The sequence below is a fragment of the Salvelinus alpinus genome, chromosome 15, assembly GCF_045679555.1.
Source record: "Salvelinus alpinus chromosome 15, SLU_Salpinus.1, whole genome shotgun sequence".
In the NCBI taxonomy this organism is placed as follows: Eukaryota; Metazoa; Chordata; class Actinopteri; order Salmoniformes; family Salmonidae; genus Salvelinus; species Salvelinus alpinus.
The window spans coordinates 16,969,690-17,113,868 of NC_092100.1; the positions used below are offsets into that span (position 1 = coordinate 16,969,690).

The following is a 144,179-nucleotide window of genomic DNA, read 5'->3' on the forward strand; positions in this document are numbered from 1 at the left end:
TTCTTCTGAAAGAACAGCATGGTTTTTTTGGTATTAGCCATAATAAGTCTGAGTAAAAATGATTGAAAATAGATTGCATTTCATTGGTCACTTATTTGGATAGATATTTCACACTAATGGAGTTAAGAATTATTTCATCGTTAACTCAACTTTGACTATAACAAATCTGTTCCATCATGTCCATGTAAAGATATGTCCATTTAACATGTGCCATTTATGTCACAGATTTTGGACTCTGAATGCATTGGCTTGGATATTGTGTGGCTCTTACGCCCTCTGCTGTCCATAACATTTCTTGGCTAGCTGTTCTTAAAGCTGTATTCATAGATAATTACAGTTCTCTTGTGGCCAAAAGGATAGCATGGGCAGGGCCATTGAGGGATTCCACCATTTTAATGTAGTCAACTGGATGGGATTTCCAACTTCATTGGTTGATCCCTCTTGGTGACCCTGTTGAAGTCATGTCCAATTGGGTCATCAGGAGGGATCTGTCAATTGTGAAGAAGAAGAAGATTGTCAGACTCTATAATGGCAAAGATACAAAGATGAGTCCTCCATCTCTGTAGATGTGTGTATTTTGAAAGCAATGTTCAGTGGTATATTTGGCTCATTGGAATAGTTCTAAACATTGGCCCTGTATTTCTGTGCCTCTGTTTCATCCCTGCTCCATTATAATAAAAGAATTCGAATGAGATACCTCTGTCATAATACAAGTGACCGTAGCACATAAATGTTCCAATCTGTAAATCAGGCCCCAAAATAAATAAACACATTTTAAATTAATATGCTCTTGCTCTTTGGACATTTTGGGAGTTAGTACATAATTTCTTTAATGCTATATGTTTTTTTTGTGCTATATTTTTCATAGTTATATACACCTCTTTTCCCCTGCACTTATAAATGTGTGTTTGTCTATGTCCATACCCTGTTGGTGGTTCACACACCACACTTGCAAGTTTCGGGACTTCACCCAGTAAATGTTATGAATGTTGGTCAAATTTTCCAAAGACTGCTAGTTTCCCCAGTGTCAAGTGGGTGGGGAGGTTAGGTGGATAATGACAGTGGATAGATAGATAATTCAGTATAGAAACACTAATTTTAGTTTTTTGCTTTTTCAATAAATATACCCCTTTTTATAAATCTGTGCGCTTTGTAATTGGTGTTATTTCCCTGACTTTCAACCAGTGGGGCCTCCTCAGAAGAGGAAGGGGAGGACAATCCTCAGTGAATTTCATACAAATTGTGAAACATGTAAAAAGTTAACCTTTTTAGATAAAACTGTACTAAATATAATCTTGTCACCAAATTATTGATTAAAACACTTGCAATGAAGGTCTACAGTAGCCTCAACAGCACTCACTAGGGTAGTACCATGGTGTAGCTGGAAGATCGCTAGCTTCCGTCCTCCTCTGGGTAAATTGATTTCAATACCTAACCTAGGAGGCTCATGGTTCTCACCCCCTTCCATAGACTTGCACAGTAATTATGACAACTTCCTGGGGACGTCCTCCAACCTATCAGGGCTCTTGCAGCATGAACTGACATGGTATCCACCCAATCAAAGTATCCGAGAATTAATCTAGGACTGAAAGCATAAGCTACAGCTAGCTAGCACTGCAGTGGATGAAATGTGGCAAGTTGTTGACTCAAAGAGACACAATAGTTTAATAGTTTAGAACAAATACATTTATTCCAATATGAAGGAGAAGCGAGAGAGATTTCATCATTCTGTTTCACTTTCAGTTTAACTTACTTAGCTAGCAAATGTTACTTTAGCTAATATTGTGACAATGATGTAGGCTGTGTGTAGCGGTTATGATATGGTTTGGCTTGGAAAGGATTTTTGGCCTGGTCACTTAAAGCTGATGTGTTGTGCATTGAAGTCCACAAGGGAAGGGACACAATGTGGCTGCAATGAAAGTTAACTGTGTTTACGCGTTATCGTTACACCGATTCTGTTGAAAAAAGTTTCTTAAATGGAACAAAACTGGAATACATATACCTGAATTTCTCCAATATAAATTCTAGTTTACAACTGTTGGATTAACGATTACACCCTAGTTCAGCTAGATGCAGGCAAGAGTGTAAGGCTGTCCATGTGTCAGTCCGTCACCTAAAAAAGATGTCTCTCGACCTGTCTGCAACTACGTTGTGAACTTTAATTCATAGGCTAGGTTGTAGCAACCTTATGTGTATAGGGAACATTTAGAGTATTTTTTGTATTTTTTATTTCACCTTTATTTAACCAGGTAGGCAAGTTGAGAACAAGTTCTCATTTACAACTGCGACCTGGCCAAGATAAAGCAAAGCAGTTCGACACATGTAACAACACAGAGTTACACATGGAGTAAAACAAACATACAGTCAATAATACAGTAGAAAAATAAGGCTATATACAATGTGAGCAAATTAGGTGAGATAAGGGAGGTAAAGGCAATAAACAGGCTATGGTGGCGAAGTAAATACAATATAGCAATTAAAACACTGGAATGGTAGATTTGATAGTAGATGAGTGTGCAATGTATAAATACTGGGGTGCAAAGGAGCAAAATAAATAAATACAGTAGGGGAAGATGTTGTTGTTTGGGCTATTTATAGATGGGCTATGTACAGGTGCAGTGATCTGTGAGCTGCTCTGACAGCTGGTGCTTAAAGCTAGTGAGGGAGATAAGTGTTTCCAGTTTCAGAGATTTTTGTAGTTCGTTCCAGTCATTGGCAGCAGAGAAGTGGAAGGAGAGGTGGCCAAAGGAGGAATTGGCTTTGGGGGTGACAAGTGAGATATACCTGCTGGAACGTGTGCTACGGGTGGGTGCAGCTATGGTGACCAGCGAGCAGAGATAAGGCGGGACTTTACCTAGCAGGGTCTTGTAGATGACCTGGAGCCAGTGAGTTTGGCGACGAGTATGAAGCGAGGGCCAGCCAATGAGAGCGTACAGGTTGCAGTGGTGGGTAGTATATGGGGCTTTGGTGACAAAACGGATGGCACTGTGATAGACTACATCCAATTTGTTGAGTAGGGTGTTGGAGGCTATTTTGTAAATGACATCGCCAAAGTCGAGGATCGGTAAGATGGTCAGTTTTACGAGGGTTTACGAGGGTATGTTTGGCAGCATGAGTGAAGGATGCTTTGTTGCGAAATAGGAAGCCAATTCTAGATTTAACTAGGATTGGAGATGTTTTATGTGGAAGGAGAACTCTCTGGAAGGAGAGTTTACAGTCTAACCAGACACCTAGGTATTTGTAGTCCACAAGTCAGAACCGTTCAGAACCGAGTAGTGATGCTGGACGGGCGGGCAGGTGCAGGCAGTGATCGGTTGAAGAGCATGCATTTAGTTTTACTTGTATTTAAGAGCAGTTGGAGGCCACGGAAGGAGAGTTGTATCGCATTGAAGCTCGTCTGGAGGGTTGTTAACACAGTGTCCAAAGAAGGGCCAGAAGTATACAGAATGGTGTCGTCTGCGTAGAGGTGGAACAGAGACTCACCAGCAGCAAGAGCGACATCATTGATATATACAGAGAAGAGAGTCGGCCCAATAATTTAACCCTGTGGTGCCCCCATAGAGACTACCAGGGGCCCGGACAACAGGCCCTCAGATTTGACACACTGATCTCGGTCGGAGAAGTAGTTGGTGAACCAGGCGAGGCAATCATTTGAGAAACCAAGGCTGTTGAGTCTGCCGATGAGGATGTGGTGATTGACAGAGTCGAAAGCCTTGGCCAGGTCAATGAATACAGCTGCACAGTATTGTTTCTTATCGATGGCGGTTAAGATATCATTTAGAACCTTGAGCGTGGCTGAGGTGCACCCATGACCAGCTCTGAAACCAGATTGCATAGCGGAGAAGGTACGGTGAGATTCGAAATGGTCGGTGATCTGTTTGTCAACTTGGCTTTCGAAGACCTTAGAAAGGCAGGGTAGGATAGATATAGGTCTGTAGCAGTTTGGGTCAAGAGTGTCCCCCCCCTTTGAAGAGGGGGATGACCACAGCTGCTTTCCAATCTTTGGGAATCTCAGACGACATGAGATGTTGAACAGGCTAGTAATAGGGGATGCAACAATTTCGGCAGATACTTTTAGAAAGAAAGGGTCCAGATTGTCTAGCCTGGCTGATTTGTGGCGGTCCAGATTTTGCAGCTCTTTCAGAACATCAGCGGACTGGATTTGGGAGAAGGAGAAATGGGGAGGGCTTGGGCAAGTTGCTGTGGGGGGTGCAGTGCTGTTGACCGGGGTAGGCATGGCCAGCCGTAGAAAAATGCTTATTGAAATTCTCAATTATAGTGGATTTATCGTGGTGACAGAGTTTCCTATCCTCAGTGCAGTGGGCAGGAGGTGCTCTTATTCTCCATATACTTTACAATGTCCCAGAACTTTTTTGAGTTTGTGTTGCAGGACGCAAATTTCTGCTTGAAATAGCTAGCCTTGGCTTTTCTAACTGCCTGTGTATATTGGTTTCTAACAGCCCTAAAAAGTTGCATTTCACGGGGGCTGTTCGATGCTAATGCAGAACGCCACAGGATGTTTTTGTGTTGGTTAAGGGCAGTCATGTATCATGTAGTAGCCTAAATCTATCGCTGTTACATTGAACTGGGTGAATGGAATAGGAATGACAGTCATCCAAAATGCTGTAATAGAAATAAGGACATGCTCACTAATTTTTTAAATAATAATTATCCTCCGTCATCTTCAACAGCACTGACCGCCACTGCTTTCAACTGAGTAAAGAACTCTTGCATTTTATTTGATCTATGAAAGCGAGGCAAGATTAGGACCTGTGACCTTCTGGTCCCTTTCCCAGTGCCTGTCCACTTCGCCAGCATGGGGATGGGTGCCACTTTCTTTTCACATATGAAGCTGTCAAGTCATTTAGAATATCAGCAGATTAGAAATGTGATTAGTTAAGTATGTTTAAGGTTGGGAAACAAAAGCCACAATGGTATTCAAACTGGCGACCTTGTGCCCTCAAACCTCCCTCCCTGAGAGCCTTTTCTTTATTTTACTCTTACCTGTAAACTCCATCTACTGACCTGTCACTCTTAGCTCTGCACACTGAGCTTTCATCCAACCAATCACATTCGTTCCGCCAGTGCCCTGGAGGCAGGGCTGCCCTCAAACATTTGAGGTCGGGATTCTATCCAATCGTGGGTTCTAGGCATTGCAGCTTTTAAAGGCAATGTTCCTGTGTTCGTGGAGATAATATTCACGGGCAAAGCTGCAATGATTCAATCGGCATCTACCTTTTAAAGCTGCATTGTCCATCGACCATATACGGTCGGATTGAATCCCGGCTGGAATGAGAAACTAAATTATTGGCCGTGTTCAAGAGCATCAAAACCGTGATTTATCATAGCTAAATTATGACTGACTGATAATAAAAAAAAAATTGACTACGTAGTTACTTATGATGCAAGGTGATATGTAGATCCGTTAGACTTGACTCGCTTTTAAAATCGACTGTATTCTTTCCTCAATTCCTTGTGTCCTCTCTCCTCTTTCTTAAACAAATTAGAGGGGAAGGTCATGCCCCCCCCATGACCTTTGGTTTGTGTGGTTTGTGTGGGGCCTAGCAGTTGCCTATACTGCAACAGCTTTAGGGTACAGGCACACTGATGCATGAATGCGGGTGAAATCCGGATACATCATTGTACTTCAAACCCATGAAGTACAACTCATCTCTACTTTTTTCAGATGAGATGTATTCCTACAATTGGACTATCATGTTAATGCAAGGTGTAAATGGGGATTAAATATGTTTTAACTTTACAGCTACACTCTCAAATCCCTTACAAGCAGTTCAATTGTCTACCCAGCAGATGGTGACGTTTTACTCCATTTGATAGTTTGAGATTCACTATCATTTGATCAACTTCTTCTACAACTTCTTCTACATTGCATCTGATTTGACATCACCGCTTGTATAAGTAGTGGATCCCACCATTGCCACCAAATGTAGCAGAGTTGAATCTCTTAGATCTACATTACCTGGGCTATTTTCAACAGTATCTTTACAATAGTCTATATAAAAAGCATATCTTGTCATGTTGCAAACAGTCAGGTTTAGCGTGTGATCAAACTTGTTTGTCATTTACAGTAGCCGACTGGTAAGCAAGGAATCTTTCTAACTGTACATATCTCACAAGGGCTCAATTCAATCCATGTCACGGAAGATGGCACAATTCAAATGTAAAGGTAGCGTCATTTCCGATTGAGCCGACATATGCAGCATTTACTGTGAATGCAGTTGACTGCGTTAACATTGCCTTTTCAATTTCAATCACGCTATACTGCAGCTTTTCCGTGATACGGATTGAAACGAGCCCTAAGAAAGGCAATAAGGACCTGACCGGTTTAGGTAAGAAGTTTTACACTCATTTCTGCTGTCAAAGCACATTCAAGTCAAATTAAGAACACGAACATACTGCTATCTGCTGTAGCTCTTTATTATATTAATTATCAGACAAATGTCAACATTTCTAGAAGACGGTACTGCAAGTGCTTCATTGGATTGGATATTGGTTTGGAAATTTTAACCATTCTAAATACATCATGGATATCTGAGGATGGTTTCTTGCTTGTTTTTGCTTTGCAAAGCACAACTGACAAGACAAAAATAGCTCCGTCATTTATTTTCTATGCAGTCATTTGAAGGCGGATAAGCCTAATCAAATTACCTAGCAGCCAGAGACTGCCAGACTTAAAAATAACTAATACGCTAATGATTCGGGACTGCAACCTGACCGTAGCCGTTTCATCCCAAAACAACGCAGTGCATTCTTAGCAGGCACAGAACTCCTCTTAAATTCCCTTCCGTTTGCAATCCACCTCCGATGGTATTTAAAACTTGTCCTGTCTTTATTGAATATTTTTTTTCAGTTCACTTGTCTTTTTTCTTTTAAATCGTGGAAGGTCACCTGCTCTAGTAGGTGGCTGATGTTGATGGATGAGGAGTTTATCACAAAGTGGACCAATCATTATGTTCAGCAGGTTTGGTAGTGTGTAGTCAGAGAGTATATTCATATGTGCTGAGATGGGACAATAACTTCCCTAAGAGGACTGTGTTTTCATCTCTTCTCCTTTCTGCCCTCTCTCACCATGCCCTCCAGGGGAGAGGACTGGTGGACTCATTGGCAGTCCTCGTTGGTGTAGTCACCAGCCTCCCAGCGCAGTGCCCGCTTGTTTTTGTGCCTGGTGATCCGGGTGGCCTCCAAGACCTGAAATTGAAGAAATAGCAGCAATGTCATATTGGACCTGTGCTAAAGATCCTTCTCTGAGACAAATGACCAATGATTAAACGCACATCAACAGAGAGAGGAGCAATCACTTACCTCATTATTCACATCATCAATGCACTGAATTCTTGCATACTGCAGGAAACACAAAATACATTTTTCAAATTAGCAACCAGCTATCATTGTGGTATATAAAACCTGTGAGATTTCTCAACTCATAAGATGTACTCGGTTTCTCCATCACTATCTGTATGCTTTTTTTTGTAGGCGTATTGCATTGCTGTAGTTTTTTCTAAACTGTGTGCCTAAATGTTTGTCTTATGTGTGTCTATAATGAATGTTCAATGTGTCTAAAGATACCAACAACACCCTCTGTGTCCAACTACAGTCTTTTCTCACTTACAGCTTTCTCTTCCAGCTTCAGTTTGACTCTCCTCTCCTCAAAATCCTCTAGCAGTGTCTCGGTCAGGCCCTTTTGCGTGGGTGTCCCAGGGGAGCCACCTGTCTCTGCCCATGGGCTGGCAGGCAACATGGGGGAAACCCTGCTAACCATGGGGGAGGTGGGCCTTGGACAGCCCCATGGCTGGGCGGTCACTATGGAAAAGGAGGGAAGTCGGGCAGTGGGACGAATGGAAGGGGAAAAAGGAGCTGCGCTGTCTGTTTTATCTGGAAGGGAGGGGATAATGAAAGAAACAGAGTTAACACATGTTTGTAATTGTGTTATTAATGATAGAGTACATTTGAAATGTAAATTGAATGCAACATGAAACTCAGGGGCGCAACTTTGGTCCCCAGAGAAAGTTGCTCCCCTGATGAAACTACATAATGATAATTGTATTCTTACCATTGTACACCTGTCTGACTCCCTATGAAAATGGACACTGGTAGGCTAAACATTTTAGATTATCTTGCTATAATGTGAGTGACTGTACAGTGATCTTAACCACTAAATGTCAGTGCATTAACTCTAAAGAAAAGCACCAAAAACCCAACTGGAGAAACTATTCAACAACCTCACAGCAATCTGTTTTGCGCCGTGTTAATGGTTAATCATGGCTGGTAACACAGCTTTGCTTCCTCTCCCCATATATGACCAAAGATCAGGTTCTAATTAAGCTTGTCGTTTCCTCCAGTCTAAGAAAGCCATCAGTAAACAAGACTTTGTAATGCAACATCCACTCTGCATGCATCAACGTCACAGAGAGTTACTTAAATCAAGCCAAAAACATGTATAAGATATTGCCATCATGAATTATTCCTGTGTTACATTGTCTTGTAACTTTATGTAATTGTATAGATTTGTCTATGGATTAATATACCATCCTACCTAGCATTGATACTGGAGTGATAAAGGAATAGGGCCGTCTGGTCAAGCTTGTCTGCTCTACAAGAAGTGAAGGGCTCTCATAGAAGACAGAGTCTTCCTGTTCCACGATGACCCTTTGCAGGCTTTGCGATTGATATGTGTCTTTAGCGTCTCGTCCTACACAGTCCAGGTTTCCTTCCATAGAGGCGGACAGGCCACAGGATTCCCGGAGTTCCCGGTGCTCCTGCTCGCGTTTTAGATCCTGCTCAATCTCCTTCTGGATAACATCTGGAGCGTTTGGTCTTTGAGGTCGCATGCCACCAGAATTCAGGTGTGCCCTCCAGGTTTGAAAAAGCTTATCATTTGGCTCAGACCCCTGAACTGCAGAAGCAGTGGGTGTAGGGGAGGACGGAGAGTACGAAAAGGAGGCTTCTTTAGCTGAGGAGCTTTTGGCTAGAACTGGCTCCTTTCTTCTCACTAACCACGATGGGTCATTTACTATTTCGCTAGTGCTTGTCGTCTTCACCACTATTGTGACTTTAGAGCTTGCCGCCAATGTAACACTCTCCTCTGGGAGGCTACTTGGCAGTACTCTGGTGAGGTCTTGGGAATCTGAACCCCAGCCTTTGCTGGTGGTATTGATGCTTGGAGCGGTGTTCATGTGGCTGATGTACAACTCCGTCTCTTCTGAGTGCCGGTGAGGGAAGCAAGTGGAAGGGAAGCATTCACTATCTGAGCTGCTACTCCTCACAATGACCCCGGGTGAAGACCAAGCCCTTTTCCTCTTCTCCTTGGCTCCAGGTTGGTCTGGCAGCTCAAAGATCTTCTTCCTATCCTCCAGTTCCTGCGGAGTTCCCCTGTCATACAGACTTGGGACTCTCCCCTGGTGCATCAGGTCCACTTCCCTCTGGCTGTCCTTTTCGATCTCGCGCTGGATGAAGAAGCTCACCCGATTCTTCTCTTTGGCCTTGACATGTGTCAGTGGTGCTGCAGGCTGGGAGAGCAGAGACTTGGTCTTGATCTCCACCATCTCCTGGACATCGGTGTGCTTAATGCCCCGCAATTTCCGAAGGCTCTCCTCTCTCTCCTGAGTGATACGAATCTCCCTCTCAATGGGCGTCTCTCTGTGACCACTTACCGATTGGGTGACCTTGCTTTCTGGTTGAGAGTTGTCATTGGATATGCTTACATCACTTGTGTAGCCAACAGTGGGGTTCCCCGATAGATCCTCCAGTCCAGAGTCAAGGTCGTAAAGCAGACTACCCTGGCTCTTGGTTACCTTCTCCTCTGTGCGGTACACTGTCACCTTTCCGCCAGTGACGACTTCCCCTTCATCCTGCTGTTTCACTGGGGTCGGACTTTGGTTCAACAATACTGTAGAGTGGTCTTCTTTTTTCACACTCTTTGGTGATAGCAAGCTGTCTTCTGACTGCCATCGTCTTCCTTGTGGTTTTAGAGAGCTGGGACTCTGCAGAAAGGGGTTGAGCCTGGACTGTTCCATCTTTAGGAACTGCTCCCGCGCTGCGCTGAAGTTGATCTGCTCATTGTCGATGGTATCAGCCTCGGCTGCTGGTGTGGGCTCAGATTTACTGCTGGTTGGACCATAGCACAAGCTGAACCCTTCCAGCAGCTTGTTGGGTGACAAGCTCAGCGCACTCCACTGCTCCCTGTAGGTGGCAGTTTTTTGGGGGGCATGACCATGCATGATCTCCTTCCTAAGTTTCTTCTCCTCTTCCTCTGCCTTCAATTGGGCACCGTTGTCTGTGTCCACCTGGTAGCGGGAGTCCTTGTCCTCCTTGAACAGACTCCCTGGCTTCTTCCCACCAACATACGTCTGCAATTTGAAGCTGCGCTCCTCTTTCAGGGTGGCTTGCCTTTCCGGGGACACCATCCAGGCTTCATTCAGCTCTGCCTCTGGGCTTGCAGGATTGTCCACGAACGAGTAGAAGCCGCAGTAGGAGCCCGTGCTGCTGGGACTGCTAGGGCTGCTGGTTTGCCAGTCTTCGCTGGTGATGCCACAGTTTTCCTCCGACACCGCCACCTGCCTGGCCTGCACCACCACGTCCCGGGACGACACCTCTTTTTGCTGGGAAGATACAACGACTGTGGACCGGGTGTGGTTTACGGAGATGCTGTCGAAACTGAAAGCAGAAGAGTTGCCATTCCTGTTGTAGGTCCAGCTCCGGTCCAGGCTGAAGGGCTCGTCCGTGGTGGGGCTGAGCATGGTGTGAAGATCTGTTGCCTGCTCCAATTTGAGTGACATGGGCTGCCGCAGCCACTTTCTGGGTATGCTGTCCGTGGTTCCTTGGGTTGTGGTGTCTTCCTGTGTAGACAGTGAGATTTCTGAGGCAATAAGCAGGAGAGAGTGGCACCCTATCAGGTCTCCCTCATTCTCGGTCAACACATCCTGGTAATCATCAGATGCAGCAACTGAGAGTCTCTGAAACCAATAGAAGAAATAAGGAAATGGATCAAAACAGTTGAATAGTCAACAGGAAACTGTATCCTGTCAGTATCAACCAATTAAACAAGGCTACCTCTGTCCTGATAGTTCTAACAATTAAACATAAAGACATTTTTTGAATAGCTATCTTTTTGCATACAGCGACAATGGCTGTCATTCCCACTTCCCAGATATCTACAGAATACAGATTGTGCCACCAAAATGAAATGACTTGCATAGCACTTTTCAGAGTTTTATGGTTCACAGGAATCTGTTTAAAGGGTCAATAAAAACTTGTGTAAGAGAGGATGGCGTGAGATTTGCTGTGGAATGCCATTGTCAACATTTACAGCTTAAATGCAATGCCTACTACCTCATGATAGTGAGACACCGCCTTTACAGTAAACCTAGCTGATAAGGAGAGAGGTCATGAAATGAGAACTCCTTATGTTCAAACTGGTACAATTTAGAGCAATCTAATGTGTGAGATGGTCTCAAATATACAGATTTTTGTGTTTGTCAAGAAGGTAAGAAATATTAAGTTGGTAACAAAAGACTGCAGTCAGGTCAGATTTAAGTTAATTTAAATTGATCAATGAAACCAGAGTCAGGTAATGAATCTGTATTAACCTCAGGGGTTTTCAGTGTGAATCGAGAAGTCAATGCCGAAATTTCCCATGCATTTTACAGCATACCTGCAAAACATGTGACATCCTCCAATACCAATTTTTTTCCCAGCATGGCAACCCTCAAAGAATGCATGGGAATTTCATATGAGGTTGAATCATCTCAGTCAAACCTCTTATCTATTTTTGTGAACTTTGGCGTTTCTGTATGGAAGATTACCAGATCTATTGCTGTGATGTGAAGATCTATAAAACCATTCTGCTACAGTCTTTGCCTAAACTTAATCAGATATTTATACTTTTGACGTTACAGTTGAGATTTTAAATTACTTTTAACTTATGGAGAATTTCAGGAAACCACAGTCAAGTCATATATGCACTCAATGGTGATGCAAATTGTGATTAAAGTTAAACTAAAAAAGTTTTTCGTTTTTAATTTCTTCAAGCAATGGAATCCTACTCCAATGCAAATAGAATCCTACTCTCTTGCACAGTTAGTTTTGCATACTAAGTCTCTTGCGTAGTTAATTTTGTTTCGGTATGTTACATTGGCTAATATTGTGTTGATTCGAGCACAGTAGAGCAAAACATTGATAGTGTTAATTAAAGGGGAAAACTCTAGAAAGTTGAGTGAAGTTCAATCTCTTGCTTCTCTGCGTGGGCTGATATTTCTTCTGCACAGCAGTCTGAGGGGAGCTGCAGGCCAGTGCATGTGCGCAGCTTAGAGTGAACATTGGTTATTGGTATTTTTGTAATCGTTAAGGACAGAGGAGTTTTTTGGGGATAAAAAATAAACAGAATGGAGCTAAGCACAGGCTAAACCCTACATGAAGACCTGGTTCAGTCTGCTTTCCACCAGACACTGGGAGATTAATTCACCTTTCAGCAGGACAATAACCTAAAACACAAGGCCAAATATACACTTGAGTTGCTACCAAAATGACACCTGAGTGGTCTAGTTACAGTTTTGTCTTAAATCGGCTTGAAAATCTATGGCAAGACTTGAAAATGGTTGTCTTGCATTAACCAATCTGACAGAGCTTGAAGAATTGTTAATCGAATAATGTGCAAATATTGTACAACCCAGGTGTGCAAAACTCTTTGAGACTTACACAGAAAGACTCACAGCTGTAATCGCTGCCAAAGGTGATTCTAATGTATTGACTCAGGGATGTGAATACTTATGTAAATTAGATATTTCTGTATTTCATTTTCAATAAATTGTTTACATGTTTTCACTTTGTCATTGTGGGGTATTGTTTGTAGATTGGTGAGAAAATCTATTTAATACATTTTGAATTCAGACTGTAATACAACAAATGTGGAATAAATCAAGGGGTATGAATACTTTCTGAAGGCACTGTAGCTGTGTGTGTGTGTGTGTGTGTGTGTGTGTGTGTGTGTGTGTGTGTGTGTGTGTGTGTGTGTGTGTGTGTGTGCACACAAACTTACATTAGTCCCTGTCAACAAATTACCCTATTGTGACATGGATTAGCTAAGGCCAAAGTCAAGTTGTAAAGACTCAAGATAATACAAGTAGAAAATAGGGCAATGAAGATTTCGCCACAGATTCGTCCCTATTATAACCTTTAGACTTATTCAATTCTAATACATTTACTCATTGACTGTCCAAAAGAAATACCGAAATAAATGTTGTCATACCCTGCAGCTTTCCAGTGGTGTGTATTCATGGATGCCAAGGGAAGTCAGGCTTCCCCCCAAAAAAGGACAAAAAAAGTAGATATATTTTAGAATTTTCCTTCAATTCGCAAGAGGCTGAATGTATCTCACAGGAGATAGCATCAGAGCGAGCGAAACAGCGCCCCTCTGTCTCTCTACGTGTTGGCCATCTATCTGATGCTGTCTGGTCCAAACGAGTATGACAGGCAAGGGAAGCCCGCAAGCATCTGGTCTTCCTTAAACAAAAAAAGTATAAAAATGTGAGCAAGCTCAACTGTGAATGGTCCTGGCTCACCAAAAAAAAAACTGTCAAGGAAACGCAGTGATGGAAAAAGTACTCAATTGTCATACTTGAATAAAGGTAAAGATACCTTAATAGAAAATGACTAAAGTAAAAGTGAAAGTCACCCAGTAAAATGCTATTTGAGTAAAAGTCTAAAAGTATTTGGTTTTAAATATACTTAAGTATCAAAAGTAAATGTAATTTCTAAAATATACTTAAGTATCAAAAGTAAAAGTTTAAATCATTTCACATTCCTTATATTAAGCAAACCAGACGGCACGATTTTCTTGTTTTTTAAATTTATGGATAGCCAGGGGCACACAACAACACGCAGACATAATTTACAAACTAAGCATTTGTGTTTAGTGAGTCTGCCAGATCAGGTAGTACTGTAGGGATGAACAGGGATGTTCTCTTGATAAGTGTGCGAAACGAAGCTGGGAAACTGTATGGAGTAAAAAGTACATTATTCTTTTTGGAAATGTAGTGAAGTAAAAATATAAATAGTAAAGTACAGATACCAAAAAAAACTACTTAAGTAGTACTTGAAAGTACTTTTACTTAAGTACTTTACACCACTGAAGGGAAGCCAGCCTGGATTTGACGTCACTCCTATCAAATTCCATTGAGAGCATACATCATTGACAGAAAAACTTAAATTGTTGCATCTCGCTGTGTTGTTGTCCTCCGCTGGCTAGCTAGCCAGTTAGCTAAAATAGGCCCTTTCCTAAATTAGCCATGGATGGAGATAGGGATTTGCACTTGTGCTTTTACTTAATTCTCTGATCCAACCATTAATTCATACATTGTTGTGCCTCTGCCCTGAGAGGATGGAAGTTAAATATGTAGCTAGATGTAGAAGGCTAATGTTAACTAGCTAACTTTGCCAATGAATGGAAGTTAGGCTAGCAAGCAAGCATTTTAGCCAGGTAGCCTAGGACAGCAAAAAATAAAAGCGCTTACTGTATGACAGAGTGATAGACTGCTTCGTCAACATGAAATAAAGGAGGATGGTATTGGCGTTTCTCTACAAGTAGGGTGAGTCAACATGTTTTTGTACTTGCACGAATGCGCACACACACACACACACAAGCGCACAGAAATCAGAACCATGGACAGCCACATCATATTAGCTTACGTTGACTACGTTGGACTACATTTTGTGGGGTAGTTGTCACTGTATCTTTTAGTTGTCACTGTATTAGACTAAGCAGAGGTGATTTGATGATGTTAAAATATTGACGTTGAAATGGTGCTGGAATAGTGGAGGCAGCTCCCGTTTTCTTTGTGACTTGCGGTAACTCTCCGTGGTTCTAAATCAAGAGTTGTTTAGTGGTCCGAAAATGTCGGAAACATTAACTTGCTTGACCCTGCTGTAGGTCATGTAACTGTCTGTTACTGTACATACAATATGCTTTCTGGACTTCACTGGACAGAGGGTACTGTTCGGTTTTGTGATAAAACGAAGGTGTGGTTGAATTTATTCTGCCACTGTCTTCTTGTTGTCTCGGCCTTTAGGCCTATATATCACGGTCGGAAGGCATATGAATTAGCAGGTTATAGAGCAAACAAAACAATTATCACAGCGCATAGGTAATTTTACCCACTCACTGCTACTGCAGCTTATGTCTATTGACCATGCAGATGTCAAACCAGTTAATATGTCGTTGAAGGACATCCATGCTAACTTCTCATTAAAGCTCTAGTATTCAAAAAACATTTTGTAAAGGAACAACGTGCTGGAGTGCTCCAATGGGTATAGGTTGTGTCGCTACAGAGACGGGGGCATACAAGGTGCCACCACAATAAAAGTGTATAGAAAAATACAAATATAGGATCTTAATTTGAGCCAGTTTGCTACAGCAGGAAAATAATCCTGCAACAACAGGAAATGTGAATAATCATGTGGATTATAATTAATGGACATTTTTAGTAGGGGTTGATACATTTTTCATAAGGGAAAATCAAGTCTGAAAACTTCAGAAGCCTTTTAAAACATCAGATACACTAAGTTTAAAATGTCATGTATTGAAGGCAAGTTCTCCTGCAACAGGGTGATCAAATTAACATCCTACATCTGTAATGTAAGTAGCGATAATGCTGTTGAAATACATTGAATTTGACCTGAAAACTGTACAGTACATAATTTTAGAAAAATAAGTAATGAATCCTACCTTAAGCGGTATACAGCGAACAAGACAAACAGTTTTTCTTCTCTGTCTGATGTCTTGTCTCCCACTTTCTATCTCTCTCTCTCCCTCTCTCTCTCGCTATATATATATATATATATATATATATATATTACGGTCTCTTGAGCACCTTACAGCACAGGCAAAGTTCAGCCAATGTCATGTAAACTACTGGAGTCCCACCCTCTTACAGAAGAGGGAAAAGTACATGAGACTGACAGACCGCTACATCAACATCTGGAGGTAGGAGAGAAACCTTTAAACCTCTCCAAGGCCAATCATCAATCAAGATAACCGAGATCCCTCTTATTATAAACAATTGGGCCATAAAGAACTTAGACTATTTCAATGTGTACTGAAACAAAGTAACGTAGGGGCTCCATTCAATCTCTATCGCTGAAGCGTTACAGATAGCGCGCTAGATATGTAAAGGTCATTTCCTACTGATCAGGCATCTGCAGCATTTACCATAACTGCAGTCTCCGCTAACGCATAAGGATGGAATAGAGCCCCTAGAGTGGTTTTGTTGTGAGAGAAAACAGAATATTCTGGTAAGGTCTCTGAGTCCTTCCTCCCACCTCAGACAACCTCTTTAGGAGAAGCAACCCTAACCTCCTGTAGTCTCCGTAACTCCTGGAGAGCTGCTGGGTGTGCAGGCTTTTGTTCCATCCCAGCATCAACACATCTGAATAAATGACCTGTGGTCCAAACTGAAGACCATGATTAGTTGATCATTTGAAACAGGTGAATTAGTGCTGGACTGAAACAAAAGCCTGCTCACCCAGCAACTCTCCAGGACTGGAGTTGGAGAACCCTGACCAGAGGGAATGAGTAAGGTCATTTCCTGTTGAGTGCTTTCAAGTGCTTTCAACAGAAGCTTCTCCTTCCCTTCATGACCACTGGCATGACTTGATATGCGGTGTTATGGAAACGTATCCATTCCCTTTAACTATCACCAGTCTCACAAGGAACCAAGAACAGAAAAGAACACAGTTTACAAATACTGAGGCATCATCATTATCAGTCTTGCCTGTGAACTGTTACAGAAGAATCTTCCTTTTGGGGTTGAAGTTCACCTAAGAGGATGTCCCAGCCTTAGCTTCAGTCCAGTGAAGAGCTTGAGTCATAGTGGCCTACGTGTTCTAAATGTTCATTACCTTTTTCAATCATTACCTGGGTAGAGGTGGAGCGCCTCTCTCACCAGTCTGCTTCATTTATGTTTTACAAGACATTTTAGCAATCAAGATAAAACTCTTGTCAAGAGACACTAACACTTCAACAGGTGCTGGACATGACATCAGGCAGGGCCAGGTCTGCAGTAGTTCAGAAAGCTTAAGGGAAAGGGAAAACTTGTAAGACAAATAAAACATACACCTTTTCAAATGTACCTTTCTATACCTCCATTCCACTTCTGATTGCTATAGTTTTTTCACCACTTAAAGAAAATGTATTTAATGGTTCATGTGATTAAACCCAGCTAGTACAATAGATACTGATCAATTGTTTCTTATAATCACCTTCATTCAGCCATTGATCTGAACAACCAGAGAGGTGGGAGACATCCGCTAAATAATTCAGTCACCTGACCAGTTCAGATAAATCAGTGATAAATCAGTGTTTATTGAGGAAATTAAACTACTTAAAAGTTTTAAGACACGGCCAGAATAAGATAACATTTTTGGGCCCAAGCCAAAGTAGGTTTTAGAGGACTTTCCATTTAGAATCAGATTCAGAGCAGTTTGGAGAAATGGGGATGTTCACAATGAGAATAGGTTTACTGCTCTCTAGTGGCTAGCATGTGCATGTACACTAATCATTACAGTATTTCAATCAACTTTATCACTCTGAATGAAGACCTTTAATATGGATCTCATTTTAGCTTACTAATAAAAATACATTTTTGTGATTGTAGAGGTATATCTACTTTATATCCCTATGGCTGGACTTCTAGGAATCAAATGCGTGACATATGTAACATGTGACAGATATTAAAGTGGGCACTATTGAGATGTATTTGTCCAAAATTGCTTTTAAATCAATAAAGATCGGCATAGTTTTTGCACAAGAGCATGGAAAACATGAGAAGAATCTAGGCTGTAATGGCGGTGGTACAAAAACTCAAACAATGAAGATCCAAAACTGTTGATTGTTGGTAAATGAGGCAACATCTAGAATGATGTCAAGGCAAAACAAATGAGTAGCCTACAATCAGGATTTTTTTTGTTTCAACCACAACAGTCATTTTGTCTTTTGTGTTTGTGGTAAGGGTTGTCTTACCTTGGTCTCATGCTCCATGCTGTTACACAGCACCTGCCAAGGAGGGGTGTACTTGAACATCCTGCAGAGTGTATGTTACAGCATGTTGGTAAATGTGTTTGGCAGCTCTCTATGTAAAAGGATCCAAGGCTAGGTGCAGGGGGCAATCAATTTCAACTTAGGCCCTCTGAGAAGAGAGAGAGAGAGGAGACAGAACATTACATTTGAGGAGATTGAGGACCTTCTTTTTTTTGTTTTTACTATAAAACATTCTTGATTAAACAACATTTTGGTGAAACTGATGGTTACCTATTTTGGTTATTTATTGTCTTGAATATTTTATTATTTCTTCATTTGGCAATAAAAAAATGTACACGCTTGAAATCAAATCAAATCAAATGTATTTATAAAGCCCTTCTTACATCAGTATATTGAAAGGTTTCAATATCTTTGTACACTTGGTATGTTTCTTCAACCAAACCTGTATTGCAGGCTAATATTTTTCAGCCACGATAACTGCAAACATTCACTGAACACACCTCACAACACTTATAGCGAAGGACATTTAACAAGCATATGACTGATGATTGGCTGAGAGAAATTGATGATAAAAAGATTGTGGTTGCTGTTTTGTCAGACTTCAGTGCAGATTTTGACATTATCGATCATAGACTTTTGCTGGAAGAACGTATGTGTTTTGGCTTTACACCCCCTGCTATATTGTGGATAAAGAGTTACTTGTCTAACAAAATACAGAGGGTGTTCTTAAATGGATGTGTCCAACATAATCCAGGTAGAATCAGGAATACCCCAGGGCAGCTATCTAGGCCCCTTACTTTATTCAATCGTTACTAACGACATGCCACAGGCTTTGAGTAAAGCCAGTGTGTCTATGTATGTGGATGACTCAACACAATACATGTCAGATACTAAAGCGACTGCAATGACTGCAACACTTCACAAAGAGCTGCAGTTAGTTTCAGAATGGGTGGCAAAGAATAAGTTTGTCCTTAATATTTCCAAAACTAAGAGCATTGTATTTGGGAATAATCATTCACTAAACCCTAAACCTCGTAATGAATAATGTGGAAATTGAGCAAGTTGAGGTGACTTAACTGCTTGGAGTAACCCTGGATTGTAAACTGTCAACAGTAGCTAAGATGGGGGAGAAATCTGTCCATAATAAGCACTGCTCTGCCTTCTTAACAACACTATCAACATGGCAGATCCTACAGGCCCTAGCTTTGTTTCACCTGGACTACTGTCCGGTCGTGTGGTCAGGGGAAAAAAAAGAGGGACTAAGGAAAATTCCAAATGGCTCAGAACAGCACAGTTGGCCCTTAAAAGTACACAGGGAGGTAATATGAATGATATGCATGTCAATATCTCATGGCTCAAAGTGGAAGAGAGATTGACTTAATCACTACTTGTTTTTGTCAAAAGTGTTGACAAGCTGAATGTACCGAGCTGTCTGTTTGAACTACTGGCACACAGCTCAGACACCCATGCATACCCCACAAGACATGCCACCAGAGGTCTCTTCAGAATCAGAACAGACTATGGGAGGCGCCCAGTACTACATGGAACTCTATTTCACATCAGGTAAGTGATGCAAGCAATAGAATTAGATTTTTTAAAACAGGTAACAATACACCTTATGGAACAGCAGGGACAGTGAAGAGACACACACAAAGGTACAGACACACTCATACGCACACAAGTGCTAACACACACTCTACATACACGTTAATTGTAATATTGTTGTATGGTGGTATTGTACATTTTATATTGTAGATATGTAGTGGTGTAATAATTTTATATGATGTACTGTTTTATCTTTTGTTTTATGTGTGATGTAAGTCCATTAATGTGTTTTCACCTCAGGAAGAGTAGCTGCTGCTTTGGTAGCAGCCAATGGGGAACCCTAATTAATACAAATACAAAAAGTCCCCAATATTCTAAATGAAAATTCAATAAAGAATTCTAAATAGACAGAGAATAATTCTCTCCTTACATTATATAGAGAGTAGTTCCATTCCATACCTCAGTAATCCCCCCCATTCTGTAACTCACCTCCCGGTTCTAGACCTCCCCTCCTAGACCTCTGGGTTCTCCAACAGGTGTTCTTCATTCGAACCCCCGGCTCCTCTCAGGCAGATAATCTATCACCGTCTGGATCTGTGCCCCCTCGTAGCCTCCAGTGTGTCAGGCCTAAGAGCTGGGTCTTCCGGGCTCCACTGGTATTTTGGTCCTGGGTTTGGCTCTGACCAAACCCCTCCTTGTAACCCCCCTCACCCCCCAAGGTCCTCCCCCCCACACAGTATCTGTCACTCGCCCCCCTCCTTCAACCCCCCTCAACCCCTGTCCATCAAAGCTGCTAGTGCAGAATAATTGACCAGTTGTGGTGGGGGAGGGGTGGCGAGACTGCTCCGTTGTTTTTTCCAGCAGCTGCCATGTGTGTGTTGCTGATAATTGCGTTGGAATGTTGCTGACCATCAAAAAGCGCCAAACAAAAGAGGAGCATTCCGTGCACGCACGCACGCACGCACGCACGCACGCACGCACACACACACACACACACACACACACACACACACACACACACACACACACACACACACACACACACACACACACACACACACACACACACACACACACACACACACACACACACACACACACACACACAATCCTACTTCTGCCAACAGTGACTGTGTAGCCAGGTCACTGTGTCAATGATAATGTCTGTAACAATGTTGCAGCAGGTCCGAGATTAGCAGTGTAACAACATTTCATTTTGGTGGATAGGTGGACAGGACCTTTGTTCATAGGAAAGAACTGTGAGGATTCCACAATGCAGGCCTTCGAGAGCCTTACAACTTTAGACTAAGAACTGAGGCTAAAGACACACACATGAACACACACACAAACACACATTCACACCAGCACCCACCTTCATCTGTATTGACTAAGGAGACAACACATTTCAAGGTGGAGGGAGAAAACACATTTCAAGATGAAGGGAGAAAACGCAGAAACAAAACAGAGAGACCGAGAGAGACCATTGAAGCACGTCACATTTTTATTTGTAATTTCCTCTACAGCACTTTCCAGTTTGTGAGAAAGCAGACCTTCGCAACTACAAAGCATAAGAAGAGCAGCAGTGTGTTGACACCCACTCTATTACCTGGGCCCTTCACTGACTGACTGCCATGAGCACAGAGATCTAGGAGTCTACACAAGAGGACGAGAGAGCGACAGACATTTATATGTAGATGTTTATATATACATTTACAAAAAAGATGCCTGACCAGGGGCAAGACTACAAGGCATTGGGGGTGTGTAGAGAGAGAGAAGTCAGAAATGGAATGTAAATATTGATAAGAACCAACAGGGGGCGCTGTTGCAGAGCAAGAGTCATAAGGTAACCATGACCCTGGCAGTGCAGACAGTGGGAGGGGCTGGGGTTGCCAGGGGCGACAAGCCTCACTGCTGCTACACCAAGCTCAGCAAGAGGGAGGGACCGAGGAAGGAGAAGTATTGGGTATTCAAAATGAGCTTGAGGCAGAAGTCACCCTTCACCACAGATCTAGGATCAGATTACCTAGCTCCCAATCCTAACCTTAGCCATTAGGGATCAAATCAAATCTGACCCTGCATCAGTGGTTAAGAGTAAATTCCACCCACTGCTCAGTAGGTTAGGATGGATCAGCACTTTAGTGGAGATGTCCATGCAATCATTACCCTTCATAAGAACATAATTGGCATTCATTATCCTTCATTGACATTGATGTTCGTTAACCTTGAAGTTCAAAGTTGTTGAAGGCAGCAAAATGAACGGTGTGAATAGAACAGACAAAATGAACACTGTGTCGTTGCTTTCCAAGTCACTCTCAAAGTGCCCAGTAATTCTTTCCTCTAAAGAAATGTTATGAAGGTGTTATGCAAGTCCTTTTTTAACTTAAGTGTCATCATATTTCATTGTGGATGGACAAATTTGATTAGGTTATGGTCACCAATGTTCAAATCAAATCAAATATATTTATATAGCCCTTCTTACATCAGCTGATATCTCAAAGTGCTGTACAGAAACCCAGCCCAAAACCCCAAACAGCAAGCAATGCAGGTGTAGAAGCACGGTGGCTAGGAAAAACTCCCTAGAAAGGCCAAAACCTAGGAAGAAACCTAGAGAGGAACCAGGCTATGAGGGGTGGCCAGTCCTCTTTTGGCTGTGCCGGGTGGAGATTATAACAGAACATGGCCAAGATGTTCAAATGTTCATAAATTACCAGCATGGTCAAATAATAATAATCACAGTAGTTGTCGAGGGTGCAACAAGTCAGCACCTCAGGAGTGAATGTCAGTTGGCTTTTCATAGCCAATCATTGAGAGTATCTCTACCGCTCCTGCTGTTTCTAGAGAGTTGAAAACAGCAGGTCTGGGACAGGTAGCACGTCCGGTGAACAGGTCAGGGTTCCATAGCCGCAGGCAGAACAGTTGAAACTGGAGCAGCAGTGGACTGGGGACAGCAAGGAGTCATCATGCCAGGTAGTCCTGAGGCATGGTCCTAGGGCTCAGGTCCTCCGAGAGAGAGAAAGAAAGAAAGAATTAGAGAGAGCATACTTAAATCCACACAGGACACCGGATAAGACAGGAGAAATACTCCAGATATAAGAGACTGAGCCTAGCCCCCCGACACATAAACTACTGCAGCATAAATACTGGAGGCTGAGACAGTAGGGGTCAGGAGACACTGTGGCCCCATCCGATGATACCCCCGGACAGGGCCAAACAGGCAGGATATAACCCCACCCACTTTGCCAAAGCACAGCCCCCACACCACTAGAGGGATATCTTCAACCACCAACTTACCATCCTGAGACAAGGCTGAGTATAGCCCACAAAGATTTCCGCCACGGCACAACCCAAGGGGGGGGCGCCAACCCAGACAGGAAGACCACGTCGGCGACTCAACCCACTGGAGGAGCACCAGTAAGCCAGTGACTCAGCCCCTGTAATAGGGTTAGAGGCAGAGAATTCCAGTGGAGAGAGGGGAACCGGCCAGGCAGAGACAGCAAGGGCGGTTCGTTGCTCCATAGCCTTTCCGTTCACCTTCACACTCCTGGGCCAGACTACACTCAATCATATGACCTACTGAAGAGATGAGTCTTCAGTAAAGACTTAAAGGTTGAGACCCAGTCTGCGTCTCTCACATGGGTAGGCAGACCATTTCATAAAAATGGAGCTCTATAGGAGAAAGCCCTGCCTCCAGCTGTTTGTTTCGAAATTCTAGGGACAATTAGGAGGCCTGCGTCTTGTGACCATAGCGTACGTGTAGGTATGTACGGCAGGACCAAATCGGAAAGATAGATAGGAGCAAACCCATGTAATGCTTTGTAGGTTAGCAGTAAAACCTTGAAATCAGCCCTTGCCTTAACAGGAAGCCAGTGTAGGGAGGCTAGCACTGGAGTAATATGATCACATTTTTTGGTTCTAGTCAGGATTCTAGCAGCCATATTTAGCACTAACTGAAGTTTATTTTGTGCTTTATCCGGGTAGGCAGAAAGTAGAGCATTGCAGTAGTCTAACCTAGAAGTAACAAAAGCATGGATACATTTTTCTGCATCATTTTTGGACAGAAAGTTTCTGATTTTTGCAATGTTACGTAGATGGAAAAAAGCTGTCCTTGAAACAGTCTTGATATGTTCGTCAAAAGAGAGATCAGGGTCCAGAGTAACGCCGAGGTCCTTCACAGTTTTATTTGAGACGACTGTACAACCATCAAGATTAATTGTCAGATTCAACAGAAGATCTCTTTGTTTCTTGGGACCTAGAACAAGCATCTCTGTTTTGTCCGAGTTTAAAAGTAGAAAGTTTGCAGCCATCCACTTCCTTATGTCTGAAACACAGGCTTCTAGGGAGGGCAATTTTGGGGCTTCACCATGTTTCATTGAAATGTACAGCTGTGTGTCATCTGCATAGCAGTGAATGTTAACATTATGTTTTCGAATGACATCCCCAAGAGGTAAAATATATATGTTCTCTCTGACTCTAATGGCATGGACGATTTCTTCCACCAAGAACACTATGGGTTTCAGTTTGACCACCCTACAGTAAGTGCATTTGTACAGTATGTTTGTGTTAGAACAAAGAGATGTATGACTGTTCGTGTTTTTCAGTTTTGAGATGAATGTTGCATGTTATCCTAAAAGAAAAACTTTGAAAACAGAACACCTAGTTGTTGCTTCAAATAAGCTTGGAATTTAACTGATTAAACACTTCCTTGTTGAGGTGTGTCTAGAAAATGACTCTTGCTTACACTATTTCCTATTGCAAATAGAAATATCTGTGATTTTCTTGAAACACAAGCTGCAGAAAATTCTATCTAAAATAATATCTAAACTTTGGCTGTCAGATATAACAGTATCAATGATTTAGCACCACAAAAACCCACATGTATCCATCCCAACATGTGATGTGCTGCCATGTTGGCAGTGACAACATATGAAATCTTCTTTCCACCTTTCATATTGAAATTGACAAACCAAATCTATGCTAACAGCTACTGAGGCTGAGCCACACACACACATATATATATATGTCGTAAACTGTTAGCAAGCAGATATTTAGGAAATAAAAAGGTATAATCTTATGCAAAGGAAAGGATGGGCCATGGTTCAACGCTTGGCCTTTGTGATATACTGATGAACTCTTATCAGTGCTGCTGCTAGTCCTTAATGCTATAGCTGTATGAGGATTTTGCTGATGCTAATGTTGGCAGCTTTCATGAATGGGAGTTCTTGCATAGATTTGGATCCAGCAGTGTGGGAATATTATTCGACGAGGACTGGTCTTCAGCAATGCCTAAGCGAATTGGAAGTCAGTGTTTTTTTATCGAACGTATTCTAGACGAACACTACAGATAGTGACTGTCCTATAGAGCAGGGATTCCCAACCAGAGGTACTAGGACCCTTGGAGGTACTTGGCCTATCCACAGAGGATACTTGAGAAGACTCATGAGACCATAGGCCTACTGGTAAAATGCACATGAGGGGGTACTGCAGGGGTACTCTGGGCAGAACAAAATGTAGTTGGTGGTACAGTAACCGAGAAAGGTTGGGACCACTCCTATAGAGTAACGCACATTTCACTGTGTCAGCTTTTTATGCTCCTTGCTGGATGCTGAGCAGCATATTGGAGGATGTGTCGGCCTATCAATGATTGCCCTGCCCCTTTGACTGCGCATGAGGAAGTGGGATTGAAGGGGATTGGCAAAGAATATTATTTCATAATATATTTTACATGATCAAATTGAAATGAATAGATGTTCCATTTAGTTTCTTTCTGCAGTGCAATGGATTCTCCAGCATCATTTTGACAAGGCTTATCAGACCTGGTTATTTTTAATCTATTCTCCATCATGTTCATCGCATTCCACTCTCGCTCCCCAGGTAGTATTACCATTTCATTTTCATTACATTTTCATTACACTTTCAATACAGTACAACGGTTTCATTTGTTTGATCTTAGCTAGCTACATAGCCGTCTTTGTATCAAAGATAATTGTGTAGTTATTGAGGTTCGCTAGCCAGCTATTTTCGTCGTAACGTAACGTAACGTAGTCAACACTGCTAGCTAGCCAGCTAGCCAGCTAGCCACCGAATAGCAGCACTGCAGAAACGATTACATTACAACGGAACGACTTGATTAGTGTAGTGTTAGCTAGCTACATAGTTGTCTTTGCTATCTTTGTATCTAAGATAATTGTGTAGCTTAGAGTAGTTTAGAGTAATTATTCGGTTAGCTAGCCAGCTATTTTCGTCCGCCGCGCTGCCGTTCTCCTACCTAGTCAACACTGCTAGCTAACACTGCTAGCTAGCCAACTTCTACCGAATAGCAGCACTGTAGAAACTCACATTACAACTTACATTACAACGGAACGACTTGATTAGCGTAGTGTTAGCTAGCTACATAGTTGTCTTTGCTGTCCTTGTATCCAAGATAATTGTGTAGTTTTTGAGAAATTGTCGAGGTTACCTAGCCAGTTAGAGGTTACCTAGCCAGCTACACTTTCAAACAAAGTCAACAACGCAGCCACTGCTAGCCAGCCTACTTCACCGCCAGCAGTACTATATCATTTTAGTCAATAAGATTTTATTTTATTTTTGCAACGTAAGCTTAACTTTCTGAACATTCGAGACGTGTAGTCCACTTGTCATTCTAATCTCCTTTGCATTAGCGTAGCCTCTTCTGTAGCCTGTCAACTATGTGTCTGTCTATCCCTCTTCTCTCCTCTCTGCACAGACCATACAAACGCTTCACACCGCGTGGCCGCCGCTACCCTAACCTGGTGGTTCCAGCACGCACGACCCACGTGGAGTTCCAGGTCTCCGGCAGCCTCTGGAACTGCCGATCTGCGGCCAACAAGGCAGAGTTCATCTCAGCCTATGCGTCCCTCCAGTCCCTCGACTTCTTGGCACTGACGGAAACATGGATTACCACTGATAACACTGCTAATCCTACTGCTCTCTCCTCATCTGCCCACGTGTTCTCGCACACCCCGAGAGCTTCTGGTCAGCGGGGTGGTGGCACTGGGATCCTCATCTCTCCCAAGTGGACATTCTCTCTTTCTCCCCTGACCCATCTGTCTATCGCCTCCTTTGAATTCCATGCTGTCACAGTTACCAGCCCTTTCAAGCTTAACATCCTTATCATTTATCGCCCTCCAGGTTCCCTTGGAGAGTTCATCAATGAGCTTGACGCCCTGATAAGTTCCTTTCCTGAGGATGGCTCACCTCTCACAGTTCTGGGTGACTTTAACCTCCCCACGTCTACCTTTGACTCATTCCTCTCTGCCTCCTTCTTTCCACTCCTCTCCTCTTTTGACCTCACCCTCTCACCTTCCCCCCCTACTCACAAGGCAGGCAATACGCTTGACCTCATCTTTACTAGATGCTGTTCTTCCACTAATCTCATTGCAACTCCCCTCCAAGTCTCCGACCACTACCTTGTATCCTTTTCCCTCTCGCTCTCATCCAACACTTCCCACACTGCCCCTACTCGGATGGTATCGCGCCGTCCCAACCTTCGCTCTCTCTCCCCCGCTACTCTCTCCTCTTCCATCCTATCATCTCTTCCCTCTGCTCAAACCTTCTCCAACCTATCTCCTGATTCTGCCTCCTCAACCCTCCTCTCCTCCCTCTCTGCATCCTTTGACTCTCTATGTCCCCTATCCTCCAGGCCGGCTCGGTCCTCCCCTCCTGCTCCGTGGCTCGACGACTCATTGCGAGCTCACAGAACAGGGCTCCGGGCAGCCGAGCGGAAATGGAGGAAAACTCGCCTCCCTGCGGACCTGGCATCCTTTCACTCCCTCCTCTCTACATTCTCCTCTTCTGTCTCTGCTGCTAAAGCCACTTTCTACCACTCTAAATTCCAAGCATCTGCCTCTAACCCTAGGAAGCTCTTTGCCACCTTCTCCTCCCTCCTGAATCCTCCTCCCCCTCCTCCCCCCTCCTCCCTCTCTGCGGATGACTTCGTCAACCATTTTGAAAAGAAGGTCGACGACATCCGATCCTCGTTTGCTAAGTCAAACGACACCGCTGGTTCTGCTCACACTGCCCTACCCTGTGCTTTGACCTCTTTCTCCCCTCTCTCTCCAGATGAAATCTCGCGTCTTGTGACGGCCGGCCGCCCAACAACCTGCCCGCTTGACCCTATCCCCTCCTCTCTTCTCCAGACCATTTCCGGAGACCTTCTCCCTTACCTCACCTCGCTCATCAACTCATCCTTGACCGCTGGCTACGTCCCTTCCGTCTTCAAGAGAGCGAGAGTTGCACCCCTTCTGAAAAAACCTACACTCGATCCCTCCGATGTCAACAACTACAGACCAGTATCCCTTCTTTCTTTTCTCTCCAAAACTCTTGAACGTGCCGTCCTTGGCCAGCTCTCCTGCTATCTCTCTCAGAATGACCTTCTTGATCCAAATCAGTCAGGTTTCAAGACTAGTCATTCAACTGAGACTGCTCTTCTCTGTGTCACGGAGGCGCTCCGCACTGCTAAAGCTAACTCTCTCTCCTCTGCTCTCATCCTTCTAGACCTATCGGCTGCCTTTGATACTGTGAACCATCAGATCCTCCTCTCCACCCTCTCCGAGCTGGGCATCTCCGGCGCGGCCCACGCTTGGATTGCGTCCTACCTGACAGGTCGCTCCTACCAGGTGGCGTGGCGAGAATCTGTCTCCGCACCACGTGCTCTCACCACTGGTGTCCCCCAGGGCTCTGTTCTAGGTCCTCTCCTATTCTCGCTATACACCAAGTCACTTGGCTCTGTCATATCCTCACATGGTCTCTCCTATCATTGCTATGCAGACGACACACAATTAATCTTCTCCTTTCCCCCCTCTGATAACCAGGTGGCGAATCGCATCTCTGCATGTCTGGCAGACATATCAGTGTGGATGACGGATCACCACCTCAAGCTGAACCTCGGCAAGACGGAGCTGCTCTTCCTCCCGGGGAAGGACTGCCCGTTCCATGATCTCGCCATCACGGTTGACAACTCCATTGTGTCCTCCTCCCAGAGTGCTAAGAACCTTGGCGCGATCCTGGACAACACCCTGTCGTTCTCAACTCACATCAAGGCGGTGACCCGTTCCTGTAGGTTCATGCTCTACAACATTCGCAGAGTACGACCCTGCCTCACACAGGAAGCAGCGCAGGTCCTAATCCAGGCACTTGTCATCTCCCGTCTGGACTACTGCAACTCGCTGTTGGCTGGGCTCCCTGCCTGTGCTATTAAACCCCTACAACTCATCCAGAACGCCGCAGCCCGTCTGGTGTTCAACCTTCCCAAGTTCTCTCACGTCACCCCGCTCCTCCGCTCTCTCCACTGGCTTCCAGTTGAAGCTCGCATCCGCTACAAGACCATGGTGCTTGCCTACGGAGCTGTGAGGGGAACGGCACCTCCGTACCTTCAGGCTCTGATCAGGCCCTACACCCAAACAAGGGCACTGCGTTCATCCACCTCTGGCCTGCTCGCCTCCCTACCACTGAGGAAGTACAGTTCCCGCTCAGCCCAGTCAAAACTGTTCGCTGCTCTGGCACCCCAATGGTGGAACAAACTCCCTCACGACGCCAGGTCAGCGGAGTCAATCACCACCTTCCGGAGACACCTGAAACCCCACCTCTTTAAGGAATACCTAGGATAGGATAAAGTAATCCTTCTAACCCCCCCCCCCCCCCCTTAAAAGAGTTAGATGCACTATTGTAAAGTGGCTGTTCCACTGGATATCATAAGGTGAATGCACCAATTTGTAAGTCGCTCTGGATAAGAGCGTCTGCTAAATGACTTAAATGTAAATGAACCCTCACAAAGACATTAACCCTTTAAATAACATATAGAGCTCTATAAATATAAATGGAAAGGTATAAATACACATGGAACAATATTAAAAGAGGAATAGGCAAACATGATGCAAAGCTGGCCAACCTCTGGCTAAAGAGAGCTCACTTCTTGGACTCACTTCAAGATAATGCAGACCATCTTTGAAAACAAAATGTTTGTTTTATTTCGGATGCGAATAATAACACATGGACCACGGTTACATATGAGCGTGTCAGTGAGTTGGTTGAAAAGATCTGACTCCTAGTTTACCTAATCCAACTCAACTGACTCAACTCACCACTGGGAAAAATACACTGGACAATGATAACATGACCCTCAGCTCAGCTGGAAATTTGGCTCCAAAATGGCAGAAATAAGTAAGATGTAAAGAATGCTGCAGCTAACAAACACACACAAGCCAAGGGAAAGTAAAACACAGCTGTTCAAATGTAGCCACACTGCAAAAACATCTATTGTTCTCTGAAAATAAATAGAAAATTGGCAAATGCTTTTGCAATACCAAATTTGGAGCAAAATTGACCACTCAGAGGAGAGTAGGAAAGGATTCTGAAAACTTCTTGGAATGTTGACGTTGAAATTCCCTGCTTTTTGCCTCACGTGTCGATAGATAGATACCAGTGAGGTTGCAGAGGGGAGGACGGCTCATAATAATGTCTGGAATGGAGCAAATGGAATGGTATCAAACACATGGAAATCACGTGTGTGGTGTATTTGATACCATTCCACTCATTCCGCTCCAGGCATTACCACAAGCCCATCCTCTCCAACTAAGGAACTAAGGTGCCACCAACCTCCTGTGATAGATACACAATGAAAAGTAGGCCTACTTGAACTGTTTTCTTTGGTTTCGTTGACAAATGACAAAACCAAGGCCTGACAGTAGAGTTCAAACAGGAAAACAGAAAACCAAGTACTCTTATAATGAATCTCCTCCCACACAGACTCTGAGGGAAATATATGACCCCCGACCCCCATTCAAATGGCACTCTTCCTCAATGTCTGAATGGAGCAAATTCTTGCAGTATTTGCAACACAGTTTGGTAGGATATGCGCTGCCGTTTAAAACAACAGATTATGCTCCATGCACCAATTCCACAGTAGTTAATATCCAGCCGAAAATCTTCGGGACATTGGAAGGGCCTGTCCACGCCGACCATTATTTCAAAACCCAGTTAGTTGCTAGGTCATAACATCAGGAGCCAGGATTATGTCAATGAGTTAATGAAAAGTAGTTAGTGTTATCACAAAGGCAGCTGTAAGCAACATTATTTATATTAAAGGGGCAGTGGTATTCTGGGTAATGTAGTTAAGTGGGGGTGAATCACACAAACATCAAGCCTTACAGAGGGGCATTCATTTCATCAGTCTCAAGCTTCGGTATGAATGACCTTCACACATGTTATTCAATTCAATACTAGTGTTGTCGAACTAGTGTAGCTGATTTGGTTGCAGGGAAATCACCAAAAAATTGCATGGATAGTTTTTTCTTCCAGAAAGAAAATAGGTGATGGGGATTGTGGGTAGTGTAGTGTCGGATGATATAAGGACCAATGAGGTCATTTTATTCCAACACACACACACTCATGCATGCTCATACACACACCCACACAGTACTTCGATGTCATCAATATTACTGACATCTGATTGCATGTCACTTCTAAATATCAGCGTTGTGTCTGTCTCAGACATCCCATATATCAGTGTTGTGTTTGTCACAGACATCCCATATATCAGTGTTGTGTCTGCCTCAGACATTCCAAAGTAAGTTTTTTTTTCTTTTTTTCTGGAAATCAAAATCCAAGAGAATTGTGTTGAGAAAATCATGTCCCCGTTTTTAATCTAAAATGCACTAGCACAGGACAGAAAAAAACAATGAATACCATGCTTCTGTCAAAAATACTTTCCAGAGGGCATTTTCAAAAAATAAAAAGTCAAATAAATATATCTTTAAAATAAACAATGTATATATAGAGATATATAGAGAGATATATCTGTCCTTCATACAGAAAGTTAAGATTACACAATTCATGGTGGTGTATAAGAGATGTCATTTAAAAAAAATGCTTGTTGGACAATGCTGGGTGAGTAAACGAACCCCTTCCTCTTTCTTTCTCTCCTTCTATCCTTCCTTTTCTATCTCCTCTCTCCCTCAGAAATCTCAAAGTGTGAGAAGGTAGGGATTGCTCCCCTTTGGCACAACCAAACCTGAAATAATAAAAAAGGTCAAAAGAAGGAAAGGAGATGATGAGATGATAATGAAATACTTCAAACGAAGTCGGAAAACAACAGCAGGCTATCAGAAGATAAAGAACATGTATGCCTTTTTATTCAGGGCAGGGGGGAGGGGTTTGTTGGTTTTCATGACGTTATGGTTGTTGTTGGTTTGTCATTTCTCCTTGAAAAGTCAAGTTCAGCCACACAACAGTTGCTCACATGATGGTGCAGCACTTGCAAGGCTGCTTCTCCTTGTTGTTGAGCTCAGTGGCGCCCCCCTCTGGCTCACCTCCTTTCTCCTTTGCGGAGGATGTCTCCTGAGGGGTCTTGGCGGGGTCAGCGGCGCTGCCGTTGGGTGGGGGCGACTGCTCTTTCTTGGCGCCTCCCTCGGTGACGGTCACGGTGGCTGGGGTGGACCCCACCGTCACATTCTTGCCCTTGCCGTCCTCGATGACCACCAGCTGGGCCTTGACGGTACCCTCCAGGCCCAGCACCTTGTTGGTCTCCGTCTCGTCCTCCACACTCTGGTAGCCCATGAACACCATAGTGACGGGGTTCTCGGCGCTGGCCTCCATCTCGCCTCCACCTGGCTGGGGACTAGCGCCACCTGCCTTGGCCTCCATGCCTGTGATCTCCTTCTTGGGTGTCGTCTGCTGTTCTGCAGCCAACTCAGCATTGGTGGGGAAGACAGGGGCGGTGAAGGTGGCGGCGGCGGTGGTGGCGGCGCTCATCATGGACTCATCAGCTTTGTGGATGAGCTCGTCCACCTCGTTGGCGCTGAGCTGGTGGACCCCGTTCTCCCCGTTCACCTCGTGTACCACTACGAGAGAGAGAGAGATGGAGAGAGAGAAAGGAGAGCGACAGACGTGTCACTAACAGAAGAGACTCATGAGAGCATGGAGAACTAGACCCTGTTAAAAAATTTTTTAAATGCATCCTTCCGTGAAGCAATCATCACTGATCTGATATGACTGGACAGACCAAAGCCATGTCAGTCATGTTAGATCATTGCGAAACAAAGAGGGAGACTATTTAAGGCTATACCTTTTCCCCACAAACCTCCACTCACAGGACAGTGAAGTGCACTGAAGCTGACCAGTAATGGCAATCACAGTTAAATCACAGAGAAACAGGGGAGGGAGAAAAGCAGATGAGGAGGAGAGGAGAGGAGGGGAGGAGAGCAGCTGAAAGAGTGCAGGGGGAAACAAAGCCAATGCCACAGCTGCTGCATCATGAGCCCAGTGCTTGTTGTCTGTGTCTGGGAGGCAGAATCAATAATATGAGGTGGATGGATATGACTACGAGAGAGAGAGTAGATCTACAATCTCCATACGGGAGGAGGTGGATGGATATGACTAGGAGAGAAAGTAGAGCTGGAGTCTGGATACAGGAGGAGACCAGACTGATCCGTGGAAAACGGACACCGAATTAAAACAGATAAATTTTGGTCTGTGGTCCGTGGGTGGGTGTGTGGAGTGTTCGACTTAAAAAGCCTCATCTTTTCTAATTGGCTAAACGGATGGTTATGTATCCATCGAACCATCAAAAGTTCAACTCATCTGAACTTTTGGTCTGTGAAAATGGATGGAAATTGTATAGACATCTCTGCTGACCATCAACTCCCATTGAGAAAGCAGTGGAAATCACAGCTATGGATAAAATCAACGAGCCAGTCTGGCCTCGCCTTACACCAACACTAACTTTTGGCTATACAGCAGAGGGTTCATTCTTCGGATATTCAGGGCACTATCACCAACCTAAAACATTATGGGCTGGTTTCCCAGACCAAGATTGAAGCCTATTCCTGAACTACAAGTATACTCAATAGAGAATCTCCATTGAGAGTGCTTTTTAGTACACGAATAGGCTTAATCTGGGTCTGGGAAACTGGCTTTAGAGGTCCAACCCTGACACTGCATCCCACAGAAGTGTGACGACCAGTGTGGATGTGTTTGGGGGGTGGGGGGGTGGGGGGGGAGTAGCGAAGGGTCATGCCCAATACCAACAGGCGAACCAAAACAGCTACAGGGAGACCAACAGGACCATTTGAAATGGGTTTTGAATGTATTGACGTTTTTTTAACCAATACATAATAGCCCAAGTTCACATTCACAAATATAACTATTGAAGTAGAGTTATTGGCTTAAAACCAGGTCTATAAGTAGTTATGGATTTATTGGTCACCCTGCAACACTTTGTCATACTATGCTGAACTACAGATGTAGAATCTTAATTTGAGCCAGTTTGCTACAGCAGGAAAATAATAATGCATCAACAGGAAATGTCAATTGTTATGTGGATTATAATGAATAGACATTTTTGAAGGGGTAAATACATTTTCATAAGGGAAAATCAAGTCTGAAATTTCAAAGTGGAAATGACAAACTTCAGAAGCCTCAAATACACTAAAATTTAAACATTTCCTGCATTGCTGGAAAGGTCTCCTGCAACAGGGTGATCAAATTAACATCCTACATCTGTATGTAGTTCTTTTGCTTCACGAGAAGTAAAATTAAGTTAAAAAAATATCTACTGTCAATGAGTGGTTTCACACCAATCATTATATGAGACAGAGTATACGGAAGCTTTTATATAAAATGAAAATACATTATGAAGTTTATTGAACCACAAGATGTAGCCTATGTCTTTAATTGGCTACGATCAAACAAACAATGTCTGTAATAACTATAATTTTAGGTAGACTTATCCAAGACAATATCTTCCTCTTCAGAGAAAACGTTTACCATCTTGTGATATTACTGTTATCAATTTGTTCTTGTACATCAAATATTTAGTGATAGAGTCATAGCTGTTAACACTTCTCGTAAAGGCATTCACTGTGCATGTCTTAGCTGAGTGTCTCCTTTTGCTGTTGAAACACATTGGGAAATCACCTTTCTGGTAATCCTCATACACCTTGACCCCTTGCCCAGAGAGGTTAATGGGCAGTAGGGTGTTGGTGGACAACACCTTAGTCTCGCCCGTGACATTGTCCCTCTCAACGGTGATCTCTACTGAGTACATCGCTGGGTGCATTGGGTGTCAACAAGAGGAGATGTTAGGGCCCTGCAGAGTTGTCCTCTCTCTCTCACACACACACACTCACAGTCATCCCACACATCTATATGTTACACACTACATAGCCTCTCTCTCTCTCTCTCTCTCTCTTTCTCTCTATCGTTTATACTGTTCTTTTTTTTAAAGACAACCACTCTATACAACAATGCTACAATGTTCCACTAAAAGCCATACTAAATCAGTCTACACTAATGAGAACTTGTTCTCAACTAGCCTACCGGGTTAAATAAAGGTGAAATAAATAAATAAACACTAGCCACCAATCAGTATGTCCGTGTAACACCAACACACACGAAGTAAACATAACTACAATTCATGATACTCCTTTGACTGGGGTAGCTACTGGATGGGAAAGGTGAGCCATATGTTTGCAGAATTACGTGCACACCAGGTTGTAAAGAAAGCATGTACTTCAAAAGTCAAAAGGCACTCGCACTTCTGAGCAATCTTTTTTACAGGTGCATGGTAACAGTTGAACAAGATGAAGGAAAAAGGCAACCGCACACTGCTCTTAATAGTACGTCTCCTTATTAAAGATCAGTGGTACTATCAAGAGCAGTGTGCGGTTTCCTTTTTCCTTCAAAGAAAGCATGTACAAAATTACATTTGGATAATTATGCTATTAGGCCACAGCTGACACTGTGAAACTACTTTGTCGTGATGTGCACACTGTGTGTGAATCTAACGCTGCCATGACGACGGCGGAGCTGCGTTGCCTAGGCAACATCGCATCGTCTGATGATAACTACATATAGGGTATCTCCACTGTGAGAACTGAATACTCAGTATACCATCTCTTTACAAGCACTACTCTACTTGTTTAAACCCCTTTAGTCACAAATCACATTGAATGTCCGCAGGAATGAATAAGAACAGACCAACACGCAGGCAAAGAGACAATCTCACACAAACTCATACACACACCCAAACAGATAGACAAACACAGAGACAGACAGTTGATCACTGTGAAGATTAGGACAGAAGACAAATGTTAGGGGAAAATACAGTACAGAAACACGACTGAGAGTGACAACAAATAGAGTACATGAAATACAGTATACCAAATCACTTCAGAGAATGCAACATGTTGTATGGCATTCTCATTGATTTTGTCTTCTCCTAAGTACTTAGCTATGAGTACTTAATGGTGATCAAATACCCAAGTGGTCCGTCATTAAAATAGTTCCTCCCACGTGACTATGTACCTTACCACCCACACATTCAAATTCACATAGTGAATTCAGGCACTACAGCACATGCAGGCACCACAGCACATGCAGGCACCACAGCACATGCAGGCACCACAGCACATGCAGGCACCACAGCACATGCAGGCACCACAGCACATGCAGGCACCACAGCACATGCAGGCACCACAGCACATTCAGGCACCACAGCACATGCAGGCACCACAGCACATGCAGGCACCACAGCACATGCAGGCACCACAGCACATGCAGGCACCACAGCACATTCAGGCACCACAGCACATGCAGGCACCACAGCACATGCAGGCACCACAGCACATGCAGGCACCACAGCACATGCAGGCACCACAGCACATTCAGGCACCACAGTACATTCAGGCACCACAGCACATGCAGGCACCACAGCACATGCAGGCACCACAGCACATGCAGGCACCACAGCACATGCAGGCACCACAGCACATTCAGGCACCACAGCACATGCAGGCACCACAGCACATGCAGGCACCACAGCACATTCAGGCACCACAGTACATTCAGGCACCACAGCACATGCAGGCACCACAGCACATGCAGGCACCACAGCACATGCAGGCACCACAGCACATGCAGGCACCACAGCACATGCAGGCACCACAGCACATTCAGGCACTACAGTACATTCAGGTACTACAGTACATTCAGGTACTACAGTACATTCAGGTACTACAGTACACCCTTTTCACATCATGGAACTGGTAGATGTGTCATGTATCATGGGGTGGCAGGTAGCCGAGCAGTTAAGAGTGCTGGGCCAGTAAGCAAAAGGTCGCTGGTTCCAGTCCCTGAGCTGACTAGGTGAAAAATCTGTCGATGTGCCTTTTAACCGTATTGTTCCTGTAAGTTGCTCTAGATAAGAGAGTCTGCTAAATTACTCAAATGTAAATGTATACCCCATAACAGTCCCTCTATATTGATCCCCCATAACGGTCCCTCTATATTGATCCCCCATAACGGTCCCTCTATATTGATCACACATTGCAGTCCCCTTGTATTGTATTGTTCATTATCAACGTTTCTAGCTGCTAGATATCTACAGTATATCTATTATTTGTTTATAATAATCATAATGTGGGTGGTGTTCATATGTGTCTTGTTACACACTGTGGATGGGCACTTGTACAAGAGTGTAACGGAAATGTGTTTCATGCATATCCCCACTCCCCCTGAGACCCTGCAGGGGGGTATGTACAGGGTATGGTGATCATGCTATGTTCCTTTTTTAGTTTATAGTTATTTAGCTGTTATATGATGGCCGTATTACACTAAAATGTTACCAAAACAAACCAATCCAGGAAAGCGTCGGCAATTTGCATTTAATCCCAGCAGGTGTTGATGAAACAATAAGTAGCCCCATTCCACCCCCCATTCCACCCCCCTGCTCAGAAAGGGTTCTTTAGGTGGGAGATGTATGGTGACCTGGGCTCAAGAAGTAAAATAACGCATTAGTCACTCCCTCACTGTGGAGTATAGCCCTTCAGTGGAATCCCTCTCTCTCCTTTCAGGGCTACTGTGAGGCTGATGAAAGTCAATGTTTAATTGAGGGGGACAGAGGCCCACATGTAAGGAGAAGGAGGAGGAGGAAGGAGGGCCAAGGGCCCCAGTGTGATACTGCTGAAAAGCCCCCTAGAGAGGAGATGAAGCTGTCCCCAGCCATTTGTAACTGTGATTACAATATCCTGAGCTATACTGAGGTGTTGTGTATGACAGTGGGGTAAATTGCCAAGCATTCAGCTATTTTGCTGTCATTCAATGAAACTGTCATCAAAATGACGATTTGATGACGTGTTAGATTAAATGTGATACTGCCGAGAGCACTATTAAGGAGCTACTGCCTGGCCATTCAAACTGGTTGTGTTGATAATAATGAGATCCACTGAGGAGTTACATATTGATGTAGCAGGTAGCCTAGTGGTTAAAAGCATTGGTCCAATAATCAAAAGGGTGCTGGTTTGAATCCCCGAGCTGACTAGGTGAAAAAATCTGTTGATGTCCCCTTTAGCAAGGCACTTAACCCTAATTGCTCATCTAAGTCGCTCTGGATAAGAGCGTCTGCTAAATTACTAAAAATGTAAAAATTATAGATTGTTGAATTGTTATGTGCCCAATCCATTTGGCATTTGCCATTTTGTGCTAAATTAAGATTTAGGTTATGGGTTAATGTGAGATTCTTTAACACTGTAATAGCTATCAATGTCAATGATTATTTGGTATTCACTGTTTTTTATTAGAAAAATCATGAATGTAACTAAATTATATGAAGCTGACATCAGATGTTGTACTCAGATCTATGTTAAGAGGCATCTACGGTACCAGTCAAGGGTTTTTCTTTATTTTTACTATTTTCTACATTGTAGATTAATAGTGAAAATATCAAAACTATGAAATAACACATATGGAATCATGTAGTAACCAAACATTTGTGTATATTTGAGATTCTTCAAAGTAGCCAACCTTTGCCTTGATGACAGCTTTGCACACTCTTGGCATTCTCTCAATCAGCTTCATGAGGTAGTCACCTGGAATGCATTTCAATTAATAGGTGTGCCTTGTTAAAAGTTAAGTTGTAGAATTTCTTTCCTTTGTGTTGTGACAAGGTAGGGTGGTATACAGAAGATAGCCTTATTTGGTAAAAGACCAAGTCCATATTATGGCAAGAACAGCTCAAATAAGCAAAGAGAAATGACAGTCCATCATTACTTTAAGACATTAAGGTCAGTCAATCAGGAAAATGTCAAGAACTTTTAAAGTTTCTTCAAGTGCGGTCGCAAAAACCATTAAGCGCTATGATGAAACTGGCTCTCATGAGGACCGCCACAGGAAAGGAAGACCCAGAGTTACCTCTGCTGCAGAGGATAAGTTCATTAGAGTTAACTGCACCTCAGATTGCACCCCAAATAAATGCTTCACAGAGTTCAAGTAACAGACACATCTCAACATCAACTGTTCAGAGGAGACTGCGTTATTCAGGCCTTCATGGTCGTATTGCTGCAAAGAAACCACTACTAAAGGACACCAATAATAAGAAGAGACTTGCTTGGGCCAAGAAACACGAGCAATGGACATTAGGCCGGTAGAAATCTGTCCTTTGTTCTGATGAGTCCAAATCTGAGATTTTTGGTTCCAACCGCTGTGTCTTTGTGAGACGCAGAGTAGGTGAACGGATGATCTCCGCATGTGTGGTTCACACCATGAAGCATGGAGGAGGAGGTGTGATGGTGTGGGGGTGCTATTCTTGTGACACTGTCTGTGATTTATATAGAATTCAAAGCACACTTAACCAGCATGGCTACAGTACCACAGCATTCTGCAGAGATATGCCACTCCATCTGGTTTGCGCTTAGGGGGACAATGACCCAAAACCCACCTCCAGGCTGTGTAAGGGCTATTTGAACAAGAAGGAGAGTGATGGAGTGCTGCATCAGATGACCTGGCCTCAACAATCACTTGACCTCAACCCAATTGAGATGGACCCGAAAAGCAGCCAACAAGTGCTCAGCATATGTGGGAACTCCTTCAAGACTGTTGGAAAAGCATTCCTCATGAAACTGGTTGAGAGAATGCCAAGAGAGTGCAAAGCTGTGATCAAGGCAAAGGGTGGCTACTTCGAAGAATCTCAAATATAAAATATATTTAGATTTCTTTAACACTTTTTTGGTTACTACATGATTCCCTATGTGTTATTTCATAGGTTTGGTATCTTCACAATTTTCTTTACAATGTAGAAAATAGTAAAAATAAATGAACACCCTTGCATAAGTAGGTGTGTCCAAACTTTTGACTGGTACTGTATGTTCAAGACTGGAAAAAAAGGAAAAAGAGAGTGAAAAAGCAGCATTTCTCTAAGATGTCGCTCTACAGTGTGTCTCAGTATGTGATCTACAGGGTACCGAGACTCACCTGTTCTCATTATATCTGATGCACCTCCGGACATGTCCAGACGAGGGCTGTTGTGCACTTTGAGCACTTCCTTGACCTCTATAAGCAGTCAAGGAAGTGGGGTGAGAAATAGAGATGGAGATAGAGGGGGAGAGAGAAAGAGACAAACACAGAGGAGGTGCCCAGGTTTGGGACAAAGACAGATAAAGCAGACTCCAATGGAATCGTATTGAGATGTCTTCCATTTATGACAAAAATGGGCTCTATTGCATGTAAGATTGCACAGATGCAATTTACAGTACATGATTCATATAATCAGTCAATAATGTCTCAATTGACTATGAATCAGTTAGTATATTCCTGAATGAAACAGGAATATATTCCCCCCCAAAAATGTTACATTGAAAGGAATAACATCACCTTAATATACTAGCATGACATTATAATCTAGAGTGAATCTAGAGGCAAAGCATTTCTCTAAGATGTCGCTCTACAGTGTGTCTCAGTATGTGATCTACAGGGTACCGAGACTCACCTGTTCTCATTATATCTGATGCACCTCCGGACATGTTCAGACGAGGGCTGTTGCTTCCTTTGAACACTTCCTTAGCCTCTATAAGTGGTCACCGAACAAGGAGGTGGGGTGAGAATGAGAGAGGGAGGGAGAAAGAGAGACAAACACAACAGACTTGTAAAAGAGGAGAAAGAGGTGAGGAATAAGATGTGAATGAAGATGTGTTACCTTGAACAGTGCCTGCAGGAGCCTGAGAGAGAGAAGGAGAGAGAGAGAAAACAGTATTTTAATCCATTCATCATAGAGCATCAAACCCAGAAAACGAATGATCAAACCCAGAAAAGACACAATCAAACCCAAAAAAACAAATGATAAAACCCAAAAAACGAATGATCAAACCCAGAAAACGAATGATCAAACCCAGAAAAGACATGATCAAACCCAGAAAAGACATGATCAAACACAGAATATACCGCATCAAATCATGCTTATATGCTAGTGAACATGTAAACATTTGTAGGGCGTATAGAATGAGAGAGGGTGACCCTTGTGTCGGTGACTTGCTGGTGCCAAGGCACAGCATGATGATTCAATCACAATTTATTGTCACGATCATCGTATTGTGGAAGAGAGGAGGACCAAGGCGCAGTGTGATAACTATACATCTTCTTTTATTTGAAGATGAAAACGAAACGAAGAACACTGACAAACTATACAAAAACAACAAACGACCGTGAAGCTATATAAACAAATAGTGCTGACACTAAACACTACACATAGACAATCACCCACGAACTACCTAATGAATATGGCTGCCTAAATATGGTTCCCAATCAGAGACAACGATAGACAGCTGTCTCTAATTGAGAACCAATCTAGGCAACCATAGACATACATACACCTAGACTGAACACTGCCCCATAAACATACAAAAAACCCTAGACAATACAAAACACATACATCCCCCATGTCACACCCTGACCTAACTAAAATAATACAGAAAACAAAGAAAACTAAGGCCAGGGTGTGACATTTATGGCATTCTCCGGATGGATGGCCATATGTTTACACATCATAGGAGTGAAGCACACCTACGCCGTGGCTTTATCCAGGCAGGGATGTTCCCCCGGTAATGTGTGTGAAGCTGTATGCCTTTAGTTTCTATTGTTTCTGGACACTAGGGTGACGCTAATTAAACGCTGGGGGTTATTGAAATCGGGTTCCGCCCTAGGTCGGATATCATGAAGTTGAGTTGCTCCGTTTGTCGTTGCAATCTCCTGGCTATACTTTGTATCGCCATAGTTGCAGTGTATGCTATGTTACAGACTTTGATAAAATAAAATAACCTTACATTGAAGGCTTATGGTATGCACTTTTTTGATAATTGTATTCTTATTGCAGTACTTTTAAATTGGATGCATACTGTAGTAATATTCATATTTTAGGGTAATATACTTTGATTGACGTAAAGGTCTAATGGTAAACCTCTTAAGGATCGTCCCCTTTTTTTCAATTTTCGCCTAAAATGACATACCCAAATCTAACTGCCTGTAGCTCAGGCCCTGAAGCAAGGATATGCATATTCTTGGTTCAATTTGAAAGGAAACGCATTGAAGTTTGTGGAAATGTGAAAGGAATATAGGAGAATATACCATCCTCTTTGAAATGCAAGAGAAAGGCCATAATGTATTATTCCAGTCCAGATGCAATTTAGATTTTGGCCACTAGATGGCAGCAGTGTACGTGCAAAGGTTTAGACTGATCCAATGAACCATTGCATTTCTGGTCAAACTTTTGTAGCAAGACCGCCCAAATGTGCCTAATTTGTTTATTAATAACTTTTCATGTTCAAAACTATACACTCTCCTCAAACAATAGCATGGTATTCTTCCACTGTAATAGCTATTGTAAATTGGACAGTGCAGTTAGATTAACAAGAATTTAAGCCAATATCAGATCAGATAATTGTACTACACATATGCTTGGGATTCCACCTCTACTCTAAACTTGACTCAATTAATTTAATTCTAGAGCTCAGTTCACTAGCGCTTTTCCATCCCGAAAATGTATTTCAATTTCAGGAAGAATTTCAATAGCATAAAAAACCCTGAAATAATTTATATAAAAATGTCTCTTTGCGTCTGACAGTTCTAGCAAGGTATCATCACCTGACCCAGAAAACTATAATGTGTCTAGAAATGTCTAGATACTTTGAGCTAATTGCTTTCAGTGTAAACTTAAATGACTAAAACCAGATATACAGTATGTAGAAAAGATAATGAACCTACAGAATATATTTTATCATATAATCTTTGAGAACTATTACCAAAAAAAAAGCTTGACAGTCAGGGAGAATTGGCAATTCCAAAAACAATGAATTTAGCAGTATAGATTTTGTTATTATGTTTGAGCAAGTTAAGAACAAATTCTTATTTACAATGACAGCCTACCCCAGCCAAACCCGGACAACACTGGGCAAATTGTACGCCGCCCTATGGGACTCCTAATCACAGCCGGTTGTGATACAGCCTGGAATCAAACCAGGATCTGTAGTGACACCTCTAGCACTTCAGATGCAGTGCCTTAGACCGCTGCGCCACTCGAGTTCTCCTGACAACCCACAGTTTTGAGGTATTGGATTTGCTTCTTGAAGAGACACTCTTATTCAAAACCATAGCTACATAATGAATGAACATTGTGTCACATATTTAACATATTTCTTTGAAAACCTAGTTTGAGGGAAGGAATATATTTTCCATTGAGGTATGCCATAAAAACAATGTCCGACAAGGAAGCAAGAAAAACGACTGAGGTAGAAAGAGATGCCACGTTATATAAGAACTTTCCCTTTGAGGAAAGCGGTGCCAGCATGGATGGTTTGAGGAAGTGGATATTGACTCGTGAAGGAAAGAGCCAACGAGTTCAAGAAGGAGACAGAAGAGACAGAGCATCTTTTCTAGCCGTTGCTATGAAACCCCCATGCTAAAAGCTGCCCAGTGTGTGCTGTCAATATGAACTTCCCCTTTGGACAAGAGCCCCCCTCCCGTCATCAACTCTTCCCCATACACTGCTTGTCAGACACAGTGTCTGACTCTCCAGGCCCATCCGGACTGTCACTAATGATATTACTGATGGCATAATATCGAGATGGCATTTGCTCAAGTGGACATGTCACTGTCAGTCCATCACAAGGGCAGTTACTGTACACACAGAGCTTTTTGCTTTCATTTATGACCCAAGGCTTGCTCTGGCAGTCCGCTCCCCCCTTCCCTCGATTCCCACTCCCCTACTTCAAACATGCCCCCCAACTCTCTCTCTCACTCACACACACGTCCGTCCCCCCCCTTACCCTTCACACACACACCCTAGGCAAATACTTGTGTCTCTAATAGTGTGTCAGTGTCCGGTGGACCTGCGATGTCCAGCTGCCCTCAGGGGTGGGGGTGGGGGGGCTCACTTTGTTGTCGGCAGTCTTGGCTTGCTCCACCTTGGCTGCATCTGTCAGACTCTCTTTGGTGGAGGTCACCGACACGCCCGTTTCCAGCTCCTCCAGTTCCTGCTCCAGTCTGCAGAAAAGGGATAAACGTGATCATTCACACACAGACATGGTCAGTGATGCACACAAACAGTTTGACAATGTGTTCCAAGCCAGATGTAGTATTCCAAATGCAGTTTAGGATTTATGTCTAGTCTATCTAAAATGTTTGTTATTTTGGGAAACTATGCACACAATGAGGGCTTTACAGAGTCAGAAGGTACAGCCCATCACACCCAACTACAGAGCTCATCCCCTGGGAAGGTGATACACTGATATTTTTATTTAAAATGAATTGCTCAAAGCCAAAGAGAAATACCCATGAACTATCCCTTTAAATGCCCTCATATTGTTAAATACCAAAACAACCTCACTGGGGCCTTCCTGGCTACGGTCTATCTAACAGAATTAAGCGCTTATTTGAGATAGGGACAATAGCTTCTCCTTAGCATTATCCCATTCTGTATTCTGCCTAGCGCCGGCCTTGACAGCGGCCATTGTTAGCTGCCGTTGCTCATTGGGAGTTGTGACAGTTTAGTGCCAGTGTTGCCCCAGTCTGAGCCCCAATACAGCCAGCCAGCGCCAGCGTTCTGCCAGGGCTGGGCTGCAGCAGCCAAGAGGAATTTAATCAGCGAAATGGACTGCCAGAGAAGAAGATTGATGACACGGTTTTGCTATGAGTGAGAAAGAAAATGGTTGGATGGATGAGGGAGGGGGTGCGAGTGGAAAGGGGGGAGGGGGGCTTGGCTACTGGGTCTCCTTTTTGTACTGGAGAGATTGATGAGTGCTGTTCCAGACGCTGTCTGCGTTCGTCTCTCCACCAGTGAGCACCCTCATTACTGCCTCCACCATTACCCCTACCCACTCTCTTAAGTCTGGCTAGTTTTGTCAAAAAGGTATTGAGTGCTTTGCAGCATCTGATAGGCCTATCCTCCTTTCCAGCTAAGAGTACAACTTATGTCTTATTAAAATGTTTCAAAGAAACGTTGCAGAAGGGTCTCAATCATAGCAAATGTGCTGCGCCACATTGCCAGAGAGCCGGCATGCAAAAATTAAATAGAGAGAACAGGATATTAGGATTTGACCACGTTAAGAGCAGGTTTTGCCTGGTTAAAGACTGGTGAACTAAAGATATAGAGTGAATCCAGAAACATATAAAGGTAGTAGGTACACCAGTGTTCCTGGGTTGTAGACGTACCTATTGATGTTCTCCTCAATCCCCTTGAGCTTGGCCTCGTCCTCCGCCAGCTGTTTCTTGGCCTCGTCCTGCTCCGACCCAGCAGCTCCGTCTAGCAACCATTTTTCCCTCAGGGACTTTTGCTGGACAGGACAGAAGAACATAGGAACATCAATCACAGACTAATGTCTGATATCAAATTACTTTTTGTTGAAATGTTGTGCTTCGTGGTAAAATGTGTGAAAGAGATAACACATTGTAAACTGTAAGTCAGGAGTGTCAAACATTTCTGGCCCCATCAGCAAAATTACATTGACAAGAGTGCCTTTTCTAGAGGACAGAGAGCTTGCAAAATAACACTATGAGACAGTATTGTCCCCCCAGATGTTTTTAAAGATATCCTGATCTCTGGCTCATGAACTACAAGGTGTAGGAGCATTAGCTATAACATTAGCAACTGTTTCTTGATCAGCTTATAATGCTTAATTTTAGGACTGTTTTGTGGAGAGCGGACCCTTTATCAGTCTATATACTCACAGAAACAAGGGTATAGGGTACAGTATTGTTTCCCTCGGGTTCAAAAAGATCAAAACACACAATGTACCTGTCAATACCTTTTAGGGTACATAACCGAATATAACGGAACATTTTTGTAACCAATATTTTGAATATGAATGTACAATCATCACACACTCTCAAGAAAAAGGGGTATGGTGAAGATACATTTCTGTTTCCCAGGGTGGAGGTGTAGATTAGTGGGGGCATGGCTTTCAGTTAGTTATTTTTGGCCAGCCGCGAGTGGAAGTGTTGTACAAGTTTAAGTGGTCTATGGTTATGTAAATTACATTTTGAGCATGTCCTCTGCCTGTTCTGAAGTCTTTATAAAGGATTACATAAGAGCATGTGACAATAATTAATAAGTCATTTGATTAGGATCTCTTTTAATCCTCATTTGGACTAATCTTCCAAGAGTCCTTAAACATTCAAATAAATGTATAATACGATCACATTTTCACAAATAACACGCTGTTTCAAACATACATAATACACTAACATATTGACCAGATAAATACTCTAACAGTCAATTTTTTTTTATTGATTCTTCATCTACCATAGTCCAGCACAACTTTCCTATGTATTATATTTAAATGGTTTTAAAGTATTGTTGGAATTTATATATTGAAAGGTTTCTGGTTTGCTCAGTTAAATTATTTAATTTCTTTATTGCTCTAAATCGAAATGTTCTCTTGCCTATTTCTCTTTTCTGTCTGGATAACACATACTGTAGATGGTGGACAATCTATTCCTAGTATTTACTGAATGTCTGTCTCTTACCAACTGAATACTATTGTGAATAGAGTTTGGCTGTTTTAAATGGTGTATATTATGAAATAAAATAAGCATGTTATATTCAATTATCTTGTTGATTGATGACCAACCAAGAGCATTGCGCATGACTACAACAGAAGAACCATATATCCACCTTAAAACAATCCTTGCTGCTTAGTTCTGTACTATCTGCATCCTCCTAATTTCACTTGCTGATGCATTTCCCCAGACCACAGAACAGTAGTTCACCCGACTCTCAATTAATACTTGTGTTATTTGCTTAAGAATCTTTCCTGGTAAATATTTAGCTATCCTTCTGATCATGCATGCAGTTTAAATGTTATTATTTTTACATTGATGAGTTATTTGAGATGACCATGATAAGCAGTTGTCTAGCTGCACTCCCAGTAGTTTGATTTCTGCCACTTCCTCAATGTGTACTCCTCCCATACTTAATTGTATCCCATGATGTTTTGGCCTTTTCCTGGTGGAACTTGGTGTTTAAACAAGTTTGTTCCGGCAAACTCACTCCCTGATATATTCCAAATCTACTTGTGGAGCTTGCTGTACCTGTTGAACCGATTGACTTGCTGTAGTATCATCTGCAAATATAGTAGCTTGAGTTTCCGATAAGGATAAGGCATAAGGAAAGTCGTTGGTATATATTAAGTAAAGAAGTGGCCCAAGGCAACTGCCCTGCGGTATTCCACAGTTTAAAGCATGAAGGGAAGAAAATGAACCATTGATATAGGTGGACTGTTTCCTGTCAGTTAGATATGACTGTACCCTATTTAATGCTACCTCCTTAAAACATAATGCAATCATTTTGTCAAAATTATTTAATGATCCACTAAATCAAATGCTGCACTAAAATAAAAAAAATAGTACACCCACAAACCTACCATTACCCATAGCATTGAGCCACTGGTCAGTCATGTCAACCAATGCAGTGGTAGTGGAATGTTTTTTGTGATAAGCATGTTGATTGGCTGTAATCAGATCCTTCTTTTCCATGTACTCCCATATTTGTCTACTCACAATACCCACCGATATTTTACTGAGTGAAGGGAGTAGACTAATTGGTCGACTATTGTCAGGAGTAATGGGTTCTTTGCTGTCTTTCGGAATAGGACACGGTTTAGCATGCTTCCATACATTTGCAAACATCCCCTTTTCCAGTGACCAATTAAATATGTATTTCAGTGGAGCTGCAATCTGCAAAGTAAAAAAATTGTCCATAAGATCATAACCTGTAGATTTACCATTGGGTAATGACTTCAATAGGTTTAACACCTCCTCTACTGACACCATTTGTAGACTAAAAGAGCAGGTTTTGTTGCTCATAATATGATCATCAATCTATTGGACAATAGCTTGTTCGGAAGAATGGGTGTTTACATTAGTGCTCAGTAAATTAATTTTCTTTGTAAAAGAATTTGCAAAATTATTGGCAATATCAGCTGGTTTTGATATTGTTCTCCCGTCAACCTCCACACTAGATGGGCATGATGAGATAGATGTACCAAGTAAGCCCTTAACTGTATTCCATAACTTTTTACAATCATTTTTACAATCAATAAAAGCATTTTTGTAAAATAATGTTTTTTTCTGACGATTCAATTTAACTGCATAATTACATAGTGTTCTATAATTCTGTTAATACATTTCTAGTTTAGATTTGGCTGCTAAGACTTTTGCAATATTTCAATGAGAAAAAGCCTCACCGAGTTCATCATCAATCCATGGAGATGGACGAGCCCCAACAGTACTCTTTCTTACTGGGGCATGATGGTCCATTACCTCAGTGAGCAAATCAATAAAACCTTCTGTAGCGTGATTTAAATCAACCTCTAGATAAATCAGCTCCCAGGGTACAGCAAATCACTTTGAAATAGCTCATGATTAAATCTTTTAAAATGTCCCTTGACCACAATCCTTGGGGGTTTCTTTGGAACCTTGGTGTTCATGGTTATGGTCACAATATTATGGTTTGTCCAGCCCACTGGCATTGATCTGGCTTTTAAGCATTGCAATGGTATATTACAGAAGATCAGATCAATGCATGTGTCTGAACGGTGACCCAACTTAGTTGATGATCTAGTAGTGTCATTAACCATTTCTTTCAAACCACAGTTCTCAGCATATCTCATCAATTTAGTTATATTTGAATTATTATGATCCTTCCAATTTATATTAAAATCACCCAAGATTAATACATCTCTGTTACTATCTGTGGCCTGATCAAACCCAGTGCATAAGTCATCCAGATAGGACACCTTAGAGCTAGGAGGTCTATACACACATCCTACCAATATGGCTGCCTGGTGAGGCAGATGTACCTGAGCCCATAGTGCCTCTATTTGACTTACATTAAGGTCACCCCTCCTCTTAAAACGTATATGATTCTGAATATACAGTGCTACACACCCACCATTCCTGTCCCTTCTCAGTAGACTATATCCTTGAATGTTAATTTGCCCATCATTTACAGATGCATCTAAATGCGTTTCGGTCAAAGCCAAAATATGAATATTATTTATGTTGACCAGGTTAAAAACCTCATGTATTTTGTTAGGAAGGCTACATACATTAACCTGAGCTATATGCAGCCCTTTCCTTATCAAGAGGAGATCCATAGAGCATGTATTCATTATAGTGGAGATCAATAGAGCATGTATTCATTATAGTGGAGATCAATAGAGCATGTATTCATTATAGTGGAGATCAATAGAGCATGTATTAATTATAGTGGAGATCAATAGAGCATGTATTGATTATAGTGGAGATCAATAGAGCATGTATTGATTATAGTGGAGATCAATAGAGCATGTATTCATTATAGTGGAGATCAATAGAGCATGTATTCATTATAGTGGAGATCAATAGAGCATGTATTAATTATAGTGGAGATCAATAGAGCATGTATTGATTATAGTGGAGATCAATAGAGCATGTATTCATTATAGTGGAGATCAATAGAGCATGTATTCATTATAGTGGAGATCAATAGAGCATGTATTGATTATAGTGGAGATCAATAGAGCATGTATTAATTATAGTGGAGATCAATAGAGCATGTATTCATTATAGTGGAGATCAATAGAGCATGTATTCATTATAGTGGAGATCAATAGAGCATGTATTCATTATAGTTGAAGTTGTAATGATACACTACAACACACAAACTCAGATTTGAACATTGGATTAAAATAGCCAGGGAGTTACTCTAGAGTCCTGATACAGTTGGATTAAAATAGCCAGGAAGTTACTCTAGTCCTGATACAGTTGGATTAAAATAGCCAGGGAGTTACTCTAGAGTCCCGATACAGTTGGATTAAAATAGCCAGGGAGTTACTCTAGTCCTGATACAGTTGGATTAAAATAGCCAGGGAGTTACTCTAGTCCTGATACAGTTGGATTAACATAGCCAGGGGGTTACTCTAGAGTCCTGATACAGTTGGATTAAAATAGCCAGGAAGTTACTCTAGTCCTGATACAGTTGGATTAAAATAGCCAGGGAGTTACTCTAGTCCTGATACAGTTGGATTAAAATAGCCAGGGAGTTACTCTAGTCCTGATACAGTTGGATTAAAATAGCCAGGGAGTTACTCTAGAGTCTCGATACAGTTGGATTAAAATAGCCAGGGAGTTACTCTAGAGTCCTGATACAGTTGGATTAAAATAGCCAGGGAGTTACTCTAGAGTCTCGATACAGTTGGATTAAAATAGCCAGGGAGTTACTCTAGTCCTGATACAGTTGGATTAAAATAGCCAGGGAGTTACTCTAGAGTCTCGATACAGTTGGATTAAAATAGCCAGGGAGTTACTCTAGAGTCTCGATACAGTTGCCCGATGATGTAAAGTTTATCCATCACCATGGAGACTTGTTGATTCAGGCAATGCTTTTCCTTCATGATAGGATACAGATCTCGGTGGGGAAGTGATCATTCAATCCAAAATCAGTGATTCTGAGTTCTCTGCCCCTGCCCCTGCTCTTCGCCATTTCCTTTTGCTTAAAAATGTCAAAACATGCAATAATAGCCCGGGTCCTATTCCCAGAGGCCTTACCCAATCTATGGACTCTGGAGAAAGTGACATTACGCACAACATCAGTGGGCAGTTTCAGTTGAGTTGATATAAAGTCTCGGACTGTGTCCTCAGCTTCTGCTGTTTTCATTCTCCGGTATCCCTGAAAATATTAGATTGTCCTGGATTGATCAACACTACACATCAAGCAAGGTTTCTTTAAGTTGTTTGTTGTCCCTTTGCACCACCTCCACCTTGCTATGAATAGAGTCTACAGTACGTTTCAGCGCCGTGTTCTCTTTCCTTAGATCATCAATCTGACATAATTAATAAGAGCATGTGCTATAATTAATATTGTGACGACCTTAACCTAACACTGAGCGACCTTGTCAAGAGTAACGGACCTCTTGGTGAAATGGTTAAGTTGGTTTGACAGTCGCTGGACCCAGGTTTGAGACCCGGTCAGGTTTCGGAAGTGGGATGGTGGAGAGGCGTGTACACGTGAGTGTCTTGATACAGAGAAAAGGTTCATTTTTGAAACATTAAAACAAACGGCTTTGTCACTGTGGTGGTAACCTAAAAAGGCAAATGTGTACTTGACATTTTCAAACTCTCCCTGTCTGAATCCGTAATACCAACATGTTTCAACCAGACCACCATAGTCCCTGTGCCCAAGAACACAAAGGTAACCTGCCTAAATGACTACCGACCCGTAGCACTTACATCTGTAGCTATGAAATTCTTTGAAAGGCTGGTCATGGCTCACATCAACACCATTATCCCAGAAACCCTAGACCCACTCCAATTTGCATACCACACCAACAGATCCACAGATGATGCAATTTCTATTGCACTCCACACTGCCCTTTCACACCTGGACAAAAGGAACACCTATGTGAGAATGCTATTCATTGACTACAGCTCAGCGTTCAACACCATAGTGCCCTCAAAGCTCATCACTAAGCGAAGGACCCTGGGACTAAACACCTCTCTCTGCAACTGGATCCTGGACTTCCTGACGGGCCGCCCCCAGGTGGTAAGGGTAGCTAACAACACATCCGCCACACTGATCCTCAACACTGGGGCCCCTCACTCATGACTACACGGCCAGGCACGACTCCCACACTGTCACGTTCGCTGGAATAAATGTCGGACCAAGGCTTAGCGGATGTTGAGTTCCACATAATTTAATGATAAAGTGAAACTTAGCAAAGACAAAAACAAAATAAACAATAAACGAACCGTGACTACAGAGATGCTACGTGCACTACCTCAAAACAATATCCCATAAACACAGATGAGAAAAACAGCTACTTAAAAATGATCCCCAATTAGAGACAACGATGACCAGCTACCTCTAATTGGGAATCATACAAAATCACCAACATAGAAAAACAAAACTAGAACCCCACATAGAAAATATAAACTAGACTAACCCCCAGTCACGCCCTGACCTATTCTACCATAGAAAATAAGGGCTCTCTATGGTCAGGACGTGACAAACCCCATCATCAAGTTTGCTGATGACACAACAGTGGTAGGCCTGATCACCGACAACGATGAGACAGCCTATAGGGAGGAGGTCAGAGACCTGACCGTGTGGTGCCAGGAAAACAACCTCTCCCTCAACGTAATCAAGACAAAGGGATGATTGTGTACTACAGGAAAAGGAGGACCGAGCACGCCCCTATTCTCATAGACGGGGCTGTAGTGGAGCAGGTTGAGAGCTTCAAGTTCCTTGGCGTCCACATCACCAACAAACTAACATGGTCCAAGCACACCAAGACAGTCGTGAAGAGGGCAGGACAAAACCTATTCCCCCTTAGGAAACTGAAAAGATTTGACAAGGGTCCTCAGATCCTCAAAAGGTTTTACAGCTGCACCATCGAGAGCATCCTGACGGGTTCCATCACTGCCTGGTATGGCAACTGCTCGGCCTCTGACCGCAAAGCACTACAGAGTGTAGCGCGTATGGCCCAGTACATCACTGGGGCCAAGCTTCCTGTCATCCAGGACCTCTATACCAGGTGGTGTCAGAGGAAGGCCCAAAAATTGTCAAAGACTCCAGCCACATAGACTGTTCTCTCTGCTACCACGCAAGAAGTGGTACTGGAGCGCCAAGTCTAGGTTCAAGAGGCTTCTAAACAGCTTCTACCCCCAAGCCATAAGACTCCTGAACAGCTAATCAAATGGTTACCCAGACTATTTGCATTGCGCCCCCCCCGCCCGCCGTAATGCTGCTGCTCTCTGTTATTATCTATGCATAGTCACTTTAGTAACTCTACCTACATGTACATATTACCTGAATTACCTCAAAACCGGGGCCCCGCACATTGACATTGACTCTGTACCGGTACCCCCTGTATATAGCCCCTCTATTGTTATTTACTGCTGCGCTTTAATTATTTGTTATTCTTATCTCTTACTTTCTTTATTTTTTAGGTATTTTCTTAAAACTGCATTGTTGGTTAAGGGCTTGTAAGTAAACATTTCACTGTAAGGTCTACAGCTGTTGTATTCGGTGCATGTGACAAATACAATTTGAGCAAGGCACTTAATCCTAATTTGCACAACGGGCACCGTACTACTATGACTGACGCTATAAAACAGCGCATTTTACTGCACCTCTCCGGTGTATGTGACAATAATTTTGTATTTGTATTTATAAGGCTAACTGTAGCTTCCAGCAGTCGGTCACTGTCACAGATCTTTCCACAGAAGGATCTACATGGAAGCAAAAAGTATTTTACCTGGAACCACAAAGGGTTCTCATATGGGGGACAGCTGAAGAAGTCTTTTTGAACCCTTTTTTCTGAGAGTGTACAGTAGCCTACTACACCCAGGGCTCACATGGAGGCATAGCCGCCCTCAAAATCATGTGGCATATCCCTGTTGGTGTGTGCATACTGGATACCGAGGCCTTTGAAACAATGCTAACGTGAATATAACAGACAGATAACATAATATATTATATTTGCTATATTGCTTATTTAGCGTATTCATATTAAAGGCCCAGTGCAGTAAAACATTTGATTGTCCTGTGTTTTATATATATTTCCACAATATGTGGTTGGACTAATACTGTGAAATTGTGAAAATGATGATAATGCCCTTTTAGTGTAAGAGCTGTTTGAAAAGACCGCCTGACATTTCTGCCTGATTTGATGGGATCGATTTTTGTCCTGCCTGGTGACATTACCAGTCCTGCCTGGTGACATTACCAGTCCTGCCTGGTGACATTACCAGTCCTGCCTGGTGACATTACCAGTCCTGCCTGGTGACATCACCAGTCCTGCCTGGTGACATCACCAGTCCTGCCTGGTGACATCACCAGTCCTGCCTGGTGACATCACCAGTACTGCCTGGTGACATTACCAGTCCTGCCTGGTGACATTACCAGTCCTGCCTGGTGACATAATTAGACCAATAAGAAAGAGAGTTCCAAACCTCTCAGTAAGATTTCTTAATTGTTACCCAGAAATGATTTGATATTGAGATAAAAATGGCTGCATTGGGCCTTTAACTAATATCATAATAGCTACTCCAACCAAACGGCCTGAAGAGTGTAGGCCATTTGTCACTGATAAACCCTAGAGCATGGCTCATCTGTAAAAGAGACCTTGGTCTGAGCATGACTCCCGGTCATAATAAAGGTCAAATATAAAATAGGGCCATGCCATAGATTAGCTATAGACTAGACAACACAATAACAAAGATATATTTAATCCTGATGAAGACTGAGGGTTGTAGATCCCTTAATTGAATAATGAAGCTCACAATGTTACCATATGGTTTAAAAAAAGCCCCATCCACTCTACTGTCAGCATAAGCTATAATAATCCGTCATAAGAACATTTCAGATCAGTAACTAAGAAAAACAGAGCATTGTCTCAATTGGTAGTAGCCAGGTCATCCTCAAAGGCAGATCATGTGCTTCGGCTAATAAAATCAAAGTGTGTTGTTTGCCTGCCATCCAGTAAAGTGAAGGGTTTCCTGCATGCTACGCTAGTGACCTCACAGTGTAGAGCAGGCCACTGACATTCTGCACTCCCCCAGATGGTACATATCACATCTTTGAAGATGCCACCTGGTGCATTTCACATATTCAGCTACAGCACATCTCTCTCTCTCTCTCACGCTTTCTCTCCCTCTCGCTCTCTCTCGATCTTTCTCTCTCTCTCTCTTTCCCTCCCAATTTTTTTTCAATTTCAATTCAAGGTCTTTATTGGCATGGAAAACATACGTTAACATTGCCAAAGCAAGTGAAGTAGATAATAAACAAAAGTGAAATAAACAACAAAAATGAACAGTAAACATTACACTCACAGAAGTTCCAAAAGAATAAAGACATTTCAAATGTCATATTATTCGCTCAGGCTCTGTCTGTGTTAATGGAATCTGGATAAGAAAAACACAACATAATACATTTCATTTTCTAGTCTTGGTGCGTACCAACCATTATGTATTTATGTGTAAAGAGAACTCCTGTCATGATCAGTTTCTATATCCCTGCCACCTCTCTTTGATGACGATGACACAAGGAGAGAAAATCTGCTGTCACAATCCTCTCTACTCCACCTTTCTAATGTCTATATGCTCTCTTCTTGTCCTTCCTCTCCTTTCTCCTCTCCCATTCACTTTCTCTCTCTCATCCCTCTCCTCTGCATATCCTTCCTCCCTCTCTCCCTGCCCCTCCCCTGGTGAGCTCTATGATTGGGTGACATCATCGCTTGTTCACACCCTTCCACACACACACCATTGCCCCGGCGGATACAAGAGGAGAGCCACAGCCGATCCCACACGTGTGACCTGTGTTTGAGCCATTGTTCCAGCGGAGCAGGATGCCCCTTAAACAAGCAACACACATACAGTAGATGTGTGCATACTCATAGACACACACACACACACACATGTGCATACTGACATGCACAGATACGGTACACATACACTCACACTCCAACTGGGATGGTCAGTGAAAATATTGTTTCATTAATTTGTAAAAGATCAGATCAGGGGCACAGTTAGCTTCACATTATACTTTTTTCTACCAATCAAACATGATCAGACAAGCAAAGTTATGTGCAAGACACTGTAATAGCGTCTCAATATCCTTGTCATATTTCCAAATGGACTATTGGAAAATAAGCAGGAGTTGAACTGAATTGAAATTGACAGAAAACTAGAACTATAAGAAACCAGCTGCATGTTGTGGTACTGTGAGTCCCAGAGGGACATCCTTTCCTGTTTTGCTACCATACTTCCTGTGTCCATCAGGGGCCATTTCTATTTTTATTACTCAACTGAGAAAATGGATTGAAATTCAATTAAGAAATCAAAAGTATCTTTATCGACAATAATGGGCCAATGCAAATTGAGGAGTTGGTTTTCAGTCCGTTTCATGGATTGATTGAGTTGGGAGAGCATTGACCTTTCGCAGCCCTGTTGTCCATCCTCACGACCAATAGTCTATACTGTACAAATCCCTGCACTAATCAAAAATAAACAGAAATAAAACAATGTCTGCTGTGAGACTGAAAAAAAAAGAGTGCAAACACACTGGTCACTTAACATAAATATGTGTTTTCCTCTAACATGCTTCATGCCTGTTGTGTTTGCCACTGCCTGTTCACCCCACATCATCCAGAAGGAGAGGTCAGTACAGGTGCATCACAGCTGGGACCGAGAGACTGAAAAACACTTATCTCAAGTCCATCAGACTGTTAAACAGCCATCACTAGCACATCAGAGGCGGCTGCCTAAAGACACAGATTAGGAATCACTGGCCACTTTTAGAAATGGATCATTAGCCACTTTAATAATGTTTCTGTATCTAGCATTACTCATCTCATATGTATAAACTGCACTCCACACTATTCTACAGTATCTGGGTCACTTTAAATTGTGTTTACATATTGCGTCACCCGTTTCATATGCATATACTGTATTGTATTCTATACTACACCACTGACTCAAACAGCCAGCTCCATTACATCAGAGGCTGCTGACTATAGACATAGATTAGGAATCACTGGCCACTTTAAGGAAATGAAACACGAGCCACTTTAATAATGTCTCAGTACGTTGCATTACTCATCTCATATGTATGAACTGTACTCTATACTATTCTACGGTATCTTAGTCCCTTTAATTGTGTGTAAATATTGCGTCACCCATCTCATATGTATATACTGTATTCTATACTATGCCACTATATCGGAGTCCAATGCCGCTCTGACATTAAGTATATTCTTAATCCATTCCTTACTTAGATTTACGTGTATTTTGGGTATATGTTGTGAAACTGTTAGATATTACTTATTACTTTTTCATCCATTTCATTGACCACAGAATGACCAATCAATCATGTCTTTTCAGAGTGCAGATTGATAAAGAACGGAGTTCCTTGCCCCCTATTTGGACAGTGTGTGTGTGTGTGTGTGTGTGTGTGTGTGTGTGTGTGTGTGTGTGTGTGTGTGTGTGTGTGTGTGTGTGTGTGTGTGTGTGTGTGTGTGTGTGTGTGTGTGTGTGTGTGTGTGTGTGTGTGTGTGTGTGTGTGTGTGTGTGTGTGTGTGTGTGTGTGTGTGTGTGTGTGTGTGTGTGTGTATCCTGACGTGTCATTGCCGTTCGGTGGCCCACTCCCCTGACTATTAGTGTCCTTGAGTGGTTTCCGGGGACCAGTCTCTTCCTCTAATCAGCAGATTGACCTTTCTTAACAAGGGAACCAGCAGAGCCTGGCTACAACAACATTCTAACACACGGTCAGGAACACGAGAGGGGACCAAACATTACACCATACACACAAGCCATCCCCATTTAGCAATTGTCTTTGGATGTGTCCGATTTGTATGTTTGTGTAGTTTTTATATTCCAATACTTGTATCAATGTAATCAGTGGTTCTATTTCTACACTGACTGTTAGGCAATGGGCCTTTGTAGCTCAGTTGGTAGAGCATGTAAAATGTGTGAAAGCAAGATAAAAGCATCTGCTAAATGACATATATTATTCTAATAATTATTTTCTTTCACAATGGTTGAGAGGACCAATGAGGATTCAAAGATGTTATCATGGGCGGGGTTAGTGTGTGCTGTAAAATCATTTGACTGGGTTTGTCAAAGGTAGGGGTGTAGAATGATCTAGAAGAAAAAGAAACGCACACCTATTTAGGCGAGGTGCTGGCTAGCAGAGTAGAAAACTTGAAAATAAAGGAGAGACACACACTCTAGGAGCTCAGATGCAAAAATGTTATATCGAACGTTTCGACAGCCAAGGGGTGTAGAATGATACAGGGCAGCTAGCCAATTGCACAGGCAACACACTGCTATTGGTCAGCCATACTGGTCTGTATTCACTCAACATTCAGCTTCCTGCCTCTCTCTCTCTCTCTCTCTCTTTTTATATCCCCCTTCTATCAATTCTCTCTCTCTCTCTTTCTCTCTGTTTATATCTCTACATCTGTTTCTCTCTATTTCTCTCTCTCTTTCTCTCAATTCAATTTCAATTTAAAGGGTTTATTAGCATGGGAAACATATATTTACATTGCCAACATTACACAGTAAACATTACACTGACAAACATGTTAAAAGAATATAGACATTTCAAATGTTATATTATTGGGTATGTACAGTGTTGTAACAATGTGCAAATGGCTGAAGTATGAAAGGTAAAATAAATAAACAGGTTGTATATTTATCTCTGTTTCTATCTATCCATTTATCTATCTATGTATATTTTCTCTCTCTCTCTCTCTGTTCAGTGTGTCTGCTGACTGGACAGTTGAGCTCCATGGAAACTGCTATTGAATCCAGTTTTTGGATCTTATCTCTCTCTGGCTGGCCGGCTGGCTTTCGCTGGCTCTTGCGTTGGGATAGCTGTATTAGCTGCCTCACTAATGACTATGTATGCGGCCCAAATTACACGCTATTCCCAAAATGGGCGCTGGTTAAAAGTAGTGCACTATTTAGGGAATTGGTTGCCATTTGGGTTGCATCATATGTGGAGTCCTGCTTACTGTCCATTCATGCTCAATCCATCAATTGGACAAACAAACAGAAGAAAAAAGAACAGTAGTAGAGTCCAATATGGAGATTGGTTCAAGTCAATCTACTAAAAGGGTTTACTCTTGTTGTTTCAAAAAGTGAATTATAACTGAAGTGAATGGTAATTGTAAAGCGATGAAAGTGTATGTTTAAATGTTTCAGAGGCCACAAACTGCAGTATAAGAAAAATAATAAGAGCAAAAAGTAACGCAAGCAAAAGTGACGACGCCAAACTCAATTTCCACTATAAAAGAATGCAGCTAAAGTAGCTGAAAGTAAAGCAGGACAAAACAATGCATATTTATCAGGGGAAGTGTGTCTTTTTCCTGCCCCAAAACAGGATGTCCTTTTAGCCAAACTTTTTGGTATTTTTATTCTTCTTCCGCTGTCTGAGCATAGGGCTTCCTCTGTCCAGCCATGTGCCTTCAGGACCCTTAAATACACACATTCACACACAGACACACACACACACACACAAACAAACACACGCGCACATATGCATGCACACACGCACACACACACATGCACACTTATGCAAACACACACACATGCGTGCACATGCACATACGCCCTTTACTGATGACCAGCGCACAAGTTCAATACTAGCAGCCCCAGCCAAGTCCTTCAAGATCTCAGAGTGCTCTCCTGCTGTGCCTATTCTATAAAGACTCCCCTCTACCCCTCTAGACTTTTAGGACTTGGTGCCCAGTTCCTGCCAGGCCTTACTGGCATGGTTAACTACCCCACTAAAATCTGATGCATCAACACAGCACTCATAAATAAACAATATATTAAAATGAAAGGGCGTAGGAAACCATGCAATTTCAGATATTGGACCTCGAGCTCTATTAAAAATTCAGACTACATTAAAATGTCTGAATAGCCTTACCAGAGTGACATACCAGAGCGTGACGTACCAGAGCGTGACGTAACAGAGCGTGAAGTCCCAGAGCGTGACGTACCAGAGCGTGACGTACCAGAGCGTGACGTAACAGAGCGTGACATAACAGAGCATGACGTAACAGAGCATGACGTACCAGAGCATGACGTACCAGAGCATGACGTAAAAGAGAATGACGTACAAGAGCATGACGTACCAGAGCATGACGTACCAGAGAATGACGTACCAGAGAATGACGCACCAGAGCATGAAGTACCAAAGCATGAAGTACCAAAGCATGAAGTACCAGAGAATGACGTACCAGAGCGTGAAGTACCAGAGCGTGACGTACCAGAGAGTGACTTACCAGAGCGTGACGTACCAGAGAGTGACGTACCAGAGCGTGACGTACCAGAGCGTGACGTACCAGAGCATGAAGTACCAGAGAATGACGTACCAGAGCATGACGTACCAGAGCATGACGTACCAGAGAATGACGTACCAGAGCATGAAGTACCAGAGCATGAAGTACCAGAGCATGACGTACCAGAGAATGACGTACCAAAGAATGACGTACCAGAGCGTGAAGTACCAGAGCGTGAAGTACCAGAGCGTGACGTACCAGAGCATGACGTACCAGAGCATGAAGTACCAGAGCATGAATTACCAGAGCATGACGTACCAGAGAATGACGTACCAGAGCATGACGTACCAGAGAATGACGTACCAGAGCGGGACGTACCAGAGAGTGACGTACCAGAGAGTGACGTACCAGAGAGTGACGTACCAGAGAGTGACGTACCAGAGAGTGACGTACCAGAGAGTGACGTACCAAAGAGTGACGTACCAGAGCGTGACGTACCAGAGCGTGACGTACCAGAGAATGACGTACCAGAGCGTGACGTACCAGAGAATGACGTACCAGAGCATGACGTACCAGAGCATGACGTACCAGAGCATGACGTACCAGAGCATGACGTACCAGAGAATGACGTACAAGAGAATGACGTACAAGAGCATGACGTACCAGAGCATGACGTACCAGAGCATGACGAACCAGAGCATGACGTACCAGAGAATGACGCACCAGAGCATGAAGTACCAAAGCATGAAGTACCAGAGCATGAAGTACCAAAGAATGACGTACCAGAGCGTGAAGTACCAGAGCATGACGTACCAGAGAGTGACTTACCAGAGCGTGACGTACCAGAGAGTGACGTACCAGAGCGTGACGTACCAGAGCGTGACGTACCAGAGCATGAAGTACCAGAGAATGACGTACCAGAGCATGACGTACCAGAGAATGACGTACCAGAGCGTGACGTACCAGAGCATGAAGTACCAGAGAATGACGTACCAGAGAATGACGTACCAGAGAATGACGTACCAGAGCGTGAAGTACCAGAGCGTGAAGTACCAGAGCGTGAAGTACCAGAGCGTGACGTACCAGAGCATGACGTACCAGAGCATGAAGTACCAGAGCATGACGTACCAGAGCATGACGTACCAGAGCATGACGTACCAGAGAATGACGTACCAGAGCGGGACGTACCAGAGAGTGACGTACCAGAGAGTGACGTACCAGAGAGTGACGTACCAGAGAGTGACGTACCAGAGAGTGACGTACCAGAGAGTGACGTACCAGAGAGTGACGTACCAGAGAGTGACGTACCAGAGCGTGACGTACCAGAGCGTGACGTACCAGAGAGTGACGTACCAGAGCGTGAAGTACCAGAGCATGACGTACCAGAGAATGAAGGTACCAGAGCATGATGTACCAGAGCATGACGTACCAGAGCATGAAGTACCAGAGAATGACGTACCAGAGCATGAAGTACCAGAGCATGACGTACCAGAGCATGACGTACCAGAGCATGACGTACCAGAGAATGACGTACCAGAGCATGACGTACCAGAGAATGACGTACCAGAGCATGAAGTACCAGAGCATTAAGTACCAGAGCATGAAGTACCAGAGCATGAAGTACCAGAGCATGAAGTACCAGAGCATAACGTACCAGAGCATGACGTACCAGAGCATGACGTACCAGAGAATGACGTACCAGAGAATGACGTACCAGAGCATGACGTACCAGAGCATGACGTACCAGAGCATGACGTACCAGAGCATGACGTACCAGAGAATGACGTACCAGAGAATGACGTACCAGAGCATGACGTACCAGAGCATGACGTACCAGAGAATGAAGTACCAGAGAATGACGTACCAGAGAATGACGTACCAGAGCATGACGTACCAGAGCATGAAGTACCAGAGCATGAAGTACCAGAGCATGAAGTACCAGAGCATGAAGTACCAGAGCATGAAGTACCAGAGCATGAAGTACCAGAGCATGAATTACCAGAGCATGAAGTACCAGAGCATGACGTACCAGAGCATGAAGTACCAGAGCATGAAGTACCAGAGCATGAAGTACCAGAGCATGAAGTACCAGAGCATGAAGTACCAGAGCATGAAGTACCAGAGCATGAAGTACCAGAGCATGACTCTCTGATATTTAAGTGATACAAGAGGTAGAAATAGACGACCAAGACATTTGTTTTCCAGAGTTAAAATAAAACTGAACTGTTCAATACTCCTGCACTCAATTCCATTGTAATGTGAAGCTCACATAACTGTCCCCTACCCCCAGTGTCCCCCCTCAGTGTCCCCTCAACCCCCAGTGTCTCCCCACCCCTCAGTGTCCCCCCCAGCGTCCCCCAACCCCCAGTTCCCCCCCGTGTCCCCCCACCACTCAGTGTCCCCCCACCTCCCAGTGTCCCCCACCCCCCAGTGTCCCCCACCCCCCAGTGTCCCCCACCCCTCAGTGCCTCCCTTCCCCCAGTGTCCAATCATGTCCCTGGTCCCCCTTCTTACCTTGAGATGTGAAAGCTGTCTCCTGTCATCTTCCAGTTGCCTCTTCTTGTTCTCGACCTCTGTCTGCCTCTTCCTCTTCTCCTGTTGGTGCATAAGGAAAACACTGTCAATATCAGGGTAGAAGACAGTCAGTTTGAGGAAAGACAGTCAAGGTAAAGAGGATGCATTGGGCAGAGTAGAGATGATATGATTACCCTAAGAAACATTGGCAACCTGTTCTACCCCTGTAGGTTCCTGTTGCTCAGTGGATTGGGGCATAGTGCCAGCAACACTAGGATCGTCTCCGTTTTCTAGTAAACAGTGACATAACAGTGAGTAATCAGTGAATGGTCCATTACGGCACTAAATGCCCAGTGCAACTGATATTTGGCCTCATTTGTTTGTGTCTTGGACTCCTCAGCTGGAATAAAAACAAAAAAATTCAAACTTTCATCTACTAAAGACCAGTACTAACCATATTCAAGTGTGTACAGAAATATACAAGAATACTTTTTATTCTCGCGTGTATTTACAGAGAGGCTACTGTACAGACTGTCCATTCAATCTCCTCAGTAAATACAATTTACCACAGATCATAGCAATAGAGAAATGAAAGGTCTGTTAGAAGAGCTACACTCCTGACACAGACCCTGTGGCTGTAGTGGCCAACTACAGAGATAATATTTACTAGGCCATTCCACTCTAGTAAGTACAGAAGAAACCATAGACACTCTCCTCCTAAAGAGCTGTCCTGTTCAACAGTTACATACTTTGGCATGTGCTGTGTCACAGTGTCCATCCTTCAGGCTTGGTATTTTGATATGAAAGAGTTGTTTGAAAGGGCATTCTAGGCTGAACTTCATACAGTGCTGGATAAGGTGACTAATCTAAATCAATATGTGCTCTATGTTGAGTATACAGAAGGTTTGCTGGATAGAAATGGTTTACTTGAGGTTATAGGAACACATTGCGTGACTCTCTTATGCCCCAAGATGACTTCGACTTATTCAAGTCCTTATATTCAACCTCCCAAACACACACGCACATGAACAGATAGACGCAAGCACACACACACACACACACACACACACACACACACACACACACACACACACACACACACACACACACACACACACACACACACACACACACACACACACACACACACACACACACACACACACACACATTTTAAATACTTTATTTGAATCCACCAATCATATAACATCAAGACAGATTCAAACATTTAAAAGTTCTGCGATACAAGGACACATAAGGATACAAAAAGCACCTTGTCCACACAGCTAGGCTGCCCTTAACGGCTGAAACAGAGCAGTACCTTGCCGGTTACTTTGCCATAGTCTGAGACAGGCGTGCCATCTGAAGGCCACATACCGTAAGCCTATGTACGCGGCCGAGACTGACAAATATCAGTACCACCAACTTGCACTTACAGTGGGGCAAAAAAGTATTTAGTCAGCCACCAATTGTGCAAGTTCTCCCACTGAAAAAGATGAGAGAGGCCTGTAATTTTCATCATAGGTACACTTCAACTATGACAGACAAAATGAGGGAAAAAAATCCAGAAAATCACATTGTAGGATTTTTAATGAATTTATTTGCAAATTATGGTGGAAAATAAGTATTTGGTCACCTACAAACAAGCAAGATTTCTGGCTCTCACAGACCTGTAACTTCTTCTTTAAGAGGCTCATCTGTCCTACACTCGTTACCTGTATTAATGGCACCTGTTTGAACTTGTTATCAGTATAAAAGACACCTGTCCACAACCTCAAACTGTCACACTCCAAACTCCACTATGGCCAAGACCAAAGAGCTGTCAAAGGACACCAGAAACAAAATTGTAGACCTGCACCAGGCTGGGAAGACTGAATCTGCAATAGGTAAGCAGCTTGGTTTGAAGAAATCAACTGTGGGAGCAATTATTAGGAAATGAAGACATACAAGCCATAGAAATACAGTTCACAAGCCTGCCAACTAAAACCCAATCAAAGACAATCCACTTGCCCTTAAACCCAGGCACTTGTTGATCAGAGATTAATTGTATAGGTGTGAGCAATATGGTTGAAACTATCAGCCTATTGGGGGTGGGGGGACACTGGGGGGTGGGGGAACACTGGAGAGTAGGGGGACATTGGGGGTTGGGGGGGTAAGGTAATAAGTTATTGGCTGAGCCTTTCACATGTCAATGTGATAGCCAACGCCTCGTTCTATCCATCTTTGCTCTGTGTTGGATAAGCTGGCCCTGTCTGTGATTGTTTTCTCCACATCTGTCTATGTCTCTGTTCCCCTCAGTTTTTTTAGCACAGTATGAAAATGCATGTATTTCCTCCCTCTCTTCACTCTGCATAGAGCTGCCACTGCATAGCTTTTGACAAGGTAAGCTAGGAATCCAACTGTAACTTTTCAGAAAGTGAGATATTTCTTATTCACGCTACAATCCGATCTCGGATCAGTTCTTCCCTGAGTGAGCCAAAATGACAATGTTCACCAGGGTAGGCTGTCATTGTAAATAAGAATTTGTTCTTAACTGACTTGCCTAGTTAAATAAAAGGTTAAAGATGGCTGGCTCAGTTGGTTAGAGTGCAGAGTTATAACACTACGGTAGTGGGTTCAATTACCATATGGGCAGAATAAGCTCAATTATTTGACTATCGTTATAGAAAGAGAGGGGAGGGGAGTTGAGGGTATTGGAAGTGAGTGTTTGTTAGCTTTTTTATTTACAGTGCGCATTTAAACTGTGCAGTCTGCAGCACTGGCCTTGGCTAGGTCTGTCTGTAGGTTTTGCTCATGCAGCATTATTAAAAACGGTACAAATTAAATTGAAAGAATGAGAGAAGGAGACAGAGAGAGATGGAGGGAGAAAGAGAGGTAGGGAGAGGGGTAGAGAGAGAGGGAAAAGGGTGGGTAGAGGAAGGGGGAGGTAGAGATGGATTTAGAGATGGAGTCTAGAGATGGAGGCATGTGAGTACCTCTCTCCTCTCTCTCCATCCAGGCAGAGATAGAATAAGGCAGAATCTTTAAATATAATTGTGTGTGTGTGTGTGTGTGTGTGTGTGTGTGTGTGTGTGTGTCTGTGTGTGTGTGTAGGGCAGATAAAGATGTAGCGAAAGCTTGGTAGAAGGAGAGCAAGATAGAGGAGAGGAGAAAGAGAGTTTGGGGCTAAAAGACACAGGCTTAGGAATGAAAGGTTTTAATTCTCCTTCCCAGTTGGTAAGAATGAATGATTAAAGCCGCAAAAGATGAATGCGCGAAACGCTCATGGAACACCCTCGGGAAAGCTCAAGATGTAAATGAAAGTGGATGAGGAAATCTCCAATAAAATCCATCAAACCCAAACCAGTCCATCTACTACTGTATACAAGCATATTAGGTGCTGCAATCGTTTCCCTGCTCAGTAATGTCGGAGTATGTCAATCTGTGTAGATTGTACTGTATAGAAAGTGTTTTGAGGGTGAGAGTGTAACACATGTGGCATGATGATCTCATCACTTACCGCTATAGCCTGGCTTCTCTCCTGCTGTGACAGCCCCTCAGACATCCTGCCAGAAAGAGAGAGACAATTTGAATTGAATTGAGAGAGAGAGAGACAATTTGAATTGAATAGAGAGAGAGAGAGACAATTTGAATTGAATAGAGAGAGAGAGAGACAATTTGAATTGAATAGAGAGAGAGAGAGAGAGAGAGAGAGAGAGAGAGAGAGAGAGAGAGAGAGAGAGAGAGAGAGAGAGAGAGAGAGAGAGAGAGAGAGAGAGAGAGAGAGAGAGAGAGAGAGAGAGAGAGAGAGAGAGAGAGAGAGAGAGAGAGAGAGAGAGAGAGAGAGAGATGTTAAACACGGTTAACAAGAAACCCACAAGACAATTGGCCGTGAAGACAACATTCTGAAGACACAGCCAGTCTAATAGGTTTGTGGTCTTAGATACTGTGGGTCTCTTTGCATTTCAAACATGTTGATGTTGAGAAGTATGGGTAAGGCCAAGTTACGTTTCTTCTACCCATGTTTACCTTAATTACAAACTATTAAATTAATTTCACAAACAGACATTAACAAGCATCTCACTCCCTCTCCTTCTCTCTCTTTTGATTACAAATGCACAGGAGTAGCCCCATGTTGCCAAAGCACAGTCAAATTAATGCCCGTCAGTGACACTTCATAAATCAAAAGAACAAGCAAATCATGATACACACACTGCAGAAATGATAGAGCCTAGGTATTTAGGATTGTAGAAAAATCTCTCCTTCACACACAGAGACACATACACCAGAGAGAGAGAGAGAGAGTGAGTGAGAGAGAGAACTGTATTTCATCCATTGATAGCTGTAAAATCCCATTCCCGCCGGTCAAGCATTTTACTAGAAAGGAAACACATGTATGCATCTATGCTTTCATACCTGAGGAATTCAGAATTTATCTACCTGAGGAATTCAGAACATTCATTCCTGAGGAATTCAGAACATTCATACCTGAGGAATTCAGAACATTCACACATGATGAATTCATAACTTTCATAACTGAGGAATTCAGAACATTCATACCTGAGGAATTCAGAACTTTCATATCGGATTCATTCAGAACTTTCACACCCGAGGAATTCAGAACATTCATACCTGAGGAATTCAGAACTTTCATATCGGATTCATTCAGAACTTTCACACCCGAGGAATTCAGAACATTCATACCTGAGGAATTCAGAACTTTCATATCGGATTAATTCAGAACTTTCACACCCGAGGAATTCAGAACATTCATACCTGAGGGATTCAGAACTTTCATATCGGATTAATTCAGAACTTTCACACCCGAGGAATTCAGAACATTTGCAGATCAGTCCCATGCCTGCTTAGCTTTCCTACACACATTATTTCATAGATACACTCCGTCATATGTGTATGGTTAATATTCATGCGTGGTTAATATTCATGTGTGTACGGTTAATATTCATGCGTGTACGGTTAATATTCATGCGTGTACGGTTAATATTCATGCGTGTACGGTTAATATTCATGCGTGTACGGTTAATATTCATGCGTGTACGGTTAATATTCATGCGTGTACGGTTAATATTCATGCGTGTACGGTTAATATTCATGCGTGTACGGTTAATATTCATGCGTGTACGGTTAATATTCATGCGTGTACGGTTAATATTCATGCGTGTACGGTTAATATTCATGCGTGTATGGTTAATATTCATGCGTGTACGGTTAATATTCATGCGTGTACGGTTAATAGTCATGCGTGTATGGTTAATATTCATGCGTGTATGGTTAATATTCATGCGTGTATGGTTAATATTCATGCGTGTATGGTTAATATTCATGTGTGTATGGTTAATAGTCATGTGTGTATGGTTAATAGTCATGTGTGTATGGTTAATAGTCATGTGTGTACGGTTAATATTCATGCGTGTACGGTTAATAGTCATGCGTGTATGGTTAATAGTCATGTGTGTATGGTTAATAGTCATGTGTGTATGGTTAATATTCATGTGTGTACGGTTAATAGTCATGCGTGTACGGTTAATATTCATGCGTGTACGGTTAATAGTCATGCGTGTATGGTTAATAGTCATGTGTGTATGGTTAATAGTCATGCGTGTACTTTTAATATTCATGCGTGTACGGTTAATAGTCATGCGTGTATGGTTAATAGTCATGTGTGTATGGTTAATAGTCATGCGTGTACGGTTAATATTCATGCGTTTTACGGTTAATATTCATGCGTTTTACGGTTAATAGTCATGCGTGTACGGTTAATAGTCATGCGTGTATGGTTAATAGTCATGCGTGTACGGTTAATAGTCATGCGTGTATGGTTAATAGTCATGTTGGTATGGTTAATAGTCATGTGTGTATGGTTAATAGTCATGTGTATGGTTAATAGTCATGTAGTCATGTGTGTATGGTTAATAGTCATGTGTGTACGGTTAATAGTCATGTGTGTATGGTTAATAGTCATGTAGTCATGTGTGTATGGTTAATAGTCATGTAGTCATGTGTGTATGGTTAATAGTCATGTAGTCATGTGTGTATGGTTAATAGTAATGTGTGTACGGTTAATAGTCATGTGTGTATGGTTAATAGTCATGCGTGTATGGTTAATAGTCATGTGTGTATGGTTAATAGTCATGTGTGTATGGTTAATAGTCATGTAGTCATGTGTGTATGGTTAATAGTCATGTGTGTATGGTTAATAGTCATGTAGTCATGTGTGTATGGTTAATAGTCATGTGTGTATGGTTAATAGTCATGTGTGTATGGTTAATAGTCATGTAGTCATGTGTGTATGGTTAATAGTCATGTGTGTATGGTTAATAGTCATGTGTGTATGGTTAAGTCATGTAGTCATGTGTGTATGGTTAATAGTAATGTGTGTATGGTTAATAATCATGTGTGTATGGTTAATAGTCATGCGTGTATGGTTAATAGTCATGTGTGTATGGTTAATAGTCATGTGTGTATGGTTAATAGTCATGTCTGTATGGTTAATAGTCATGTGTGTATGGTTAATAGTCATGTGTGTATGGTTAATAGTCATGTGTGTATGGTTAATAGTCATGTAGTCATGTGTGTATGGTTAATAGTCATGCGTGTATGGTTAATAGTCATGCGTGTATGGTTAATAGTCATGCGTGTATGGTTAATAGTCATGTTGGTATGGTTAATAGTCATGTGTGTATGGTTAATAGTCATGTGTGTATGGTTAATAGTCATGTAGTCATGTGTGTATGGTTAATAGTCATGTAGTCATGTGTGTATGGTTAATAGTCATGTGTGTATGGTTAATAGTCATGTGTGTATGGTTAATAGTCATGCGTGTATGGTTAATAGTCATGTGTGTATGGTTAATAGTCATGTGTGTATGGTTAATAGTCATGTAGTCATGTGTGTATGGTTAATAGTCATGTGTGTATGGTTAATAGTCATGTGTGTATGGTTAATAGTCATGTGTGTATGGTTAATAGTCATGTAGTCATGTGTGTATGGTTAATAGTCATGTGTGTATGGTTAATAGTCATGTGTGTATGGTTAATAGTCATGTAGTCATGTGTGTATGGTTAATAGTCATGTGTGTATGGTTAATAGTCATGTAGTCATGTGTGTATGGTTAATAGTCATGCGTGTATGGTTAATAGTCATGTGTGTATGGTTAATAGTCATGTGTGTATGGTTAATAGTCATGTAGTCATGTGTGTACGGTTAATAGTCATGTGTGTATGGTTAATAGTCATGTGTGTATGGTTAATAGTCATGTGTGTATGGTTAATAGTCATGTGTGTATGGTTAATAGTCATGTGTGTATGGTTAATAGTCATGTGTGTATGGTTAATAGTCATGTGTGTATGGTTAATAGTCATGCGTGTATGGTTAATAGTCATGTGTGTATGGTTAATAGTCATGTGTGTATGGTTAATAGTCATGTGTGTATGGTTAATAGTCATGTGTGTATGGTTAATAGTCATGTGTGTATGGTTAATAGTCATGCGTGTATGGTTAATAGTCATGTGTGTATGGTTAATAGTCATGCGTGTATGGTTAATAGTCATGTGTGTATGGTTAATAGTCATGTGTGTATGGTTAATAGTCATGTGTGTATGGTTAATAGTCATGTGTGTATGGTTAATAGTCATGCGTGTATGGTTAATAGTCATGCGTGTATGGTTAATAGTCATGTGTGTATGGTTAATAGTCATGTGTGTATGGTTAATAGTCATGTAGTCATGTGTGTATGGTTAATAGTCATGTGTGTACGGTTAATAGTCATGTGTGTATGGTTAATAGTCATGTGTGTATGGTTAATAGTCATGTAGTCATGTGTGTATGGTTAATAGTCATGTGTGTATGGTTAATAGTCATGTAGTCATGTGTGTATGGTTAATAGTAATGTGTGTATGGTTAATAGTCATGTGTGTATGGTTAATAGTCATGTGTGTATGGTTAATAGTCATGTGTGTATGGTTAATAGTCATGTAGTCATGTGTGTATGGTTAATAGTCATGTGTGTATGGTTAATAGTCATGTAGTCATGTGTGTATGGTTAATAGTCATGTGTGTATGGTTAATAGTCATGTGTGTATGGTTAATAGTCATGTAGTCATGTGTGTATGGTTAATAGTCATGTGTGTATGGTTAATAGTCATGTAGTCATGTGTGTATGGTTAATAGTCATGTGTGTATGGTTAATAGTCATGTAGTCATGTGTGTATGGTTAATAGTCATGTGTGTATGGTTAATAGTCATGTGTATGGTTAATAGTCATGTAGTCATGTGTGTATGGTTAATAGTCATGTGTGTACGGTTAATAGTCATGTGTGTATGGTTAATAGTCATGTAGTCATGTGTGTATGGTTAATAGTCATGTAGTCATGTGTGTATGGTTAATAGTCATGTAGTCATGTGTGTATGGTTAATAGTAATGTGTGTACGGTTAATAGTCATGTGTGTATGGTTAATAGTCATGCGTGTATGGTTAATAGTCATGCCTGTATGGTTAATAGTCATGTGTGTATGGTTAATAGTCATGTAGTCATGTGTGTATGGTTAATAGTCATGTGTGTATGGTTAATAGTCATGTGTGTATGGTTAATAGTCATGGAGTCATGTGTGTATGGTTAATAGTCATGTGTGTATGGTTAATAATCATGTGTGTATGGTTAATAGTCATGCGTGTATGGTTAATAGTCATGTGTGTATGGTTAATAGTCATGTGTGTATGGTTAATAGTCATGTGTGTATGGTTAATAGTCATGTAGTCATGTGTGTATGGTTAATAGTCATGCGTGTATGGTTAATAGTCATGCGTGTATGGTTAATAGTCATGCGTGTATGGTTAATAGTCATGCGTGTATGGTTAATAGTCATGTTGGTATGGTTAATAGTCATGTGTGTATGGTTAATAGTCATGTGTGTATGGTTAATAGTCATGTAGTCATGTGTGTATGGTTAATAGTCATGTGTGTATGGTTAATAGTCATGTAGTCATGTGTGTATGGTTAATAGTCATGTGTGTATGGTTAATAGTCATGTGTGTATGGTTAATAGTCAAGTGTGTATGGTTAATAGTCATGTGTGTATGGTTAATAGTCATGTAGTCATGTGTGTATGGTTAATAGTCATGCGTGTATGGTTAATAGTCATGTGTGTATGGTTAATAGTCATGTGTGTATGGTTAATAGTCATGTAGTCATGTGTGTATGGTTAATAGTCATGTGTGTATGGTTAATAGTCATGTGTGTATGGTTAATAGTCATGTGTGTATGGTTAATAGTCATGTAGTCATGTGTGTATGGTTAATAGTCATGTGTGTATGGTTAATAGTCATGTGTGTATGGTTAATAGTCATGTAGTCATGTGTGTACGGTTAATAGTCATGTGTGTATGGTTAATAGTCATGTGTGTATGGTTAATAGTCATGTGTGTATGGTTAATAGTCATGTAGTCATGTGTGTATGGTTAATAGTCATGTGTGTATGGTTAATAGTCATGTGTGTATGGTTAATAGTCATGCGTGTATGGTTAATAGTCATGTAGTCATATGTGTATGGTTAATAGTCATGTGTGTATGGTTAATAGTCATGTGTGTATGTTTAATAGTCGTGTGTATGGTTAATAGTCATGTGTGTATGGTTAATAGTCATGTGTGTATGGTTAATAGTCATGTGTGTATGGTTAATAGTCATGTGTGTATGGTTAATAGTCATGTGTGTATGGTTAATAGTCATGTGTGTACGGTTAATAGTCATGTGTGTACGGTTAATAGTCATGTGTGTACGGTTAATAGTCATGTGTGTACGGTTAATAGTCATGTGTGTTCGGTTAATAGTCATGTGTGTATGGTTAATAGTCATGTAGTCATGTGTGTATGGTTAATAGTCATGTGTGTATGGTTAATAGTCATGTGTGTATGGTTAATAGTCATGTAGTCATGTGTGTATGGTTAATAGTCATGTGTGTATGGTTAATAGTCATGTGTGTATGGTTAATAGTCATGTAGTCATGTGTGTATGGTTAATAGTCATGTGTGTATGGTTAATAGTCATGTGTGTATGGTTAATAGTCATGTGTGTATGGTTAATAGTCATGTGTGTATGGTGTATGGACTAGAGCTACAGTAGGACCCTATAATCTGTTCACGTCACTGGCTCCTGATTAAGAAACAAATACAAGTAAAGAAAGTAACACCTTGTATATAGAACTCAATAGGTGGAATGAAGACAAAAAATGACAATCACACAAATCGCTGATTCTTTGGCAACAGCACAACTTCTCACTACCCACACAAGTTATTTGATTTAAGAAAACACATCAGCTTTACTTAGGCTAGGCCTACTATATTTATTTCTCAACTTTCCTAATATTAAGCACATTGCTTATTTACAACAGGAGTATAGCCTACCTGGCTGCAGTGGTGTAAAGTACTTAAGTAGTACATTAAAGTAGTTTTACTTAAGTAGATTTTTTGGGTATCTGTACTTCACTATTACAATTTTTAACTACTTTTACTTTTACTTAATAATGTACTTTTTACTTCATACATTTTCCCTGACACCCAAAAGTACTTTTTTGACAGGAAAATGGTCCAATTCACACAACTTATCAAGAGAATATCCCTGGTCATCCCTACTACCTCCTATTTTTTTCTATTGTGTTATTGACTGTACGTTTGTTTATGTGTTGTTTTTTTGTCGCACTGCTTTGCTTTATCTTGGCCAGGTCGCAGTTGTAAATGAGAACTTGTTCTCAACTGGCCTACCTGGTTAAATAAAGGTGAAATAAATAAATAATATCTGGAAGACTCACTAAACACATGCTTTGTTTGTAAATTAATGTCAGAGTGTGGTAGTGTACACCTGGCAATCCATGAATGTTAAAAAAAACAAGAACATTGTCCTGTCTGGATTGCATAATATAAGTAATTTGAAATTATTAATAATTTTACTTTTGATACTTAAGTAAATTTTTAGCAATTCCATTTACTTGTTTACTTAAGTATATTTCAAACCAAATACTTTTAGACTTTTACTCAGTGGGTATTTTACTGTGAGACTTTTACTTCAGTCATTTTTTATTAAGGCATCTTTACTTCTACTCAAGTATGACTTTTGACTACTTTCTCCACCACTGCCTGGCTGGCATGAATATTTTTTTTCCCCTCTGCCACTGTTTCGATGCAGGTGCATGATAATGGTCCATTCTAAATCAAAACAAATTTCACTCATATATTATTTTACTAAATCAAGAATAGTCTGATGGGTGACAATATTAGCCTATCACTTGTGAATGATGCCCAGCATAAGAAATACTGCCTTTTTCCAACTTTTCAATTCATAGTCGGACAGTTTCGAGTTTGGGGAAGATCATTTTCACCATAAAAATGCACCCTTATAATAAAAGCATTACATGCATAATTGCATTTGAGGTCACTTTTGATAATGGTGTTTTCCACTAATGGAACATTTGTGCTTATAGCCTACTACCATGTGTGCATTGCTGCACTTATAATGTGAAGAAATAGCCTAATAGTTTATCAACATTTTAAGCCAAACGTTCTGATCTGTTGCGTCAGCCACAGTGGGTAAAACGTTATTTTTTTAGATGCTAGTAGTTGTATTAATTTGGGATCTATCGCATCCCACAACTGTCCCAGACTATGTTTGGAATAGAATAGGTCAACTTTTGTACTATGGGGGTTAGTAGATTGACATAGGCTTGAGATTTTGCTGTTTGTTAGGCCTACTCATCTCATTGACTGATGAAAAGTACATGTGGACAGTTCATCCAATATCTTCAATTTGCACCTCGGAATTGGATAAGGACACACACAGTTGCATCCCCGATGTGTTTGTCTTCACTTGAAGCCTGTGAGAAAGACCCCATCACGTGATGGAGAGGCATGTGAGCGAGAGGTGATTCGGAGCGCACAGCACTCCGGGCCAAGGGCACAACAGCCACTGGCGGCAAAAGGCATGGATTATTTTAGGGTGTATTATGGCCACACAAAGGGGATGCCGCCGTAAAATTCAAGGCATTTTCAAGTGCTTGTCAAATTGTGAATGAGTGACTGATGTACTATGTACAGCCCGTGCAAAAAAACTAAGCAGAGCTCATGCTTTTCAAATTGCTTTTTTCAAATCATCATTAGAGTTTTTGGGAACAGGAATGATGGTAGTCAGCTTGAAACATGTGGGGATTACAGACTTGGACAAGGAGAGGTTGAAAATGGGATGCTCCCTTTGAAAATTCTGTGATATATGCAAAACACATAGGTGTTTGCGTCAATGCTATGTATCTGGGACAAAATGCTATTAGCGTATCACATATGGCTCATCTTAGATGCTACGCTAGGCTAATGCTATTGCTCTGTGTGGCTTTGACTGCTAGGGAAGAGTATGCAGAGTTCAGCAGAGCTGCATCATGTAGATGGCTGTATTGTCTGAGGAAAATGACTATCTACCAATATGTATGGCCTATCTTGGCTATCTACCAATATGTATGGCCAATCTACCAATATGTATGGCCAATCTACCAATATGTATGGCCAATCTACCAATATGTATGGCCTATCTTGGCTATCTACCAATATGTATGGCCAATCTACCAATATGTATGGCCAATCTACCAATATGTATGGCCAATCTACCAATATGTATGGCCAATCTACCAATATGTAAGGGCTATCTACCAATATGTATGGGCTATCTACCAATATGTAAAGCCTATCCGCCGATAAGTAATAGCTATCTGCCAATAAGTAATAGCTATCCACCAATAAGTAAAGGCTATCCACCAATAAGTAGAGGCTACCCACCAATCTGTACAGGCTAGGTTTGATGGAGGCTGTTGGAGTGGCTACAGTACATCAGGAGATGAACTAATTCATCTGAGTAGAAACCTTCAGAGGGCGAGTGGGTCAAAGTGTAGTGGTGAATCGATTACAAAGCCTTGCATTATTAATGTGTAAAATCAACAATTTAGACAGGATTTGTTTTTGTTCCTTCCCAGCTGCAGCTCTGAATTTTCTAAAAACTCTAAAAAGATCACACGCTAATTTTCTCACTGTCACATGCAAATTTTCATGAAGTGCCAACAACGGCAGAGGGGTTCTGGTTTTGGTCAGCCCTCAAAGAGAAGCATGTTCCTGTTCAACAGGCATTGCTTCGTTTTCATTTTTTTTAAAATCCCATATAAATGTTTCATTAATGTGTGAATTGTTATGTTGCCCAATATTAGCCCTTGAAGCTTTTTGTCATTAGAGATAGGATGATGAATGTATCAATATGAGGCCAAGCAAAATGGCTGTGGTAAATTGCTGTGGGAATGTTCAAACTACCAGGATCAACACATTTGGTTCTAATGCCTCTGGGGGTATTGCAGAGCACTGGCCAATTTCACTCATGAATACTGACCATGAACTGGTGCATCATGTCCAGCCCTTTTCATTACATGTGAACATTTCATTGGAGGTGAATCTGAGGGCACTGTGACCTGATGGGTTTGTGTGTGTGTGAATGTGTGTGTGCGTGCATGCTTTCTTGCAAGCGTGTATGTGAGGGGGTTGTATGTGGGTGCATTCCAGAAGAGGACCTGTCAAAGCACCAGTAAAAATGCACTGCTGCAACAAGCTAAGCTCCATAGGGGCCTACAGGAGCTATATACAGACGGGGGAGCTTAAGGGATCACACCTCAAATTTGATAGGGAGTCATTAATAGTGATATTAATAGTGACACTAATGACATCACTTCATACTACACACTCTTAGAAAAAAAGGGTTCCAAACGGGTTCTTTGCAGAGGGATAGGGTTCTACCTAGAACCGTTTTGATCAGGAGAACCCTTTTTGGAAGGCAAGTCTTCATTGTAAGGCAAAGGTTCTACCTAGAAACTTTAACATCATAAGAGCCATTTTGGAAGAAAGGGTTCTTTGATGATTCTTTGGGAGGCAAGAATAATTATTTGGAAGGCAAGAAGGGTTCTACATAGAACCATATATAATATTTCCCAGCATGCTCTATTTGAGTGAGAATTTCAGAATGTTTTGTTTTACTGTAATATCTGTGTTTTTGCAATTAGAGTGATTGGTTAATAGATTTTATGCTACACAAAAAAAACATTAATACAGTTTCCTAAACGAATCCAATCTGTTGGATTTATTGCACCCGTAATTTAGATGGTTGTTCAAGTTTAGATGGTTGAGGTAGTGTCAGTATTTAATCTTCCCTACACTGGCAGTCATTCTGTCACGACTCCCACCGAAAGTGGCTCCTCTTCCTGTTCGGGCGGCGCTCGGTTGTCGTCGTCACCGGTCTACTAGCTGCCACCGATCCCATTTTCCTTTTCTGTTAGTTTTGTCTTATTGGTTACACCTGTTTCTTGTTTGGGTTTTGGTTAGGGCTATTTAAGCCAGGTATGCCCGCCTGCTTTTGTGCGGGCTTGTTCCTCTGTTAGTTTGTGGATGTGCATTTTTATCTTATTTTCTCCGGACTGTTTGGGTCCTGTTTTTGGGCCGGTCAGTTGTATACGCCTGGTGTTTTTGGCGTGACCGTTTCTGTACCGGAATAAATACGATTGTCCTAAACCCTCTGCTCTCTGCGCCTGACTCCAAACCCACTACTCCTAGAAGTCCTGACACATTCTGAATACAGGATGCGGGTGATTAACAATTCCACTTGTTGGATATCCTAACACTGTCTGGATTCCGATCAATAGAAATTACACATCACTTTGCCAGCCAGCATAATGTGACTTGCAGGCCTGATGTGGCCTGTGAACCAGGAGATTCCTAACACAAGGAGATAGTCTACACTCGGTTTGTTGTTTATATAAAATAGTTTTCATGAAATCGTTTTTAATCATAGCTTAAGTTTGTATTGCTACGCAGTCTGCAATGCGGTCAGCCTTTACATCTGGGACAGCAAGTTTGTGTTCCTGTTATGTAGCAGTTAGCCATCATGAAAATGGAGCAGGCTAACGCTAGCAGTGCTAACCCACCAGTGCTTTTATCCACGGCTGGGCACAAATACTTCAGGTGTAAGATGATTTCCACACAAGATGAAGATAAGGTGGAACTGGAAAATGGACAGGGATTTGTCTGACCTAAATGCAACACCATCAAGCAGTTTAGGGAAGAGATCCTTCGGCTGTTAGCTCGGCTGCGAGAAAAGAACAACCTGCTTTTATAAGTACACCAACTTTGCTGTAACCCAGGCAAACCGAATCTCAGTTTTAAATGCCTGATAGCAAAGCTGTCGGTGAGTTGTGCAGGGTTGATCTGTCCCAATCCAACGGACAGATGTTCAGTTCAACTCCACGGACCATGGGAGACTGGACACTCGCAAGGCGTAAGAGATCGGGGAGGCAGTCTGGCCACCCTTCATCTATCCAAGAAGATCTGACCCAGCTATCAAACAGTTTTTCCCCGCTTGAGACGGATCTACCAGCCCCGAGAGTCAGCACGGATCCTGGCCGCCATAGTTGAGCAGATCGCTTCCCCATCGGATTCCATCACGACCACCATCATTGTGGGCAGCTCGATACTGAGAGATTTTGGCTTGCCTACGATCTGTTGACTGACCAAGGTCCTCTGTCACCCAGGAGCCATTGTCCATGACATCAACTCCCTCCTGGAGCCCAACGCGAATGATATACTGCTTTCTCGAGAACAGGCTCAGATCCCTGTGATTTGCGTGAAGAGGAGGCGGAGAAAAAGGGGCCGGAGGGCGGGCTGCCTTCTGATAATTCGGACGTGATTGAATAAACCCCCACTTCCTTCCATTCTTCTAGCAAACGTGCAATCTCTGGAGAATTAAATAGATGACCTACATGGAAGACAAAACTACCAACGGGACATTCAGAACTGTAATATCTTACGCTTTACGGAGTCATGGCTGAACGACGACACTATCAACATACAGCTGGTTGGTTATACACTGCACCGGCAGGATAGAACAGCGGCGTCTGGTAAGACAAGTGGCGGGGGACTATGTATTTTTGTAAATAACAGCTGGTGCACAATATCTAAGGAAGTTTTGAGCTATTGCTCGCTTGTGTCACGATCGTGTGGCGGATTGACGGACCAAAACGCAGCAGTTGGGAAATAAGCCATCTTCTTTTATTTTACACCACGAAGATGAACACGACACAAAAACACTTTAACAAAACAACAAAATAACAAAACGACCGTGAAGCTACAAACGTTGTGCACTTACACACACTGGCTACAAACGTTCTTACATAGACAATTACCCACAATCAATGAGAGCCTATGGCTACCCTAAATAAGGCTCCCAATCAGAGACAACCGAAATCAGCTGTCTCTAATTGGGAACTCATTCAGGTAACCATAGACTCTCCTAGATAACTAACCAACATAGACAACGCTAGACATATACACTCAACACAAAACCATCTACTACACCCCATAACCCCTTTACCAAATAAACACCCAAAACCAACAAAACATAAACATTCCCCATGTCACACCCTGACCTAACTAAAATAATCAAGAAAACAAAGAATAATAAGGCCAGGGCGTGACATAACCCCCCCCTTGAGGCGCGAACTCCGGGCGCACCATACACAGTCTAGGGGAGGGTCTGGGTGGGCTTCCATCCACGGTGGCGGCTCCGGCTCTGGTCGCGGTCCCCACGTCACCACAGTACCTAAACACCTCCTAGGCTTCCTCCAAACGACCCCCCTCCACCTTAACCCCATTGCATTCAGGGGCAGTTCCGGACTAAGGGGCAGTACCAGGGTAAGAGGCAGTACCAGGGTCAGGGGCAGTACTAGGGTCAGGGACAGTACCAGGGTCAGGGGCAGCACCAGGGTAAGGGGCAGCACCAGGATAAGGGGCAGCTCCGGACTGAAGAATGGCAGCTCCGGACTGAGGGACTGCAGCTCCGGACTGAAGGACTGCAGCTCCGGACTGAGGGATGGCCCATGGCTGGCTGACGGATCTGGCTGCTCATGGCTCTCTAACGGCTCTGGCTGCTCATGGCTCTCTGACGGCTCTGGCTGCTCATGGCTCGCTGACGGCTCTGGCTGCTCATGGCTCGCTGACGGCTCTGGCTGCTCATGGCTCGCTGACGGCTCTGGCAGATCCTGTCTGGCTGGCGGCTCTGGCAGATCCTGTCTGGCTGGCGGCTCTGGCAGATCCTGTCTGATTGGCGGCTCTGGCAGATCCTGTCTGATTGGCGGCTCTGGCAGATCCTGTCTGGTTGGCGGCTCTGGCAGATCCTGTCTGGTTGGCGGCTCTGGCAGATCCTGTCTGACGGGCGGCTCTAGCGGCTCCTGTCTGGCGGACGGCTCTAGCGGCTCCTGTCTGGCGGACGGCTCTGTAGGCTCATGGCAGACGGGCGGCTTTGCAGGCTCATGGCAGACGGGCGGCTTTGCAGGCTCATTGCAGACGGATGGCTCAGACGGCGCTGGGGAGACGGATGGCTCAGATGGCGCTGGGTAGACGGATGGCTCAGACGGCGCTGGGTAGACGGATGGCTCAGATGGCGCTCGGGAGACGGATGGCTCAGATGGCGCTCGGGAGACGGATGGCTCTGGCCGGATAAGGCGCACTGTAGACCTGGTGCGTGGTGCCGGAACTGGAGGCACCGGGCTAAGGACACGCACCTTCATACTAGTGCGGGGAGCAGGGACAGGGCACACTGGACTCTCAAAGCCCACTCTATACCTGGTGCGTGGTACCGGCACTGGTGACACCGGGCTGAGGGCAAGCACATCAGGATTAGTAGGGGGAGAAGAAACAGTGTGTACAGGGCTCTGGAGACGCACAGGAGGCTTAGTGCGTGGTGCCGGAACTGGAGGCACCGAACCTGGATACACGCACTATAGGGAGAGTGCGTGGAGGAGGAACAGGGCTCTGGAAATGCACTGGTAGCCTAGTGCGTAGTGTAGGCACTGTAGGTACTAGGCTGGGGCGGGGAGGTGGCGCCGGAAATACCGGACCGTGCAGGCGTATTGGCTCCCTTGAGCATTGAGCCTGACCAACCTTACCTGGTTGAATGCTCCCCGTTGCCCGACCAGTGCGGGGAGGTGGAATAACCCGCACCGGGCTATGTAGGCGAACCGGGGACACCATGCGTAAGGCTGGTGCCATGTAAACCGGCCCGAGGAGACGCACTGGTGGCCAGATATGTAGGGCCGGCTTCATGACATCCGGCTCAATACTCAATCTAGCCCTGCCAGTGCGGGGAGGTGGAATAACCCGCACCGGGCTATGCACACGTACAGGAGACACCGTGCGCTCTACTGCGTAACACGGTGTCTGCCCGTACTCCCGCTCTCCACGGTTAGCCTGGGAAGTGGGCGCAGGTCTCCTACCTGCCCTTGGCCCACAACCCCTTAGCCCCCCCCCAAGAAATTTTTGGGAGTTACTCACGGGCTTTTCGGGCTTCCGTGCAAGACGCGTCCCCTCATAACTCCGGTTCTTCAACCCAGTAGCCTCTGCTCTCCTCAGTGCCTCCACCTGTTCCCATGGGAGGCGATCCCTTCCAGCCAGGATCTCCTCCCATGTGTAGCAACCTTTACCGTCCAATACATCGTCCCAAGTCCATTCCTCCTTCTTTCGCTGTCCCTTACTCCGTTTACACCGCTGCTTGGCTCTGGATAGGTGGGTGGTTCTGTAACGGCGTTCCTCTCTCTCTTCATAAGAAGAGGAGGAGTAGTGATCGAACCAAGGCGCAGCGGGTTGTGAATACATGATGATTTTTATTTTAAATAAACAAAACGAACAAACACGAAAACGAACTATACTTGAAAATGATACAAAATAACAAAACGAAAGTAGACAGACCTGAACAACGAACTTACATACAACGTGAAGAACGAAATGAACAGACTACATAAATGAACAAACCGTAAACAGTCCCGTATGGTGCAAACATCGACACAGACACAGGAGACAACCACCCACAAACAAACACTGTGAACAGCCTACCTAAATATGACTCTCAATTAGAGGAACGCCAAACACCTGCCTCCAATTGAGAGCCATACCAGGCAACCCTAAACCAACATAGAAACAGACAACATAGAATGCCCACCCAAACTCACGTCCTGACCAACTAACACACAAAACTAAACAGAAAACAGGTCAGGAACGTGACAGCTTGAGGTAGAGTATCTCATGATAAGCTGTAGACCACACTATCTACCTAGAGAGTTTATCTGTATTTTTTGCAGCTGTTTACATACCACCACAGTCAGAGGCTGGAACTAAGATAGCCTTGAATGATCTGTATTCCGCCATAAGCAAACAAGAAAACGCTCACCCAGAGGCGGCGCTCCTAGTAGCCGGGGACTTTAATGCAGGGAAACTTAAATCTGTTTTGCCAAATTTCTATCAGCATGTTAAATGTGCCACCAGAGGGACAAAAACTCTGGACCACCTTTACTCCACACACAGAGACACATACAAAGCTCTCCCTCGCCCTCCATTTGGCAAATCTGACCATAATTCTATCCCCCTGATTCATGCTTACAAGCAAAAATTAAAGCAGGAAGCACCAGTGACTAGATCAATAAAAAAGTGGTCAGATGAAGCAGATGCTAAGCTACAGGACTGTTTTGCTAGCACAGACTAGAATATGTTCCCAGGATTCCTCCGATGCATTGAGTACAAATCAAATCAAATTGTATTAGTCACATGCGCCGAATACAACAGGTGTAGTCCTTATGTAACGGCTGTCCTCGCTGACAGAAGGAGAGGACCAAAACGCAGAGTGGTCAGTGTTCATTATTTACTGAAAGTCAACAAAACACTTCAAAATACAAAACAACCAACAAACGTGACAAAACCGAAACAGTCCTGTGTGGCACAAAACCTGACACAGGAACAAACACCCACAAAACACACGTGAAACCCAGGCTGCCTAAGTATGATTCTCAATCAGGGACAACGATTGACAGCTGCCTCTGATTGAGAATCATACCCGGCCGAACACAAACATCCCAACATAGAAAATCACACATAGACAAACCCACCCAACTCACGCCCTGACCAACTAAATAAATACAAGACAAAAGAAAACAGGTCAGGAACGTGACACCTTACAGTGAAATGTTACTTACAAGCCCATAACAAACAATGCAGTTTAAAAAAATACAGCTAAGAATAAGAAATAAAAGCAACAAGTAATTAAAGAGCAGCAGTAAAATAACAATAGCGAGACTATATACAGGGGGGTACCGGTACAGAGTCAATGTGTTAGTTGAGGTACACCACATCAGTCATTGGCTTCATCAATAAGTGCATCGATAACATCGTCCCCACAGTGGCCGTACGTACATACCCCAACCAGAAGCCATGGATTACAGGCAACATCCGCTCTGAGCTAATGGCTAGAGCTGCCGCTTTCAAGGAGCGGGACTCTAACCCGGAAGCTTATAAGAAATCACGCTAAGCCCTCTGACGAACCATCAAACAGGCAAAGTGCCAATATAGGACTAAGATCGAATCATATTACACCGGCTCTGATGCTCGTCGGATGTGGCAGGGCTTGCAAACAATTATAGACTACAAAGGGAAGCACAGCTGAGAGCTGCCCAGTGACACGAGCCTACCAGATGAGCTAGACTACTTCTATGCTCGCTTCGAGGCAAATAACACTGAAACATGCATGACAGCACCAGCTATTCCGGAAGACTGTGTGATCACGCTCACCGCAGCCGATGTGAGTAAGACCTTTCAAAAGATCAACATTCACAAGGCCGCAGGGCCAGATGGATTACCAGGATGTGTAATGCGAGCATGCGCTGAATAACTGGCAAGTGTCTTCACTGACATTTTCAACCTCTCCCTGTCCGAGTCTGTAATACCAACATGTTTTAAGCAGACCACCATAGTACCTGTGATTTGAAAGGCTGGTCATGGCTCACATCAACACCATTATCCCAGAAACCCTAGACCCACTCCAATTTGCATACCGCCCAAACAGATACACAGATGATGGAATCTCTATTGCACTCCACACTGCCCTTTTCCACCTGGACAAAAGGAACAACAATGTGAGAATGCCATTCATTGATTACAGCTCAGCGTTCAACACCATAGTGCCCTCAAAGCACATCAATGAGCTAAGGACCCTGGGACTAAACACCTTGCTCTGCAACTGGATCCTGGACTTCCTGACGGGCCGCCCCCCAGGTGGTAAGGGTAGGTAACAACACATCCGCCACACTGATCCTCAACACAGGGGCTCCTCAGGGGTGCGTACTCAGTCCCCTCCTGTACTACCTGTTCATTCATGACTGCACGGCCAGGCACAACTCCAACACCATCATTAAGTTTGATGATGACACAACAGTGGTAGGCCTGATCACCGACAACGACGAGACCTTTATGGAGGAGGTCAGAGACCTGGCTGTGTGGTGCCAGGACAACAACCTCTCCCTCAACGTGATCAAGACAAAGGAGATGACTGTGGACTACAGGAAAAAGAGGACCGAGCACACCCCCATTCTCATCGATGGGGCTGCAGTGGAGCAGGTTGAGAGCTTCAAGTTCCTTGGTGTTCACATCACCAACAAACTAACATGGTCCAAACACACCAAGACATACGTGTTGAGGGCTCGACAAAACCTATTCCCCCTCAGGAGGTTCCTCAGATCCTCAAAAGGTTCTACAGCTGCACCAGAGAGCATCTTGACTGGTTGCATCACTGCCTGGTATGGCAACTGCTCGGCCTCCGACCGCAAGGCACTACAGAGGGTAGTGCGAATGGGCCAATACATCACTGGGGCCAAGCTTCCTGCAATCCAGGACCTCTATTCCAGGCAGTGTCAGAGGAAGGCCCTAAAAATTGTCAAAGACTCCAGCCAGCCTAGTCATAGACTGTTCTCTCTGCTATCGCAGGGCAAGCGGTACCGTAGCGCCAAGTCTAGGTCCAAGAGGCTTCTAAATAGCTTCTACCCCCAAGCCAAAAGTATCCTAAACACCTAAGCAAATGGCTACCCAAACTATTTGCATTACCCCCTCCCCACACACACTCACACTTTTACACCGCTGCTACTCTTTGTTGTTATCATCTATGCATAGTCACTTTAATAACTCTACCTACATGTACATATTACCTAAACTAACCGGTGCCCCCTCACATTGACTCTGTACCGGTACCCCCTGTATATAATCTCACTATTGTTGTTTTACTGCTGCTCTTTAATTACTTGTTACTTTTATCTGTATTTTTTAAAACGGCATTGTTGGTTAGGGGCTCGAAAGTAAGCATTTCACTGTTGTATTCGGCGCATGTGACTAATAACATTTGATTCGATGGGAAGTGTGATGATATGTGCTCTAGCCTACCACGCAAAGGCAATATGGATTTATTTTCTCTGGTTGACAGACATGCTCAGGAAAGTGATATCACAACTTAAGCTTTCTACTTGCCTACTCAATCCTATCCCCATCACCTTCTTCAAAACAGTTTGCATATTTGCATATCTGAAGAAGTGCAAGCTATTGTTAATCGCTCCCTGTTCACAGGCACTTTCCCCACTGCATTAAAACTGCTATGGTGAAAAGTAATCTAGATGCTTCAGCTCTTAGCAATTTTCAGCCAATCTCAAACCTTCCATTCTTAAGCAAAATTGTGTAGAAATTGGTTTTCAAACATCTAAATAGTGCCAAATGTATTTTTGAAAAATTCCAATCTGGTGTTCGTGCCCACCACAGCACAGAGACAGTCTTAGTTAAAGTAGTAAATTATCTTAGAGCCAACACAGATGCCAAACAGCTCTCTGTCCTTGTACTCTTAGATTGAAGTGCTGCATTCGATACCTTTGACCATGATGTCCTTCTGGACAGACTGGAGAGGTGGGTTGGCCTCTCTGGTCCAGTTCTAAATTGGTTTAGGACCTATTTAAGCGGTCACAGGTTTTTTGTCACCCTTGGTGAACATAATTCAGAGAAAATACATCACGTGGCGTTCCACAAGGTTCGATTTTGGGTCCGGTACTGTTCAGTTTATATACAGTATGTTACCCCTTGGCAGCATTATCAGAAAACACAGCACTGATTTTCACTGCTACGCAGCCGATACACAGCTTTATATTTCTGTGTCACCAGAGGATTTTAGCTCCATGGATAAATTATTAGACTGTATTAGTGATTTAAATCTTGGATGGGTCACAACTTCCTCCAGCTAACTTATTGTTAGAGCCAAAGCACAGAGAGAGAATCTAGCAGCACATTTTATTCATTTATTCACGGGCAATAAAGATAACACACCAGGTAAAAAACCTAGGTGTTATTTTAGATTCTGAACAAAATCTTGAATGTGACCAGAATAGCTTTTTACCACCTGAGGAACATTGCTGGCATTGGGCGGCAGGTAGCCTAGTGGTTAGAGTGTTAGACTAGTAACCGAAAGGTTGCAAGATAAAATCCCCGAGCTGACAAGGTACAAATCTGTCTTTCTGCCCCTGAACAAAGCATTTAACCCACTGTTTCTAGGCTGTCATTGAAATAAGAATCTGTTCTTAACTGACTTGCCTAGTTAAATAAAGGTATAATAAATTGCTGAGGTGTGGCTGTTTCTCTCTCTGCTATGCAGAGAGACTCCTCCATGCTTTTATTATCAGCAGGCTTGACAACTGTAAAGCGCTCCTGTCTGGTCTACTCAAGAAAGCCAACTGCAAAACATACAGAATGCTGCAGCACGGGTACTTACTAAAGACAAGACGGAGAGCACACATTATACCGGTTTAGGGTCTCTGCACTGGCAGCCTGTGAGTTTTAGAATTCATTTTGAGATTCTTCTATTGGTTTTTAAATCAGTCCATGATTGTGCACCACAATACATGTCAGACGTGCTTTTAAGTTATGTACCCGGTAGGTAATTCAGGTCCTCTGGCACTGGCCTTTTAACTATCCCAAAGTCTAGGACCAAGAGGCATGGAGAGGCAGCCAGAGAACCTGAGGAGGGCTGAAACGTAGGACATATGTAAAAGAGATATTAAAACGTCTTTTTAGCTTTGCTTTTCCTTAGGGTGCTTTTTAGTCGTTCAGTTTGTGTCATTCTTTAGTTGTTTATCTTATGTTTGTTGTGTAGTAAATAATGCAGCTTTTATTTTCATTGTTTTTATTCATTTTTTCATGTAAAGCACATCCATGTCTGAAATGTGCTGTATAAATAAAGCTTGATTTAATTTGATTTGACCACTGTGTTAGGGTATAACTAGGGCCTCAAAGAAAGGCCTTATGATATATGTAATGTATTGTCTTAAATAAAGGCTGGTGGAACCGTTCATAGAGGGTTCTAGGAAGAATCCTCCAAAGTTAAAAGGGTTCTCAGTAGAACCTTTCATAGAGGGTTTTAGGCAGAACCATATACAGGGGGTTATTTGAAAAACCCTGCATAGATGGTCCTAGATAGAACACTCTGCAAAGGGTTTTACCCAGCACCAAAAAGGGTTCCCCTATGAGAACAAACCAAAGAGCCCTGTATGGATCTACATAGAAAATGTTTTTCTTAGAGTGCAGTATATTGTTCAGATACAGAGATGTACGTATACTCCATGGATATTTTTAAACTACTGTGTTTCCACTTACAGTAAATTGTGAAATTCTATGTGGTATTGGATCTTAGTCATACTTCAGTTGGAGGTGCTAACAGTAGTGCTGCCTGTATATTATTGTTGTTTATGCTTAGACAAGTTTGGCATCCCTGGATCCATTCCACATACCGGAATCCTACTCCTTGGGAACACTGTAGGCTTTTCAAGAATTTACATTTCCCCTCGGAATCAGTGATTTCGTACTAAGAGAGTACTCTGGAGTCTGGTGTCAGTGAGAGCAAGGACAATGACACAGTTCTGTGTGTGGGAAACAAAAAAAAGAATGTGAAATATGTCCACTCAGATTAGATTAGGCAGGTAAAAAGTTCAATGGAAATGGGGAAATTAGTGAGCACAGGTGCAGAGTCACTTCAAATACTAAGAGATGTGTTCCGCTTTGTTGATGTGGTCTGGGCATTTCTAGAGGGCTTGGTGCTATTCTGAGTGCTTCGTAATAACAATTCGGAAACCAAAGCATAAACCGAACAGTTTCTTCAGCAAGATACTTGGTCAAATATGACAGAATGATGAGCTTACTTTTAAAATAAATGCAGGGTTAGTGCAGAGGCACCTACAATCACTAGAAATGTAATAACACACATTTTACACTGATTTCTTTGCCATTTCTCTGTATCTTTCCTGATAAGCTCATTGAGAATAAGGAATCTAAGGCATCTATTCTGTATTTCCAAAGAAATCAAACACATAAATGAGCTGAAACAGATGTTTTTCCTCCCAGGCAGAGTGTGTCTAGCTGGACCAGCCTATTTTACTCTCCTTCTGTTCCCACTGTAAGGTCTTCAATTCAAAACCATACACTTCACTGGTCAGGCGTTCTGTTTTGAAAGCAGGGCTGAGTATGTCTTGCTGTCACGCCCCAAAAAAGAACACATGCGGGCGGGCGACAAAGAGAAGCTTTAAGGCTTCATGACCAACACCACTGTCCCTCGCAATGACAGGAAATATTCTGCAGAGTCGGCAAAGGGAAGCTCTAGAGAGCCTGATTCGCCTTGATTCGCTCTAGTCTGCAGTGTAATGTGATCGAGGCCAACGGGCATGTCCTGTCCCTCGTCACATGGAGGGAGACGTGCGGGACACAGACACAGTGACAGGCTGGGTGGGGTCACATCATGCAGACCGACAATGAGACAGTAAAAAATAAGAACTTGGGGGGTTTTCTATCCCCAAACACAACACTGTGGCACTTCCTCCAACACCCTCTACAAGCAGCAACAGAAGGAAGGGGCACGGAGTCAGACACCACTACTAATCTCAACAAATGGTATTGCCCTGCTGGCCTGCTGAGAATAGGGTGGTGTACTTGCACTGAATACTCATAAATCTAGTCTTTATTTAGGTTGGTAAAATATCTCATTTTAGTGTCCTTTTGACTTTACGACAGCTTATCTGGTCCTACAAAATCCCAGTTAAGCTATTGGTAATATGGTTAACCATTACCTTGACCTTGCCAATTTGGATTTTGTTGTTCGAATATTTGCAAAGTGTTGTTGACAAAATAATGAAAATGGCTGTCTGGTAGCCTCAATAAATAGACAACATTTGTTGTAGTTTAACACGTTTTTGCATGTATAGATTATTTTTTTTATTTGACATGACTTGAAAAAACGCATGACTCGACATGACTTGCTCTTAGAATGTGCGACTTGGACTTGACTCGACCCGTTCTACTTGGGACTCGACTTGAGTCTCAGACCTTGTGACTTGAGACTTGCTTGTGACTCGAATAACAATGATTTGGTCCCACCTCTGGTAAGCCATTATGGTTCTATCAACATCTACGAACAAGAATGAAAGAAGAGAAATGGAGACAGACGGTGATGTAACGCCATTAACTAATAAGCCTCATGGGGAAGGTGTGTTCCGGTGTTGTGGCTGCTACTGTCAGTACACTCTGTACCCTAGGCTAGCTTTGCAAAATTCCTTAAAAAGTTCCAAGGGTTTTCATGAATCCCAATTGGAGGATTCCCAAAATCAGAAGTGAATAAACAGGGAAAGAATCCTTAAACTGGGAATCATTCAGCAGCGATTTCTGAAAAAAACTGGGAATATGGGGAAAGTTTCCTGAATTTTGTAATCCTACACCAGGGTGGTCTGCCTTCTTTCCCTAGCCCCGACCACCATTTCCACTGGACAATAGAGGCTCCAACTCAAACCCTCAACAGGCTAATGTGGTGTACCCTGATAAAATCCACACAGATAAATAATCCCTGCCCAATAAAACCATGAGGAAATGTCACCACTGACAAATTCAGGGCTCAGGGATTATCAATTTAACCTTTTAGCATGAAGACCAAGGTGGGAAGAAGACAGAGGAAAATATCCCAAAGCTTTTGCTGATGGATGAATTTGCATCCTGGCTGTGAGCAGATTACAGGGTTCATTTTGTAAAATGAAAGGAAGGCGTTGAAAGCGCTACATTCCTAAATCAGTTCCGGTTGTCACGATATTTGACCTTTTACTATTGTGTATTTCAAAATGAAATTTTAGCCATTTCAAAAATGCTCTCGAATGCTTTTGTCTATAAATAGTTACAATTGTTTATTGTTCAGGAACAATGTGTGTTGGATTGTTGTCTAATCTCAAACTTTGGCAATCGATGAATCTGTGTTAACATGTGGGTTTACTTGGTCTCATCCTGTTTGGACAACAGGATGGGGTGAGACACTGAGCCATTAGAGTCAAAAATAAAAGTCAATTCGCAGCCACATACATGAGTGAAAAACACAAAGAAAACCACCACTGTATTGTCGGAAACAGCCCTCTGAGTATGACAATGCATATGAATGTCATGTGAATGAATATTGCTCCTGTAAATCGCTCTGTAAAGGAGCGTCTGCTAAATGACTAAAATGTAAATTTATACTGACCAAAAATATAAACCCATCATCCCATGTTTCATGATCTGAAATAAAAGATCCCAGAAATGTTCCATATGCAAAAATTGACCGATTTTCTCATCTGAACCTTAACTCAGTAAAATCTTTAAAATTGTTGCATGCTGCATTTATATTTTTGTTCAGTATATATATAACAAAAATGTAATATTCTAACATGTATGATACAGTAGATACTAAATGGACAGATATAGCAACAGTAAGGGCACAAATCTAAAAGTAACATTATATATTTTGCAAATTAACTAGGAATATTGTAGTCTATAATAATCTGGCAAAACAATGAAAGGATCACTATATGACATTCATATGATTTGGGAATTGACACAAAATGTGTCTTTGTGTCAACATATTAATTAGGCTATAAACTCTTAACAGACAATGACTTCACAGTAAGATACTGTAGATATACAACATTTACTGAATCTATATGGACATTTTGCACAAATAACACAATCATGTATTTCCTTTTCATTCCTTAAAACGTGGATTAAACTAACTAAGGCTATTGTGCATCATTGTGCTTTGTACATTCCCATGGCCGCAGGTGTAACGGCCAACTTCTTAAGACAAACTTCTCTTTTCATTAATATTGCTCCTCCTTAGTAACCCAGAGGAACAGTAATATGACAGCTTTGCCGCTTCTTGCCCCTCAGAGAATGTCTTATTTAGGAGGAATGCAAGCTGACTTCAGTTCCCATTTACTAAACAACCAGGGCTAGAAGTGAATAGACCTTTAAATCACTTCTACCATTGTATCTGTATCATTGTGTTCATCTTATGCTAAACACACCCAGGAGTCTGACCCAACATTTCGTTAGGATTTAATTAAATGGTGGTTAAAACGAGATGACAAAGGTCATTACATGGCCATATTCAGTCTGCTCAGTTGACCGTGCGACGAGAAAACGAATAGAAACTATATATCTACGACTTAAGTCCAGTGCTGAGGCCTTACAGGCGGCATGGCCCACTATCTAGTCATCATTCAGGGGGGTATGAGACGCTAAGAAGCAATGTGACCTTGCCTGCACAAGTACCAATAGAAGTCCTGCGCTGTAAATATTCTCCAATTATGTTATGACACACAGTGGTGGTGCACTGAAAGTCCGCTATACCCTGGGACAAAGTAGCTGTGACTGGGAGAGGGAGTATAGCAGATTTGAGAGGATAAATTGTGTTTGGTTATCAACGAATAGCTGATTGGAAAACCATTGAGGCCCTAAGGCTATCATGAGCCAATCACAAAGCACCGTACAGAGGACACTCAGGATTGATCCTAACAAAGGTCAAAGTAGGACATGGCATGACCTTGTGACATGAATTAGCAGAAAGTATGAGTGACAAAAGGGCTTCTTCAAAACAGGTCAATGATCATGGCAGACTGTCATACTGGGCTAACTGTTTTTAGTGTCCAGGCAAAATACACTTAATTCACCTCTTTTGTCCTTTAACACTCAGATAACACAGTTCTTTCTCTGTGCAAGAGTACAATGAGAAAGATACTGTTCATATAATACTGTTCAAACAATTCAAGATCATAGCACTTGTCTCAGGGCTGGAAGTCATGAATGAAGTGTGGTCTCAAAGATCTCAAAGTTAAATTGATCAATTAAATAGTTCAGACAAAGGCTTGAACTTAGGAGATATTTTTGCTTATGCACCAAACGTGAAAGTAAATCCCATTATTGTCATACTGTTATTGAGTATAATGTTTGTGTAAACTAGAGTAAATCAAAGCTCTTAAAGGGATGGTTCAGCTTTTTTAAGTCATGAAAAAAAACAGAGCCACCCCTTTAAAAGCTGGATGATGGCCTTTATGGTGGAGACAAACAAGAAACAACCAATAACTGGACTTTCATTGAATAATTGAGTGTAGATATAAATTATATAAATACTGTATATCAACGCCTTGTTTGTAGTCACAGCCTATCTCTCATTTCATTTCATTACAGTACAACGGTTTGATTTGTTTAATCTTAGCTAGCTACTTAGCCGTCTTTGTATCAAAGATAATTGCGTAGCTAGCCAGCTATTCTTCGTTCTTTTAACGTAACTTTTAACGTAACGTAGTCAACACTGCTACCTAGCCAGCTAGCCACCGAACAGCAACACTGTAGTAACTATTACATTCAACGGAACGACTCGATTAGTGTAGTGTTAGCTAGCTACATAGTTGTCTTTGCTGTCTTTGTTTCTAAGATAACTGCGTAGTTTAGACTAATTCGGTTAGCTAGCCAGCTATTTTTCGTCCTTTTAACGTAACGTAACGTAGTCAACACTGCTCGCTAGCCAGCTAGCCACCGAATAGCAACACTGTAGAAACTATTACATTCAACGGATCAACGGAACGATTGATTAGTGTAGTGTTAGCTAGCTACATAGTTGTCTTTGCTGTCCTTGTATCTAAGACAATTGTGTAGTTTATACTAATTAACGAGCCAGTTACCGAGGTTACATAGCTAGCTACCGAGGTTACCTAGCCAGCGACACTCTCAAACAAAGTCAACAACGCAGCCACTGCTAGCTAGCCCACTTCCGCAGTACTGTATCATTTTAATAATTTTGGTCAATAAGATTTCTGCAACGCAAGCTTAACTTTCTGAACATTCGAAACGTGTAGTTCACTTGTCATTCCAATCTCCTTTGCATTAGCGTAGCCTCTTCTGTAGCCTGTCAACTATGTGTCTGTCTATCCCTGTTCTCTCCTCTCTGCACAGACCATACAAACGCTTCACACCGCGTGGCCGCGGCCACCCTAACCTGGTGGTCCCAGCGCGCACCACCCACGTGGAGTCCCAGGTCTCCGGCAGCCTCTGGAACTGCCGATCTGCGGCCAACAAGGCAGAGTTCCTCTCAGCCTATGCTTCCCTCCAGTCCCTCGACTTCTTGGCACTGACGGAAACATGGATCACCACAGATAACACTGCTACTCCTACTGCTCTCTCCTCGTCTGCCCACGTGTTCTCGCACACCCCGAGAGCTTCTGGTCAGCGGGGTGGCGGCACCGGGATCCTCATCTCTCCCAAGTGGTCTTTCTCCCTTTCTCCCCTTACCCATCTGTCTATCGCCTCCTTTGAATTCCATGCTGTCACAGTTACCAGCCCTTTCAAGCTTAACATCCTTATCATTTATCGCCCTCCAGGTTCCCTTGGAGAGTTCATCAATGAGCTTGATGCCCTGATAAGCTCCTTTCCTGAGGACGGCTCACCTCTCACAGTTCTGGGTGACTTTAACCTCCCCACGTCTACCTTTGACTCATTCCTCTCTGCCTCCTTCTTTCCACTCCTCTCCTCTTTTGACCTCACCCTCTCACCTTCCCCCCCTACTCACAAGGCAGGCAATACGCTTGACCTCATCTTTACTAGATGCTGTTCTTCCACTAACCTCATTGCAACTCCCCTCCAAGTCTCCGACCACTACCTTGTATCCTTTTCCCTCTCGCTCTCATCCATCACTTCCCACACTGCCCCTACTCGGATGGTATCGCGCCGTCCCAACCTTCGCTCTCTCTCCCCCGCTACTCTCTCCTCTTCCATCCTATCATCTCTTCCCTCTGCTCAAACCTTCTCCAACCTATCTCCTGATTCTGCCTCCTCAACCCTCCTCTCCTCCCTTTCTGCATCCTTTGACTCTCTATGTCCCCTATCCTCCAGGCCGGCTCGGTCCTCCCCTCCTGCTCCGTGGCTCGACGACTCATTGCGAGCTCACAGAACAGGGCTCCGGGCAGCCGAGCGGAAATGGAGGAAAACTCGCCTCCCTGCGGACCTGGCATCCTTTCACTCCCTCCTCTCTACATTTTCCTCTTCTGTCTCTGCTGCTAAAGCCACTTTCTACCACTCTAAATTCCAAGCATCTGCCTCTAACCCTAGGAAGCTCTTTGCCACCTTCTCCTCCCTCCTGAATCCTCCTCCCCCTCCTCCCCCCTCCTCCCTCTCTGCAGATGACTTCGTCAACCATTTTGAAAAGAAGGTCGACGACATCCGATCCTCGTTTGCTAAGTCAAACGACACCGCTGGTTCTGCTCACACTGCCCTACCCTGTGCTCTGACCTCTTTCTCCCCTCTCTCTCCAGATGAAATCTCGCGTCTTGTGACGGCCGGCCGCCCAACAACCTGCCCGCTTGACCCTATCCCCTCCTCTCTTCTCCAGACCATTTCCGGAGACCTTCTCCCTTACCTCACCTCGCTCATCAACTCATCCTTGACCGCTGGCTACGTCCCTTCCGTCTTCAAGAGAGCGAGAGTTGCACCCCTGCTGAAAAAACCTACACTCGATCCCTCCGATGTCAACAACTACAGACCAGTATCCCTTCTTTCTTTTCTCTCCAAAACTCTCGAATGTGCCGTCCTTGGCCAGCTCTCCCGCTATCTCTCTCAGAATGACCTTCTTGATCCAAATCAGTCAGGTTTCAAGACTAGTCATTCAACTGAGACTGCTCTTCTCTGTATCACGGAGGCGCTCCGCACTGCTAAAGCTAACTCTCTCTCCTCTGCTCTCATCCTCCTAGACCTATCGGCTGCCTTCGATACTGTGAACCATCAGATCCTCCTCTCCACCCTCTCCGAGTTGGGCATCTCCGGCGCGGCCCACGCTTGGATTGCGTCCTACCTGACAGGTCGCTCCTACCAGGTGGCGTGGCGAGAATCTGTCTCCTCACCACGTGCTCTCACCACTGGTGTCCCCCAGGGCTCTGTTCTAGGCCCTCTCCTATTCTCGCTATACACCAAGTCACTTGGCTCTGTCATAACCTCACATGGTCTCTCCTATCATTGCTATGCAGACGACACACAATTAATCTTCTCCTTTCCCCCTTCTGATGACCAGGTGGCGAATCGCATCTCTGCATGTCTGGCAGACATATCAGTGTGGATGACGGACCACCACCTCAAGCTGAACCTCGGCAAGACGGAGCTGCTCTTCCTCCCGGGGAAGGACTGCCCGTTCCATGATCTCGCCATCACGGTTGACAACTCCATTGTGTCCTCCTCCCAGAGCGCTAAGAACCTTGGCGTGATCCTGGACAACACCCTGTCGTTCTCAACTAACATCAAGGCGGTGGCCCGTTCCTGTAGGTTCATGCTCTACAACATCCGCAGAGTACGACCCTGCCTCACACAGGAAGCGGCGCAGGTCCTAATCCAGGCACTTGTCATCTCCCGTCTGGATTACTGCAACTCGCTGTTGGCTGGGCTCCCTGCCTGTGCCATTAAACCCCTACAACTCATCCAGAACGCCGCAGCCCGTCTGGTGTTCAACCTTCCCAAGTTCTCTCACGTCACCCCGCTCCTCCGCTCTCTCCACTGGCTTCCAGTTGAAGCTCGCATCCGCTACAAGACCATGGTGCTTGCCTACGGAGCTGTGAGGGGAACGGCACCTCAGTACCTTCAGGCTCTGATCAGGCCCTACACCCAAACAAGGGCACTGCGTTCATCCACCTCTGGCCTGCTCGCCTCCCTACCACTGAGGAAGTACAGTTCCCGCTCAGCCCAGTCAAAACTGTTCGCTGCTCTGGCACCCCAATGGTGGAACAAACTCCCTCACGACGCCAGGACAGCGGAGTCAATCACCACCTTCCGGAGACACCTGAAACCCCACCTCTTCAAGGAATACCTAGGATAGGATAAAGTAATCCTTCTGACCCCCCCCCCCCCTTAAAAGATTTAGATGCACTATTGTAAAGTGGTTGTTCCACTGGATGTCATAAGGTGAATGCACCAATTTGTAAGTCGCTCTGGATAAGAGCGTCTGCTAAATGACTTAAATGTAAATGTAAATGTAGAGGCCAAACCTTTCTTCAGAGCTGTCGGCCACATAAAGTACTACGCTGAGATTCATATATTTTTGTTGTGAAATTCTGTAAAGCTGTTATTAATTAAAAGGACTCTAACAAAACTGTTCGGCTGACAGAGGAATGCCGCCCGTGGTTTCTATGGAGACCGTCCCTGCGAAAAAATAATCCGGGGGGACTAGTTGCTGTGCTGGGAACAGCAACACAAAATCAATCTATACTCCTCGATCTTGTCCGATTCCCGAACCCTTGGAGTTGTCACCAGTGTAAAACCAGTGAAAGCAAAAGTACAGAGTGGCAGTTGCACAGTTGCCTGATGACTCAAACTGAATTATTCCGCTGCTCGTTGTTCACTACATACTTCAGTCTGAAACTGCCATCGTTAAAGTCGTTTGTGGTGACATCAAAATAAGGGGTGTTGTACAAAACTTTCATAAGCAATTGGATCATCTCTAACCAATCAGAGTATCAAAGCCAATGATGAATATTTAAAACGCTGCTTTGCCCACGTGTGTTCTGGCTCTGGCCCAAACCATCAGTTTCTACGACCAATCAGAACTGTTTGAATGTGTTACCATTTTAGAAATCTTTGGGAAGGTACTCAGATCCAGACTTATTGTGGAAAAGAAACTGACGTCCATGGGCGTGGCGTTTTAGTATAAAAGGCTTTTTAGTATAGGCTACTATGCATATATTACAGCTATATATATCTATCATCTATATAAGTATCAGATATGCTATCGGCTATGTACAGTGGCAAGAAAAAGTATGTGAACCCTTTAGAAATACCCCGATTTCTGCATAAATTGGTCATAAAATTTGACTTCATCTAGGTCACAACAATAGACAAACACAGTCTACATAAACTAATAACACACAAACAATTATATGTTTTCATGTCTTTACTGAACACACCGTGTTAACATTCACAGTGCAGGGTGGGAAAAGTATGGATTTAATAACTGGATGACACTCCTTTGGCAGCAATAACCTCAACCAAATGTTTTCTGTAGTTGCGGATCAGACCTGCACAACGGTCAGGAGGAATTTTGGACCATTCCTCTTAACAAAACTGTTTCAGTTCAGCAATATCCTTGGGATGTCTGGTGTGAACTGCTCTCTTGAGGTCATACCACAGCATCTCAATCGGGTTGAGGTCAGGACTCTGACTGGGCCACTCCAGAAGGCGTATTTTCTTCTGTTGAAGCCATTCTGTTGTTACCTTCTGTGTTTTGGGTCGTTGTCCTGTTGCATCACCCAACTTCTGTTGAGCTTCAGTTGGCAGACAGATAGCCTTACATTCTCCTGCAAAATGTCTTGATAAACTTGGGAATTCATTTTTCTGTCGATGATAGCAAGCTGTCCAGGCCCTGAGGCAGCAAAGCAGCCCCGAACCATGATGCTCCCTCCACCATACTTTACAGTTGGGATGAGGTTTTGATGTTGGTGTGCTGTGACTTTTTTTCTCCACACATAGTGTTGTGTGTTCCTTCCAAACAACTCAACTGTAGTTTAATCTGTCCACAGAATATTTTGCACTTTTGCAAACTTCAGACGTGCAGCAATGTTTTTTTTTGGACAGCAGTGGCTTCTTTCGTGGTGTGTGTTTAACGTATCGTAGCCTCGTCAACAGAGATGTTAGCATGTTCCAGAGATTTCTGTAAGTCTTTAGCTGACACTCTAGGATTCTTCTTAACCTCATTGAGCATTCTGCGTTCTTACCGTGGACTGATGAACATCAAGGCTTTTAGAGATAATTTTGTAACCCTTTACCAGCTTTGTGCAAGTCAAAAATTCTTAATCTTAGGTCTTCTGAGATCTCTTTTGTTTGAGGCAGGATTCACATCAGGCAATGCTTCTTGTGAATAGCAAACTCAAATTTTGTGAGTGTTTTTTTATAGGGCAAGGCACCTCTAACCTGCATCTCCAATCTCGTCTCATTGATTGGACTCCAGGTTAGCTAACTCCTGACTCCAATTACCTTTTGGAGAAGTCATTAGCCTAGGGGTTCACATACTTTTTCTAACCTACACTGTGAATGTTTAAATTATGTATTCAATATAGACAAGACACATATAATAATTTGTGTTATTAGTTTAAGCACACTGTGTTTGTCTATTGTTGTGACTTAGATGAAGATCAGATCAAATTTGTTGACCAATTTATGCATAAATCCAGGTAATTCCAAAGGGTTCACATACTTTTTCTTGCCACTGTATCTATAAAGACCCTAAGGCTAAATACCACTCTTTGAAGTCAGTTCAAACGGCCCTGAAGTGTCATGGTCACCACCAGTGGCACGTGTCTGTGCGCTAACCCTCAACAACAAGACCCACACCACAGTGCCACACTCCCCTCCACTGCGTGAGGTCTGGTCTGTCCCAAAGGCTACGTTGAATGTGTGTCACTGTGACTGACGGATGACAGAGGGGGACTGGGACACCACTGGCTGGCTTGAGAATCACCCTTGTGGGCTGACTGGGATGAGATAACTTCTATTGTCCTTCTTTCAAGACTGCTGGAATATTTATTGTATAATACTGTAAGAGTTGTACTATACTGTATCTAATCATATGTTATTAAGATTGAAATAAACCCAATGGTTGTTGAGAAATGTGAAGGAGGACCCATGCAGAGAATAGAGGAAGGGGAGGATGAAGAAGGAGGAGTAGAGAGATGGCAGGGAGCAGATCAGACTTAATGACTGTTATGTGAGAGAGGGAGAGGCTGAAGGCTGAGGCAGAAGCAGAGGCTGGATGAAATGAGAGGACTATCTCGGCCTCTGCTCTCCAAACAGTTGCTCCATGGAATCCCGATGGTGATAGGTCCAGCCCATATCGAATGGCCATTAGCAATGGGAAGACGGTCTGAGAAATGGCCAGAATACCACTCTGTATCTCTGTGTCTCTGTCTTTGTCAGCAGCCAACAAGGGAGGGAAATTAAGAAGGATTTGTGGTGTTCAGATTTGTAAGGCTATCAATGGTCTGGTAAACAAAATATTGACCAGATGTCGAATAATTGGAAATAAGTAATTAAGACAAAAAATCTACTGAAATGCATTCAAGATTTTCTTGGTACGTGTTTTCCACAGCTGTTCCTCAAGTCAATGGCTCCATCAAAGTCTTATGGATATCAAACATGAGCTCTGTCTGGTATGTGTGTGTTGTACTATATTCTCTTATAACACAGCTTTACTCAAATCCTCTCTCATCGGAGCCTACTGCATTATTTGAACTTCAAATCACACACCTGTACCCTACTGTGTACTGCTGGCACCTTCACTATTCTGAACACTGAACCTAAACCTCCTGGAACCTCCTAATTACACTACAAGTGGAAGGAAGACACAACATTTATCAATATGACAATGTACCTACTGTGTTTAATCATCACATATTTGATGTTCAAAATTGGTGGTGTATAAACTAGTGTTCTTGAGGATGTTGCGTATGTCAGGTTAAATGAAGGGTTTTTCCTAGCTGGAGTCAGATTGAAGCAATGTAGGCTATGGCAAATGTGCACCATTCAAACAAAGTCATTGTAACATTGTAATATTTGTGGCTTCCTAGGCCTGCAACAATGTAACATTCTCATGGTCATGGGATCCTATTGTACTTTCATGTATCCCTTTATCTTTTGTATGTCACTGATAAGTAGTCAGCCATAATGACATAGGGATAAAACACCAGTCATGTTTCCTAGAACATCTGTCTAAGTAGCCTACACTAAAGCAACCGCATCAGCTCACTCAGCCATATTGGAACAGCCCATTTCTGTCAACACGGGAGAAAATGAACGCCTGCCCTAGCTCCTACACATGCACGCCCACCCGGGAGAAAATGAACGCCTGCCCTAGCTCCTACACATGCACGCCCACCGCTCACACAATTAGAGCAGGCACGGCCCTCTGGTACCGTAATCTAGCGCTCCCTGCTATTTCCATAAAGCGCGACATGCACAGCGTAGCACTATACCATTCAGGAACCCCATGTACAGCGCGCTATTATTCAGGAACATGCATTACACATTCCCCATATTGATCCCCGAAAAATACAAACATCACTGTGAGCCTAAATCGATAGACAATTACCCACAGTATTTTTGGTTGCCCATTCAAATCCACGGTAGTTACACATTGGGACATATTATCGAGAGTGGTTATTTAGGGCAAATGTTGTATTTCACTTGACTCCCCAGCTGTTGCTAGATGATATCCCTTACATAGACTGCCGATTGACCATGCGGCTTTGCCCTAGCCTAGATATAGGTCCAATGTCTTTCAAAGCACAGGCAGACAGGGAGGCTATTTAAAAAAAGCCGACAAATAAAAACAGTCATTGTGAATACCATTCTATTATATTTTGTCTGCTTATTGATGTTCGAATTTATAATCAAACTATTCACACAGCCTAATACCATCCTTTCTTCATTGTTTCCAAAAAATAAATCCCACAGTGCACTCCCCAAAAAGGCCGACAGTGCAATTAGCTAGAGTACATATTTGTCTTCAATTTGCAGGTGTGGCAAAAAGGGTGAAAGCGTTCAAATTGAGCACGCCCGAAATGATCTGTGCGTGAGTGCGTAACATAGCCTATGCAATACATGCAGTTAAAGTCAAAAGGCTACTTACTCCATGCTTCACCACCGGCCCGTTTCACCAACTCAGCTGTATTCGACTGAAAGGTGGATTTTGCCTTTATTATCAACAGGAGTAGCTAGTCTTTCTCAGTAGCCTACAACCATCAATTTCGGTCTACGGACCCCCTCCCCTTCAGTCAGAGCGGTGAAGTCGAGAAATCGGCTATGTCCCTCCCCTGTAGTTGGCTTTGATGGGGAGCAACGCGCGTCCCGCAGATTTGGCAACACACAAGACACAACCCTTTAAACCAATGGCCCAAATAATTATTCGCTTTTGCTAATGCGTTCAAAATAACTTCTATACATTTCACAACGCTTCTCCCACCATTCCCTGTTTTATGAGGATGTCTTTTGTTCCGAGTTTGAGCTCATACGCCGCAATGTTGAATCGTTTGTTCGCAGCGCGCTCGACTGAGGTGAGGAGATACGCCCCCACATGGATAGAAAATAAGAAAATACCGTGAAGGCATAGAATCGATATAGCTCGACTATAATTCTCGCACATCAATTCATTTATTATTTAGTAGATGAAAACTGTTAAACATGAAAAATGTTAAACATTGGCTACCTTATGCAACCTATTATGTGCAGCGCATTCGGATATGTTTTGACCCCTTGACTTTTTACACATTTTGTTACATTACAGCCTTATTCTAAAATGGATTAAATCGTTTTTTCCCTCATCAATCTACAACACAATACCCCATAATGACAAAGAAAAAACAGGTTTTTAGAAATGTCACATCTACATAAGTATTCAGACCCTTTACTCAGTACTTTGTTGAAGCACTCTTGGCAGCGATTACAGCCTAGAGTCTTCTTGGGTATGACGCTACAAGCTTGGCACACCTGTATTTGGGGAATTTCTCCCATTCTTCTCTGTAGATCCTCTCAAGCTCTGTCAGGTTGTATGGGGAGCGTCGCTGCGCAGCTATTTTCAGGTCTCTCCAGAGATGTTCGATCAGGTTCAAGTCCAGGGGCGTTGTCTTGGCTGTGTGCTTAGGGTCGTTGTCATGTTGGAAGGCGAACCTTCACTCCAGTCGGAGGTCCTGAGTGCTCTGAGACAGGTTTTCATCAAGGATCTCTCTGTACTTTGCTCTGTTCATATTTTCTTCGATCTTGACTAGTCTCCCAGTCCCTGCAGCTGAAAAACATCCCCACAGCATGATTCTGCCACCACCATGCTTCACCATAGGGATGGTGCCAGGTTTCCTCCAGATGTGACGCTTAGCATTCAGGCCCAAGAGTTCAATCTTGGTTTCAACAGACCAGAGAATCTTGTTTCTCATGGCCTGAGATTCCTTTAGGTGCCTTTAGGCAAATTCAAAGCGGGCTGTCATGTTCCTTTTACTGAGGAGTGGCTTCCGTCTGCCACTCTACCATAAACGCCTGATTGGTGGAGTGTTGCAGATATGGTTGTCCTACTGGAAGGTTCTCCCAACTCCACAGAGGAACTCTGGAGCTCTTTCAGAGTGACCATCTGGTTCTTGGTCACCTTCCTGACCAAGGCCCTTCTCCCCCTATTGCTCAGTTTGGCCAGGAGGCCAGCTCTAAGAAGAGTCTTGGTGGTCCTGTCTTGGAGCTCTACGGACAATTCCTTCAACCTCGTGGCTTGGTTTTTGCTCTGACATGCACCAAATCATGTCCAATCAATTGAATTTACCACAGGTGGACACCAATCAAGTTGTAGAAACATCTCAAGGATGATCAATGTAAACAGGATGCAGCTGAGCTCAATTTTGAGTCTCATAGCAAAGGGTCTGAATACTTATGTAAATAAGGTATATATATCTATTTTTTTTATACATTTGCAGAAAATTCTAAACCTGTTTTCGCTTTGTCATTATGGGTTATTGTTGTGTAGATTGATGAGGAATATGTTTTATTTAATCCATTTTAGAATAAGGCTGTAACTTAACAAAATGTGGAAAAGGGGATGGGTCTGAATAGTTTCCGAATGCACTGTATCCTAGACTACTCACCTATTAGCCTACACTACAGCATTTAAAGTTGTCTAGGCCCTATCATCAAAGTAAGGAATGGTACCGTCATTGAGAGAGCTATTCATTTTTTAAAAACTTTGTCCCATAGTGTGAAATGTACTTTAAAATAAAGTTTGATTTTATAGTGCATTATATATATATATTTACCTTTATTTAACTAGGCAAGTCAGTTAAGAACAAATTCTTATTTTCAATGACGGCCTAGGAACAATGGGTTAACTGACTTGTTCAGGGTCAGAACAACAGATTTTTACCTTGTCAGCTCTTGGATTCGATCTTGCAACCTTTCAGTTACTAGTCCAACACTCTAACCACTAGACTACCTGCCGCGTTAAGCCAGAACTACATTACCATGTGGCCTTAGTCAACCTGCACTGTTAACAGATTATCATATCCATACTTGCAAATGAGTTGCTTCAGAGGACATTGACATTTTCTTTCTCTCTCTAAGCTAACAATCATGGGGAACCATAAATACAGTCAAATTGTTGCTGGGGTAAAATAAATGGCACTTTGTACAAAGACAGTGTTACCTCCAGACAAGAGGTTCCCAAACGTTGTTCCATCAACTTCCATGGACCACTGGTGATCTGCCAGGTGCAGGGGTTTAAGTGGTTTGTGTGATGGCTTTCAACTACTTTCATTGCAATTATATATTATTGAAACTAAAGTCTCTTAAAAGGGGCAATCTGCAGTTGGTACACCCATTTTTGGACTTTTGATGTCATGCTTTGTACCCATTGATTCTTGAAGAATATAACAACTGTCATGCCCCATCAGAACCCAAAATATAAGCTTGTAAACAAAGTAAATGTAAACAAACACTATATAGCCTCAAAACATGGTTAAAACTATCATATTGATATCGTGGATAGTCAGTCCTTGCATTATCCATGGCTCTGTCTTTGAATTTGAGAGTGGTTTTATTTGTCCTGCCCCGTCCCTCGGCTTTTTACTGAAACAGGGGCAGGGAAGACACTTTGTTATTGTTTCAACTTCTGATTGCCGCTTTAATATGACCATTGCTCTCTTATGCCAGCGCCCACTTTCGGCCTACCAGTGCTATTGTTTATGGTGTGACACTTTGTGACTCGGATTTCAGTGATTGATGAATTGATAACTGGACTCCACCATACTATGTGTGTCCAGTAGCATAAATAGGTCACTTAGGTCATAGGCCTACATGTGGAAAGGGATAGTGCACTCAAAAACGGTATTTTAATATTTTGTACATTGGCCCACTGTTAACTGATAGTTTAATAGTTTTTGAGTGAACTATCACTTTAATAAGTAGGACTACATGTTTCTCTCAACGATCAACACAAATATATTTGGAGGGGGCGGAATTAAGCATCTCAAATTATTGGTGTAATAATGATTCATCAATGTTGATAATATGATGTTAAAGTCATATTAGTAATTAAACATTTACATGTAAATTCTCTTAAAAGTCAGCTAATGAGAAATGGTTGTATGTTTTACATATATATGTGTAAACTCAACAAAAAAAGATAACTCGTGATACAATTAAATCAATTAAATATATTTACTCCAGTTCAATTCTGACCTGCATCATTAAATAATTTCAATATTGGAAATAAGGAAAATAAATACTTGTTTAACTCAGCTTCATTATTTTCAGACATGATGTGCATCATAAGACACAATGAGGTTACACTGGTTCTTATATTAAAGGCTCCTACAGGGTTGGATTCTCCTCGTGGCTCTAATGCAATACTGTGTTGCAGTGACCATCAATCAAGCAAGACACTCCATTTAGTGGAGGAAATCGCCACCTACTGGAGATTTGTAGCACAATCTTAAACAGGGTCTCCTGCAGAGTTGTATGGTGTGCACATTTTTGTTCCACCCCAACTCTAAAACACCCACTTCTAGTAATTAGCTGCTCGTTAGGACCTTGATTTGCTGAATCAGGTGTTTTACTGCAGGGATGGAACAAAAGCCTGCATACTGTAGCTTTTCAGGAGTAGGGTTGGCCTATTGGGCGGCGCACAATTGGCCCAGCGTCGTACGGGTTAGGGGAGGGTTTGGCCGGGGTAGGCCGTCATTGTAAAATAATAATTTGTTCTTAAGTGACTTGCCTAGTTAAATAAAGGTTACATTTAAAAAAAAAAATGGATACACAAAAACCATTTTGCCTGTAAGAGCCCAACTCCCGTGGAAACATCTGCGCGGACTTGCACTGACACAGACTTCAAATGATTTTTACCCAAGACTGACGCACAAATAGGAGAATGCACTTGCTTTGGAGGGAAAATGTTAAAATGTGTCAAATTGAAGGATTACGCCGGAGAGTTATTGGTAAAAGACTTCAAAGATCATCCAAAGCCTTACTATATAAAATCAGATCATTTTTACCCAGCGCTGTTGTAAAGCACTAAAAGCACTTATTCAGTCTGCAGTGTTCCTTTGGTTAAGTCATTCCAAATATCTACACCTATCAACAATCATATGGATTCCATTCCCCCAGTAACCTTATCTGTTGCTGTAATGCAGCTCTTTGCTGTGAGGATAGCCCTGTCTACTGCCTGCTTCATCCATCCCCACCACCACAAAAGATCCCATCACAGGATGGGACAAAAAGCGGCTTTACGTGCTGTGGTGACTGGCTGGCTGGCTGGCTGGCTGGCGGCTGGCGGCTGGCTGGCTGGCGGCTGGCTGGGGACAGCCCAAACAGAGAATCAGACACCAAACAAACAAAATGGGCTGTTCACTGTGTTGTGTTGGCTGAAAAATACAAGAGCTGATAATTTAGTGTCAAGCGTAGTTGCATCAGATTCAGAACATATAAGCTACCAGTCCAGATGCATCAGATTCAGAACATATAAGCTACCAGTCCAGATGCATCAGATTGTCTTGCGATAGATAACAAGTAATCTCCTGGGGTTTGATGAGCATAGCTAATGTGTCATTCTTTCTCCTTAAAACACTAAAACATATATGACCCAACAGTGTCCACCAGAATTGTTATGTTAGTCCACTGTAAATCAGAGAACCCAGACAATAGTCCCCTATAGGATAGCTTAAAGTTAATTACCAGACAATTGTTGCATTCTTGAGGGGGGAATCGAGTCTCTATGCGATGACTAGTACGATGCCTAATGACCCCCCCCTCTCTTTCTCAATTCAATAGGGCTTTATTGGCATGGGAAACATGTGTTTACTTTGCCAAAGCAAGTGAAATAAACAATTAACAAAAGTGAGAAGACACAAAATAACATCAACAAAAAACTATTAGAAATTAACAGTAAACATTGCACTAACAAAAGTTTCAAAAATATGAAGACATTTCAAGTGTTATATTATCAGCTATGTACAGTTTTTTAGCAATGTGCAAATAGTTGTAGTACAAATAGTAGGGGAACATAAATGAACAGGTAAATATTAGTGGTATTTACAGTTTTGTTTGTTCACCACTGGTTGCCCTTTTCTCATGGCAACGGGAAGCACAGCTGCTAGCTGCCCAGTGACACGAGCATACCAGACAAGATAAAATTACTTCTATGCTCGCTTTGAGGAAAGTAACACTGAAACATGCACGAGTGCATCAGCTGTTCCAGACAACTGTGTGATCACGCTCTCCGTAGCCGATGTTAGTAAGACCTTTAAACAGGTCAACATTCACAAGGCCGCAGGGCCAGACGGATTACCAGGGCATGTACTCCAACTGGCAAGTGTCTTCACTGACATTTTCAACCTGTCCCAGACTGAGTCTGTAATACCAACATGTTTCAAGCAGACCACCATAGTCCCTATGCCCAAGAACACTGAGTTAACCTGCCTAAATGACTACTGACCCGTAGCACTTACATCTGTAGCCATGAAGTGCTTTGAAAGGCTGGTCATGGCTCACAACACCATTATCCCAGAAACCCTAGACCCACTCCAATTTGCATACCTCCCCAACAGATCCACAGATGATGCAATCTCTATTGCACTCAACACTGCCCTTTCCCACCTGGACGAAAGGAACACCAATGTGAGAATGCTATTCATTGACTACAGCTCAGCGTTCAACACCATAGTGCCCTCAAAGCACATCAATGAGCTAAGGACCCTGGGACTAAACACCTGGCTCTGCAACTGGATCCTGGACTTCCTGACGGGCCGCCCCCAGGTGGTAAGGGTAGGTAACAATACATCCGCCACGCTGATCCTCAACACCGGGGCCCCTCAGGGGTGCATACTCAGTCCCCTCCTGTACTCACTGTTCACTCACGGCTGCATGGCCAGGCACGACTCCAACACCATCATCAAGTTTGCCGATGACACAACAGTAGTAGGCCTGATCACCAACAACGATGAGACAGTCTATAGGGAGAAGGTCAGAGACCTGGCCATGTTGTGCCAGGACAACAACCTCTCCCTCTATGTGATCAAGACAAAGGAGATGATTGTGGACTACAGGAAAAAGAGGACCGAGCACACCCCCATGCTCATCAACGGGGCTGTAGTGGGGCAGGTTGAGAGCTTCAAGTTCCTTGGTGTCCACATCACCAACAAACTTTCATGGTCCAAACACACCAAGACAGTTGTGAGGAGGGCACGACAAAGTCTATTCCCCCTTAGGAGACTGAAAAGATTTGGCATGGGTCCTCAGATCCTCAAAAGGTTCTACAGCTGCATCATCGAGAGCATCCTGACTGGTTGCATCACTGCCTCGTATGGCAACTGCTCGACCTCCGACTGCAAGGCACTACAGAGGGTGATATGTACGGCCCCGTACATCACTGGGGCCAAGCTTCCTGCCATCCAAGACCTCTAAATCAGGCGGTGTCAGAGGAAGGCCTTAAAAATTGTCAAAGACTCCAGCCACCCTAGTCATAGACTGTTCTCTCTGCTCTCGCATGACAAGCGGTACCGGAGCGCCAAGTCGAGGTCCAAAAGGCTTCTTTTAGGGATAGGCGTCCCGTTAACGGGACAGTTGTAAATCATGCAGCGCCTTAAGTCAACATCACAGATTTTAGAGAAACAACAAATGTCAGTACATATAAGTGTCTTATGTCGACTGAAAGCTTAAATTCTTGTTAATATAACTGTCCAACTTAGAGTAGCTATTACTGCAAAAAAATGCCATGCTATTGTTTGAGGAGAGCTCCTAACAACAAAACACTTTTTTCAATGAGATAGGTTTGATAAATTCACCTCTGAAGGTGAAATGTGTACTTATATTCTGAAATCTTGCTCTGATTTATCATCCAAAGGGTCCCAGAAATAACATGAAGTGTCCTTTTGTTAGATAAAATTATTTTTCATATCCTAAAAAGGTCCATATAGCAAGCGCTATCGATGTTGTATTTCCACTCGTTCAATTTGCAAAGAAAGGAATCTGTGAAAATCTAACCCTAAATTTACATTTACATTTACATTTAAGTCATTTAGCAGACGCTCTTATCCAGAGCGACTTACAAATTGGTGCATTCACCTTATGACATCCAGTGGAACAGCCACTTTACAATAGTGCATCTAAATCTTTTAAGGGGGGGGGGGGGGGGTGAGAAGGATTACTTTATCCTATCCTAGGTATTCCTTAAAGAGGTGGGGTTTCAGGTGTCTCCGGAAGGTGGTGATTGACTCCGCTGTCCTGGCGTCGTGAGGGAGTTTGTTCCACCATTGGGGGGCCAGAGCAGCGAACAGTTTTGACTGGGCTGAGCGGGAACTGTACTTCCTCAGTGGTAGGGAGGCGAGCAGGCCAGAGGTGGATGAACGCAGTGCCCTTGTTTGGGTGTAGGGCCTGATCAGAGCCTGGAGGTACTGAGGTGCCGTTCCCCTCACAGCTCCGTAGGCAAGCACCATGGTCTTGTAGCGGATGCGAGCTTCAACTGGAAGCCAGTGGAGAGAGCGGAGGAGCGGGGTGACGTGAGAGAACTTGGGAAGGTTGAACACCAGACGGGCTGCGGCGTTCTGGATGAGTTGTAGGGGTTTAATGGCACAGGCAGGGAGCCCAGCCAACAGCGAGTTGCAGTAATCCAGACGGGAGATGACAAGTGCCTGGATTAGGACCTGCGCCGCTTCCTGTGTGAGGCAGGGTCGTACTCTGCGAATGTTGTAGAGCATGAACCTACAGGAACGGGTCACCGCCTTGATGTTAGTTGAGAACGACAGGGTGTTGTCCAGGATCACGCCAAGGTTCTTAGCGCTCAGGGAGGAGGACACAATGGAGTTGTCAACCGTGATGGCGAGATCATGGAACGGGCAGTCCTTCCCCGGGAGGAAGAGCAGCTCCGTCTTGCCGAGGTTCAGCTTGAGGTGGTGATCCGTCATCCACACTGATATGTCTGCCAGACATGCAGAGATGCGATTCGCCACCTGGTCATCAGAAGGGGGAAAGGAGAAGATTAGTTGTGTGTCGTCTGCATAGCAATGATAGGAGAGACCATGTGAGGTTATGACAGAGCCAAGTGACTTGGTGTATAGCGAGAATAGGAGAGGGCCTAGAACAGAGCCCTGGGGGACACCAGTGGTGAGAGCACGTGGTGAGGAGACAGATTCTCGCCACGCCACCTGGTAGGAGCGACCTGTCAGGTAGGACGCAATCCAAGCGTGGGCCGCGCCGGAGATGCCCAACTCGGAGAGGGTGGAGAGGAGGATCTGATGGTTCACAGTATCGAAGGCAGCCGATAGGTCTAGAAGGATGAGAGCAGAGGAGAGAGAGTTAGCTTTAGCAGTGCGGAGCGCCTCCGTGATACAGAGAAGAGCAGTCTCAGTTGAATGACTAGTCTTGAAACCTGACTGATTTGGATCAAGAAGGTCATTCTGAGAGAGATAGCGGGAGAGCTGGCCAAGGACGGCACGTTCAAGAGTTTTGGAGAGAAAAGAAAGAAGGGATACTGGTCTGTAGTTGTTGACATCGGAGGGATCGAGTGTAGGTTTTTTCAGAAGGGGTGCAACTCTCGCTCTCTTGAAGACGGAAGGGACGTAGCCAGCGGTCAGGGATGAGTTGATGAGCGAGGTGAGGTAAGGGAGAAGGTCTCCGGAAATGGTCTGGAGAAGAGAGGAGGGGATAGGGTCAAGCGGGCAGGTTGTTGGGCGGCCGGCCGTCACAAGACGCGAGATTTCATCTGGAGAGAGAGGGGAGAAAGAGGTCAGAGCACAGGGTAGGGCAGTGTGAGCAGAACCAGCGGTGTCGTTTGACTTAGCAAACGAGGATCGGATGTCGTCGACCTTCTTTTCAAAATGGTTGACGAAGTCATCTGCAGAGAGGGAGGAGGGGGGGGGAGGGGGAGGAGGATTCAGGAGGGAGGAGAAGGTGGCAAAGAGCTTCCTAGGGTTAGAGGCAGATGCTTGGAATTTAGAGTGGTAGAAAGTGGCTTTAGCAGCAGAGACAGAAGAGGAAAATGTAGAGAGGAGGGAGTGAAAGGATGCCAGGTCCGCAGGGAGGCGACTTTTCCTCCATTTCCGCTCGGCTGCCCGGAGCCCTGTTCTGTGAGCTCGCAATGAGTCGTCGAGCCACGGAGCGGGAGGGGAGGACCGAGCCGGCCTGGAGGATAGGGGACATAGAGAGTCAAAGGATGCAGAAAGGGAGGAGAGGAGGGTTGAGGAGGCAGAATCAGGAGATAGGTTGGAGAAGGTTTGAGCAGAGGGAAGAGATTGAAATGTTGTTTCAACCGGTCAATTCACGTTCGTATGTATTCCTCAGAGATCCTAGAATGTAACCAGACTTCACTACATCATTAGGGGTGTTGCATATCTTATAGGACACCAAATTTGGTCCGAGAGCGACGCCCTTCCTGGCACGCCGACGACGCTGCTGGTCTTCATTTGATCGACTATATCTTCATCAATAAAGCACTAATCGGGGTCAAACAAAGCTAGCTAGATAGCCAATGAGCTGGGCTTTACGGGAGAATCCAGAAACCCTGTTTCGGTCGCAAAATGTAGACGCTAACCTTTTGCGACAGCATGCCTTTTCCTTTTGGACAAAAAGTATAAGATTATTCTGTGTTATGAAGTTTTGAAAACTGGTTGTTTTGCAAATGTTGAACTTTTAATATGGCTACTAATACTGGAAAAGCTCAATCAAAGTCCAAGTATACAGATTTGACAATATTCTTGCAAAAAAATGTAATATGAATGCAAATGGCTCCTTCACGATTTTCCCAAATGTACCTGGTGACTTCACACTAAATGTCATGTAGCTCGCTCAAACTTCAAGTTATTTGCACACACACTGCTGCCATCTTGTGGACATCATCGGATTTACAACCAGAGTGATGGCTGGAAGTGGAACCTTTCTGTTGCATTTGAAAGATGGTGGTAGAAAAAAAACGATTGGTTTTTTCTTTGTATATTCTTCTACCATATCTATTATGTTATATTCTTCTACATTCAATTCACATTTCCACAAACTTCAAAGTGTTTCCTTTCAAATGGTACCAAGAATATGCATATCCTTGCGTCAGGGCCTGAGCTACAGGCAGTTAGATTTGGGTATGTCATTTAGGCTAAAAAAAAATAAAAAAAAAGGGGCTATCCCTAAAACAGCTTCTACCCCCAAGCCAAAAGACTACTGAACAGCTAATGAAATGGCTACCCAGACCCCTCTTTTACGCTGCTGCTACTCTCTGTTTATAATCTATGCATAGTCACTTTAACTCTACCTACATGTACAGTTGAAGTCGGAAGTTTACATACACCTTAACCAAATACATTTAAACCCAGTTTTTCACAATTCCTGACATTTAATCCTAGTAAAAATTCCCTGTCTTAGGTGAGTTAAGATCACCACTTTATTTTAAGAATGTGAAATGTCAGAATAATAGTAGAGAGAATGATTTATTTAAGCTTTTCTTTCTTTCATCACATTCCCAGTGGGTCAAACGTTTACATACACTCAATTAGTATTTGGTAGCATTGCCTTTAAATCGTTTAACTTGGGTCAAACGTTTCGGGTAGCCTTCCACAATCTTCCCAAAATAAGTTGGGTGAATTTTGGCCCATTCCTGCTGACAGAGCTGGTGTAACTGAGTCAGGTTTGTAGGCCTCCTTGCTCGCACACGCTTTTTCTGTTCTGCCCACAAAGTTTCTATGGGATTGAGGTCAGAGCTTTGTGATGGCCACTCCAATACCTTGACTTATTTGTCCTTATGCCATTTTGCCACAACTTTGGAAGTATGCTTGAGGTCGTTGTCCAGTTGGAAGACCCATTTGTGACCAATCTTTAACTTCCTGACTGATGTTTTGAGATGTTGCTTCAATATATCCACAGAATTTTCCATCCTCATGATGCCATCTATTTTGTGAAGTGCACCAGTCCCTCCTGTAGCAAAGCACCCCCACAACATGATGCTGCCACCCCCGTGCTTCACGATTGGGATGGTGTTCTTTGGCTTGCAAGCCTCCCCCTTTTTCCTCCAAACATAACGATGGTCATTATGGCCAAAGAGTTCTATTTTTGTTTCATCAGACCAGAGGACATTTCTCCAAAAAGTACGATCTTTGTCCCCATCTGCAGTTGCAAACCGTAGTCTGGCTTTGTTATGGCATTTTGGAGCAGTGGCTTCTTCCTTGCTGAGAGGGCTTTCAGGTTATGGTAAAGGTAAACAAGTATTTATGCTGCATTAGTTTATGTGTCGGGGGGCTAGGGTCAGTTTGTTATATCTGGAGTACTTCTCCTGTCTTATCTGGTGTCCTGTGTGAATTTAAGTATGCTCTCTCTAATTCTCTCTCTCTTTCTCTCTTTCTTTCTTTCTTTCTTTCTTTCTCTCTCTCGGAGGACCTGAGCCCTAGGACCATGCCTCAGGACTACCTGGCATGATGACTCCTTGCTGTCCCCAGTCCACCTGGACTGGGGACAGGTGGACTGGGGCAGCAGTTGAAACTGCTGCTCCAGTTTCAACTGTTCTGCCTGCGGCTATGGAACCCTGACTTGTTCACCGGACGTGCTACCTGTCCCAGACCTGCTGTTTTCAACTCTCTAGAGACCGCAGGAGCGGTAGAGATACTCTTAATGATCGGCTATGAAAAGCCAACTGACATTTACTCCTGAGGTGCTGACTTGCTGCACCCTCGACAACTACTGTGATTATTATTATTTGACCATGCTGGTCATTTATGAACATTTGAACATCTTGGCCATGTTCTGTTATAATCTCAACCCGGCACAGCCAGAAGAGGACTGGCCACCCCTCATAGCCTGGTTCCTCTCTAGGTTTCTTCCTAGGTTTTGGCCTTTCTAGGGAGTTTTTCCTAGCCACCGTGCTGCTACACCTGCATTGCTTGCTGTTTGGGGTTTTGGGCTGGGTTTCTGTACAGCACTTTGAGATATCAGCTGATGTAAGAAGGGCTATATAAATACATTTGATTTGATTTGATGTTGATATAGGACTCGTTTTACTGTGGATATACAGTAGATACTTTCCTGTTTCCTCCAGCATCTTCACAAGGTCCTTTGCTGTTGTTCTGGGATTGATTTGCACTTTTCGCACCAAAGTACGTTCATCTCTAGGAGACAGAACACGTCTCCTTCCTGAGCTGTATGACGGCTGCATGGTCCCGTAGTGTCTATACTTGCTTACTATTGTTTGTACAGATGAACGTGGTACCAGGCGTTTGGAAATTGCTCCCAAGGATGAACCAGACTTGTGGAGGTCTACAAATTTTTTTCTGAGGTCTTGGCTTATTTCTTTTGATTTTCCCATGATGTCATGCAAAGAGGCACTGAGTTCGAAGGTAGGCCTTGAAATACATCAACAGGTACACCTCCAATTGACTCAAATTATGTCAATTAGTCTATCAGAAGCTTCTAAAGCCATGACATAATTTTCTGGAATGTTTCAAGCTGTTTAAAGGCACAGTCAACTTAGTGTATGTAAACTTCTGACCCTGTGGAATTGTGAAACAGTGAATTATAAATCAAATAATCTGTAAACAATTGTTGGAAAAATGACGTGTCATGCACAAAGTAGAAATCCTAACCGACTTGCCAGAACTATAGTTTGTTAACAAGAAATTTGTGGAGTTGTTGAAAAACTAGTTTTAATGACCGACCTAAGTGTATGTAAACTTCCGACTTCAACTGTATTACCTCAATTACCTCAACTAACCCGTGCTCCCGCACATTGACTCTGTACCGGTACCCCCTGTATGTAACTTTGCTTGTTATTTTACTGCTGCTGTTTAATTGAGACATTTCAGAGGACATTTCTCCAAAAAGTACGATCTTTGTCCCCATCTGCAGTTGCAAACCGTAGTCTGGCTTTGTTATGGCATTTTGGAGCAGTGGCTTCTTCCTTGCTGAGAGGGCTTTCAGGTTATGGTAAAGGTAAACAAGTATTTATGCTGCATTAGTTTATGTGTCGGGGGGCTAGGGTCAGTTTGTTATATCTGGAGTACTTCTCCTGTCTTATCTGGTGTCCTGTGTGAATTTAAGTATGCTCTCTCTAATTCTCTCTCTCTTTCTCTCTTTCTTTCTTTCTTTCTTTCTTTCTCTCTCTCGGAGGACCTGAGCCCTAGGACCATGCCTCAGGACTACCTGGCATGATGACTCCTTGCTGTCCAGTGTAACAGATGTATAATGTACTCTCCATGCGTTGTGTTTTCACAAAATAAATAACTTTGGCCAGTAGTCCCAGTTGAGCATCATTTATTTCTGCTGTTGTTAAATTGGAAACAGCACGTTAGTTGTGCAGGGCTTAACAGTGTTGATGGCTGTCGATGGCAAAATCCCTTGCATCACATTTTCATACTGATCATCAGATCCTCCTCTCCACCCTCTCCGAGCTGGGCATCTCCGGCGCGGCCCACGCTTGGATTGCGTCCTACCTGACAGGTCGCTCCTACCAGGTGGCGTGGCGAGAATCTGTCTCCGCACCACGTGCTCTCACCACTGGTGTCCCCCAGGGCTCTGTTCTAGGCCCTCTCCTATTCTCGCTATACACCAAGTCACTTGGCTCTGTCATATCCTCACATGGTCTCTCCTATCATTGCTATGCAGACGACACACAATTAATCTTCTCCTTTCCCCCCTCTGATAACCAGGTGGTGAATCGCATCTCTGCATGTCTGGCAGACATATCAGTGTGGATGACGGATCACCACCTCAAGCTGAACCTCGGCAAGACGGAGCTGCTCTTCCTCCCGGGGAAGGACTGCCCGTTCCATGATCTCGCCATCACGGTTGACAACTCCATTGTGTCCTCCTCCCAGAGTGCTAAGAACCTTGGCGTGATCCTGGACAACACCCTGTCGTTCTCAACTAACATCAAGGCGGTGACCCGTTCCTGTAGGTTCATGCTCTACAACATTCGCAGAGTACGACCCTGCCTCACGCAGGAAGCGGCGCAGGTCCTAATCCAGGCACTTGTCATCTCCCGTCTGGATTACTGCAACTCGCTGTTGGCTGGGCTCCCTGCCTGTGCCATTAAACCCCTACAACTCATCCAGAACGCCGCAGCCCGTCTGGTGTTCAACTTTCCCAAGTTCTCTCACGTCACCCCGCTCCTCCGCTCTCTCCACTGGCTTCCAGTTGAAGCTCGCATCCGCTACAAGACCATGGTGCTTGCCTACGGAGCTGTGAGGGGAACGGCACCTCCGTACCTTCAGGCTCTGATCAGGCCCTACACCCAAACAAGGGCACTGCGTTCATCCACCTCTGGCCTGCTCGCCTCCCTACCTCTGAGGAAGTACAGTTCCCGCTCAGCCCAGTCAAAACTGTTCGCTGCTCTGGCACCCCAATGGTGGAACAAACTCCCTCACGACGCCAGGTCAGCGGAGTCAATCACCACCTTCCGGAGACACCTGAAACCCCACCTCTTTAAGGAATACCTAGGATAGGATAAAGTAATCCTTCTAACCCCCCCCCCCCTTAAAAGAGTTAGATGCACTATTGTAAAGTGGTTGTTCCACTGGATATCATAAGGTGAATGCACCAATTTGTAAGTCGCTCTGGATAAGAGCGTCTGCTAAATGACTTAAATGTAAATGTAAATGTAAATATTTGTTACTTTTATTTACTATTTTCAATTTTTTTACTTATTTATTTTTTACTTAACACTTTTTTTTTTTTTTTCTTAAGCATTGTTGGTTAAGGGCTTGTAAGTAAGCATTTCACTGTAAGGGCCTGTTGTATTTGGTGCATGTGAAAAATAACATTTGATTAAACGTTCATCCTTGTTTCTCACATTCTCCCGTCAGAATTAGACGTTCATCCATGTTTCTCACAGTCTCCCGTCAGAATTAGACGTTCATCCATGTTTCTCACAGTCTCCCGTCAGAATTAGACGTTCATCCATGTTTCTCACAGTCTCCCGTCAGAATTAGACGTTCATCCATGTTTCTCACAGTCTCCCGTCAGAATTAGACGTTCATCCATGTTTCTCACAGTCTCCCGTCAGAATTAGACGTTCATCCATGTTTCTCACATTCTCCCTTCAGAATTAGACGTTCATCCATGTTTCTCACAGTCTCCCGTCAGAATTAGACGTTCATCCATGTTTCTCACATTCTCCCTTCAGAATTAGACGTTCATCCATGTTTCTCACATTCTCCCTTCAGAATTAGACGTTCATCCATGTTTCTCACAGTCTCCCGTCAGAATTAGACGTTCATCCATGTTTCTCACAGTCTCCCGTCAGAATTAGACGTTCATCCATGTTTCTCACATTCTCCCGTCAGAATTAGACATTCGTCCATGTTTCTCACAGTCTCCCGTCAGAATTAGACATTCGTCCATGTTTCTCACAGTCTCCCGTCAGAATTAGACGTTCGTCCATGTTTCTCACAGTCTCCCGTCAGAATTAGACGTTCATCCATGTTTCTCACAGTCTCCCGTCAGAATTAGACGTTCATCCATGTTTCTCACAGTTTCCCATCAGAATTAGACATTCGTCCATGTTTCTCACAGTCTCCCGTCAGAATTAGACGTTCATCCATGTTTCTCACAGTCTCCCGTCAGAATTAGACGTTCATCCATGTTTCTCACAGTCTCCCGTCAGAATTAGACGTTCGTCCATGTTTCTCACAGTCTCCCGTCAGAATTAGACGTTCATCCATGTTTCTCACAGTCTCCCGTCAGAATTAGACATTCGTCCATGTTTCTCACAGTCTCCCGTCAGAATTAGACGTTCATCCATGTTTCTCACAGTTTCCCATCAGAATTAGACATTCGTCCATGTTTCTCACAGTCTCCCGTCAGAATTAGACGTTCATCCATGTTTCTCACAGTCTCCCGTCAGAATTAGACGTTCATCCATGTTTCTCACAGTCTCCCGTCAGAATTAGACGTTCGTCCATGTTTCTCACAGTCTCCCGTCAGAATGAGATGTTCATCTATGTTTCTCAAAGGTAAAGTTTTAAAGTTGTTGCAAATTTCAAAGTGTTTACATTAAGTTTAGACATTAACTCCAAATGTTTAAGGTTAGAGTTAAGTTTAGACATTAACTCAGAAATCTTAATGTTAGGCATTAACTCCGAATGGTTAAGTTAAGGGTTAAGGTTTGGGATAGGCTTAAAACAAAAATCTCAAAAACAACTTTCTATCACTGGATTGAATTTGCAACCTTTGAAATCCCCGTCCACAACACCCTAGCAAAGCCAAAACCTACTTGAAGGTAACAGCGCTCACTGTTGCCCCTAGTGGCCGGTTTCCGCATCATCTCCCAACGGCCTCAGACATGGATGGACATCGAATACTGACTTGTATCATGGGTGACCTGGCTGGGAACGTCAGTGTGCATGAGTGTGTAGGGCCCTGTGAGTGTGCATAAAAACAGTGCAAAAATAAAATACAAGGGCCAACCCATTTTGTTGGCTATTTAGCAGTCTTATGGTTTAGGGATGGAAGCTGTTCAGGAGCCTGTTGGAGTCAGACTTGATTCACTGGTACTGCTTACCATGTGGAAGGAGAGAGAACAATCTATGGCTTGGGTGGCTGGAGCCTTTAACGATTTTCCAGGCCTTCCTTTCACACCGTCTGATGTAGAGGTCCTGTGTGGCAGGGAGCTGGGCCCCAGTGATGTACCGGGCTGTCCGCACCACCCTCTGTGTCGCCATGCGATTGAGGGCTGTGCTATTGCCATACCAAGCAGTGATGCAGCCAGTCAAGATGCTCTCAATGGCTCAGCTGTACAACCTTTTGAGGATCTGAGGGCCCATGCCTCCTCCTTCAGCACTCTCCCCTCCTTCTCCAGCTGGGCTGTTTTTCCTCTCCCTCCTGTTAGAGTTTTGTCACCACAGTCCAGAGTGCAGTCACGTCTCTCTCCCTCTTCAGCTCTCCGGGGATGGTTGAGGGGGTGTTGTTGTGTCGGTCTGTTAGGGCCTGTTCTGTCTGGAATGTGTTGAATCGATCTTCAGCTGGGTGAATGTATCCCTCATATCAATGCAGGAGCAGTGCTGGGGGGTGACGCTCCTCTTGGGCTGCTCGTCTGCTGGGCTGTCTATGGGGCTCCACCCCCCCCCCCCCCCCCCCCCCACCAATCTTCCCAACACACAGATTCTCCAACAGCTTGAGCGCAGCACCCTAGTTGGCATGGCAGTTGCCGTGGTAACTCAACACATCTCCATTTGCTCTGATCAATGGAAAGGTTTTTGTGCAAGGAAGGGATTTTATTGTTGCGCATGGGAATCAATGAGGGATTTCATTGTTGCCCAGTGCAATCAATAACTATCGGTAATTGCTATTTGATGGGTTGAGCATCAACGGCACCACAAGTCCACTGCAAGATGCAATGTGAAACAATTCTCAACACAGAAGGTAGGGCTTGCAGGCTTCCATGACATTTTATTCTATTGTATAGGATGTTACTTTATATGTTGGAACTCAGCTGGTTAAAAGAAGGATGAATAACCTACATTAACATTTAAATAAACAAGAGAGAGGAAGTTGGGAAGTCTGCCGTGTCAAACTGGCTTCTACCACATGAGGTATCAGACAGATAGCTCTTGTCCTCTTATCTGACTTAGAGAGTAGGAAAATAGTATGTGGGAAGGAGAGGTTTAAGATGGGGAGAATTCATCAGGGAAGAGTATTCAAATAAAAATTGGCAAGTATTGGGAAGACCATGAGAAGTATTGGGAGGACCATGATAAGTATTGGGAGGACCATGGGAAGTATTGGGAAGACCATGGGAAGTATTGGGAAGACCATGAGAAGTATTGGGAGGACCATGGGAAGTATTGGGAAGACCATGGGAAGTATTGGGAAGACCATGGGAAGTATTGGGAAGACCATGGGAAGTATTGGGAGGACCATGAGAAGTATTGGGAGGACCATGATAAGTATTGGGAGGACCATGGGAAGTATTGGGAAGACCATGGGAAGTATTGGGAAGACCATGGGAAGTATTGGGAAGACCATGGGAAGTATTGGGAAGACCATGGGAAGTACTGGGAAGACCATGGGAAGTACTGGGAAGACCATGGGAAGTACTGGGAAGACCATGGGAAGTATTGGGAGGACCATGGGAATCAATTGACATCAACTGTAAATAGCAGATACAGAAGAGTAGCAGTAATGAAAGACAACTTCAAGCAGGTCCAGGGAGAGAGGGCGAGAGAAAGAGAGGGAGAGGGAGGGAAAGGGGAAGAGAGGGAGAGAGCGGGAAACAGAAAGGGAGGCAGAGAGAGAGAGAGAGAGAGAGAGAGAGAGAGAGAGAGAGAGAGAGAGAGAGAGAGAGAGAGAGAGAGAGAGAGAGAGAGAGAGAGAGAGAGAGAGAGAGAGAGAGAGAGAGAGAGAGAGAGAGAGAGAGAGAGAGAGATGTTTTTATTTTGAGCTTCCCTTCCCACATACTTACTGATCACAACCACACAACTGCTGACCACAACATCATTAGAACCATTGAGCTCAATGTTAGAACCATTGAGCTCAACCATTGAATTTAGCCTTAAAATGCTTTTGGATAACCGGGCCCCATTTTGCTGAGTGGGTATTTTTGTAAGCAGGGCAAGATAAAAGTTTTGTATCAGTTTATTTTCCCTGTCACCCAGCAACAATTTAACCCTTACAAAAACGCCTACAGCCATTGAATCCTTAAAATAATCCCTACAGCCACTGAATCCTTAAAATAATCCCTACAGCCATTGAATCCTTAAAATAATCCCTACAGCCATTGAATCCTTACAATAATCCCTACAGCCATTGAATCCTTACAATAATCCCTACAGCCACTGAATCCTTACAATAATCCCTACAGCCATTGAATCCTTACAATAATCCCTACAGCCATTGAATCCTTACAATAATCCCTACAGCCATTGAATCCTTACAATAATCCCTACAGCCATTGAATCCTTACAGTACGGTTGAGTAAGGCATTCTGTCACACCCTGATCTGTTTCACCTGTCTTTGTGCTTGTCTCCACCCACCTCCAGGTGTTGCCCATCTTCCTCATTATCCCCAGTGTATTTATACCTGTGATCTCTGTTTGTATGTTGCCAGTTCGTCTTGTTTTGTCAGGTCTTACCAGCGTGTTTTCCCATCTCCCTGCTTTCCCAAGTTCTGTTTCCTAGTTCCCCGGGTCTGACCATTCTGCCTGCCCTGAGCCTGCCTGCCATTCTGTATCTGCCTGACTCTGACCCGTTTACGGACCTCTACCTGCTTTTGACCTGTCTTTTGCCTGCCTCCTGTTTGGGTCAATAAACATCTGTAACTCTAGCTGTCTGCATATGGGTCTTATCCTGAGCTCTGATACACTCGTTGTGCGTAATATAAGCAAGGTAAATAGCTTTTAAGATTCATTTAAATTCTCACTTATACATATTGCATTCCACTATTCACATGTTATGCATTCAGAAAGTATTCAGACACCTTTACTTTTTCCACATTTTGTTATGTTACAGCCTTATTCTACAATGGATTAAATAGTTCAATCTACTCACAAAAACCCATAATGACAAAGCAAAAACAGGTTTTTAGAATTTGTGCAAATGTATAAAAAATAAATAACAGAAATATCACATTTACATAAGTATTCAGACCCTTTACTCAGTACTTTGTTGAAGCACCTTTGGCAGTTATTACAGCCTCAAGTCTTCTTGGGTATGACGCTATAAGTTTTGCACACCTGTATTTGGTGAGTTTCTCCCATGCTTTGCAGATCCTCTCAAGCTCTATCTGGTTGGATGGGGAGTGTCGCTGCACGGCTATTTTCAGGTCTCTCCAGAGATGTTTGATCAGGTTCAAGTCCGAGCTCTGGTCATTGTCCTGTTGATAGGTGAACCTTCGACCCAGTCTGAGGTCCTGAGCGCTCTGGAGCAGGTTTTCATCTGTACTTTGCTCCGTTCAGCTTTCTCTCGATCCTGACTAGTCTCCCAGTCCCTGTCGATGAAAACATCCCTACAGCATGACACTGCCACCATTTTAGAATAAGGCTGTAACGTAACAAAATGTGGAAAAAGTCAAGGTGTCTGAATACTTTCTGAATGCTCTGTATATAGACGCATTTACAATTTTTCTTTTGTTTTTTTGTTGCAATTAATGAAAATAATGACTCTTTGGTGTCATATAGCCATTTGTATTTAATTCTTCCTAGTGGCACTAGATCTGAGGGATAGTAATGACCATCACATTGTATTGCACCATTGGGGGCAGACACACATACTGACCACTGACTTGCAAGCACACAGATGTCTTATGTAGGCTGCAATGACACACAGACACAGGCAGAAATGCAAGCACTCCTAAGGGCCCTCTCTTTTCCTGACTCTCTCTCTCTCTCTCTCTCGCACACACACACACACACACACACACACACACACACACACACACACACACACACACACACACACACACACACACACACACACACACACACACACACACACACACACACACACACACACACACACACACACACACACACACACACACACACACACACACAGCAAGTGCTGTTATCTCGCCTGGTGCAGAGACAGGGAGATGGGGATTGGTGGGGGAAACGAAAGGAAAGGACCAGAGGGAGAAAAGCCTATTGCAGCACAAATGACCAGAACACTGATCAGAGTAACAGTAGGACAGAACACTGATCAGAGCAACAGTAGGACAGAACACTGATCAGAGTAACAGTAGGACAGAACACTGATCAGAGTAACAGTAGGACAGAACACTGATCAGAGTAACAGTAGGACAGAACACTGATCAGAGTAACAGTAGAACAGAACACTGATCAGAGTAACAGTAGGACAGAACACTGATCAGAGTAACAGTAGCACAGAACACTGATCAGAGTAACAGTAGCACAGAACACTGATCAGAGTAACAGTAGGACAGAACACTGATCAGAGTAACAGTAGGACAGAACACTGATCAGAGTAACAGTAGGACAGAACACTGATCAGAGTAACAGTAGAACAGAACACTGATCAGAGTAACAGTAGAACAGAACACTGATCAGAGTAACAGTAGGACAGAACACTGATCAGAGTAACAGTAGGACAGAACACTGATCAGAGTAACAGTAGGACAGAACACTGATCAGAGTAACAGTAGGACAGAACACTGAACAGAGTAACAGTAGGACAGAACACTGAACAGAGTAACAGTAGGACAGAACACTGATCAGAGTAACAGTAGGACAGAACACTGATCAGAGTAACAGTAGGACAGAACACTGATCAGAGTAACAGTAGGACAGAACACTGATCAGAGTAACAGTAGGACAGAACACTGATCAGAGTAACAGTAGGACAGAACACTGATCAGAGTAACAGTAGGACAGAACACTGATCAGAGTAACAGTAAGACAGAACACTGATCAGAGTAACAGTAGGACAGAACACTGATCAGAGTAACAGTAGAACAGAACACTGATCAGAGTAACAGTAGGACAGAACACTGATCAGAGTAACAGTAGGACAGAACACTGATCAGAGTAACAGTAGGACAGAACACTGATCAGAGTAACAGTAGAACAGAACACTGATCAGAGTAACAGTAGGACAGAACACTGATCAGAGTAACAGTAGGACAGAACACTGATCAGAGTAACAGTAGGACAGAACACTGATCAGAGTAACAGTAGGACAGAACACTGATCAGAGTAACAGTAGAACAGAACACTGATCAGAGTAACAGTAGGACAGAACACTGATCAGAGTAACAGTAGGACAGAACACTGAACAGAGTAACAGTAGGACAGAACACTGATCAGAGTAACAGTAGGACAGAACACTGATCAGAGCAACAGTAGGACAGAACACTGATCAGAGTAACAGTAGGACAGAACACTGATCAGAGTAACAGTAGGACAGAACACTGATCAGAGTAACAGTAGGACAGAACACTGATCAGAGTAACAGTAGGACAGAACACTGTTCAGAGTAACAGTAGGACAGAACACTGTTCAGAGTAACAGTAGGACAGAACACTGATCAGAGTAACAGTAGGACAGAACACTGATCAGAGTAACAGTAGGACAGAACACTGATCAGAGTAACAGTAGGACAGAACACTGATCAGAGCAACAGTAGGACAGAACACTGATCAGAGTAACAGTAGGACAGAACACCAATCAGAGTAACAGTAGGACAGAACACCGATCAGAGTAACAGTAGGACAGAACACTGATCAGAGTAACAGTAGGACAGAACACCCATCAGAGTAACAGTAGAACATAACACTGATCAGAGTAACAGTAGGACAGAACACTGATCAGAGTAACAGTAGGACAGAACACTGATCAGAGTAACAGTAGGACAGAACACTGATCAGAGCAACAGTAGGACAGAACACTGATCAGAGTAACAGTAGGACAGAACACCGATCAGAGTAACAGTAGGACAGAACACCGATCAGAGTAACAGTAGGACAGAACACTGATCAGAGTAACAGTAGGACAGAACACCCATCAGAGTAACAGTAGAACATAACACTGATCAGAGTAACAGTAGGACAGAACACTGATCAGAGTAACAGTAGGACAGAACACTGATCAGAGTAACAGTAGGACAGAACACTGATCAGAGCAACAGTAGGACAGAACACTGATCAGAGTAACAGTAGGACAGAACACCGATCAGAGTAACAGTAGGACAGAACACCGATCAGAGTAACAGTAGGACAGAACACTGATCAGAGTAACAGTAGGACAGAACACCCATCAGAGTAACAGTAGAACATAACACTGATCAGAGTAACAGTAGGACAGAACACTGATCAGAGTAACAGTAGGACAGAACACTGATCAGAGTAACAGTAGGACAGAACACTGATCAGAGTAACAGTAGGACAGAACACTGAACAGAGTAACAGTAGGACAGAACACTGAACAGAGTAACAGTAGGACAGAACACTGAACAGAGTAACAGTAGGACAGAACACTGATCAGAGTAACAGTAGGACAGAACACTGATCAGAGTAACAGTAGGACAGAACACTGATCAGAGTAACAGTAGGACAGAACACTGATCAGAGTAACAGTAGGACAGAACACTGATCAGAGTAACAGTAGGACAGAACACTGAACAGAGTAACAGTAGGACAGAACACTGAACAGAGTAACAGTAGGACAGAACACTGAACAGAGTAACAGTAGGACAGAACACTGATCAGAGTAACAGTAGGACAGAACACTGATCAGAGTAACAGTAAGACAGAACACTGATCAGAGTAACAGTAGAACAGAACACTGATCAGAGTAACAGTAGGACAGAACACTGATCAGAGTAACAGTAGGACAGAACACTGATCAGAGTAACAGTAGGACAGAACACTGATCAGAGTAACAGTAGGACAGAACACTGATCAGAGTAACAGTAGGACAGAACACTGATCAGAGTAACAGTAAGACAGAACACTGATCAGAGTAACAGTAGGACAGAACACTGATCAGAGTAACAGTAGGACAGAACACTGATCAGAGTAACAGTAGCACAGAACACTGATCAGAGTAACAGTAGGACAGAACACTGATCAGAGTAACAGTAGAACAGAACACTGATCAGAGTAACAGTAGGACAGAACACTGATCAGAGTAACAGTAGGACAGAACACTGATCAGAGTAACAGTAGGACAGAACACTGATCAGAGTAACAGTAGGACAGAACACTGATCAGAGTAACAGTAGAACAGAACACTGATCAGAGTAACAGTAGGACAGAACACTGATCAGAGTAACAGTAGGACAGAACACTGAACAGAGTAACAGTAGGACAGAACACTGATCAGAGTAACAGTAGGACAGAACACTGATCAGAGCAACAGTAGGACAGAACACGGATCAGAGTAACAGTAGGACAGAACACTGATCAGAGTAACAGTAGGACAGAACACTGATCAGAGTAACAGTAGGACAGAACACTGATCAGAGTAACAGTAGGACAGAACACTGTTCAGAGTAACAGTAGGACAGAACACTGATCAGAATAACAGTAGGACAGAACACTGATCAGAGTAACAGTAGGACAGAACACTGATCAGAGTAACAGTAGGACAGAACACTGATCAGAGTAACAGTAGGACAGAACACTGATCAGAGTAACAGTAGGACAGAACACTGATCAGAGCAACAGTAGGACAGAACACTGATCAGAGTAACAGTAGGACAGAACACTGATCAGAGTAACAGTAGGACAGAACACTGATCAGAGTAACAGTAGGACAGAACACTGATCAGAGTAACAGTAGGACAGAACACTGATCAGAGTAACAGTAGGACAGAACACTGATCAGAGTAACAGTAGGACAGAACACTGATCAGAGTAACAGTAGGACAGAACACTGATCAGAGTAACAGTAGGACAGAACACTGATCAGAGTAACAGTAGGACAGAACACTGAACAGAGTAACAGTAGGACAGAACACTGAACAGAGTAACAGTAGGACAGAACACTGAACAGAGTAACAGTAGGACAGAACACTGATCAGAGTAACAGTAGGACAGAACACTGATCAGAGTAACAGTAGGACAGAACACTGATCAGAGTAACAGTAGGACAGAACACTGATCAGAGTAACAGTAGGACAGAACACTGATCAGAGTAACAGTAGGACAGAACACTGATCAGAGTAACAGTAGGACAGAACACTGATCAGAGTAACAGTAGGACAGAACACTGATCAGAGTAACAGTAGGACAGAACACTGATCAGAGTAACAGTAGGACAGAACACTGATCAGAGTAACAGTAGGACAGAACACTGATCAGAGTAACAGTAGGACAGAACACTGATCAGAGTAACAGTAGGACAGAACACCCATCAGAGTAACAGTAGAACATAACACTGATCAGAGTAACAGTAGGACAGAACACTGATCAGAGTAACAGTAGGACAGAACACTGATCAGAGTAACAGTAGGACAGAACACTGAACAGAGTAACAGTAGGACAGAACACTGAACAGAGTAACAGTAGGACAGAACACTGAACAGAGTAACAGTAGGACAGAACACTGATCAGAGTAACAGTAGGACAGAACACTGATCAGAGTAACAGTAGGACAGAACACTGATCAGAGTAACAGTAGGACAGAACACTGATCAGAGTAACAGTAGGACAGAACACTGATCAGAGTAACAGTAGGACAGAACACTGATCAGAGTAACAGTAGGACAGAACACTGATCAGAGTAACAGTAGGACAGAACACTGAACAGAGTAACAGTAGGACAGAACACTGAACAGAGTAACAGTAGGACAGAACACTGATCAGAGTAACAGTAGGACAGAACACTGATCAGAGTAACAGTAAGACAGAACACTGATCAGAGTAACAGTAGAACAGAACACTGATCAGAGTAACAGTAGGACAGAACACTGATCAGAGTAACAGTAGGACAGAACACTGATCAGAGTAACAGTAGGACAGAACACTGATCAGAGTAACAGTAGGACAGAACACTGATCAGAGTAACAGTAGGACAGAACACTGATCAGAGTAACAGTAAGACAGAACACTGATCAGAGTAACAGTAGGACAGAACACTGATCAGAGTAACAGTAGAACAGAACACTGATCAGAGTAACAGTAGGACAGAACACTGATCAGAGTAACAGTAGCACAGAACACTGATCAGAGCAACAGTAGGACAGAACACTGATCAGAGTAACAGTAGAACAGAACACTGATCAGAGTAACAGTAGGACAGAACACTGATCAGAGTAACAGTAGGACAGAACACTGATCAGAGTAACAGTAGGACAGAACACTGATCAGAGTAACAGTAGAACAGAACACTGATCAGAGTAACAGTAGGACAGAACACTGATCAGAGTAACAGTAGGACAGAACACTGAACAGAGTAACAGTAGGACAGAACACTGATCAGAGTAACAGTAGGACAGAACACTGATCAGAGCAACAGTAGGACAGAACACTGATCAGAGTAACAGTAGGACAGAACACTGATCAGAGTAACAGTAGGACAGAACACTGATCAGAGTAACAGTAGGACAGAACACTGATCAGAGTAACAGTAGGACAGAACACTGTTCAGAGTAACAGTAGGACAGAACACTGATCAGAGTAACAGTAGGACAGAACACTGATCAGAGTAACAGTAGGACAGAACACTGATCAGAGTAACAGTAGGACAGAACACTGATCAGAGTAACAGTAGGACAGAACACTGATCAGAGTAACAGTAGGACAGAACACTGATCAGAGCAACAGTAGGACAGAACACTGATCAGAGTAACAGTAGGACAGAACACCGATCAGAGTAACAGTAGGACAGAACACCGATCAGAGTAACAGTAGGACAGAACACCGATCAGAGTAACAGTAGGACAGAACACCCATCAGAGTAACAGTAGAACAGAACACTGATCAGAGTAACAGTAGGACAGAACACTGATCAGAGTAACAGTAGGACAGAACACTGATCAGAGTAACAGTAGGACAGAACACTGATCAGAGTAACAGTAGGACAGAACACTGAACAGAGTAACAGTAGGACAGAACACTGAACAGAGTAACAGTAGGACAGAACACTGAACAGAGTAACAGTAGGACAGAACACTGATCAGAGTAACAGTAGGACAGAACACTGATCAGAGTAACAGTAGGACAGAACACTGATCAGAGTAACAGTAGGACAGAACACTGATCAGAGTAACAGTAGGACAGAACACTGATCAGAGTAACAGTAGGACAGAACACTGAACAGAGTAACAGTAGGACAGAACACTGAACAGAGTAACAGTAGGACAGAACACTGAACAGAGTAACAGTAGGACAGAACACTGATCAGAGTAACAGTAGGACAGAACACTGATCAGAGTAACAGTAAGACAGAACACTGATCAGAGTAACAGTAGGACAGAACACTGATCAGAGTAACAGTAGAACAGAACACTGATCAGAGTAACAGTAGGACAGAACACTGATCAGAGTAACAGTAGCACAGAACACTGATCAGAGTAACAGTAGGACAGAACACTGATCAGAGTAACAGTAGAACAGAACACTGATCAGAGTAACAGTAGGACAGAACACTGATCAGAGTAACAGTAGGACAGAACACTGATCAGAGTAAAAGTAGGACAGAACACTGAACAGAGTAACAGTAGGACAGAACACTGAACAGAGTAACAGTAGGACAGAACACTGATCAGAGCAACAGTAGGACAGAACACTGATCAGAGCAACAGTAGGACAGAACACTGATCAGAGTAACAGTAGGACAGAACACTGATCAGAGTAACAGTAGGACAGAACACTGATCAGAGTAACAGTAGGACAGAACACTGATCAGAGTAACAGTAGGACAGAACACTGATCAGAGTAACAGTAGGACAGAACACTGATCAGAGTAACAGTAGGACAGAACACTGATCAGAGTAACAGTAGGACAGAACACTGATCAGAGTAACAGTAGGACAGAACACTGATCAGAGTAACAGTAGGACAGAACACTGATCAGAGTAACAGTAGAACAGAACACTGATCAGAGTAACAGTAGGACAGAACACTGATCAGAGTAACAGTAGGACAGAACACTGATCAGAGTAACAGTAGGACAGAACACTGAACAGAGTAACAGTAGGACAGAACACTGATCAGAGTAACAGTAGGACAGAACACTGATCAGAGTAACAGTAGGACAGAACACTGATCAGAGCAACAGTAGGGCAGAACACTGATCAGAGCAACAGTAGGACAGAACACTGAACAGAGTAACAGTAGGACAGAACACTGATCAGAGTAACAGTAGGACAGAACACTGATCAGAGTAACAGTAGGACAGAACACTGATCAGAGTAACAGTAGGACAGAACACTGATCAGAGTAACAGTAGGGCAGAACACTGATCAGAGCAACAGTAGAACAGAACACTGATCAGAGTAACAGTAGGACAGAACACTGATCAGAGTAACAGTAGGACAGAACACTGATCAGAGTAACAGTAGGACAGAACACTGATCAGAGTAACAGTAGGACAGAACACTGATCAGAGTAACAGTAGAACAGAACACTGATCAGAGTAACAGTAGGACAGAACACTGATCAGAGTAACAGTAGGACAGAACACTGATCAGAGTAACAGTAGGACAGAACACTGATCAGAGTAACAGTAGGACAGAACACTGATCAGAGTAACAGTAGGACAGAACACTGATCAGAGTAACAGTAGGACAGAACACTGATCAGAGCAACAGTAGGACAGAACACTGATCAGAGTAACAGTAGGACAGAACACTGATCAGAGTAACAGTAGGACAGAACACCGATCAGAGTAACAGTAGGACAGAACACTGATCAGAGTAACAGTAGGACAGAACACCCATCAGAGTAACAGTAGAACAGAACACTGATCAGAGTAACAGTAGGACAGAACACTGATCAGAGTAACAGTAGGACAGAACACTGATCAGAGTAACAGTAGGACAGAACACTGATCAGAGTAACAGTAGGACAGAACACTGATCAGAGTAACAGTAGGACAGAACACTGAACAGAGTAACAGTAGGACAGAACACTGAACAGAGTAACAGTAGGACAGAACACTGAACAGAGTAACAGTAGGACAGAACACTGATCAGAGTAACAGTAGGACAGAACACTGATCAGAGTAACAGTAGGACAGAACACTGATCAGAGTAACAGTAGGACAGAACACTGATCAGAGTAACAGTAGGACAGAACACTGATCAGAGTAACAGTAGGACAGAACACTGAACAGAGTAACAGTAGGACAGAACACTGAACAGAGTAACAGTAGGACAGAACACTGAACAGAGTAACAGTAGGACAGAACACTGATCAGAGTAACAGTAGGACAGAACACTGATCAGAGTAACAGTAAGACAGAACACTGATCAGAGTAACAGTAGGACAGAACACTGATCAGAGTAACAGTAGAACAGAACACTGATCAGAGTAACAGTAGCACAGAACACTGATCAGAGTAACAGTAGCACAGAACACTGATCAGAGTAACAGTAGGACAGAACACTGATCAGAGTAACAGTAGAACAGAACACTGATCAGAGTAACAGTAGGACAGAACACTGATCAGAGTAACAGTAGGACAGAACACTGAACAGAGTAACAGTAGGACAGAACACTGAACAGAGTAACAGTAGGACAGAACACTGATCAGAGCAACAGTAGGACAGAACACTGATCAGAGCAACAGTAGGACAGAACACTGATCAGAGTAACAGTAGGACAGAACACTGATCAGAGTAACAGTAGGACAGAACACTGATCAGAGTAACAGTAGGACAGAACACTGATCAGAGTAACAGTAGGACAGAACACTGATCAGAGTAACAGTAGGACAGAACACTGATCAGAGTAACAGTAGGACAGAACACTGATCAGAGTAACAGTAGGACAGAACACTGATCAGAGTAACAGTAGGACAGAACACTGATCAGAGTAACAGTAGAACAGAACACTGATCAGAGTAACAGTAGGACAGAACACTGATCAGAGTAACAGTAGGACAGAACACTGATCAGAGTAACAGTAGGACAGAACACTGAACAGAGTAACAGTAGGACAGAACACTGATCAGAGTAACAGTAGGACAGAACACTGATCAGAGTAACAGTAGGACAGAACACTGATCAGAGCAACAGTAGGGCAGAACACTGATCAGAGCAACAGTAGGACAGAACACTGAACAGAGTAACAGTAGGACAGAACACTGATCAGAGTAACAGTAGGACAGAACACTGATCAGAGTAACAGTAGGACAGAACACTGATCAGAGTAACAGTAGGACAGAACACTGATCAGAGTAACAGTAGGGCAGAACACTGATCAGAGCAACAGTAGAACAGAACACTGATCAGAGTAACAGTAGGACAGAACACTGATCAGAGTAACAGTAGGACAGAACACTGATCAGAGTAACAGTAGAACAGAACACTGATCAGAGCAACAGTAGGACAGAACACTGATCAGAGTAACAGTAGGACAGAACACTGATCAGAGTAACAGTAGGACAGAACACTGATCAGAGTAACAGTAGGACAGAACACCGATCAGAGTAACAGTAGGACAGAACACTGATCAGAGTAACAGTAGGACAGAACACCCATCAGAGTAACAGTAGAACAGAACACTGATCAGAGTAACAGTAGGACAGAACACTGATCAGAGTAACAGTAGGACAGAACACTGATCAGAGTAACAGTAGGACAGAACACTGATCAGAGTAACAGTAGGACAGAACACTGAACAGAGTAACAGTAGGACAGAACACTGAACAGAGTAACAGTAGGACAGAACACTGAACAGAGTAACAGTAGGACAGAACACTGATCAGAGTAACAGTAGGACAGAACACTGATCAGAGTAACAGTAGGACAGAACACTGTTCAGAGTAACAGTAGGACAGAACACTGATCAGAGTAACAGTAGGACAGAACACTGATCAGAGTAACAGTAGGACAGAACACTGATCAGAGTAACAGTAGGACAGAACACTGATCAGAGTAACAGTAGGACAGAACACTGATCAGAGTAACAGTAGGACAGAACACTGATCAGAGCAACAGTAGGACAGAACACTGATCAGAGTAACAGTAGGACAGAACACTGATCAGAGTAACAGTAGGACAGAACACCGATCAGAGTAACAGTAGGACAGAACACTGATCAGAGTAACAGTAGGACAGAACACCCATCAGAGTAACAGTAGAACATAACACTGATCAGAGTAACAGTAGGACAGAACACTGATCAGAGTAACAGTAGGACAGAACACTGATCAGAGTAACAGTAGGACAGAACACTGATCAGAGTAACAGTAGGACAGAACACTGAACAGAGTAACAGTAGGACAGAACACTGAACAGAGTAACAGTAGGACAGAACACTGAACAGAGTAACAGTAGGACAGAACACTGATCAGAGTAACAGTAGGACAGAACACTGATCAGAGTAACAGTAGGACAGAACACTGATCAGAGTAACAGTAGGACAGAACACTGATCAGAGTAACAGTAGGACAGAACACTGATCAGAGTAACAGTAGGACAGAACACTGATCAGAGTAACAGTAGGACAGAACACTGAACAGAGTAACAGTAGGACAGAACACTGAACAGAGTAACAGTAGGACAGAACACTGATCAGAGTAACAGTAGAGACAGAACACTGATCAGAGTAACAGTAGGACAGAACACTGATCAGAGTAACAGTAGGACAGAACACTGATCAGAGTAACAGTAGGACAGAACACTGATCAGAGTAACAGTAGGACAGAACACTGATCAGAGTAACAGTAGGACAGAACACTGATCAGAGTAACAGTAAGACAGAACACTGATCAGAGTAACAGTAGGACAGAACACTGATCAGAGTAACAGTAGAACAGAACACTGATCAGAGTAACAGTAGGACAGAACACTGATCAGAGTAACAGTAGCACAGAACACTGATCAGAGTAACAGTAGGACAGAACACTGATCAGAGTAACAGTAGAACAGAACACTGATCAGAGTAACAGTAGGACAGAACACTGATCAGAGTAACAGTAGGACAGAACACTGATCAGAGTAACAGTAGGACAGAACACTGATCAGAGTAACAGTAGGACAGAACACTGATCAGAGTAACAGTAGAACAGAACACTGATCAGAGTAACAGTAGGACAGAACACTGATCAGAGTAACAGTAGGACAGAACACTGAACAGAGTAACAGTAGGACAGAACACTGATCAGAGTAACAGTAGGACAGAACACTGATCAGAGCAACAGTAGGACAGAACACTGATCAGAGTAACAGTAGGACAGAACACTGATCAGAGTAACAGTAGGACAGAACACTGATCAGAGTAACAGTAGGACAGAACACTGATCAGAGTAACAGTAGGACAGAACACTGTTCAGAGTAACAGTAGGACAGAACACTGATCAGAGTAACAGTAGGACAGAACACTGATCAGAGTAACAGTAGGACAGAACACTGATCAGAGTAACAGTAGGACAGAACACTGATCAGAGTAACAGTAGGACAGAACACTGATCAGAGTAACAGTAAGACAGAACACTGATCAGAGCAACAGTAGGACAGAACACTGATCAGAGTAACAGTAGGACAGAACACTGATCAGAGTAACAGTAGGACAGAACACCGATCAGAGTAACAGTAGGACAGAACACTGATCAGAGTAACAGTAGAACAGAACACTGATCAGAGTAACAGTAGGACAGAACACTGATCACAGTAACAGTAGGACAGAACACTGAACAGAGTAACAGTAGGACAGAACACTGAACAGAGTAACAGTAGGACAGAACACTGATCAGAGCAACAGTAGCACAGAACACTGATCAGAGTAAAAGTAGGACAGAACACTGATCAGAGTAACAGTAGGACAGAACACCCATCAGAGTAACAGTAGAACAGAACACTGATCAGAGTAACAGTAGGACAGAACACTGATCAGAGTAACAGTAGGACAGAACACTGATCAGAGTAACAGTAGGACAGAACACTGATCAGAGTAACAGTAGGACAGAACACTGATCAGAGTAACAGTAGGACAGAACACTGAACAGAGTAACAGTAGGACAGAACACTGAACAGAGTAACAGTATGACAGAACACTGATCAGAGTAACAGTAGGACAGAACACTGATCAGAGTAACAGTAGGACAGAACACTGATCAGAGTAACAGTAGGACAGAACACTGATCAGAGTAACAGTAGGACAGAACACTGATCAGAGTAACAGTAGGACAGAACACTGAACAGAGTAACAGTAGGACAGAACACTGAACAGAGTAACAGTAGGACAGAACACTGAACAGAGTAACAGTAGGACAGAACACTGATCAGAGTAACAGTAGGACAGAACACTGATCAGAGTAACAGTAAGACAGAACACTGATCAGAGTAACAGTAGGACAGAACACTGATCAGAGTAACAGTAGAACAGAACACTGATCAGAGTAACAGTAGGACAGAACACTGATCAGAGTAACAGTAGCACAGAACACTGATCAGAGTAACAGTAGGACAGAACACTGATCAGAGTAACAGTAGAACAGAACACTGATCAGAGTAACAGTAGGACAGAACACTGATCAGAGTAACAGTAGGACAGAACACTGATCAGAGTAAAAGTAGGACAGAACACTGAACAGAGTAACAGTAGGACAGAACACTGAACAGAGTAACAGTAGGACAGAACACTGATCAGAGCAACAGTAGGACAGAACACTGATCAGAGCAACAGTAGGACAGAACACTGATCAGAGTAACAGTAGGACAGAACACTGATCAGAGTAACAGTAGGACAGAACACTGATCAGAGTAACAGTAGGACAGAACACTGATCAGAGTAACAGTAGGACAGAACACTGATCAGAGTAACAGTAGGACAGAACACTGATCAGAGTAACAGTAGGACAGAACACTGATCAGAGTAACAGTAGGACAGAACACTGATCAGAGTAACAGTAGGGCAGAACACTGATCAGAGCAACAGTAGAACAGAACACTGATCAGAGTAACAGTAGAACAGAACACTGATCAGAGTAACAGTAGGACAGAACACTGATCAGAGTAACAGTAGAACAGAACACTGATCAGAGCAACAGTAGGACAGAACACTGATCAGAGTAACAGTAGGACAGAACACTGATCAGAGTAAAAGTAGGACAGAACACCGATCAGAGTAACAGTAGGACAGAACACTGATCAGAGTAACAGTAGGACAGAACACCGATCAGAGCAACAGTAGGACAGAACACTGATCAGAGCAACAGTAGGACAGAACACTGATCAGAGTAACAGTAGGACAGAACACTGATCAGAGTAACAGTAGGACAGAACACTGATCAGAGTAACAGTAGGGCAGAACACTGATCAGAGTAACAGTAGAACAGAACACTGATCAGAGCAACAGTAGGACAGAACACTGATCAGAGTAACAGTAGGACAGAACACTGATCAGAGCAACAGTAGGACAGAACACTGATCAGAGTAACAGTAGAACAGAACACCGATCAGAGTAACAGTAGAACAGAACACCGATCAGAGCAACAGTAGGGCAGAACACCGATCAGAGTAACAGTAGGACAGAACACTGATCAGAGTAACAGTAGGACAGAACACTGAACAGAGTAACAGTAGGACAGAACACTGATCAGAGTAACAGTAGGACAGAACACTGATCAGAGTAACAGTAGGACAGAACACTGATCAGAGCAACAGTAGGGCAGAACACTGATCAGAGTAACAGTAGGACAGAACACTGATCAGAGTAACAGTAGGACAGAACACTGATCAGAGTAACAGTAGGACAGAACACTGATCAGAGTAACAGTAGGACAGAACACTGATCAGAGTAACAGTAGGACAGAACACTGATCAGAGTAACAGTAGGGCAGAACACTGATCAGAGTAACAGTAGAACAGAACACTGATCAGAGTAACAGTAGGACAGAACACTGATCAGAGTAACAGTAGGACAGAACACTGATCAGAGTAACAGTAGGACAGAACACTGATCAGAGTAACAGTAGAACAGAACACTGATCAGAGTAACAGTAGGACAGAACACTGATCAGAGTAACAGTAGGACAGAACACTGATCAGAGTAACAGTAGGACAGAACACTGAACAGAGTAACAGTAGGACAGAACACTGATCAGAGTAACAGTAGGACAGAACACTGATCAGAGTAACAGTAGGACAGAACACTGATCAGAGCAACAGTAGGGCAGAACACTGATCAGAGCAACAGTAGGACAGAACACTGAACAGAGTAACAGTAGGACAGAACACTGATCAGAGTAACAGTAGGACAGAACACTGATCAGAGTAACAGTAGGACAGAACACTGATCAGAGTAACAGTAGGACAGAACACTGATCAGAGTAACAGTAGGGCAGAACACTGATCAGAGCAACAGTAGAACAGAACACTGATCAGAGTAACAGTAGGACAGAACACTGATCAGAGTAACAGTAGGACAGAACACTGATCAGAGTAACAGTAGGACAGAACACTGATCAGAGTAACAGTAGGACAGAACACTGATCAGAGTAACAGTAGAACAGAACACTGATCAGAGTAACAGTAGGACAGAACACTGATCAGAGTAACAGTAGGACAGAACACTGATCAGAGTAACAGTAGGACAGAACACTGATCAGAGTAACAGTAGGACAGAACACTGATCAGAGTAACAGTAGGACAGAACACTGATCAGAGTAACAGTAGGACAGAACACTGATCAGAGCAACAGTAGGACAGAACACTGATCAGAGTAACAGTAGGACAGAACACTGATCAGAGTAACAGTAGGACAGAACACCGATCAGAGTAACAGTAGGACAGAACACTGATCAGAGTAACAGTAGGACAGAACACCCATCAGAGTAACAGTAGAACAGAACACTGATCAGAGTAACAGTAGGACAGAACACTGATCAGAGTAACAGTAGGACAGAACACTGATCAGAGTAACAGTAGGACAGAACACTGATCAGAGTAACAGTAGGACAGAACACTGATCAGAGTAACAGTAGGACAGAACACTGAACAGAGTAACAGTAGGACAGAACACTGAACAGAGTAACAGTAGGACAGAACACTGAACAGAGTAACAGTAGGACAGAACACTGATCAGAGTAACAGTAGGACAGAACACTGATCAGAGTAACAGTAGGACAGAACACTGATCAGAGTAACAGTAGGACAGAACACTGATCAGAGTAACAGTAGGACAGAACACTGATCAGAGTAACAGTAGGACAGAACACTGAACAGAGTAACAGTAGGACAGAACACTGAACAGAGTAACAGTAGGACAGAACACTGAACAGAGTAACAGTAGGACAGAACACTGATCAGAGTAACAGTAGGACAGAACACTGATCAGAGTAACAGTAAGACAGAACACTGATCAGAGTAACAGTAGGACAGAACACTGATCAGAGTAACAGTAGAACAGAACACTGATCAGAGTAACAGTAGCACAGAACACTGATCAGAGTAACAGTAGCACAGAACACTGATCAGAGTAACAGTAGGACAGAACACTGATCAGAGTAACAGTAGAACAGAACACTGATCAGAGTAACAGTAGGACAGAACACTGATCAGAGTAACAGTAGGACAGAACACTGAACAGAGTAACAGTAGGACAGAACACTGAACAGAGTAACAGTAGGACAGAACACTGATCAGAGCAACAGTAGGACAGAACACTGATCAGAGCAACAGTAGGACAGAACACTGATCAGAGTAACAGTAGGACAGAACACTGATCAGAGTAACAGTAGGACAGAACACTGATCAGAGTAACAGTAGGACAGAACACTGATCAGAGTAACAGTAGGACAGAACACTGATCAGAGTAACAGTAGGACAGAACACTGATCAGAGTAACAGTAGGACAGAACACTGATCAGAGTAACAGTAGGACAGAACACTGATCAGAGTAACAGTAGGACAGAACACTGATCAGAGTAACAGTAGAACAGAACACTGATCAGAGTAACAGTAGGACAGAACACTGATCAGAGTAACAGTAGGACAGAACACTGATCAGAGTAACAGTAGGACAGAACACTGAACAGAGTAACAGTAGGACAGAACACTGATCAGAGTAACAGTAGGACAGAACACTGATCAGAGTAACAGTAGGACAGAACACTGATCAGAGCAACAGTAGGGCAGAACACTGATCAGAGCAACAGTAGGACAGAACACTGAACAGAGTAACAGTAGGACAGAACACTGATCAGAGTAACAGTAGGACAGAACACTGATCAGAGTAACAGTAGGACAGAACACTGATCAGAGTAACAGTAGGACAGAACACTGATCAGAGTAACAGTAGGGCAGAACACTGATCAGAGCAACAGTAGAACAGAACACTGATCAGAGTAACAGTAGGACAGAACACTGATCAGAGTAACAGTAGGACAGAACACTGATCAGAGTAACAGTAGAACAGAACACTGATCAGAGCAACAGTAGGACAGAACACTGATCAGAGTAACAGTAGGACAGAACACTGATCAGAGTAACAGTAGGACAGAACACTGATCAGAGTAACAGTAGGACAGAACACCGATCAGAGTAACAGTAGGACAGAACACTGATCAGAGTAACAGTAGGACAGAACACCCATCAGAGTAACAGTAGAACAGAACACTGATCAGAGTAACAGTAGGACAGAACACTGATCAGAGTAACAGTAGGACAGAACACTGATCAGAGTAACAGTAGGACAGAACACTGATCAGAGTAACAGTAGGACAGAACACTGAACAGAGTAACAGTAGGACAGAACACTGAACAGAGTAACAGTAGGACAGAACACTGAACAGAGTAACAGTAGGACAGAACACTGATCAGAGTAACAGTAGGACAGAACACTGATCAGAGTAACAGTAGGACAGAACACTGTTCAGAGTAACAGTAGGACAGAACACTGATCAGAGTAACAGTAGGACAGAACACTGATCAGAGTAACAGTAGGACAGAACACTGATCAGAGTAACAGTAGGACAGAACACTGATCAGAGTAACAGTAGGACAGAACACTGATCAGAGTAACAGTAGGACAGAACACTGATCAGAGCAACAGTAGGACAGAACACTGATCAGAGTAACAGTAGGACAGAACACTGATCAGAGTAACAGTAGGACAGAACACCGATCAGAGTAACAGTAGGACAGAACACTGATCAGAGTAACAGTAGGACAGAACACCCATCAGAGTAACAGTAGAACATAACACTGATCAGAGTAACAGTAGGACAGAACACTGATCAGAGTAACAGTAGGACAGAACACTGATCAGAGTAACAGTAGGACAGAACACTGATCAGAGTAACAGTAGGACAGAACACTGAACAGAGTAACAGTAGGACAGAACACTGAACAGAGTAACAGTAGGACAGAACACTGAACAGAGTAACAGTAGGACAGAACACTGATCAGAGTAACAGTAGGACAGAACACTGATCAGAGTAACAGTAGGACAGAACACTGATCAGAGTAACAGTAGGACAGAACACTGATCAGAGTAACAGTAGGACAGAACACTGATCAGAGTAACAGTAGGACAGAACACTGATCAGAGTAACAGTAGGACAGAACACTGAACAGAGTAACAGTAGGACAGAACACTGAACAGAGTAACAGTAAGACAGAACACTGATCAGAGTAACAGTAGAACAGAACACTGATCAGAGTAACAGTAGGACAGAACACTGATCAGAGTAACAGTAGGACAGAACACTGATCAGAGTAACAGTAGGACAGAACACTGATCAGAGTAACAGTAGGACAGAACACTGATCAGAGTAACAGTAGGACAGAACACTGATCAGAGTAACAGTAAGACAGAACACTGATCAGAGTAACAGTAGGACAGAACACTGATCAGAGTAACAGTAGAACAGAACACTGATCAGAGTAACAGTAGGACAGAACACTGATCAGAGTAACAGTAGCACAGAACACTGATCAGAGTAACAGTAGGACAGAACACTGATCAGAGTAACAGTAGAACAGAACACTGATCAGAGTAACAGTAGGACAGAACACTGATCAGAGTAACAGTAGGACAGAACACTGATCAGAGTAACAGTAGGACAGAACACTGATCAGAGTAACAGTAGGACAGAACACTGATCAGAGTAACAGTAGAACAGAACACTGATCAGAGTAACAGTAGGACAGAACACTGATCAGAGTAACAGTAGGACAGAACACTGAACAGAGTAACAGTAGGACAGAACACTGATCAGAGTAACAGTAGGACAGAACACTGATCAGAGTAACAGTAGGACAGAACACTGATCAGAGTAACAGTAGGACAGAACACTGATCAGAGTAACAGTAGGACAGAACACTGATCAGAGTAACAGTAGGACAGAACACTGATCAGAGTAACAGTAGGACAGAACACTGATCAGAGTAACAGTAGGACAGAACACTGATCAGAGTAACAGTAGGACAGAACACTGATCAGAGTAACAGTAGGACAGAACACTGATCAGAGTAACAGTAGGACAGAACACTGATCAGAGTAACAGTAAGACAGAACACTGATCAGAGCAACAGTAGGACAGAACACTGATCAGAGTAACAGTAGGACAGAACACTGATCAGAGTAACAGTAGGACAGAACACCGATCAGAGTAACAGTAGGACAGAACACTGATCAGAGTAACAGTAGGACAGAACACCCATCAGAGTAACAGTAGAACAGAACACTGATCAGAGTAACAGTAGGACAGAACACTGATCAGAGTAACAGTAGGACAGAACACTGATCAGAGTAACAGTAGGACAGAACACTGATCAGAGTAACAGTAGGACAGAACACTGATCAGAGTAACAGTAGGACAGAACACTGAACAGAGTAACAGTAGGACAGAACACTGAACAGAGTAACAGTAGGACAGAACACTGATCAGAGTAACAGTAGGACAGAACACTGATCAGAGTAACAGTAGGACAGAACACTGATCAGAGTAACAGTAGGACAGAACACTGATCAGAGTAACAGTAGGACAGAACACTGATCAGAGTAACAGTAGGACAGAACACTGAACAGAGTAACAGTAGGACAGAACACTGAACAGAGTAACAGTAGGACAGAACACTGAACAGAGTAACAGTAGGACAGAACACTGATCAGAGTAACAGTAGGACAGAACACTGATCAGAGTAACAGTAAGACAGAACACTGATCAGAGTAACAGTAGGACAGAACACTGATCAGAGTAACAGTAGAACAGAACACTGATCAGAGTAACAGTAGGACAGAACACTGATCAGAGTAACAGTAGCACAGAACACTGATCAGAGTAACAGTAGGACAGAACACTGATCAGAGTAACAGTAGGACAGAACACTGATCAGAGTAACAGTAGGACAGAACACTGATCAGAGTAACAGTAGGACAGAACACTGATCAGAGTAAAAGTAGGACAGAACACTGAACAGAGTAACAGTAGGACAGAACACTGAACAGAGTAACAGTAGGACAGAACACTGATCAGAGCAACAGTAGGACAGAACACTGATCAGAGCAACAGTAGGACAGAACACTGATCAGAGTAACAGTAGGACAGAACACTGATCAGAGTAACAGTAGGACAGAACACTGATCAGAGTAACAGTAGGACAGAACACTGATCAGAGTAACAGTAGGACAGAACACTGATCAGAGTAACAGTAGGACAGAACACTGATCAGAGTAACAGTAGGACAGAACACTGATCAGAGTAACAGTAGGACAGAACACTGATCAGAGTAACAGTAGGGCAGAACACTGATCAGAGCAACAGTAGAACAGAACACTGATCAGAGTAACAGTAGGACAGAACACGGATCAGAGTAACAGTAGGACAGAACACTGATCAGAGTAACAGTAGAACAGAACACTGATCAGAGCAACAGTAGGACAGAACACTGATCAGAGTAACAGTAGGACAGAACACTGATCAGAGTAAAAGTAGGACAGAACACCGATCAGAGTAACAGTAGGACAGAACACTGATCAGAGTAACAGTAGGACAGAACACCGATCAGAGCAACAGTAGGACAGAACACTGATCAGAGCAACAGTAGGACAGAACACTGATCAGAGTAACAGTAGGACAGAACACTGATCAGAGTAACAGTAGGACAGAACACTGATCAGAGTAACAGTAGGGCAGAACACTGATCAGAGTAACAGTAGAACAGAACACTGATCAGAGCAACAGTAGGACAGAACACTGATCAGAGTAACAGTAGGACAGAACACTGATCAGAGCAACAGTAGGACAGAACACTGATCAGAGTAACAGTAGAACAGAACACCGATCAGAGTAACAGTAGAACAGAACACCGATCAGAGCAACAGTAGGGCAGAACACTGATCAGAGTAACAGTAGGACAGAACACTGATCAGAGTAACAGTAGGACAGAACACTGAACAGAGTAACAGTAGGACAGAACACTGATCAGAGTAACAGTAGGACAGAACACTGATCAGAGTAACAGTAGGACAGAACACTGATCAGAGCAACAGTAGGGCAGAACACTGATCAGAGTAACAGTAGGACAGAACACTGATCAGAGTAACAGTAGGACAGAACACTGATCAGAGTAACAGTAGGACAGAACACTGATCAGAGTAACAGTAGGACAGAACACTGATCAGAGTAACAGTAGGACAGAACACTGATCAGAGTAACAGTAGGGCAGAACACTGATCAGAGTAACAGTAGAACAGAACACTGATCAGAGTAACAGTAGGACAGAACACTGATCAGAGTAACAGTAGGACAGAACACTGAACAGAGTAACAGTAGGACAGAACACTGATCAGAGTAACAGTAGGACAGAACACTGATCAGAGTAACAGTAGGACAGAACACTGATCAGAGCAACAGTAGGACAGAACACTGATCAGAGTAACAGTAGGACAGAACACTGATCAGAGTAACAGTAGAACAGAACACTGATCAGAGTAACAGTAGGACAGAACACTGATCAGAGTAACAGTAGGACAGAACACTGATCAGAGTAACAGTAGAACAGAACACTGATCAGAGTAACAGTAGGACAGAACACTGATCAGAGCAACAGTAGGACAGAACACTGATCAGAGTAACAGTAGAACAGAACACTGATCAGAGTAACAGTAGGACAGAACACTGATCAGAGTAACAGTAGGACAGAACACTGATCAGAGTAACAGTAGGACAGAACACTGATCAGAGTAACAGTAGAACAGAACACTGATCAGAGTAACAGTAGGACAGAACACTGATCAGAGTAACAGTAGGACAGAACACTGAACAGAGTAACTGTAGGACAGAACACTGAACAGAGTAATAGTAGGACAGAACACTGAACAGAGTAACAGTAGGACAGAACACTGATCAGAGTAACAGTAGGACAGAACACTGATCAGAGTAACAGTAGGACAGAACACTGATCAGAGTAACAGTAGGACAGAACACTGATCAGAGTAACAGTAGAACAGAACACTGATCAGAGTAACAGTAGGACAGAACACTGATCAGAGCAACAGTAGGACAGAACACTGATCAGAGTAACAGTAGAACAGAACACTGATCAGAGTAACAGTAGGACAGAACACTGATCAGAGTAACAGTAGGACAGAACACTGATCAGAGTAAAAGTAGGACAGAACACTGAACAGAGTAACAGTAGGACAGAACACTGATCAGAGTAACAGTAGGACAGAACACTGATCAGAGTAACAGTAGGACAGAACACTGATCAGAGTAACAGTAGGGCAGAACACTGATCAGAGTAACAGTAGAACAGAACACTGATCAGAGTAACAGTAGGGCAGAACACTGATCAGAGCAACAGTAGGACAGAACACTGATCAGAGTAACAGTAGAACAGAACACTGATCAGAGTAACAGTAGGACAGAACACTGATCAGAGTAACAGTAGGGCAGAACACTGATCAGAGCAACAGTAGGACAGAACACTGATCAGAGTAACAGTAGAACAGAACACCGATCAGAGTAACAGTAGGACAGAACATTGATCAGAGCAACAGTAGGACAGAACACTGATCAGAGCAACAGTAGGACAGAACACTGATCAGAGCAACAGTAGGACAGAACACTGATCAGAGTAACAGTAGGACAGAACACTGATCAGAGTAACAGTAGGACAGAACACTGAACAGAGTAACAGTAGGGCAGAACACTGATCAGAGTAACAGTAGGACAGAACACTGATCAGAGTAACAGTAGGACAGAACACTGATCAGAGTAACAGTAGGACAGAACACTGATCAGAGTAACAGTAGGACAGAACACTGATCAGAGTAACAGTAGGACAGAACACTGATCAGAGTAACAGTAGGGCAGAACACTGATCAGAGTAACAGTAGAACAGAACACTGATCAGAGTAACAGTAGGACAGAACACTGATCAGAGCAACAGTAGGACAGAACACTGATCAGAGTAACAGTAGGACAGAACACAGATCAGAGTAACAGTAGGACAGAACACTGATCAGAGCAACAGTAGGACAGAACACTGATCAGAGTAACAGTAGGACAGAACACTGATCAGAGCAACAGTAGGACAGAACACTGATCAGAGCAACAGTAGGGCAGAACACTGATCAGAGTAACAGTAGGACAGAACACTGATCAGAGTAACAGTAGAACAGAACACTGATCAGAGTAACAGTAGGACAGAACACTGATCAGAGCAACAGTAGGACAGAACACTGATCAGAGTAACAGTAGAACAGAACACTGATCAGAGTAACAGTAGGACAGAACACTGATCAGAGTAACAGTAGGACAGAACACTGATCAGAGTAACAGTAGGACAGAACACTGATCAGAGTAACAGTAGAACAGAACACTGATCAGAGTAACAGTAGGACAGAACACTGATCAGAGTAACAGTAGGACAGAACACTGAACAGAGTAACTGTAGGACAGAACACTGAACAGAGTAATAGTAGGACAGAACACTGAACAGAGTAACAGTAGGACAGAACACTGATCAGAGTAACAGTAGGACAGAACACTGATCAGAGTAACAGTAGGACAGAACACTGATCAGAGTAACAGTAGGACAGAACACTGATCAGAGTAACAGTAGAACAGAACACTGATCAGAGTAACAGTAGGACAGAACACTGATCAGAGCAACAGTAGGACAGAAC

At 43.2% G+C, this 144,179-nt stretch overlaps 2 protein-coding genes across 5 annotated transcripts; both read right to left on the reverse strand.

The window, feature by feature from the left end:
- Positions 1-6,420: 6,420 nt before the first annotated feature.
- LOC139539575 (mitotic interactor and substrate of PLK1-like) lies at positions 6,421-10,997 on the reverse strand (the record flags this gene model as incomplete). The annotated part of the gene is made up of 4 exons (XM_071342642.1): positions 6,421-7,209; positions 7,324-7,362; positions 7,631-7,893; positions 8,555-10,997. Coding segments are annotated over 4 exons (2,835 nt in total), but the record flags the coding sequence as incomplete, so codon positions are not given.
- An 18,559-nt stretch (positions 10,998-29,556) lies between these two features.
- LOC139539576 (paralemmin-1-like) lies at positions 29,557-100,554 on the reverse strand. 4 transcript variants are annotated; one of them, XM_071342643.1, is made up of 10 exons: positions 100,116-100,554; positions 65,711-65,756; positions 62,212-62,292; positions 45,083-45,204; positions 43,807-43,915; positions 40,578-40,599; positions 40,371-40,448; positions 39,857-39,934; positions 34,526-34,657; positions 29,557-32,451 (listed from the first exon to the last, which is right to left on the reverse strand). In XM_071342643.1, the coding sequence occupies exons 1-10, from the start codon at positions 100,118-100,120 to the stop codon at positions 31,847-31,849; spliced, it is 1,278 nt and encodes a 425-aa protein (XP_071198744.1). In that variant the 5' UTR covers positions 100,121-100,554; the 3' UTR covers positions 29,557-31,846. The 4 variants fall into 4 exon arrangements, with proteins under 4 accessions (XP_071198744.1, XP_071198746.1, XP_071198747.1 ...); XM_071342645.1 differs by lacking the exon at positions 39,857-39,934 and having other exon boundaries at positions 100,116-100,553; XM_071342646.1 differs by lacking the exon at positions 34,526-34,657 and having other exon boundaries at positions 100,116-100,552.
- Between the last annotated feature and the right edge of the window lie 43,625 nt (positions 100,555-144,179).

Coding starts and splice junctions, on each gene's coding strand:
- LOC139539576 (XM_071342643.1), bottom strand. Junction 43,916..45,082: donor ATTGAGGAGAACATCAATAG/GTACGTCTACAA, acceptor CCTTTTCTGCAG/ACTGGAGCAGGAACTGGAGG. Junction 40,600..43,806: donor CCAAGACTGCCGACAACAAA/GTGAGCCCCCCC, acceptor TCTCTCTCTCAG/GCTCCTGCAGGCACTGTTCA.